The sequence below is a fragment of the Canis lupus genome, chromosome 1, assembly GCF_003254725.2.
Source record: "Canis lupus dingo isolate Sandy chromosome 1, ASM325472v2, whole genome shotgun sequence".
NCBI lineage: Eukaryota > Metazoa > Chordata > Mammalia > Carnivora > Canidae > Canis > Canis lupus.
In genome coordinates this window covers 111,049,821-111,171,836 of record NC_064243.1, presented here as the reverse complement: position 1 = coordinate 111,171,836, position 122,016 = coordinate 111,049,821, and the positions used below count along the sequence as shown (strand labels likewise).

At 40.8% G+C, this 122,016-nt stretch overlaps 3 protein-coding genes, 1 long non-coding RNA gene and 2 pseudogenes across 9 annotated transcripts; 4 read left to right on the top strand and 2 right to left on the bottom strand.

Moving 5' to 3' along the window:
- Positions 1–12,306: 12,306 nt before the first annotated feature.
- On the top strand, positions 12,307–26,100 carry LOC112645347 (zinc finger protein 227-like). 6 transcript variants are annotated; one of them, XM_035712514.2, is made up of 8 exons: positions 12,376–12,547; positions 13,199–13,316; positions 14,522–14,594; positions 15,037–15,098; positions 16,125–16,212; positions 16,986–17,112; positions 18,142–18,264; positions 23,533–26,100. In XM_035712514.2, exons 6-8 carry the CDS (start codon positions 17,079–17,081, stop codon positions 25,659–25,661), a joined length of 2,286 nt encoding a protein of 761 aa, XP_035568407.2. In that variant the 5' UTR covers positions 12,376–12,547; positions 13,199–13,316; positions 14,522–14,594; positions 15,037–15,098; positions 16,125–16,212; positions 16,986–17,078; the 3' UTR covers positions 25,662–26,100. The 6 variants fall into 6 exon arrangements, with proteins under 6 accessions (XP_048965404.1, XP_035568404.2, XP_035568406.2 ...); XM_049109447.1 differs by lacking the exons at positions 12,376–12,547; positions 16,125–16,212 and adding an exon at positions 12,307–12,367; XM_035712511.2 differs by lacking the exon at positions 16,125–16,212 and having other exon boundaries at positions 12,345–12,547.
- Positions 26,101–36,401: 10,301 nt separating this feature from the next.
- On the top strand, positions 36,402–37,805 carry LOC118350931 (zinc finger protein 233-like). The gene is made up of 2 exons (XM_049109796.1): positions 36,402–36,715; positions 37,048–37,805. Exons 1-2 carry the CDS (start codon positions 36,402–36,404, stop codon positions 37,739–37,741), a joined length of 1,008 nt encoding a protein of 335 aa, XP_048965753.1. The 3' UTR covers positions 37,742–37,805.
- A 5,435-nt stretch (positions 37,806–43,240) lies between these two features.
- LOC112645349 (uncharacterized) lies at positions 43,241–53,470 on the bottom strand. The gene is made up of 3 exons (XR_007410491.1): positions 53,221–53,470; positions 49,895–49,994; positions 43,241–43,445 (listed from the first exon to the last, which is right to left on the bottom strand). It is a non-coding gene; the product is annotated as an uncharacterized LOC112645349 (long non-coding RNA).
- On the top strand, positions 52,544–62,171 carry LOC112645348 (eukaryotic initiation factor 4A-I-like; annotated as a pseudogene).
- On the top strand, positions 53,639–58,781 carry LOC118353823 (uncharacterized; annotated as a pseudogene).
- A 24,071-nt stretch (positions 62,172–86,242) lies between the features above and the next one.
- Positions 86,243–110,136, bottom strand: ZNF235 (zinc finger protein 235). Its single transcript, XM_025424719.3, is given in 6 exon segments — positions 86,243–87,172; positions 87,174–89,106; positions 103,603–103,686; positions 104,585–104,711; positions 108,550–108,611; positions 110,056–110,136. Coding segments are annotated over 5 exon segments (2,187 nt in total). The 5' UTR covers positions 108,565–108,611; positions 110,056–110,136; the 3' UTR covers positions 86,243–87,144.
- Positions 110,137–122,016: the final 11,880 nt, after the last annotated feature.

The following is a 122,016-nucleotide window of genomic DNA, read 5'->3' as shown; positions in this document are numbered from 1 at the left end:
TGGTTGAGTATCTGCCTTTGGCTCAGGACATGGTCCTGCGGTCCTGGGATTTAGTCCCGCATCAGGATCCCTGCATGGAGCCTGCTTCTCCCTCTGCCTCTGTCTCTGCCTCTCTCTCAATCTGTGTTTCTCATGAATAAATAAATAAAATATTTAAAAAGAATTTCAAAATAGTTTAAGTTGTGTTTTTAAAATAGCTATGAAGCTGAATGTCTTTTCACATGATTATTGGACATTTTGATATCCTCTTTTCTGAACCTCCTGTTCAGTTTTTTTTTAATTTTTTTATTTTTATTTTATTTATTTTATTTTATTTTATTTATTTATGATAGTCACAGAGAGAGAGAGAGAGAGAGAGGCAGAGACACAGGCAGAGGGAGAAGCAGGCTCCATGCACCGGGAGCCCGATGCGGGATTCGATCCCGGGTCTCCAGGATCGCGCCCTGGGCCAAAGGCAGGCGCCAAACCGCTGCGCCACCCAGGGATCCCTCAGGTTTTTTTTAATACATTTTTTCTATTTGGTGTTTTCTGAATGATTCAAGAATGTGTATATTCTGTATATATTCTGTATCTAAGTCTTTTGTAAATCTTAGATATTCTGTATCTAAGTCTTTTATATATGACGTACAGATTCTGCCAATTTAGGGATTACCTTTTTCATTATCTTAATGGTGCCTTAGTGCAGAGAGGTTCTTAATTTTAAAATAGTCCAATGTAGTTATTTATTTATTTATTTTAGCAGTGGGTGCTCTTTGGGTTCTCTTTTGTTCCTCTATTCATGCTCTCTTAAGTTTTATTCTTAAAAGCTTCATTGTTTTACTTCTCAAAATTAGATCTGCAGTCCTTATGGAAGTTATGTTTGTAGATTCTATGAAGTAGATGTAAATATATTTTTCCCCTATATGGATATCAAAATGATGGAGAAATATATCTAAAATACCTCTCTCTCTCTCTCTTTCTCTCTTTCTATTGCAGTGTCTCCTTTTCACAAACCAAATAAGACTGTCTGCTTTGATCTGGACTCTATTCTTCCTTATTTACCTATCTTTAAGCAAATATCACACTTTCTTAAATATCGTTGCTTTACAATGATTTAATATGTAATAAAGTAAGTCCTCTATTTTGCTCTCTTCACATTATCTTTACTATTCTTAGCCCTTTACTTCTTTACAAAGTTTTCATAACCATTGCATCCAGAAAACTTCTGGGAAAAAAGCTAGTATCTAATTGAGTTTGCACCGCTTTTGTAGATCACTATGGTAGTTGACATTTAAATTATGGAATTTTCTACCCATAAATACCTCTATTCTGTTTCTTTTGTATATGTAGAAAAATAAAGTGGATGCTCCTCTAATATCATATACATAGGTAGACTCTAAAAGGATTAAAGTATCTAAATATAAAGAATAAATTAGAAAGTTAATTTTTATTTTTAAAAATTTCTTTTAAAAATTGGGGGGGGGACAGAGAGAAAGGGAGAGAGAATCTTTTTTTAAAGATTTTATTTATTTGAGAGAGTTGGAGAGAGAGAGAGAGTGAGGAGGAGCAGAGGGAGGGGGATAAGCAGACTCCTCATTGAGTGCAGAGCCAGAAGTGGGGCTCATCCCAGGACCCTGAGATCACAACCTGAGCCAAAATCCAGTCAGCTGCTTAACTGACTGAGCCATCCAGCTGCCCCAAGAGAGAATCTTAGGCAGGCTCTATACTCAGCAGGGAGCCCAATGCAGAGCTCTATCTCACAACCCCGAGTTTTTTATATGAGCCAAAATCAAGAGTCAGATGCTTAACTGACTGAGCCAACAAGGTACCCCAAGAAAGTTAATTTTTAAAATGCAAGATAAGGGGAGGTGGGTGGGAAGATGAGGTAATCTGGTGATGGGCATTAAGAAGGGCATATGATGTGATGAGCACTGAGTGTTATACACAACTGATAAATTATTGAACAGTGCTTCTGAAGCTAAGTATGTACTATATGTTGGCTAATTGAATTTAAATTAAAAAAATAAAGCTGGTCTTAGCTCAAAAAATTAAAAAATTAAAAATGCAAGTTAATATTATTGAAACTTGGGAATTTCAAAAGCACAGAAATTAAGACAAATTCTGTTAAATTAATTTCTTCATAATTAAGGATGTTTATTCAATGTAGGACACAATAAATGAATTAAAAAATCCAGTTCAGGTGCCAAGATAATTCAGTGGCCAAAGAACAGTCTCTTCAACAAATGGTGCTGAGACAACTGGATATGCACGTGCAAAAGAAATTGCATGTCCTACCACACACAATATACAAAAACTAACCCAAGATGGATCAAGGATCTGAATGTAAGAACTAAAAATTATAAAACTTTTAGATGAAAACAGGCAAAATCTTCATGACCTTGGATTAGGCAATGGTTTTTCTCTTTCTTTAAAATAAAAATATATTTGTTTATTTTAGAGAGTGAGAGAGCACAAGGGAAGGGGCAGAAGGAAAGAGAGTCTTAAGCAGACTCCATGCCTAGCATGGAGCTCCATATGGGGCTCAATCTCACAACCTCAAGATTACAACCTGAGCTGAGACCAAGAGTCAGATTCTCAACTGACTGTACCACCCAGGCACCCCAGGCAATAGTTTCTTGAACGTGACATGAAAGCATAAGGCACAACAATAAAAAATAGGTTTATTGGACTTCACCAAAATTATAAACTTTTGTGTATCAAAAAATGCCATCAATAAAGTGGAAAGACATCCACAGAATGGAAAAACATATTTGTTTTCATATCATATATGAAATTGTATATCTGATAAGCAAGTTGTAAGTAGAATATATAAAGTACTTAAAATTCAGTAATAAAAAGACAATTAAACAATGGTCCAAAGGATTTGAATAGACATTTTTTCAAGAAGATATACAGATGGCCAATAAACACATAAAAAGATGGTCAGTGTTATTAGATGTTAGGAAAATGTAAATCAGAACCACAATGAGATAGCACTTCACATTCACCAGATTGGCTATACCCAAAACAAAACAACTAGATAATAAAAGAATTGGAAGTGGAGAAGTCAGAACCATCATACACTGTGAATGGGAATGTACAATGATGCAAAGCCTTTTGAAAATAGTCCAGCATTTTCCCAAAAGGTTAAAGTAGCTATTATTTGTAAGTATATGAATATGCTGTAAACCAACAAATGCACTCCTCAGATATATGTCCTAAATAAATTCTCATTCATTTGTATAGGAGTATAGAGAACTATCACCTTATAATTGTCAATGGAAAACTGGGTGTCTGTCATGGAAGAGTAAATAGATAAGATGTTGTGGATGAGTTCTATAATATAGATTAGATGTATGCTGAAAAACATGAACTTTAAAGACATACTACTGGATGCAGAGTGTAAAAATTCATGCAAAACTGCATCACAGGGGGATCTCTGGGTGGCGCAGCGGTTTGGCGCTTGCCTTTGGCCCAGGGCGCGATCCTGGAGACCCCGTATCGAGTCCCACGTCAGGCTCCCGGTGCATGGAGCCTGATTCTCCCTCTGCCTATGTCTCTGCCTCTCTCTCTCTCTCTCTCTCTGTATGACTATCATAAATAAATAATTTTAAAAAATTTAAAAAAACTGCATCACACATATTTTGCACAAGAATACACACAAAAAGAAATACAGCTGGCCCTAGAACAACACCGGATTAGGAACACTAATTGGACCCACCCAATTGAAGATGTGTGTATAACTTTTAACTCCCAAAACTTAATAGCATACTATGGACCAAAGCATTACTGAAACAATTAGCACATATTTTGGATGTTACAAGTATTATATATTTCTATTTTTACAATAAGGTAAGCTAGAAAAAATGTTATTAGAAAAATCAGGATGCCTGGGTGGCTCAGAGGTAGAGTGTTTGCCTTCTTCTCAGAGCATGATCTCAGGGTCCCAGGATCAAGTCCGATATCGGGCTCCCTGCATGGAGCCTGCTTCTCCCTCTGCCTGTGTCTCTGCCTCTCTCTCTGTGTGTGTCTCTCATGAATAAATAAAATCTTTACAAAAAAGAAAATCAGCTGAGTGAAGTAAGTCAGTCGGAGAAGGGCAAACATTATATGTTCTCATTCATTTGGGGAATATAAATAATAGTGAAAGGGAATATAAGGGAAGGGAGAAGAAATGTGTGGGAAATATCAGAAAGGGAGACAGAACGTAAAGACTGCTAACTCTGGGAAACGAACTAGGAGTGGTAGAAGGGGAGGAGGGCGGGGAGGTGGGAGTGAATGGGTGACGGGCACTGGGGGTTATTCTGTATGTTGGTAAATTGAACACCAATAAAAAATAAAAGATTAAAAAAATAAAATGTAGAAACACACACACACACAAAATCTCTTGCTACATAAGGTAATAATTTAACTTATATTATGTCTCACCTTCAGTTTGCTCCCTCCTATTCCTCATTTGTACAGTTTGTCTGAGGTCTTATATAATTAAACCTGTACTCTGTGTTTCATTTACTTTCAGTATTATCACTTGGCTTCCTACTATGTCAGACGAAAATATTAACACCCTTACATTTCCTCATTCCTCTCATTTGCTAGGGTTTTTTTTTTCATGTTTATTTATTTATTTGAGAGAGAGAGAAGGGAGAGAGCATGAGTGAGTGCAGGGAAATGTGGGAGAGAGAGTTTTAATGGTACAGGATTCAGTCTCAAGATCCTGAGACCATCACCTGAGCTGAAACTAGGAGTCACATTCTTTTTTTTTTTTAATTTTAATTTTAATTTATTTATGATAGTCAGAGAGAGAGAGAGAGAGGCAGAGACACAGGCAGAGGGGAGAAGCAGGCTCCATGCACCGGGAGTCCGACGTGGGATTCGATCCCGGGTCTCCAGGATCACGCCCTAGGCCAAAGGCAGGCGCCAAACCGCTGCGCCACTCAGGGATCCCTAGGAGTCACATTCTTAACTGACTTCACTACCCAGGCACCCCTTCATTTGCTGGCTTTTGTGAGATGGACCTGTTCTTTTTTTCAAAGCGTGTGTATATTTGTGTGTATTTAAATTTGTTTTGCCATGTCTGTTTCTTTTGGTCAGACCTTTAGAGTTTAATCTATTTTGTTAGTATTTACTGAGAACTAGATTCTGGATTTGTTTGACCCTTTGTATTGGGTCTTTGTTGGTTTTTGTAAGTCTTTCCTTCGATGATAGTAACTTGGATTTTTTTTAAAGTTGTATTCTAGTTACAATAAAATCTTTCCTTCCTTCCAAAACAAAACAAAAAAACAAAACAAAAAAGAAAATCATAAGGAAGAAAAAAAAAAAGAAAATCATAAGGAAGAGAAAATGCACTTATAGAGCTGTATGATATTTACTAAAAAGGAATCCAAGTATAAGTGGATCTGACAATTCAAACCTGTGTTGTCCAAGAGTCAATTGTACATCAAATGAAATAATATTCTATGGGTAAAGGAGTGAATGAAAGTGTTCCATGGGGGCGGGGGGGGGGGGAGGAATAAATACAAAATTATTTTATCATATTTTACCACACTTTCTAGGATTTAAATTTAATCATACTGAAAACAAATTCTGCAATTTGCTTAAAATATTCCAGCAGGAATCGTTTTGAAAAGTGTGAAGGGGCTAAAAGGAACAAGAGTTCTTGTCAATGCACAGAAGAAAGAAAAATACATAAAAAATATAAATATTTAAAAAGAAGAAATATGGGGATTCCTGGGTGGCTCAGTGATTTAGTGCCTGCCTTCCTACCCGGGGCGTGATCCTGGAGTCCCTGGACTGATTCCCATATCGGGCTCCCTGCAGGGAGCCTGCTTTTCCCTCTGCCTATATCTCTGCCCCTCTCTCTCTCTCTCTCTCTTTCTCTCTGTGTCTCTCATGAATGAATAGATAACATCTTAAAAAAGAAAAAGAAGAAATACAACTTATTATTTACCAATGATATGATTATGTATTTAGGAAATCTAACTTACAACTAAGTTATTGGAATTGACAAATAAGCTTGACCAGTTTATTGGATACTGGGCCTAGTACAATTTCATGAAAGGGGTGGTAATTCAGCATTTTCTTCTGATTCCTGTCCTGAAAGATAAAATTTTCAATATTTTATCACTAAGTATTATGTGTAATTATTGTGTATATTGTGTAAATTTATTTTAGTTTTAAGGTGGATTTTTCTAAGTTTATAATCATTTCACATATATTTCATATATATTCATATATTTTCAAATTTGCCATTGTAATGTTTTCCATAATGTTTTCTTAATATCTTTACTGATGTTTCAATTTTTATCACTGAAATTGGTAATGTATCCTTTCTGTCTTTTTTTCCTTGGGCAGAGGGAGAGGGTGAGAGAGAATCTCAAGCAGACTCCACATTCAGCAGGGAGTCCTGCTTGGGGCTGGATCCCACATGGATCCTGACCTGAGCCAAAAATCAAGAGTCGGTAGCTTAACCGACGGAGCTACCCAGGTACCTCTTAATTTTGCTTTTTAAAGTTTGCTTTTTATTAGGTTGAAGCTGTTATTCTTGAAACTTCAAACTGTTTCTTTATACACATCTCATAATGCTTTTATCTTCATGGACTATTTAGTCTAGTATTAATACATTTTAAAGTTATAGAAATATTTGAAGCCCGGGACGATGCTCTTTCTCTAGAAAAGATTTTCCTTAGTTTCTGCTAGGTGCTTGAAGAGCGTAACAAAAAAGGTTTGCTCTAATTCAATTTCAATTAGTGAGGTGATTTGGAGTTTGTCTTCAGTCTCTACCAAAGACAATCCATTTCCCCTCAACTTTTACTCCTACAGCGCAGCTCTTTCGGATTGCTCACCTCCCTACCCCAACTTCCTCCCGACCCCCTCCTACCGAGTGGCTAAAGTCATGCTCAGTTTTCTTTTTTCTTTTCTTTGCTTTCTTTGCTTGCTTTCTTGATCTTATTTATTTATTCGTGAGAGACACAGAGAGAGAGAGGCAGAGACACAGGCAGAGGAAGAAGCAGGCTCCATGCAGGGCTGCTCAGTTTTCAATAACAGAATCTAGGAGCCACCGAAGAAGACACTCGCAGCCTAAGGTGGCACAATTCCGTACAAATTCACTCTGGCATTCTAGGAGTTAATACCCAGAGCCTCAGGGTACCCGGAAGTAATTGTGCTTTAGGAGGCGGAACTGAGAGCGTCATTTTTCTTCTGCATTCTGGGAGGTGTAGTCCGGGGCTTTTGTAGCCTGGAGCACTTCCGCTTCTGGACGGCCTGACGAGGGAATTGTGGGAAGTGGTGCAGGAGCTCCCTCTAGTAGGGAGGAGACTCTCTCGATAGAAGTAGGGCTGCGCAGCTTCCCATCTTCCTGTCAGGTAGATGTGTTTTCCATCCCCGGGACTCTCTTTTTTCTTTTTTCTTTTCTTTCTTCTTTTCTTTTCTTTTCTTTTCTTTTCTTTTCTTTCTTTTCTTTCTTTTCTTTTCTTTTTTCTTTCTTCTTTTCTTTCTTTTCTTCTTTTCTCTTTCTTTCTTTTCTCTCTCTTTCTCTCTCTCTCTCTCTCTCTCTCTCTTTTTTTTTTTTTTTTCACGGGGACTCTTTCAAGCCGGGAACTCCCCATGGCCTGGGCGAGGAGTCAGCGGGGCCCTAGTTCTCGGGGACGGTGCGAGAACCGCGGCCGGCGGGCGGGGGTGGAGTTGGTAGAGTTGCGTTCCTCTCCGCTAAACCTCTCGTGAGGAACGCCTGGTGCTCCTGGGGGTTGGGCCGGCCCGTCTCCTGGCGCTCCAGGCCGCTTTCCTCACCTGCGGGTCAGCTCTGCCACTTCCAAGCAGAACAGCGTTGTGCGATTTACATAATTTCTCTTAGTCTTGCTATCCTCATCTCTCAAGTGTCATTCATTGGTAGTGGTCCATTATCATTTTATACGAATTAATTCATGAAAAGACCTCAACAGCCTTGTGGGGGTAGGGAATCATGTTTTACTTAATGGACTTTATCTGAGGGAATAATATATCTTATCTCCCCTGTTAGATACACAGTTCAGGGAAAAACACCTTGGTTCAACTCCCACAGTGATAGGGACGCCACATTATTTTCTCGGATCTTTACGTTTAAAGGGGACAAAGCCTCAACCTTTTATTTTTAAATTTTTGAATTTAAAGCCAGACTTTTGAAAAACACTTCTGGATTTTAAACTTGGTAAGAAGGTTATTTGATCTCTAACATGTGTGTCTAAAGGTCAGAGAAAAGATCCAAAAAAGCACTTGGCTTCCTGTGGGAAAGCTCCATGGTTTCCTATGCTCTAAGAAAAAGGGCAGGAAGAATGCATCTTTTGGATAAGGAATTTTTTTTTTTCCTTTTTGATTACTCTTGGTAAGTTTACCTTGTTTGCCCAAAACTTAGAGCTAGTAAGAGGAAGAACTGCCATTTGAACCCGTGGTGTTAGACACTTAAATCTTTGCTTTTAATATCAATGTTGTATTTTTTTTTAATAGTACAGGAAATAATTCTGTATATAGTTTGAGGACGTCTTTTTCTATCAAATTTGAAAGATGGTTTAGGGCTTTATACTTTATATATTCTAATTACAGAACGAATGCATTCCCATTATAGAGAGATTAGGACATACAAAAATTTATGTAAAAAGGAGAGAATAGGAATACCCATAATCAAAAAAAAAAAAAAAAAGGAATACCCATAATCTCAGGGTTTAGAGATAACCTCTGTTAACATTTGTAATGCATTTATGCATTGGTGGTGTAGTGTGCATGGTAGTTCTTCCTTAAATTTTTATTATGTAAAATCTCAAATGTACACAATCAGGGAAAACACCGTAATGCACCCCACTCCACACACAAACACACATCAGTCATCTGCAACCCTTGTCAACATTTTTCTTATCTTATTTCATCCATTCTCATTCTCACACAAAATACTTTTTTGGGGAGTTGGGGGAAGGAGAGCTGACATACTTCTTTTAGGTAGGCTCCATGCCCAGCGTGGAGCCCAGTGCAGGGATTGAACTCACAACCTTGAGATGGAGACCTGAGCTGAGATCAAGAGTTGGATGCTTAACTGACTGAGCCACCTTGGCGCCCCTGAGCTGCTGTATTTCCCCCGTCTTCCTACCTTGATAGAAGCGCGAACTCTCCTCACTGTAGCATTCCAGCTGTTCTATCTTTAAATCTCAAGCCGAATTCGTAGGTTTTCAGGATGATTTGAAAGTTATCTAGGTAATTTGGTGGGGACAGGTGACTTGGGGCCCCTACGCTTCCGCCATCTTGCCCCGCCTCCGAGCTGCTGTATTTTAAACCAAGTCCCAGTCATGGAGTCACTAGAGTTCAAAATCCATTAACAAATTGATTATATATAGAGAGCAAAGGAGAATAAATGTTAATTCAGGGTTTTCATTCCTGGCAACTAGGAGGATGGTAGTTACATAAGCTAGGAGATATAGAAATAGTGAACTTTGAAGAGGAATAGTTATGCATTTGGTTTCTTGGAGTTTGACTTGGTATAGTCATCTAGATCTTAGTGTTTTTAAAACAATTTTATTTAATTATTCATGAGAGACACAGAGAGAAGCAGGCTCCCTGCGGGGAGCCCAATGCAGGACCCTATCCTGGGACCCCAGGATCACAACCTGAGTTGAAGGCAGACGCTCAATCACTGAATCACCCAGGTGCCCCTAAATCTTAATTTTTGATTTGTTTCTCCCTTCGGTGCATGCTACTTTGCTGCAGGTGTGTCCCATTCTTTACAGTGTGCTCTGCACCCAGCCAGAGACTTGGCAGAAGTTCCTCAATGTTTGTGGTTAGTGTAGCTGCCCAACATCCTGCAACATGGGCCTGGAGGTCAGTTGGATTTTACTCAGAATTCCTTAAATGGATTTTTTTTTCCTTAAATGGATTTAGAAAATGATAAAAGGGAATAACAGAGACTTTAGTAATCCTTTATCTCACTTTCAGCGGGTTGTAGAATCTGCCAGTTTTTTTTTTCCCCACAGCATTTAAAAATTGATGTACAATTGTTGGTAGTATTTTAATGATCTTAAAGCAAGGTTACTAAACCAACCATCCCTCACTGATGTTTTTCATCATCTGAGGAAAATATTTACTTTTTACAGAGTCAGAGTTTCCAGTGCCCTTACAGGTATTTATCAATACGTTCCTCATATCAATCTGATTGTTACCTCCATTTTACAAGTGAAGAAAAAAGGGACTGAGTTCACAGAATAATTGGCAGGAGTAGTATTTTAACCTAAGCAGCCTGATTCCGAGTCTGTAGTCTTTGTTACTACATATTGCTTTTTATTAGTGTACAAGACAAAAACCCACAAGAAGTCTTACTGGAGCGAGGAATATTTAAGCTGTAGATGAAGACTATGCCCTGGAAGTGAATGGAGCAACTAGATATGATATAATGAACAGCAGATACAAAGAAGCTTTTTTTAGAAGTCCAAGTTATTCTCTATGGCTGGACATGAATAGAAAGTGGATTTGAAGAGGAAAAAACATGGAAGTTTCCTGTTTGTGTGACATGCTAAAGTATTTGGAACTTCTCTTGAGGGCACCAGATAGAAATACAGATGAAAATAACTGAATTTCCATGACATGCTGTATCTCTCTGGCATCATCAATTGATTGAAATGAAATATCTGTTCATGTAGATAATACAAGATGTGGCTAGTGAGTAGTTTAGCACTCAGGCTCTGATTGTCAAATGCCAAATGTTGAAACTTGGCTTTAGTGCTTGATAATTGAGCAACATGGACAAATTACTTAAACCTTCCTCTGTCTTTGGCTCCTAAACTGTAAAATGAAGGAAATAATAATATTTACCTAAAAAAAGTTGTGACAAGAGAATCCCAGAGTTGAAAGTGTTTGGGATAGTCCCTAGCATACACTAAGTACTTCATAAGAGAGTGTTGTGTGTAATGGAAGGAATACATGTTTTTTATTGAGAGGTAGATGGAAAAGGAAAAGAAGCCTCAGTCCTTTTCACTGGCACAGAAAGGAATTGCAGGACAGTGAAATGAAAGTGAAGTTGTGTAAGTACACTCCAAGGGAGGAGTAAGCCAATCAACAGAGACAATGCACCTCCCCTGCCCAGGGACATACTCCAGGGTATGGGCTTATCTCAACTTTTTCTTTTGGGCTGGTCTTAGGGTCCTGACATTTGAGTGACAGACCTGGATTATATAATAACTAGCCAACTACACATGTCCTTTCCCAAAATATATTGGAAATGCCTGGGCAGGGTAGGAAACTGCGACACTATTTCTATTCTGGAGATAGGTCAAATAAGGACAAGAGGCTGCTTTCTGCCCAAGTGCAACAAGCACAACAAACTTAACTCTTCCTCTGCCAGGATGTTGTAAACACAAATCAACAGGATGGGATAAGGTGGTCCCTGGGCAATCCTTGTTTGGGGCTCTCCATCAGGACATCTAAGGCCCATTCTCCTGTAGTCAGTCATGCCTGACTTCCTGCCTAACGTTCAGTAAATAAGATCTGAAAACATATATTGTATTGAATATATGGATATTTCTAGGTATTCCTCTCTGCTCCCCATCTTTATTTCTTTGAAACATCAGTTCTATCATAGATTTGAGCAATTAACAATAGTTCTTTACAGCGACCATTGCATAAAAATGTAATTAACAATAATGTATTCATCCTTCAAACTCAGAAATCTGAGGAATGATTGCAAACCCCCCAGTTGGGAAATTGATCATACATGTGTTCTGAAGCTTGTCTTTTTACTCTGAGTATGCCTTAGTTAACTTAAAAGTCAAGTTCTGAATTATTTGTGCTATTCACAAAAGTTGACATCTACAATATATTCTGTCTTCATTGCATCTTTTTAAAAATCTCTCATCCTTTTTTTTAAGATCTAAAAAGTGACTGAAACTGCAAAATAAAGACTATCATTTTATCCCTTCTTTGTCTAGTAGTAGTGGATACAATTTTATTTTGTAAAGATTCACGTGATCTGCTTGTTACAAACTTATTTTATTCTAAGACTGACTATTCGAGTATCAGCTAAGTATGTTTTGTCAATTGGAAAAAAAAAACTCAACTTCACTGGCGCCAGAGAACTGCTTTATGCCTGCAAAATAAGAAACCATAACGCGGATTCTGCAAGTTGCAGTCCTCGAACTACCAAAGGGGAGATTTGCTAGAGGGTGGGGAAGGAGGTGGCTTACGGGGGCTGACATAGTTCTCCCTCCTCTTGGGGGCTCTGGGAACTGTAGTCCTCAACTCTGTCGGGAACCAAGGATCCGCTGCAGCGCTTGTTCCCCTTGGGGGCGTCTTGGGACATGTAGTTCCGGGGCGCCGCGGAGTCGGAGGCACTTCCGCCCCGGAAAAACAAGGCGGCCGCCATGTTTTCGGAAGTCCGGAGGTGAGTCAGGCTTGCACCCCACCCCCGACGCCTCGGAGCCCTCCCGGCCTGAGCGTGGGACTAGTCGCTACTTCGCCGGCCGTCTTAGAATGGAGAAGTCGCGGCCGCCGGCGAGGGCTGAGACACGGAGGGCAGACGCTCTCCTCCCCCTCTTACCAAGCGGCGCTGCTGCTCGCATCGGTACACTACCTGGCGACTTGTTCTTTGCGCCCTACGGTCTTCCTCCGCAAAGGAGCGAGCGAGCGGGAAAACACGGGAGGGTTGTGATTCGCAGGAAACGGGACGATACGTGTTCAAAGCTTAGAACGGTGGCGGCACGGGTAGCGGGGTGGCTCTTGCTATTGGGAACGCGAGTTCTGCCGCCCGCGCCCCTTGGCCTGGAAGCCCCAGCGGAGGGAGGGAGGGAGGAGGGAGGCAGGGAGGCCGGGGCTCTGGGAGCAATGACTCGGCCCTGCGGTCGTCCTCCCGGACGCTGAGCTCTTCCCGAGCTTTACCCACCTCTCCGTCGGGAGGGCCCGAGGACCCCGCGCTCGCCCTGGCCATGGCCGCGGGGCCCCTTTCCTCACAGTCCCCGACTCGGGAAAGGAGAGGAAGGACGGACCCCCTGGCTCCTCCACCCGCCGCCCCGGGTGCCTCCCAGCCAGAGTACTTTCTTGGTCTGTCCTCTTCCGTTTTCAGTTCATTGGGTTTCCTTCCCTGAGTAAATTACTGCTGGGAAAATGTTGCAAGTGTTTGTTGCACCAATCTGCGGCATGTTTGATCTTGTTAACATGTGTCAGTGTGTGTATTCTAAATATACTTTCCTAAAAAAAATATTAATTTATTCATCAGAGACACAGAGGGAGAAGCGGGCCCCCTCCGGGGAACCTGATGCGAGCGAGACTCCATCCCGGGACCCCGGGATCACACCCTGAGCCAAAGGCAGACACTCAACTGCTGAGCCACCCAGGTGCCCTATATGTATTTGTTTTTAAATTGATCGCGTTGTATATTTCTTTTGCTCTCCTTTCTTCAGTTTTGTTTCTTTTTGTTTGCTCTCAACTGGTTTGGAATAAAAAACGGTTGTCTGTCCCAGATACTGAATTTAATCAGCGTGTGTTCTCATTCTGAGAAACGTAGAGTTTTAACACATACTTGATATCTGATGATGGCCCCTCACAACCACCACCTTTTTTAAACTGGAGGGCAAGAGGGCACCTTGCCCTCAGGGTGCTAAACCGCTGAGCCACCCAGGGATCCTCCAGGATGTATTTATTTTTAAAATATTTTAGAAGTGAAGTGAGGCAGGGGAGAGGGAGAGAAAGAATGTTAAGCATGGGGGCAGCCCCGGTGGCGCAGCGGTTTGGCGCCACCTGCAGCCCAGGGCGTGATCCTGGAGACCCGGGATCGAGTCCCACGTCGGGCTCCCTGCCTGGAGCCTACTTCTCCCTCTGCCTGTGTCTCTGCCTCTCTCTCTCTCTCTCTCTGTGTGTGTGTGTCGCTCATGAATAAATAAATAAAATATTAAAAAAAAAGAATGTTAAGCATGCTCTATGCCCAGTGCAGAGCCCAAGGTGGGGCTGGATCTCATGACCTTGAGATCACGACCTGAGCCAAAATCAAGAGTGGAATGCTTAACTGACTGAGCCATCCAGGCATCCCAGGAGTGTATTTATTTTTATTTACACTGTTCAGAACTGGTGTATATGAACTTAGCAATTATCTTTTGAATTAAGACTTCTCTGACATTTCTTCTGTTCTCTTTTCCTCATATTCCTTCTATTGGACAAATGTTGGAGCCTTTCAATCTATCTTCTGTCTTGATACTTTGTATCTTTATTTTTTACCTCCATGTTCATAGGATAAAAGGCTTTTTACCAATAATCGTTTTTTACTTCATGAAGTAAATTGGAAATGATGCTAATAACAGTGTGGATAAAATGTTATTAGGTGAGCAACAAATTCTTAAGAAATTTATTAATGTATGTACTTATTTATTTTTAGATAAGAAGGAATTTTAAGTCAGAATTAGGATTTTCAGAGAATAAAGATGATTTTCATAGGAGAGCATTAATACATATAGTCCAGATATCTTTCAGGTCTTTTTTGCTGTTGATGGAAAAGACATCTGCAGATAAGACTTTATGATGCAGACTATCATCTGCTTTTTTGCAGCTGCAAGAAAAAGGGACTCCTGGTTCTTTGAACTTTCCATCTACTCATTTAATCCGAGGAACAACCTTATGAGGTGGGTATGATTTGCAATTCTTATATTCATGTGCAGATGACCTCAATGAGGCACGGAGAGTTTTTTCTTTAACACCCCCTATGTTATATAGATGGTAAGTATCATTTCTAGGATTTAAACCTAGGTCTTTGGCTGTAGAACCCACTTAAAAAAAAATCTACATGTTAACAGTGCTATTCATTTTCTATCATCCTCAGGATGAGAAATTCTTATAGTAGGGATACTGCATTTGGTTGTACAGTGAACTGTACAGTTGTTCACTGTCCAATGGCCCCAGGCTGACAGACTTAGTAGTTGCAATCTGCTCCATGCTCTGCTTACCGTGCTATATGTGGCTACATCTGCCTGGAAGTAGGAGAGCTATTGTATAATTTCTGCAAAGATCGACATGGGCTTGTGGCACCCCTGGCCTGCATCTCATGGCTTCTTTGTCCTTTCCCAGTTATGCCTCCTCAGGACTCTGACCTTCCCCAGAAGGAGCAGGAGAAAATGACCAAGTTTCAGGTAAGGCATTCTTTTCTGTCTCCTCAGATATGATTTAATTTCTAAAAAATTAGGCACATCTTTTTCCTCTTCCTTGGAAAAGTTAGTGGAAAACAGATTTTGAGTACATGTTGTATGCCAGGCTATGTGTGTGCACGTGTGTTTTGTTTTATGTTTATTATGTCACAAAACAATCTTTTTTTCCCCCACAAAACAATCTTTGAAAAAATAATACAAATTTGAAATAGACCAGAAAAATTTACACTTACAACTTGGCTTTCAAACCGCCTCTTTTCACTTTCCCATATGATTTTTTCACTTGCATTCTTAACTCTGTAATATTGGAACTGGCAGGATATATAGTTGAACCTCAAATAATGCAGGGGTTATTTGACCTCCTCCTCCACAGTTAAAAATCCATGTAGAACTTTGACTCCTTAGAGACTTGACCTTAGCCTAGTATTGATCAGAAGCCTTATCAAGAACATAAACAGTTGGTTAACATAAATTTTGTATGTTCTACGTATCCTATGTTGTGTCTTATAATAAAGTAAACTAGAAAAGGGAAACTATTATTAAGAAAATAATAAGAGAGGATACATTTATAGTACTATAAAAAACCAATGGGCACCTTGGTGGCTCAGTCAGTTAAGTGTCTGTCTTTGGCATTGGTCATGATCCCAGGGTCCTGGGATCAAGTCCTGCATTAGATTCCCTTCTCAGTGGAGAGTCTGCTCCTTCCTCTGCTCCTCCCCCCTGCCTGTGTACTCTCTCTCTCAAATAAATAAATAAAATCTTTAAAAAAAAAAGTTTTCATATAAGATAGACCCATGCCATTTGAACCCTTGTTGTTCAAAGGTCATCTGTGTTTATATACATTAGAGAAAGGCTTAATAGCTCTTATAAAGATAGTAAGATGAGGAAAAACCAAGTTGGAATATGAGTAAAATGAAATATCAAAGCAAACTTATGATGAAAATAATGATCATTAATAAGTAAATGTGTGCAAATGTTAACAAAGGCTTTCTATTTATTTATTTCACTTAGATTTCCGAAAATTTTTTTAAAAAGGAGTTATGTCCTGTTTGGCCAGAGTCTAGAGATTCAGGAACACTTGTACTGTCTTGCATGAAAGGTGAATTGGGAAAACCTTTTGAGAGGGAAATCTGCCATTGTGCTTAGAAAATTTTGGAAGTGTTTATTCTATGACCTTATAGTTGCTACTTTTAGCCAAGGTCTCTGTAAAAGGATCTTTGCAGTGTTGATTACAATTAAAAATCTATAACTAATTATACATGATTTGGATTGATTAAAGATAAATCATGATTTCTAAGGAATGTTATATTCTGTGGTTGCAAAATGGAATGAAACACTCTAACAATAATAATTGTTTGGATTTATTGAGCAATTTGCTCACATGCCGGGCACCATTCTATGAGCTTTATACATACTTATCTAATGTTTTCAAACACCTTGTGGTTTAGACATCATTAAAGAGAAGAGAAAATTGAGATAGTGGGAAGTTAAGGAATTTCCCCAGGGTCCTAGAATTAAAACTTTGAAATTTGCAAAAAAAAAAAAAAGGGGGGGGGGGGCAAAAAAAAAAAAAAAAAGAAATTTGACCTCAATGCCTTCACCAGCTGTGAATGCTGCAGGTGGATACAACATACACATTGAAACAACAGAAGAGCTGTGTGTCTGTCCTGGAGGGCTATTGAAGACCTGTGAATATTGCAAACATTAAAAACTGACAGAATCCAAGCTTTGTTGGGTGGTTGGGAGGGGACATTGATGGGGGACAACTGCCTGGCTAAAATCTGCCTGGGTTCCCTTCTAGGTTGAAAACAATTTTTTGGTAATCCTCTTTGGAGATTATGGGATTGAGGTTGTGTGTGTTTGATGTTGTAGGAGGTAGTGACGTTCAAGGACGTGGCTGTGGTCTTTACCATAGAGGAGCTGGGGCTGCTAGACTCCACCCAGAGGAAGCTGTACCGAGATGTGATGGTGGAGAATTTCAAGAACTTGGTCTCAGTGGGTGAGAACAGGAGCCCTATGACACCCCCTTGAGAGTCGGTGTCCTTAGTTGTTGAAAGCTCTGGACCTTTTGAATTGGTTCCCTAACCCTGAAGACACAAGTTTTTCTAATCCCTGGGACTGCAATCTTGGTCTTTCTGCTGAGGCAAAATTCTGTTCAGGGGTGATTTTTCCCCCAGGTGACATTTGGCAATGTCTGGAGACAGTTTGGATTGTTACAAGTTGGCGGGGGGGGGGGTTTGCCACGGGCACCTTGTGGCTACCAATGCTGCTAAACCTCCTACAGGGATCCCTGGGTGGCGCAGCGGTTTGGCGCCTGCCTTTGGCCCAGGGCGTGATCCTGGAGACCCGGGATTAAGTCCCACGTCGGGCTCCCGGTGTATGGAGCCTGCTTCTCCCTCTGCCTATGTCTCTGCCTCTCTCTGTGTGTGTGTGTGTGTGTGTGTGTGTGTGTGACTATCATAAATAAATAAAAAAATTAAAAAAAAATAAACCTCCTACAATGCACAGTACAACCCCCATGACAAAGAATTAGTTGGTCTAAAATATGAGTAGTGCCTCAGTTGAGAAACCCTGTTTAAATTAATTATAAGTGGGAAACATAAATTATAAACGGGCTTCTATACTGTGTCTTTTAAATACTTTTTAAAGTTTTGGTCATGACCCACTAGTGCATCATGGAATTAATTTAGTATCTTGTGCTGGCATTTTTTTTTAAATGAAATAGGATAAAATGAAATAAGGATAGAAACCATTAGAGTTCCTTATCAAGACCTACTCACATTGTAGCAAAACTGACTATTTGCAGTAAGTGCTGTGAGAGTGTGGGAAATAGGATGAGAACAGACATTGGCTAAATCTAATTTTATCTCCATCTAGCCATGACCTAGGTCATGACCTAAATTTATTTATTACAGTTCATGATCAGAAAAGTCGCTAAAATATCACTAGAGATTCTGAGGATTGTAGAACTTGGACAAAAATACACTTTAGCTGTGTGTTTACCTTAAAAATGTATACCTTTTCATAGGACATCTTCCCTTCAAGCCAGATATGGTATCCCAGTTGGAGGCAGAAGAAAAGCTTTGGATGATGGAAAGAGAAACCCAAAGAAATGGGTATTCCAGTGAGGACCACGTGACTATTCCTTCAGGTACCAGCTAATCTGCTTCTCACCACGTCCATGGTTACCACCCTTGTCCAAGTACTATCCTCTCTTTCCTGGACTGTGACAGCAGCCTCCATGTTGGTCTCCCTGCCTCCTCCCTTGCATTCCTGTTGTCTGTTGTCCACATGGTACCAGTGATTCTTTAGAAAGCAAGTGAAGTCATGCCATTCCCATGCTGAAAACCCTCCAAAAACTTCCCATTTCACTCAGAGTCCTCCCTGTGGCCTGCAAGACCCTACCCAATCTGAATTCCTCACCAGGTTCACCTTTGATCAACCTTGGTTTTATCCTGGTTCAGATCATTCCTTGCATCCTGGCTCCCCTGGAGTGTTCTCCCTGCTGTTTCAGGGCCTTTGACTAGCTGCCCCTCTGCCTAGGCATAGAATCCGCAGCCACTCTCTTATTAAATAAGGTCTTTGCTCGGATTTCATCTGTCTGCATCAGCTAGGTCTTCTGTGTCTGCCATTTAAGACATCATCCTCTCCCCATTCTCCATCCTCTCACCTTGCCTTATTTTGTGTCTAAGTACTGATCAGCTCCTGACCTACTAACACATTTTTATTTACTTGTTCACCATCTGTCTTTCCATGAAGTAGGAATCTTGGCAGTTTCATTTGTTGTGTCTACTCAAAGCCTCGGATGGTCCTTCTGCATAGGAGGTGATCCTGTGCACTTGTTAAATGAATAGGTTATTTAAATAGTTACTGTCCTTGTAGAAGTGAATTGTGATATCAGCCTTTTCCAAATGGGAGGAATGCCTGGTCCATGTCCCAAGCCTGCTGATTTCCTTCCCACCTCGCCTTTCACTGCCCCCCTCCTTTCTCCTGTCTGCCCTGTCTTCATTTTTTTACCTCACTTCTCCATGTCCTTTCCTTTCTCTTGAAATTTATATATTTCTCAGTTCTACGATTTTGAAATTAAAAATTCAATATTCCCAGAGCAAGCAAATTTGTGTGCTCTCCTTTCTGCTTGAAAGATGAAGTGGAGGGATCCCTGGATGGCTCAGCGGTTTCGCGCCTGCCTTTGGCCCAGGGCGCGATCCTGGAGACCCGGGATCGAATCCCACGTCGAGCTCCTGGTGCATGGAGCCTGCTTCTCCCTCTGCCTATGTCTCTGCCTCTCTCTCTCTCTCTCTCTCTGTGTGACTATCATAAAAAAAAAAGAAAGAACGAAAGATGAAGTGGAGAAGCTTGTCTGCAAATGTGATAAAATAGGTGATGAGTTCTGTGAGTAATAGATGGATGTGCCCCTTCTTTTCTCCTTTCCCTATTTATGTCACTTCATTTTTGATATGTTCAAGATGTTAGATACTTCACTGGTTCTTACTAAGTTTCACTAAGTGCAGATTTAACCAGGAATGATGACCCTAGTAATTACTGTCATTTCTCAGTTTTGCACAATAGTGTAGGAGAAAAGCCACAAGCCTAGGTGAGCTCACAGGGAGAAGAAATGAGAACCAAGCACTGGGCCCTGGGTCCTTCCTACAGTAAGAGGTCAGGGAGAGGAGGAAGATCTCTCTTTTAATAAATCTTGTAGCATTTTCTGCCACCTTTTCTCAAAGTTTTTTTCTTTTTTTTTTTTTTTTAAGATTTTATTTATTTATTCATGAGAGACAGAGGCAGAGACATAGGCAGAGGAGAGGCAAGCTCCCTGCAGGGAGCCTAATGCAGGACTTGATCCCAGGACCACAGGATCATGACCTAGGCTAAAGGCAGATGCTCAACCACTTAGTCACCCAGGTGCCTCTCTCAAAGGTTTTTGATGTCTTCAACATCAGCATCATGCCACACATTCAAAAATTGTCCTAAAATGTTCTTTGTAGGTCACAAGAGGCCAAATTAAAGGGCTTATCTTTTGTAAAGATTCTTAAAAACAAAAAGCTTACAGATACTAAAGACCAGCAGACATCACATCTCTATTATTCCTAGAGATGGCTGATAGATTTAGAGCACATTAGTGTGACCAGTGGATTGTTCTGGAACATTCTGGAACATTCCGATGAATGTCTAATGTCTCATTTCTAAGACATCTTTGAATATGTAAATATTTATACTGATTAACCTTAGAAGATAAAAGCTGTTCACAGTGGAATGCTGTGAACTAACTAAACTATGAGAAATTACTGATGCCAGTATGCCAGGCATTTCAGCTCATCAGCTCTCCTGAAACAAGCTCAGGTTGGCTATTTAAAGTGGAAACTGCCTCGTTCATACAGCCAGCTTTGCACTTAACCACCCTCGCCTCTCTCTAACGCCTAAATAATCATAAAACCTATATATGGTGGTTGTTTAGTGGTTTCAAATTGAACATATCCAAACATCAAAAGACACTGATGTACTTGTGGAGACGAGGAGGGTCCTTGTTAGGAAATAAAATTATAGACTTTCTAAAGTTTTCCGGTGCAGGTTGCATCCTGGTGGTATTAACTAGCTGATAAGAAGCTTTTTACATGCTGTAGTGAGTTCTGATACCAAACAACCTGAAGTTGGCTTCACCAAACACCGACTTCCCAGGGTAAGGGCATAGTCCTCCACAAGACTGCCCACCAAGACGCCAGACACCAGCTGGGCTTTCCAGGGCCACTGTCACTTCTAACTTAATTGGCATTCATTAGAATGACAATTCAGGAAAGCTCTACACTTAAAATTATAATTGTATTATAGCAAAAAGAAAACAAATTTGCTAGGGCACCTGGGTGGCTTAGTGATTGAGTGTCTGCCTTTGGCTCAGGTCGTGATCCCAGGGTCCTGGGATCAAGTCCTGCACCAGGTTCCCTGCTTCTTGAAACTTTACCTATGTCTCAGCCTCTCTCTCTGTGTCTCTCATGAATAAGTAAATAAAATCTTAAAATTATATATATATATCTGCCATTATTCTTTTTGTATATTTTTTTTTATTGGACTGCGATTTGCCAACATGTATAATACCCAGTGCTCATCCATCAAGTGCCCCACTCAGTGCCTATCACCCAGTCACCCTGTCCCACCTCCCCTTCCACTACCCCTTGTTCGTTTTCTTTTTTTTTTTTTTAAGATTTTATTTATTTATTCATGAGAATACACAGAGAGGAGAGAGAGAGAGGCAGAGATGCAGGCAGAGGGAGAAGCAGGCTCCATGCAGGGAGCCCAACGCGGGACTCGATTCAGGGTCTCCAGGATCACACCCTGGGCCGAAGGCGGCGCTAAACCGCTGAGCCACCAGGGCTGCCCCCTTGTTCGTTTTCCAGAGTTAGGAGTCTCTCATGTTCTGTCACCCTCTCTGATATTTCCCACTCATTTTCTCTCCTTTCCCTTTTAATCCTTTTCACTATTTTTTATATTCCCTGTATGAATGAAACATAGAATGTTCTTCTCCGATTGACTTACTTTTTTTTTTTTTTAAAGATTTTAGTTTTAAGTAGTCTCTATACCCATGTGGGGCTCCAGCTCAACCCCATGATCAAAAGTCACATGCTCTACTGACTGAGCCAGCCAGGTGCCCCAAAAAGAATACAAATCAGAACCAACAAAAGGGAAAGATGCATAGGGTGGGCCTGGTTGCCTCCCATCTCCCTCTCAGGAACCTTAATTTAATGCAATCTAAAGTCTCTTTTGCCATGTACATATTCACAGGTTCCAGGGATTAGGGCATGGACATCTTTAGGGGGCCATTTGACTAGCCTACCATACCTAGAAATGTGTACACACCTATTGAGACTTTTTCAGCTTATGTTATTAGAATGTAACTTTACATTTAAGGAAATTAATTATTAAGGACTTGGTACTGCCTCCCTCCCTAACATTTTAAGCCAGTGGCTTCCATTTATTTTTAGCCATGATCCTCAATCAAATATTTTATATCTTGACCCAGCATGAATATAATGTTATGTGTGTATGTGTGTGTCTATAGCTAAAACAAGCATTTCATATAGTGGTGTCCTTACTGCTTGTGATATACTTCTCATCTTCTTATTCTAGTTCTATCTTCTCTTTTCTTTTTTCTTTTCTTTTTTTTTTCCTTTCTTTTCCTTTCTTTTCTCTTTTCCTTTCTTTTCTCTTTTCTTTTCTTTTCTTTTCTTTTCTTTTCTTTTCTTTTCTTTTCTTCTTTTCTTTTCTTTTCTTTTCTTTTCTTTTCTTTTCTTTTCTTTTCTTTTCTTTTCTTCTTTTCTTTCTTCTTTTCTTTTCCCTTCCCCTTCCCCTTGTCCAATTTGTGAAATTGGTTCCATAGTTCATTAATGCATCCCAACAATTTCAAAAATTCTATTAGAGATAATGTAATGAAGAAAACAAAACACATGTTTTCTTTGTGACTATTTCATTCTAATGGGTCTAAAAAGATAAGAACTAGTTAGGAAGTATGCAGTAAGTCGAGTAATATGTGCTGTAGGGAAAAGTAAAGCAGGTAAGCCAAATGTAGAGACTCAAAGGTGTATGGGAGTGGGGAGGAATTATTTTATATCAGGTGGTAACGAAGGCATTTTAGTGGGGACCTGGAGGGAATGAACGAAAAAGCAAGCTGTGCAACTTTCTGGGAGAAAGCCTTCCACACCAGCTTAACTCTCCTCTTCCTTTTCAGGGTGCCCTTGAGAGTCTCCACTGTGTTCTGTTTCTTTCCTTCTCCCAGGTCCTTTCTTGGTCATACAAGATTTGTTTTCCCTTTTCCATTTCTTTTTTAGAGCCCTGAATGACTAGCAGGTTTAGAACAATGAGTGTTAGTATTCCACTCACTTCCCAAATTTACTCTTGGGAGATGATTCCTGCCAGGACCTAAAACATCATTTAATGCCTACAATCTCAGCTTTTATAGGCTACCTGGGTAGAATCCCTCTTGTCATAAGCCTACTAAGGAACAGGTTAGTAGGCTTTTAATGGATGTTATTGTAAGATGGAGTGTGGATTGTCTCTGTGGCCTATAGTCATTTGATTTTAAACTTATAACTCTCAAACCATCAAATTTATGGTTCTAAATGGGTCACACTTATACTTAGTAGATAAGAGTCTGTTGACCCCATTCTTTGCTTCTACTTCCATAGAAAAACATAAGAGGATAAATGATACTATACAGACATGACTCCCTATCCCCCAAACCCCACTCTGTTCTTTGCTTCCACTAGCATGGAAAAACATAAAAGGATAAATAATATTGTACTGACATAACCCTCCCCCCTGACCCTCAGACATGAGGCTTTATGCTATGGCTTAGATGTGAAATCCTGATATTTCTGTACCTAAGCATTTACTTGCCTTCATCTCTGAATATTGCTTTTTCTTATAGGCAGCAAGAATCAAAATGAGATGGAGACACTTCGAAAAGTTGCATTAAAATTCCTTTCAAATGAAGAACTATCCTGCTGGCAAATCTGGAAACAAGTGGCAAGTAATTTAACCAGGTGTCTTCAGAGAAAGCGCTCCCAGTTACAACAAGGCAATTCTATTCAGGTTTCTGAAAATGAAAATAGTGTAATGAATCATAAAGGAAATGGCTCCGCTTACACTGCAAATCAAGAGTTGTCCATTTCAAGAACCCAGGACTCTTCTGGGAATACATACTTTCACGAGTCACAGAATCAGAGTAAAGGTCAGCAAGTTAATACGAAAAATAACCAGCATATATCTGAAGCCTTCATGAAGAAATCACCACTTAATGATCATATTAACATTGACACAGAACAGAAACCTTACATTTTCAACAAATGTGGCAAAAGCATTAGTGATAGCTTTAATCAGCGTATACCTCCGAGACAAGAATTTCATCCATGTCGTGAGTGTGGAAAGGGTGTCAATTATAGCTCGGTGCTTCTACTTCATCAGAATGTTCACACAAGAGAGAAATGCTCTAGTCAGAGCTCACATTTGCAGACGCATCAGAGAATTCGCCCAAGAGAGAAACTCAATAAGTACCATGAATCTGGTGATTGCTTCAAGAAGAGCACTTTTCATCCTCATCAATCTCACCATACAGGAGAGAAGTCCTATAGATGTGACAGTTGTGGCAAGGGATTCAGTAGCAGCACAGGACTTATCATTCATTACAGGACTCACACTGGAGAGAAACCTTATAAATGTGAGGAGTGTGGTAAATGCTTCAGTCAAAGTTCAAATTTTCAGTGCCATCAGAGAGTCCACACTGAAGAAAAACCGTATAAATGTGAAGAGTGTGGTAAGGGCTTCGGTTGGAGTGTTAATCTCCGTGTTCATCAGAGGGTTCACAGGGGTGAGAAACCCTATAAATGTGAGGAGTGTGGTAAGGGCTTCACCCAGGCTGCACATTATCACATACATCAGAGGGTCCACACTGGGGAGAAACCTTACAAATGTGATGTCTGTGGTAAGGGCTTTAGTCACAATTCGCCATTAATATGCCATCGGAGAGTCCACACTGGAGAGAAACCGTACAAATGTGAGGCATGTGGGAAAGGGTTTACCCGTAATACAGATCTTCATATCCACTTCCGAGTTCACACAGGAGAGAAACCCTACAAGTGTAAGGAGTGTGGGAAGGGCTTCAGTCAGGCGTCTAATCTTCAGGTCCATCAGAATGTCCACACTGGGGAGAAGCGATTCAAATGTGAAACGTGTGGGAAGGGCTTCAGTCAGTCATCAAAGCTTCAAACCCATCAGAGAGTCCACACTGGAGAGAAGCCATACAAATGTGATGTGTGTGGTAAGGACTTCAGTTATAGTTCAAATCTTAAGCTGCACCAAGTAATTCACACTGGAGAAAAACCATATAAATGTGAGGAGTGCGGGAAGGGTTTCAGCTGGCGATCAAATCTTCATGCTCATCAGAGAGTCCACTCTGGAGAGAAACCCTATAAATGTGAGGAATGTGATAAGAGCTTCAGTCAGGCTATAGATTTTCGGGTACATCAGAGAGTCCACACTGGAGAGAAACCATACAAATGTGATGTATGTGGTAAGGGCTTTAGTCAGTCCTCTGGTCTTCAGTCCCATCAGAGAGTCCACACTGGGGAGAAACCCTACAAATGTGATGTCTGTGGAAAGGGTTTCAGATATAGTTCACAATTTATATACCATCAGAGAGGCCACACTGGAGAAAAACCTTACAAATGTGAGGAGTGTGGGAAAGGCTTTGGAAGGAGCTTGAACCTTCGCCATCATCAGAGGGTCCACACAGGAGAGAAACCCCATAGATGTGAGGAATGTGGTAAGGCCTTCAGTCTCCCCTCAAATCTTAGGGTCCATTTGAGTGTTCACATTAGGGAAAAACTATTTAAGTGTGAAGAGTGTGGTAAGGGCTTCAGTCACAGTTTACGTCTTCAAGCCCATCAGAGAGTCCACACTGGAGAAAAACCATACAAATGTGATATATGTGGTAAGGACTTCAATCACCATTCACGTCTTAAATACCATCAGAAAGTCCACACTGGCAGGAATCGTTAAAAGTGAAGAATGTTAATGCTTCGGTCAGGATGCACATCATCATGTGTTTGGAGAGTCCATGCTGGTAATAAACCATCAAGTATTGAGAGTGGAAAGGGATTCCTCAGCTCTTTCTAACAAATCCGTTAAAATGATAACATGGGACCATAATAACAGGAATAGAACTAAAATTCGGGAGGAATGGCTTGCAACTCTTGCCGAGATCCAAGTGATATAAATGGTCTTTAAAACTGAACATATGCCTAAAGATAATGTGTGAAAAGGATATTTGCCAAATACTAGCTAGTTTTGGGGGGGGGGGGGGCGGTCAGGGAGGCTTTTGGATAATTTTCCCTTTAATTTACATTTTATACTTATTTATAGTAGCTGTTATTTTTACTAGAGCTATCAAGCTGTGAAAAATGAATAAAATTACTGACTAAAGTTTCCTGACCAAGAACTCATGATTGCTTTATTTCATATGGTATATTAGATTACAATTAAGGAATAGAACCCCAGTGATGAATCTTTGATCTTCAGAAGTAAATTTATATCTGCTGCAGATGTATATAAAAGAATGGTCATTGCCTCATTGTTTACAATAGCAAATAATTGGATTGCCAAAGTATTTTATGATTTAATTCAGTGGAACGCTAGCTAGACATCAAATAGGAGAAGGTAAATTTGTAGTTAAGGATGTTGGAAGATGTCCAGAATATATTAACCTGAAAAAACCAAGCGTGGGATTTTTGTGTAATCACATGAATAGGTACTTGTAGTTCTCGCTAAATAAGATTTTGCTTTCTATATTTTGCATTTCTTTAAACTTACTGTTTTGAAACAATCTAAAGCTACAAAAATGTAAAAATTATATAAAATCTCCTATATACACTTTACTCCAGCAGTTAATATGTTTGAATCATTTGCTCTATGTATGTGAATGTCTATATATACACACATTGATTTCTATGGGTACACAGAATTTTTAACCATGAATATGTTAGAGACCATTTGCCCCTTGCACCCAAATACGTTAAATGTATGTACTAAGAACTAGGATATTTAATTTACTTACATAGCTACAATACAAAGTATAGCATTCAGGAAAATTTATTATTTTTTTAAAGATTTATTTATTTATGATATACATAGAGAGGCAGAGACACAGGAGGAGGTAGAAGCAGGCTCCATGCCGGCAGCCCAACGCGGGACTGGAGCCCAAGGCGGGACTCGATTCCGGGACTCCAGGATCGCGCCCTGGGCCAAAGGCTGGCGCTAAACCGCTGAGCCACCCAGGGATCCCCGCATTCAGGAAAATTTAACGTTGATACATAGCACTAACTTAAATAGCATCAAACTTTATCAGTTGTCCTCATATTTACCACATTGCTTCTGGTCCAGAATCCAGTCAAGGATCATACATTGCATTTCAGCTTTTTTTTTTTTTTTTTTAATATTTAAATCTGGTTCCTTTTTTTTTTTTTTTTTTTTTTTTAAAGATTTACTTATTAATGATAGAGAGAGGCAGAGACCCAGGCATTGGGAGAAGCAGGCTCCATGCTGGGAGCCGACGCGGGACTTGATCCCCGGACTCTAGGATTGGGCCCTGGGCCAAAGGCAGGCGCCAAACCGCTGAGCCACCCAGGGATTCCCACGTTTCAGTTTCTTTAATCAGGATCACTATCTCCTTGTTTTTAATGACCTTGATATTTTTGAGTGTCTCTTAACTTGGATTTGTCTGAGGCTTTCTCATTATTGGATTTAAATTATGCATTTTTTGACATATGATTCCCTATATGATATGTCCTTGGTGTGTCACATAGGAAACATGATATGTTTGTCTGATTATAGGTGAGGTTAACTTGGTTAACTCAAGGTAGTTGTGAGTTGGGTTTTTCCCCTGTGAAGTTACCATTTTTACCTTTCTAACTAGTGATTTGTGAGGAGGTTCTGTACATAGCTTGTTTCTCAATCAATTTTCCTCCACTAGTTTTACCAGCCATTGGAAAATGTGGCGTAAGTCAGCTGTTACTGATGGTTGCAAAAGTGGTTTTCTATAATCATTCCCTCAACATTTGTTAGCAAACATCTGTCCTGTTCACTCATTTACTTTTCACAGATTTGAGCACATCCTTACTGTGGCACAATATGATGTCTCACACTTATTTTGTACTCCCCTATTTCTCCAGAAGCCTTGGTTCTTTACAGTGGGGAATGGTTTTTAGAAATCAAGACCTGGGAAATAGATATGCTGTTTTTTCACTATGGAGAGGACTGAGATGATAAGTAGGTAGGTAGATAGGGTGGTGGGTAGGGAGTGCATAGGTAGAATGAGTCATGAGTTTATTCTACCACCAACTTTTTTATTTAGAGATTTAGAGAGTGTGTGTGAGTGGGGGGAGGGGCAGAGGGAAAGAGAATCTCAGGCCGACTCTAGAAGGTGAAGCCCAATGTGGGGCTTGATCTCACAACCCTGAGGTTGAGATCTGAGCTGAAATCAAGTCAGACAGTTAACCAACTGAGCAACCCACATACCCCTCTACCATCAATTCTTTTTTTTTTTTTTAAGATTTTATTTATTGATGAGAGACAGAGAGAGGGAGGCAGAAGGAGAGGCAGGTTCCCTGTGGATCAGGGAGCTTGATGCAGGACTAGATCCAGGACCCCGGGATCACAACCTGAGCCGAAGGTAGACACCCAACTGAGCCACCCAGATGTCCCTCTACCATCAATCCTTAATCCAACATCATAGTGTTCTTTCTAGCCTTCCCCCATTATAAATTGCATCTTTGTTCTCCAAGAATAAGAAATTTGACTCCCAGTATCATCCACATATTTACCGGAGAGTGAATATGCACTCAGCTACACCTTGGGAGTTCCGTTGTTCATGGAAAAAGAATAGGGTATTGGAAAACTAGTGCCAGAAGTGATTTGAATAGTATAGTCTTTCCACTATAACTTTTCACATTCTCAGGGCATTGACTCTTTAAACCAAATAAAATCTTATAGGACCATGAAGAAAAGAGCCTAATAGAAAAATAAATCCAAAGATGGGCATATCCAAATGAGAACCCACCAGTTAGTGATTCCTTTCTGATACTTGTACAGCTAATGTGAGGGGATGGTTCCTGGTGAAGTGCAGGTTGGAGATCAGTTCTGGCCATTAACCAGTCATCCATTATCATCTACTATTCACCTCCCATTTTCCTCTATACTTCTGAGTGAGTTTGACAATTCTCAGGCCATCAAGGACCACATCCTTCCATTGCTCCTTGAGAGAACTAAAGTATTTTAGGAGAAACTGAATAGACCAAAAAAGAATATTGGTTACAAAGTAGTATATTGTAATTTTAAAAAGACTCTGGAACTAGACTTTGGTTCAGCGATTTGCCAGTTGAGTAACTGCAAACAAGATGCTCAACCTCTCTGTTCCCCAGATTGCTTGTGTGTTCAGTATGGATGATAAAGTCTCTTCTGTTGTGAAGGTTGGAACTTTATGCGTGGCATGTAGTAAGAGATATTCAGTATTAGCTATTATCTTCAACAGATGAAATTATTACTATATATTACAAAATTCTAAGCCAGGGAACAGTATAGCTGTTGGCCAAATCCAGCCTGTATCTTATTTTTGTATGGCCCAAGAGCTGAAATTTTACATTTGTAAAGAATTTAAGGAGAAAAAGAAAGTTAAAAAATTGTAAGGAGAAAGCAAAGAATATGCTAAAGTTAATGTATATGGACTACAAAGCCTAAATAATTTATTGTCTGGCCCTTAAAAAAAAAAGATTATTTTAGAGAGAGAGAGTGCACAGAGTGGGAGGAGGAGGGGCAGAAGGAGAAACAGTCCCAAGCAGATTCTGCATTGAGTGGGGAACCTGATATTGGGCTTGATCTCAAGACCCTGAGATCACGACCTGAGCCAAAACCAAGAATTGGATGCTTAACTGACTGCACTACCCAGGGACCCCTGTCTGGCTCTTTATAAAAAATTTTCCCCTTGGTGTGAGCAAATTTCAGGTTCTCAAAATCCCTTCTGAGATATACACAGAATATGTGATAAAACAGAAGGATGTTATCTCAACTTAGCACTCTTCAAACCACAGGACTTAAAACTTTGAGCACTTTAAATCTTCAGGAGGTTTAAAAAAATGCCCAAAGCAACATCAAAAACTACATTTTTAATACAAAGTTATGATCATAAGTGAAACAGTATGCTGCTATTACCTAGTTAACCTGCAGTTCCAAGAATAGATGCTATTTATTTCTCCATTTTTGCATGTAAGAAAATTTAGGCTTAAAGACATTAAGTATTTTCCCGAAGACAGTGGGTAATAAGTAGCACAACCAGAGTTCGAACGCAGGTCTGTCTGACAGACTTCAAAGCTACTTTTAACTGCCATCTGCATGAATTAAATTGCAAGGCCACAACCCCTAAAAATTGCAGATGCAATTTTTAGGGGTTGCATACAGCATTCACCCTATCCCATGTGAATGAATCATGAATGTAAGACTGGAAAATCCATAGACAAATACCAGATTAATCTACAAAGCCTTTTGTTATATTTCTAGTCGGGTTTTTTTGGTAATAATAACCCAAGGGATACATTTTATATTTAGTGTTTACTTGACTATATTTCTGACCTTATTAATGCAATTAATTTTCAAAAAATTTTCTTTGATGTTCTCAAGTATAAGTTTTAAATATCTATGAAGTCAATTTTGCAATTGTTCTTTTATAGATGAAAGAAATCTTTGCTTAATACAAGGTCACAAAAAAAATCCAAGGTCACAAAGATTTTCTCCTATGTTTTCTTATACTAGTTTTCTAAGTAGGTTTTACATTTAGGTCTATGATCTATTTTGATCATTCATTTTGATACTTGTACATGATACAAGATGTGCTTAGGTTCACTTTAAAATGTGGATACCCAGTTATTCCAATACTATTTTTGTTCAAGAGATTATCCTTTCTCCATGGAATTGGGTTTTGCACCTTTGTTAAAGAGCAATTGACCATATATAAATGGGCTTATTTCTGGACACTATTCTGTCCTATTAATCTTTGTGTTTATTCTTTTATCAATACCTCTTATTCCTGATTACTGTAGCTTTTTAAAAATTTTTATTTATTTATGATAGTCACACAGAGAGATAGAGAGAGGCAGAGACACAGGCAGAGGGAGAAGCAGGCTCCATGCACCGGGAGCCCGACGTGGGATTTGATCCCGGGTCTCCAGGATCACGCCCTGGGCCAAAGGCAGGCGCTAAACCACTGTGCCACCCAGGGATCCCCTGATTACTGTAGCTTTATAACAAGCCTGTAAATCAAGTAAAGAAACTTTGCTTTTTCAAAATTTTTTTAGCTATTCCAGCTCTTTTGCTTTAAGCTGTAGAAGGATCTTATTGATTTCTTTAAAAAAAAATATTTGCTAGGACTTTGAAGGGAAGTGTGTTGGATGACCTCACATCTTAAGTCTTCCAGGCCATGGATATGGCATAGCTCTATTGAGATTTTTTATTTCATCAGTGATTTTTGTTTTTCAGTACCAGATTTTGCCTGTGTGTTGTTAGACCTATACTTAAGTATTTCCTGAAATTGTTTTGTTCTTTGTAACTTCTATGTATATGTGGCCCGCAAAATGTCTATTGTCTGCAAAGTTATTTCTTCTAATCCAATCTGTTTTTTTTTTTTTTTGTCTGTTTTTCTTTTTTATTGTACTGTCTGGGCCTTTCAAAGAGCTGTTGAATGGGAGTGTTGAGAGCAGTCATCTTTGCCTTTCTCTTTCTTTCTTTAATTTTATTTAAATCCAAGTTAGTTCACATATAGTGTATTATTAGTTTTAGGGATAGAATTTATTGATTCATCAGTTGCATCTAATGCCCAATACTCATTACATCGAATCAGTCTGCCTTTCTCTTAAGAGAAAGCATTTGGTCTTTTAAGTGTTATATTAACTGTAGGTTTTGCAGATGCCTTTTCCAAACTTAAGAAAGTCCTTCTATCCTTAATTTGCTGAATTTTTGTATCATGAATAGATATTAAATTTTCTCAAGTGATTTTTCTGTATCTATTATGATCACATAGTTTTTCTTCTATAGTCTATTACTATGGTAAATTACATTAGTTTTCAAATGTTGGAACAGTATTGCATTCCTGAGATAAACCCACTTGATCATGGGGTATTTTACTTTTAAAATATTGTATTCTACTTGTTAATAGTAATTGTTGAGGAATTCTGCATGTGTGTTTACGAGGGATTCTGGCCTGTAGTCTTTCTTAAAGTAATGTCATTTTCTCTTTTTGGTAATAAGGTAGTGCTGGCCTCATAAAATGTGTTGAGAAGTGTTCTCTTCATTTCTATTTTCTCAAAGTGTTTGTGTAGATTTTATCTTATTTTTTTTTATTTTTATTTATTTATGATAGTCACAGAGAGAGAGAGAGAGAGAGAGAGAGAGGCAGAGACACAGGCAGAGGGAGAAGCAGGCTCCATGCACCGGGAGCCCGACGTGGGATTCGATTCCGGGTCTCCAGGATCGCGCCCTGGGCCAAAGGCAGGCGCCAAACCGCTGCACCACCCAGGGATCCCTGTTTGTGTAGATTTTAAAAAAATATTTTATTTATTTATGAGAGACACACAGAGAGAGAGGCAGAAACATAGGCAGAGGGAGAAGCAGGGTCCCTGTGGGGGAGACCGATGTGTGACTCAATCCCAGGACCCCGGGATCACGAACTGAGTCAAAGGCAGGTGCTTAACCACTGAGCCACCCAGGTACCTCTGGGTTTTTTTCCCCCTTAAATGTTAGTAGTATATAAGCAGTCTAGGCCCGGTTTTGTTGTTTTAGAAGTTTGTAAAATGTGAATTCAATGTCATTAATGGATTCAGGAATACTCTGGTTGTCTATTCTTTTTTAAAAGATTTTATTTATTTGAGAGAGAGAAAGTGTGCACATGAACAATGGAGAGAGGGTGAGGGAGAAGCAGACTCCCTCTGGGGAGCTGGGCTTGGGGCTCCATGTGGGGCTCAATGTAGGGCTCAATCCCAGGATCCTGAGATCACCACCTGAACTGAAGGCAGATGCTTATTTGACTGAGCCATCCAGGCACCCCATTGGTTGTCAATTCTTGAATGAGTTTTGATAGGAATTTTGACAAGGAATTTGTTCATTTGATCTAAGTTGCCACATGTGGCAAAATACTATCATAACATTCTCTTACTATCCTTTTGATGTCTTTAGGATCTGTAATCATGTCTTTTAGTCCTGCCATTGGTAATTTCTTTTAGCCTCTTTTCAAAGTTTATTGCTTTTTTTTCTCTGGTGTGTTTCCTCTGTCAGTTTCATTGATTTCTGCTTCTTTTATTATTTTCTTCCTTCTGCTTGCTATAAGCTTCATTTTCTTTTCTTTTTTTTTTTAACTTCCTATGGTAGAAGCTTAAATAATCGATTTAAGAGCCTTTTCCTTTTCAAAACAAGCATTTAATGCTCTAAATTTCCCTCTAAGCATGTCTTAGCTGCATCCCACAAGTTTTTTTTTTAAGATTTTATTTAATTATTTGACATAGTGAGAGAGCACAAGCAGGGGGAACAGCAGACAGAGAGAGAGAGAGGGAGAAACAGGCTCCCCAGTGAGCAGGGAGCCCAACATGGGGCTTGACCCCAGGACCCAAGCCAAAAGCAGATGCTTAACTGACTGAGCCCACAAGTCCCCTTGTGACTTCCTTTCTGGTTATTTAATTTCCAGATTTGGGGGGTTTTCCTGTTCTTTTTAGAAGATTTTATTTATTTATTCATGACAGACACACAGAGAGAGACAGAGAGAGGCAGAGACACAGGCAGAGGGAGAAGCAGGCTCCACGCAAGGAGCCCAATGCGAGACTCAATCCCGGGACCTGGGGATCACGCCCTGAGCTGAAGGCAGATGCTCAACTGCTGAGCCACCCAAGCATCCCTTGGGATGACTTTTTATTGAAATATATCTTAGATACAGAAAAGTGTACAAATTATAAATATACAGCCCCATGAATTTTCAGGGTGTAAAATAACTTGTCTTATGGTTCTTTTTACTGAGGCACAATTTAAATTTATACATCTTAAGTATGGAGTTTGGTGAGTTTTGACAAATGGATACTCCTCTATAACCTGTATTCCTTAGAATGCTGAATACATCTTACAGCACATTCTACCTCTATCTCCCTTATTAAATGCTCTTTTGGGGGATCCCTGGGTGGCTCAGAAATTTAGCGCCTGCCTTCTGCCCAGGGCATGATCCTGGAGTCCGGGGATCGAGTCCCACATTGGGTTCCCTGCATGGAGCCTGCTTCTCCCTCTGCCTGTGTCTCTGCCTCTCTCTCTCTCTCTGTGTGTGTGTGTGTGTGTGTCTCACGAATAATAAATAAAATCTTTAAAAAATAAAAATAAAAAAATAAAAGTTCTTTTGGCAAACATCAGAATACCCCAGGATTTTGCATTTTGTCTATCCATCTAGGTGCCATGCTCCATCTATGAGGAATATTCTTGAGGTCTATTTTCACTGCACAGAAGCACAAATTAAAGGGTTTCTTAATCTTTACAAACAAACTCACAGAGAATAGTGCCAAGTGGATCCTACTGCCTTCACGCCTCCTGGAGACAGCTCACATAAGCAGAATAAACTAGCATGATTAAAGGATTACTTTAGAACATTGTGTGTGTGTGTGGGGGGGTGGATTTTAGAACATTGTTAATGTCTGATCTAGAGTTTCTGTGGCACTTGTATTTATTTATTGCTGTATAACAAATTATGCTTAAACTTACTGGCTTAAAATCACAAACATTTATTTACAGTTTCTATGCGCAAGGAATCTTGGAGCATGTTTCTGGGTGGCTCCGGCTCGGGATCTCATGAAATCCCTGTCAAGGAGCCGCCATAGCTGTAGTTTTCTGAGGTCTTGGTGGGGCTGAAAGGTCTGCTTCCAAGATAGGCTTATTCACATTGTTGTTGGCAAAATACCTCAGTTCCTCGCTAGCTATTTGGGGGTCTCAGTTCCTTGCCAAGTGGGCCTCTCTGCAGCCCTGTCTGAGTGACCTCAAAACGTGGCACCTGGTTTCCCCAAGAGCTAGTGGTCTAAGAGAATGGAAAGCAGAAGCCAGCATATGTTTTATGACCTAACCTTGGAAATGATGTAGCATCATTTCTGCCATATTTTGTTGGTTTCAGAGACCGATCCTGATACATTGTGGGAGGGGACCTTTATAGGGGTAAGGATGCCAGGGGGCAGGGATCACTGGGCACCATCTTGTATGTTGACTACCACAGTAGCTTTTGTACAGATATGAACCCACAAAACCTAAAAGATGACATTAACCATTCAGGTTTATCAGAAAATCCAGCCATATTAAGTGACCACAATGGTCATAGGGTTTTTACTCCCATGGGATGTGTCCACTGTGAGAATACATTTTCTAGGTTTTTCTTCTAGTTATAATGTTCATCAGTTGAATATTATACATTAGGACTTCACTGAAATAAAGGAGAATCCTCTCAAATTTAGCTTGTTTAATGTGTGTTTACTAGCTAAGGATATAAAGGTACCATCTCATGGATTCATTATTAGGACAGAGGAAGTATTTCCTTTTGCAAATGCATTCTTTTCATTTTTAAAAAAAATATGTTATTTATTTATCCATGACAGACACACAGAGAGAGGCAGAGACACAGGTAGAGGGAAAAGCAAGCCCCACGCAAGGAGCCCAATGTGGGACTCAATCCCGGGACCTGGGGATCATGCCCTGAGCTGAAGGCAGATGCTCAACTGCTGAGCCACACAGGTGTCCCTTTCTTTTCACTTTTCTGAGGATGTCCTCTCTTTTTTTTCTGTGGAAACTCTTGGCATCACAGGATAATTCATCTGTAAACAACAAAGGACAGATTCAGCCTTTTCTAGCCATTTTTAGTTTATCTTATACAAATATGCAGGTGATATAATGTTTTAACTATGACTTTGTAGCTCTTATACACCTGCTGCAGAAAGAGGCAATCATTATTTAGGTGATTATTTTTATGAACAAGAAAGTAAAGTTTTCCTCTGCAAAATCTTTCTGGGACATCTTTTTATTGCTCTGTAGCCTTGTATTTCTATTTTGACCTCATACATTAGTTTTGGTATAACTGTAAATGAGTCTCCTTGGCCCTGAATGGGAAGGAGCCTAATCATTGCCTCTTTGTTTCTATAGACATGAAAAAACCAGTGATAAAGTCAAGCTGAACTCTTCACTGGTTCGAATAGGGTCTCTTGGAGTGATTGACCTGTGAAATATTTCTGTCTCTGAACAAACATTCACTTGTGTGCATTTTCACCTCTGAATCTTCTTTATCCTTCCAGGACTCAGGAATCAAAACAGAATACAGACTTTTCAAAAACTGGGATTAAGATACCTTTTACATGAAGATGTTAGATGCTGACAGATATGGGAACAATTCACAAGTAAATTAACCAGAAATCAAGACTCAGTAACAAATCTGCAAAGAAAGAAGTCCAAGTTGCCAAAACAAGGTGATTCCTCCTGTCAGATGCAGGCAGGAGAATCTGCTCAGGTTTCTGAAGACGAAACTATGTAATAAAGCTTCACGGGGAGAGTTCCAATATCAAAAGCCAAGAGTTTCCAAATAAGACCACCTGGGATTTCTGCAAGAAAATCTATCTGAGAGAGCCACACAACTATCAGAGTAGGTGTCATCAAGTTGATGTAAAAAATAAACCATATAAGTGTGACCATTACGTTATGACAAAGATCTCTCATCGTCATGATGATCAGGAAGTTCACAAAAGCAAGAAGTCTTATAGCCACAATAATTGTGGAAAAGACTTCATGAGGAAATCATGCCAACATACTATAACCCACTCAGAAGAGATGCACTATGTATGTAGTGAGTGTGGGGAGGACATCGGTGACAGCTCAGTGTTTTGCATTTGCCAGAACATTCATGAAGGGGACAAAGGTGGTGAGAATGATAAGTGTGATGGGGGCTTCAGTCAGAGCTCACACCTGCAAAATCATCAGGGGTCAGCACAGGAGAAAAGCCCTACAAATGTCAAGTATGTACTAAGAGCTTCATCCAGGACTCCTGTATTCCCACTCGCGAGCCCCTCCGCCCAAGAGGGAATCTGTACAGGTGTGACGTGTGGGAAGGGCTCCAGTCATAGCCTAGATCTTAACATTCACTGTGTAGACAGCACTGGAGAGAAATCCTCTAAACATGAGATGTATGATAAAGCCTTCAATTAGACACCACCACTTCAAGCCCATCAGAGATCCCACCCTGGAGATAAAACAAACAGATGGGAGGCATGCAACAGGCTAGTTCATCAGAATCCTGGTCCTCATCAGAGAGTTCACTCTGGAGAGAAAACACATAAATGTGAAATAGGTGGGAAGGACTTCAGCAAGGCTCAAATCTTCAAGCCCATCAGAAAATCCACACTGGAGAGAAGCCATATAAATGTGATGTGTGTGATAAGAACTTTAGCCGAATTCCCATCTTTAGGCCCATCAGAGTCCACACAGGAGAAAAGCCATTCAAATGTGACATATGTGGTAAGGGCTTCACTCAGATTTCACATCTTCAGGCCCATCAGAGAGTCCACACAGGAGAAAAGCCATACAAATGTGAGACATGTGGTAAGGGCTTTTGTCAGAGTTCAAATCTTCAGGAACATCAGAGAGTCCATACTGGAGAGAAACCCTACAAATGTGATGTGTGTGGGAAGGGCTTCAGTTGGAGCTCACATCTTCAAGCCCATCAGAGAGTCCATACAGGGGAGAAGCTCAACAAATGTGAAGAATGTGGGAAAGGCTTCATCAGGAACTCCTATCTTCATGTTCATCAAGGATCCACACGGGAGAGAAACCACATAAATGTGGCATGTGTGGTAAGAGCTTCAATCAGACCTCACATCTTCAAGCCCATTGGAGAGTCCACATGGGAGATAAACCCTACAAATGTTTTGACTGTACTAAGGGCTTTAGTAAAAGTTCATGTCTTCGAGTTCATCAGAGAGTCCATAATAGTGATAAATCCAGTTCATGTGATGAGTGTGATAAAAGTGTTCTTCAATTTGTAGACTTCACATTTTCTTCCAAAAATCCACACAGCAGAGAATATTTATAAAATATCATGTCTTAATAGTTCAAGAGTGAGCTGAACTTTTTTACAGTCATCTCAGTTCCATTGGAGGAAACCTATTTGTTGTGTGAATGTAGCCAGTGTTTCAAGCAGGAGTCAAAATTTCACAGTCCTCAAGACATAGAAACCCCATGAGAATGGTACAGTAAGTTTCAGTCAGAACCTTCACATCCAATCAAATTTACACAAGAGAGAGGCCTTAAAAGTGATAACTAATGTCAAGATGTTAGCAAAAGTATACTTGCGGACATGACAAACCCCATGTCCGCTAGAAGAGAAGCTCCATGGGGGCAGGAAGTTTGTTTACTGCTGAATGACCATGACCTCAAACCAGTTCTTAACAAACAGTAGATGCTCGGGAAATGCCTAATTTGGTGGCTAGGAAAACCTACAATAAATAAGACAAATACTTAAAAATTTTAAGGAGCTCAACCCTAGTCATAATCAGTTGTACCAGGAAATGGATTCATTATTAATTATTTTATTTGAGAGAGGATGAGTGGGGGGTAGGTGGGAGCAGGGGCAGAAGGAGAAGCAGACCGCCTACAGAGCAGCGAGCCTGACAAGGGGCTCGATCCCAGGGCCCTGAGATCATGACCTGAGCTGAAGACAGATGCTTAACAGACTGAGCTACCAGATGCCTGAGGGAAAAAATCTTGTAAGAAGCTTTAAAACAATTCAAGGAAGTGACCACTTAATAAAAATACATAAAATCTGGCAGCCCCGGTGGCACAGCGGTTTAGCGCCGCCTGCAGCCTGGGGCGTGATCTGGAGACCCTGGATCCAGTCCCACGTCAGGCTCTCTGCATGGAGCCTGCTTCTCCCTCTGCCTGTGTCTCTGCTTCTCTCTCTCTCTGCATCTCTATGAATAATAATAAAAAAAAATACATAAAATCATGCAATCTGCAATTTGAGTGTAAGATTTTTTTTGCAGTTGGCTCCTATCCTCTGCACGTCTTCACTTTTCCAGCAGTAATAAGCTGAGTTTTTATATTACCATTTAAGACTTTGTACATCATCAGTTATGTATAGTGTAAATCTCATTATATCTTTTGTGTCTTTTGTACCAGGAACAGACTGAATGAAAAAATATGTTTGTTTTTAACTCCATAAGATCATGAGAAAGGGGTGTGGAAAGAGTGGGAACATTATAGCATGCATTTTGGACAATGAAGAAAGCTATTAAGGCACAGAGCATTTTGGATACCACCCCACACTTCCCAGCTGCTTCAGTAGTTTCAAGTGTGCTTGGCTGAACAGTTTACTTCGGTGTATATTTACTGGAGAGAGGGAGAGAGAGAACAGTTTCTCACAATTTTTTTTTTTTTTTTTTTTTTGGCCCTTACCTTCCAGGACACTGAATAGTTAAGTTCCATGTTACTATCAAAAGTTCAAAGTGAGTAATGCTGTGCTTTGTCATTTCAAGATCCCAGGGTGGGATACTGGATCTCATGGCTGTTTATCAGGATGTTTTCAGTTGTAAGACATAGAAAGCCCAGTTCAAACGGAGACAAAAGGAGAATTTATTGGTGTGCATAATTAAAAAAAATATGGGTAGGATCAGATATAGGCCCAGTTGAAATTGGCTCTGGATCAAGTCTTCTGTCATTTTCTAACCTCTGCCCTTCTGGTTGAATTAGTTCTCACATTCATTTTTTTTTTCCCAACCTACTTTTAGGAAATTTATTTAAAGAATTGACACTCTATTAACTCTTCTAGCATACTCCCCTGTCTGTATACTTCTAAAGTAGTTGTTTTCTGAATCTCTTGTTGTTCGTTAGTTACCAGAGGTTTGGCATTTTCCTAAATATTCCATATCTAAATGATAATATCTGTAAGGTTACTGTGAATTATGATTTGCTATTTTTATCATGCATCTGTGTTCTGGAGTATCTTTTTCTTTTCTCCTGTGTAAATTAGGGTTTTTTTTTTCTAAAAAATAATGCCTGAAATTTTTTTAAAGCAAAATAATTCAGAAAAGGCACTAATGCAATACTGCGGACATACATAAACAATACTGAACATTTTTAGGATATCTGTGTGTATGAATACAGATCTATTCAGGTTTACAAAACTAGAATAATATGCATTCTATGTTGTAACTAGATTTTCTTCACTCATTAATACATTGGGAACATTTTCCATCAATATTGATTTATAACATTTTAATTGTGTAATATTCCAGTAATGCAGACATATCATATTTTAACCAATTTCCTACTGATGAATGTTCAGTTTGTATCTTCTAAATGGTTCAGCAAATAATTAGAACAGTGATATCTATCTTCAAGTTCTTGTACTGTTATTTCCTTGGAAGAAGTTTCTAGAACTAGTGCTGTATCCGAAAATAGTAACTTTTAGATTTGGTGTATACTGGGCTGCTATATTCCCAAAATACACAAGACTGTTCATTTCTCTCAACCCTTACGAGTAAAGGACACACAATCTTGATGGGATAAATATGACCTCCTGGTATTCATCTTGCTTACCAGAAGAAAAGAAATCCTCTGTGGAAAAAGACACTAGACAGAGCCTCCACATATTTTTATGAGCAATGTCTGGCATTAAAATATAAATTCTTATGAGGAAAAATAATGATTAAATACCCAAAGAAAAAGATGGTTGTAACTGACCCATAGTGATCTAGAAATTGGATTTACCAAATATGGATTTTTAAATATCTTTTATTATGTTCATGAAGATGTGGACAATTTCACCAGAGAACTGAAATCTATTTTTAAAATACCATCAAACAGTTCTGGATTTGATAAATACAGTAACTCATTAAGAATTTAGTAGATGGGGGCAGCCCCGATGGCTCAGCGGTTTGGCGCCGCCTTCAGCCCAGGGCGTGATCCTGGAGACCCGGGATCGAGTCCCACCTCAGGCTCTCTGTGGGGTGCCTGCTTCTCCCTCTGTCTGTGTCTCTGCCTCACTCTCTCTCTCTCTGTCTCTATGAATAAATAAAATAAAATCTTTTTTTTAATAAAATAAAATCTTAAAAAAAAGAACTTAGAAGATGGACTTAAATTAGATATGGCTAATGCTGTTTATTCTCAAGTATTTTGCTCAGTAGACTGAGCAACTCCAGGGCAGACACCATGTTTTATTGTGTAATATCTATGCAGTGAATGTTTGTAGAAGTGATGAGGCTTCAGAGGATAGGATCCTTGCTGGAGAGAATGAGTTTTGGGAGCCCTTTGGGCAACACGTCCCATGAACAAGTCTTGCTTTTGAAAGTTAAATCAGACAACTGTTTTTTTTTTTTAAGGTTTTATTTATTTATTCATGAGAGACACACACACACACAGAGAGAGAGAGAGAGAGAGAGAGAGAGAGAGAGAAAGGCAGAGAGAGGTACAGGCAGAAGGAGAAGCAGGCTCCATGCAGGGAGTCCGAAATGGGACTCGATCCCGGGGCTCCAGGATCATGCCCCAGGGCTGAAGGCAGCACTAAACCGCTGAACCACCCAGGTTGCCCAAATCAGACAACTTTGTCAATAAAAATCTTTCCTGAGATTTCTTTCCAAATCAGTAATTCTGGAACTTCCCATCCTTGGTAATTAAGGCCTAGGTAGTGTGGCTGCATTTGGGAGACTTAGAAAAGAAAAAAGAACATGGAGGATTTGATTTAGAAGCACAAGAAGAGAAGTGAGAATGACAAGGGTTGGTGGGGGCAGGGGGGCAATCTTTGCAGGTAAGAAGCCAAGTGAAGATATCTTCAAGGAAAAGGGTAGATGAGGAAATGTTTCAGGCTAGGAGGAGCCAGTTGTCATAGCTGGTAAATGTTAAACTTCCTACCAGGTAATGCCCAGGCTAAGTAGTTAGGAGGGCCAAGCAGACCTGGTTTTATGGATTCTTTTCTGTCATTTGCCTTCTCCTGTTCCAATGGAAGACAGTTCAGCAAATTCCAGGGAAGTGAGATGTCTTTACATATCTTGTCTAATCTCAGAGATGGATATGTATGTCCAATGAAGGAAGCTTAACATCCGTGGGGGGTGAGGAGTACTGCAGGGTCACCATTCTTATGTATTGGAGCCTCAGTAAAGTGAGTGATAGTAATCCTCATTGCAACATAAGAAAATAGGCTTGGGAAAATTAAAAACATTGCCCTAGTCACACAAGTAGCAGGATTTCCACAGGTTGTCAATTTTCAATATTTTAATTCTTTAAAAAAAAGATTTTATTTATTTATTCATGAGAGACACAGAGAGAGAGGCAAAGACATAGGCAGAGGGAGAAGGAGGCTCCCTGTAGGGAACCTGAAGTGGGACTCGATCCCAGGACCCCAAGATCGTGACCTGTGCCAAAGGCAGATGCTCAACCACTGAGCTACACAGGCATTACAAGATTTTAATTCTTAATTATGAAAAATTTCATAAAGAGAAAATATAATGATTCCCCACATACTGATCTCTCACATTCAAATTACCAGGATTTTACTACATTTGCTTAATCTATTCCCTTTTACTTTTTATTTTATTTTATTTTATTTTTTATTTTTTTTTACTTTTTATTTTAAATGCTGAAATAATTTAAAGCAACTCTGATATTTTATACCTATTTCAATAGGCATTTCTTAAATATTGGCTTTTTTGGTTTTTTACAAAACCACAAAGCCATTATGAAACCTAATAAAATAATCAAATTTCTGTGATTGCTTCAAATGCTTATTTTACAGTTTAATCTACATGTTTTTTCATTTCTTATTTTTTATTTTATCTTCCTTCATACTGTTTTTGTCTAATTTTAGTATTGAGATTTTATTGCCCTCTCCTATTTTCTGGGAGAGATTGTGTAGAATTAGTTCTGATTATTCTTTACATGTTTGGTAGAATTCTCCAATGAAACCATCTGGCCTTGGGTGTTGTGCCCAAGGGTACAAATGTGGACTCAGACTGCTAAGTTTAGGTACTGGTGTGACTACTTAAAAATTGTGTGACCTTATACACATAGATGAATCTCTCTGCCTCTATTTTTTCATTGTTAAGTGAGGCTAATATTTGGAATGTTATGAATGAAAGACTTAATACATGTCAAGCAGTGGAAACTGTACCCTGCTCACAGTAACAACTCATGGATCTTTGTCTCACTAGTCTAATAGATGGTACACACACTCACAAAACCGTGAGAAACATAATTCTTAATAGTTACACACCAAAATCAATCCCCTGAGATCAAGAATAACACAGGAATGTCTACAATCAGGACGCTTGGGTGGCTCAGTGGTCGCCTTCGGCTTAGGGTGTGGTCCCAGGGTCCTGGCATCGAGTCCCACATCTGGCTCCCCATGAGGAGTCTGCTTCTCCCTTTGCCTATGTCTCTGCCTCTCATGAGTAAATAAATAGAATCTTTTTTAAAAAAGAATGTCTACTATCACATATTATCTATAATTATGGATTTTAGCCAGTGCAAGGAAACAATAATTAAACAAGGAGTAGAAAGGAAACTAATTATTTGCAGATATTATAATAAAATATAATATAAATAAAATATTAGAGGGGCACATGGGCAACTCAGATGGAGTCTTGATTTTAGCTCAGTCATGATCACGACCCAACTGGGGCTCCACACTGAACATGGCATCTGCTTAAGTTTCTCCCTCTACTTCTCTGTTTGCTCCTCCACCATTCCATGCTCTGTCTAAAAAATAAAAATAAATTTAAAAGATTTTAAATATTAGAATTATTAGGTAAATTTAAGTCACAACATACCATAAAATTAAAAATTCAATGATATTCTTATATACTAGCAACAATCACAATGTTAGAAGTAAAAGAATTTGTGAAAAGTTGGAAGTATCAAATAGGCAGAACTAAATCTAATGAAAGAAATGGGAAAAAAAAAAAAAAAAAAGAAAAAAAAAAAAGAAATGGGAGACCAAGGCAGCCTGGGTGGCTCAGCGGTCTAGCGCCGCCTTCAGCCCAGGACGTGATCCTGGAGTCCCGGAATCAAGTCCCAGGTCTGGCTCCCTGCATGGAGCCTGCTTCTCCCTCTGCCTGTGTCTGTGTCTCTGCCTCTCGTGCGCGCTCTCTCTCTCATTAATAAATAAATAAAATCTTAAAAAAAAAAGTGAGACCAACACAGAAAACAAAACATTACTGAAAGAAATTGCAGACCCAAATAAATGACAGACAGATAATCAAATCTCTCCAAGTTGATCTATAGATTCAGTACAATCTCAATACCAAGCAGGATGTGTGTGTTTAAAATGACAAATTGATTCTAAAATGTGCATAGATATTTAAAGGGCCAAGAACTGTGAAGACAATCTAGAACAACCAGAGGGGTTATGGTTACAAATACCAAACCTTTGATAAAAATACAGTTACTAATGGGATGCCTGCGTGGCTCAGTTGCTTAAGTGGTGGACTCCTGATTTCAGCTCAGGTCATGATCTCGGGGTTGTGAGATCAAGCTTTGTGTTCTGGCTTTGCTTTTCACTGGGAGTCGACCTGAGATTCTCTTTTCCTCTCCCTCTGCCCCTGATCTTAACTCCATAGTATGTAAAAAAAAAAAAAAAAAGCAGAAATTGACACTGTATAATCCACCAATTTTACCAGTTTTTTTCTAAAGATTTTATTTATTTATTCATGATAGATGCAGAGAAAGAGAGAGGCAGAGACACAGGCAGAGGGAGAAGCAGGCTCCTTGCCGGGCCAACGTGGGACTTGATCCTGGGTCTCCAGGATCAGGCCCTGGGTCAAAGGCAGGCGCTGAACCACTGAGCCACCCAGGGATCCCCAATTTTACCAGTTTTACAAGTACTTTTTTTGTGTGTATATATTTATATAATTTTATGTAGTTTTATGTAACTATTACTGCAATCAAGATACAGAGCTGTCCCATCACCACAGGCTCCCTGGTGCCTTTATAGACACACCCACTCTCACCATCCCTCACCCCTGGCAATCAATAATCTGTTCTCCGTCACTACAATTTTATTTCAAAAATGTTACATAAATAGAATCATACAGTGTGGAAGCTTTTGAGATTGGCTTTTATCATTCAGTATAGTGACCTGGAAATCCAACCCAATTGTTGCTTGTATCAATATTTTTTTCTGTTGACCTTAAAAGTAAAACTGTTATTTTACCAGCAAAAATGGGTTTACTCAGGAATAGCAGAGAATTGCAATTTGGGGCAGGCAAGTTGCAGCAAAAACCATAGGCTAGTCCAACAAATAAAGGAGAGGAATGTTATTTTATGGAGAAGGAGGAAGTTGGAAGAGATTATTTCAAAGGAAAGTCCATTGGACAAATGGAAGAGTCCGAGGTGAGGACAATCTTTCCTTAACTGGTCCGTGTCTTGTAGGAGATGCAGTGGATGCTACAAGATGCAAAGCAATCTTTCCCTGTTGGGATCCGTACAATTACGGATGAGGAGATACAAATCCGTACATTTCTTGATGAGGAGTGGGATGGTATGAGAGCGCCCCCTTCTGGCCTTCTGGCTCTATTTTAGTGAAGTTTCTTTTTATTAATTAATTAATACATTAATTTATTAATGCAGATTCGTATTCCATGGGATAGATGTACTACAGTTTGCTTAACCATGCACCTGTTAGGGCAGCCTGGGTGGCTCAGCGGCTTAGCGCGCCTTCATCCCAGGGCGTGATCCTGGAGACGCGGGATCGAGTCCCACATCAGGCTCCCTGCATGGAGCCTGCTTCTCCCTCTGCCTGTGTCTCTGCCTCTCTCTCTCTCTCTCTTTCATGCGTAAATAAATAAAATATTTTTAAAAACCATGCACCTGTTAGAAGACACTTGGGTTGTTTCCAGTTTTTATTTAAATTCAATTTGCCAACGTATAACACCCAGTGCTCATCCCATCAAGTGCCCTCCTTAAGTGCCCATCTCTCAGTTACCCATCCCCCTTCCACTGTTTCCAGTTTTTGATGTTACGAATAGAGCTGCTGTAAAGAGTCACATACAGGTTTTTGCATCAACATAAGTTTTCATTTCACTTCATTTATTCATAAGGGCTCAAGTGTGCAATATAAGTGCATATCTTGTTTTAAATGAAATTACCAAATACTCCTCTAGAGTATCCATGATGCCTTGTATTCCCACCAGCAACGTATGAGTAATTCAGTTTCTTTACATCCTCACTAGCATAGTGTTTTCACATTTTACATTTTGATCCACATTGTCTGAGAGCCTTCCAGAAAGTCTCTATGAACATACTCTCACAAAAGGTTCATGAGAAATGTACTTCCCTATCCTATTACCAAAGAGTTGACATTGTCAATTTCTCTGTGTCAAATATAAAGAAACAAAGAGAGGACAGATGTTGTAAAAGATACTCATGACCACTGACATTCTGGGAACTTGGATTTCTGTAAGGTTTTCTCCATTCCCTCAGTGGTAAAGGCTATTCACTATGCCAGGACTGTACAAATAATGCGGTTTATGCCAGACACTTGCTTTCCCTCTGGGTCAGGAATTTGAGCTCATTGCTAGGCAGAGCGTGCTGATGTGACCAGCCTGTAATAGAAATCTTGGGTATTGAGTGTGTCTAATGGGCTTCCCTCATAGACACACTTCACATGTGTTGTCACAATTTCCCTTGCTGGGGAATTAAGTGTGTTCTGTATGACTCCACATAGAGAGGACTCTTGGAAGCTTGGATTGTTTTTTTCCTAGACTTCACCCCATGAAATAAAGTTTCAGATAAACTAGACCAAAAAAAAGAGGGTGAAGGAGGGAAACGCTGAGCTTCCTTGATAGAGAACACTTGGCAGCATTGTCACAACCTCCCTCCCCAGCTGTTGTTGATCTTGTAAATGTTAGACCTGCTGATCAGGGCTTGAGTAAGCTTACAACGAGAGGGTAAACAGGGGGCTTTTAAAAATATTTATTTATTTGAGAGAGAGAGAGAAAGAAAGAGTAGGAGGAGGGAAGAGCAGAGAGAGGGAGAGAGAAACTCAAGCAGACTCTGTGCTGAGTGTGGAACCTGATGTGGGGCTTGATCTCATGACGCAGAGATCATGACCTGAGCCAGAGCCAAGAGTCAGAAGCTTAACCAACTGCACCACCCAGGGACCACCAAAGAGGGACTTTGAAAGACATAGCTTTGTATTTTGTGGCTATTGTACCTGGATGTATGATAAAAATTGATGCAAGTTTATATGCTTATAACCTAAACACTAGAGGGATCATTCCAATTGGGAAAGCTGCAGAGAATGTGTCATGGACCACACTCACTTGTTTCCTGCTGCCTGTGAGCAGGTTGAAATTTAAACTGAATGTTGGGGGATCCCTGGGTGGCGCAGCGGTTTGGCGCCTGCCTTCGGCCTAGGGCGCGATCCTGGAGACCCAGGATCGAATCCCACATCGGGCTCCCGGTGCATGGAGCCCGCTTCTCCCTCTGCCTGTGTCTCTGCCTCTCTCTCTCTCTCTCTGTGACTATCATAAATAAATAAAATTAAAAAAAAATGTTTAAACTGAATGTTGGTAACAGAATGAGTCTCTGTAACTGATGATTTCTGCTATGTGTCTTGCCTGTTGGAGCCTCTGGGGAAAGGGAAGCAACATGAAAAGAATGTCCATCTCCATGTGGAGATACAGTTTTGGAGCTTTCAAAAGGAGATTTTAGTTGCTAATGAGCTCTCAGAAAATCCGATGTCTGACCCTGAGAGGCAGATATTTCTCCAATCTTATGTGCATAGTTTTAAGAGGTCAGTTTGGACTCTAAGAATGACAAGGCAGAAAGGGCTTAGGACAGCTTTACTTGGGCTTGGGCACAGCTGTCTGACCCTTTAGTCTTAGCCTTGCTGCTCCCAGAGAAAAGCAGCTGGCTTTTCTGGAATGCTGAAAATCACAGATCCTCACTGCCTGGACCTGTCTCTCGGCTGAAACCTGATACTGTCTGCCTGAGTTGTTTCAGCCCCAGGATGTACTGTGCTGAATTGAAGTGGGATGGAATTGCTCCACTCAGGAAACTGGCTCAGACCATGTGACGCTTGCACTCCTCTGGGGAACCCTAAGCTGTGACAAAACCTTATGGATGCTCCTGCTTCTGGGTGTATAGCCAAAGGAAATGAAAGCTGTCTACCGAAGAGATGCTGCACCCTCATGTTTATCGCAGCATTATTCACAATAGTCAAGCTATGGAAACCACCTATGTGTCCACCAGCCGATGAATGGATAAAAAAGACATGGTGTATATAATGCAATGAAATTCAGCCATGAGAAAAAAAAGGAAGTTCTGTCATTTGGAACAGCATGGATAAACCTGGGGACATTATACTAAGTGAGATAAGTCAGAGAAAGACAAATACCATATGTATGTATGTGTATGTATATATACATATAAAATATATGTATATTTTTGTATACACATGTATATATGTATATAAAATATATATTTAAATATTTATTTGAAATATAGAGAGAGCATGAGTCCTCATCCTCAAGCTGACTCCCTGCTGAGCACAGAGCCTGATACAGGGCTGGATCCCAGGGCTCTGAGGTCATGACCTGAGCTGAAGCCAGGAGTCAGCCACTTAACTGACTGAGCCACCCAGGTGCCCCACCATATATTTTTTTGTATGCAGAATCTAAAAAAACAGACAAGTCATAAAAGCAGAGTAAAATATCAGTTCCCAGGGGCTAGCTGTAGGGGAATGGGAGTTGGTGAAGGCTACATCTGGAGTCCTATTACACAGTGCAGGAATTATAAACAACATAACTGTATTATAAACATTGAGCTTGCTAAAAGACTAGGTGTTAAATGTTCTCAACACTAGAAGAAATGATAATTATGTGACAACATGTTAACTAATGCTGCAGTGGCAATCCGATTGCTGTATAAATGTATCAAATCAATATGTTGTACATCTTGAATTTACACAATGTTATATGTCAAGTATGTCTCAATCAAAAAAATGTGGACGCTGCTGGACCCTCTGGATTGCATGGAAACACCTCCAGCAAAGGGCTTATTGCCTGATGGGGTCATCTGACACTGAGCTGCTGATCCACACTAGATGATGATACAGAGACTGATTGCATTCCTAGCTCGTGAGACCCATGTGTCAAATAGAAACACATCTGGACTTCTGTAAGGAGAGACTTCATTCAAGGGGACCTGCAGTAGGGAGAAGCCTCCAATTTCAGAAATCTGAAAGTGTCTCAAATTGAGACAGAAAAACAGTATTTATTTTCCAAGGCAGGGTAAGCAGGCACTTCATAGGGGAGGAGCAGGTGGCCAAAGCAGGGCTTCACAGAAACATTTTATGTCTTCAAAGACATCTCAAGATCTCCTTGAGATGCTAGAGAATGGTGGGCAAGGTAAGAAATCCAGAAGTAGCACCCAGAAAATGACTCCACTGCTCTCCAAATCCCCTGACCAGGGAACCTCAACAATCACCTAGCCCACACCACCAGCCCTGCCCAGTTTTGGGCTCACACATCCCCCCATTCATTTTACAGTCCACCCTTCATGTGTTTGAGGGACTGTTGATAGGAAGCTGAGGAAGAGCTGGTCACCTCTCAGGCATTGCAGGAGGTTAATTAATAAAATATCCCTGGAGGGTGATGGAAGACTTCATAAAGTCAACACCTGGGTAGGGTTTTGAGGGGCATGTGAAAATTCTCATACCTGCCCTTCAGAAATGAAGGGAGACAGCGCCTCTCAGGTGTAGACACTGGTCTGAGCAAAGTAGTGAGAGAACCTGACTCAAGAAAGACCTTTTCTAGAAAGTTGGGTATAGAAAAGGAAACCCTGCTGGATGTCATGGGCAAAACTGAGTCTAGGGGCACCAGACCTTTATTCCATCCAGTGGGTTTTTCTGGGTGACTCCCAGTTGCTGAGCAGAAGGCATCTATCTGATGGTCCTGGAGCCAGAGAGGGGAAGTTAGTTGGGAGGTAATGCCTCTCCAAGTAGGAAGGGAACTGAACCATGCAGGTGATACATCTCAGGTGCTTCTGATGTGCCCTGCATTATGCTTCACAACAACCCTATGTGGACATTACGATTATCTTCCTTTTACATGGACAAGGCACCAAAGCAGAGAGAGAGAGCAGGCCAGTGGCAGAACCTCAAAGATGTGGCTCTAGAAACCACCCCCTTCCCTATGTTTTATTACCTGGCAAACAGGGCATTTGTCAGCAGAAGCTTCCTCTTTTCTGCCTTTGTCCTCGACTTCTTGTGGTGAGCTGCACTGTGGACCCAAAGATGTCCATGTCCTTTTTTAAAAAAAGATTTTATTTATTAGAGAGAGAGAGGCAGAGACACAGGCAGAGGGAGAAGCAGGCTCCATGCAGGGAGCCCGACGTGGGACTCGATCTCGGGTCTCCAGGATCAGGCCCTGGGCTGAAGCCAGTGCTAAACCACCGAGCCACCCGGGCTGCCCAGATGTCTGTACCCTAATCCCCAGAGTGTGTATGTTCCTTTAAATGGCAAAAAGGACTTTGCAGGTGTGATTAACTTGAAGGTCTTGAGGAGAGTAGCATGGGTATCCAGGTGGCCCCAGTGAAATCAAAAGGGTCTTATAAGAGGAAGGCAGGTGGAGGGAAGGAGAAGTGTTATGCAACTGGCCTTGAAGATGGAGGAAGGGGGCGATGACAGTAGCTTCTAAAAGCTGGGGGAAGGTAAGAAACGCTTCTCCCCATGGAACTTCAGAAAGGAATCTGATCTGCTCAACACTTGATTTTAACTGTGTAAGAATCCTTTTGGGATTTGGATTTCTAGAACTGTAAGAAAATACATTTCCGTTGGTTTCAGTTAGCACAAAGTTAATTTCAACTGCCATCAGAAATGAATTGCCTCCTGGCCTGTCCTTTCACGGATTTGGTGAGCATCCCCTTTTCTCTGTATTTGTCTTTAGAGCAGCCCAGTGACAAATAGCAGAGGTTCTAGACTCAGAGCCAGATTCAAGTCCAGCCATGCCACTTCCAAGCTTTATGACCTGGATAACTTTGTCTCACTGACTCTCAGTCTTCTCGTTTGTTATATGGGAATGACAGTCATCAGAATCCTCATTCTTTAGGGAGAACTGATCTACTGTGCCAGATTTTACATAAATAAGCTCACAAAAACCCCCAAACCACTCTCTGGGTTGGGTTTTGCTATCACTACCCAAATATTGTTTTTTTAAAAAAGATTTTATTCATAAGAGACAGAGAGAGAGAGAGGCAGAGACACAGGCAGAGGGGGAAGCAGGCTCCATGCAGGGAGCCCGACATGGGACTTGATCCCAGGTTTCCAGGATCACGCCCTGGGCTGAAGGCGGTGCCGAACCGCTGAGCCACCTGGGCTGCTTCCCCCAAATATTGTTAAACAGGGAATCGAGTTTTTGTTTGACATGACAAATGAAAGTCAAAGTTTTCATTAGTCCATGAACAAGGAGGAATGTACCTTGGAGCCTCTTCTGGCTTCCAGAAGAAAATCCACCAGCAATTATTCCTTTTTATAAAACAAACATTAAAAAAAAAAAAAACCTACCATGCAACAATTAAAGCCACCAATCAGGATTTCATAGCTTTCAAAGGCAAAGTTCCCTGGTGTTCAGGTGTCTTACAAGCCCATTGGCAAAGATAACTTCATGAGGGGAAGAGCCTCTGCTTTTCTGCACCTGCCAGGAGATGGGGTGAGGGGACTCCCCAGCTCCCCTGCACCCTCTTGCAAGCAGAATTATAACCGCTTTCCTTCTCCCCACACATTTATTTTTAAAGATTTTATTTTTAAAAAATATTTATTCACGAGAGACAGGCAGAGACACAGGCAGAGGGAGAAGCAGGCTCCATGCAGGGAGCCTGACATGGGACTTGATCCTGGATCTCCAGGATAACACCCTGAGTTGAAGGCAGCGCTAAACCACTGAGCCACCTGAGCTGCCCTAAAGATTTTATTTATTCATGACAGACACACAGAGAGAAGCAGAGACTTGGCAGAGGGAGAAGCAGGCTCTCCGCAGGGAACTCGGTAGGAGGCTAGACCCCAGGACCCCAGGATCACAACCTGAGCTAAAGACATACGCTCAACCACTGAGTCACCCAGGTGCCCCCTCTCCCCACATGTTTAATCTTTGCAACTATCCTACAAGGTAGGCACATGTTTATCCTCCCCTTGCTGATGACCGAGTTAACGCAAAGTTATTTGACCAGGTAGCAGCAATGGTTATGATTTGAACTGGCGCATTTTGGTACCAGGGCCAAAGTACATGTTAGTGGCTCCCCTGCCCACACTGCCCAGGACCAGCATGGCCAGTCTGGGAGCTCTGAGAACAGTCGTTGGCACCATCAGACTCTGCTGTTCTCCTCCCAGGTGAAATTAGCGGTAGCTGGAATCCACACCCCCCTCACCAATCCATGTGGAGCTGTGTCTGTTTCATATAAGGGGCGCTTTTAAAAAATTTTCACAAAGATGCCACGTTGGCTAGAGAATTTCTGGCCTTTGTCTCATGACTTTTCCTTTCTGTAGTTCTGTCTTCTCATGACTCTGGCCTTCCCCTAGAAAAGGAGGAGACAATGACCACATTTCAGGTGAGTTCTTTTATCACCTTTTGTAATGAGTGGCCACCTCTTTTCTCAATATCCTGAAGAGTGAAGGATAACGCCAGATATTTAGTATCTTTAATATATCAGATATTTACTTTTTGATTTCATTCATGGTTCTCATTCTCACTTTTGATTCACAAATAGTGTAAAATTAATAATTCCTACGTTATTTGGTTTACAAATTAATTGTTTTCAATGCTCTTTTAAAAACCTTCATAACTGAGTTTCTAAGGATCATGTCTGCGAGGCGGGATTCCCAATCCAAAGACAATGGCCCCAATGGGATGGAGCCCGAAGGTGTCATTGAGAGTAACTGGAATGAGATTGTTGACAGCTTTGATGACATGAACCTCTTTGAGTCTCTTCTCCATGGCATCTACGCCTATGGTTTCAGAAGCCTTCTGCCATCCAGGTGTGGAGGCCGAGAGAATTAGAGCCATTTAAGTTTAACAGTGGCACAGGTACAGCCATTGTAGCTTCGGCAGCCATCTCAGGCCACCGTGACCAGGCCACTGTGACCAGGTACTGACCTCTACCTTACCCCGGCTACAGAAAAAACACAAAGCACGCTCTTATCAGAATAAGGAAGCAAGAGCTTGTGTGACCTCTTTACTGGAGATTCTCACATCCCCACCCTTACTGAAAAACCCCACCTTACCCCTAGACCAGCCCATAAAATCTAGCTGGAACCCCCCTCGGGGCCCAAGTCCCTGCTCCTCTGTGTCGGGTACACTAGGACCCAGGCTCGAGCTTGCTAATAAACCTTCGTGTGCTTGCATCGGTGTCGGCTCCTTGGTGATTTCTGGGATTCGCAATCTTGGGTGCAACATTTGGGGGCTCATCTGGATCTGAGAAACCCCTAAGACCCCATCCGGAGGGTCCCACGCGTGGTGAGCGCACTCAACCTTTCTACCTTTTGGCGCATATTCTCTGCGAGCTCTAGACTGTATTTCTACGGGTCGGAGTTCCAATGTGTATTAGGTTGACATCAGCTTAGGCGGACGCGCTGGCAGGCCGTAGCCCGGGGGTCTTGGGAGACGTCCCTTGCCCCCGCCGGGAGGACGAAGTCCCCATCTGTGAGGAGGGCCGGCTGCCAGCCCTTCGGTTTACTTTCTGTCTCCGCGGCCGCCCTGGAACGTTCGTTACTGTGTCCTTGTTAACTGTGTGTGCGCTTGTCTGTCTTACCGTGTCTTTGTTAACTGTCATAACTGTCTGCGCCTTGGTGTGGACTGAGGACATAATGGGGCAGACACAAACCACCCCCCTGTCCCTTATGCTCTCCCACTTCTCGCACGTTAGGGAAAGAGCTCACAATCTGAGCACAGACATACGGAGAGAAAACTTTCAAGCTTACTGCATGTCAGAATGGCCAACCTTTGAGGTGGGGTGGCCCCTACAAGGAACTTTCCACCTACCTGTTATCTTACAGGTTAAGTCCCTGATCTTCAGGGATAAATCTGATGGCCACCCTGACCAGGTGCCCTACATCCTGGCCTGGCAGGACATGATCAAGAATCCCCCTCCTTGGCTAAAACCATTTTCACCCCCCAAGGCAGGACCTACCAAGATTCTAGGCCTGTGAAAGGCCGAGAAGGACACTGACTCTAGGACCAAAAAGCCCCTTCATCTGGTCTTGCAGGATTCCTCCCCGGGGGACCTGGTTCTCCCACGGCCCTACCCTCCCCGATGCCCCCTTGCCCTCACATCAGAGGCACCGGGGGCTTCAGAAGGGGCGCCACCCCTCCCTGACGAGGGAGTTCCTGTGCACAGGCCGGCAGCGGGGACACACGGCCGGACCCACCGGGAGGCCCCCCCTCCTAATACAGGGCCGGCTGACTCCACCACCCTTCCCCTCTGCGCCATGGGACCCCCCCCCCCCCCCCGAGACTGGCGGACAGCCAATGTTATCCTGGCCGTTCTCCACCACTGATTTATATAATTGGAGAACCCAGAATGCAAAATTCTCTGATAATCCAAAAGATCTAATCAGGCTTTTAGATCCTGTTCTCTTTACCCACCTGCCTACTTGGGATGACTGCCGACAGCTCTTGCAGGTTCTCTTCACCAAAGAGAACAAATTCAGGTGGAAGCCCAGAAGTCTGTCCTGGGAGAGGACAGACAGCCAACTCAAAACCCAGACCTCATAAACGCTGCCTTCCCCTTATCCCACCCCACCTGGGACCACAACTTGGCTGAAGGTAAGGAGAGACTCCGGGTCCACCGCCAGACTCTCCTGGCAGGTCTCCAGGCTGCCGCGCACAAGCCTGCCAATCTGGCCAAGGTGTATGATGTGAGGCAGGGCAAGGATGAGAGTCCAGCCGCCTTCTTAGAGAAAGTCATAGAGGCTTTTAGGCAGTACACCCCTATGAACCCAGAAGCCCCAGAAACAAAGGCCGCAATTATCATGGCTTTTGTTAATCAGGCCGCTCCAGACATCAAAAGAAAATTGCAAAGAATAGACGAGAAGAGAAGAGCTTGCAGGACTTAATTGTAGCAGAAAGAGTTTATAATAATAAAGTCTGGAAGAGCAACAAATTAAACTAAGTGACTGGCAGGCTCGAAACCTGGTCAAGATTCTGCTGGCCACAACCATGGAAGACCCACAGGAAAGACAGAGGCACCTCAAAAATCTGGCTTTAGGGACAGGTAAGGAGGATGGCCCTGGTCCCCGTCGGGAATGCCCTAAACTGAACAAAAACCAATGTGCTTATTGTAAGGAAGAGGGCCACAGGGTTGAAAGACTGCCCTAATAAGAGACCTAAGGCCCCCGCCAAGATCTTGGAGATGGAGGACCTGGATGACTAGGGGAGTTGGAGTTTGGCACCCCTCCCCGAGCCTAGGGTAACCCTCAGAGTGGAGGGGCAACCATGGAATTCCTAGTGCACACTGGGGCACAACACTCAGTTTTATTACAACCCCAAGGGAAATTGGCAAGCAAGACTTCATGGGTGCAAGGGGCCATGGGCACCAGACAGTACTCATGAACTACCCAAAGAACTGTGGGTCTCGGCATGGGCCGGGTATTCCACTCCTTCATAGTCATTTCTGAGCGTCCCTACCCGTTGCCAGGTTGGGACTTGCTCACCAAGATGGGGGCACAAATCCCCTTCTACCTCAAAGGGGCAAAAATCCTAAACGAGGAGGGGCACCCAATTCAGGTGCTTGTCCTGAGTTTAGAGGACAAATACCGTCTCCATCAAATGCCCTCAGCCCCAATGACTGACATTGATCATTGGCTACAGGAATTCCCCAAGCATGGGCAGAAACTGGGGGAACTGGGTTGGCCTGGCACCGACCGGCCATATACATAGAACTAAAGCCGGGGGCCGACCCTGTCAGGGTCCGCCAATACCCCATGCCTCTCGTAGCCATGTGGGAATCACACCCCATATACGGCGACTACTGGCCTCGGGCATATTGAGGCCTTGCCAGTCGGCATGGAACACTCCCTGCTGCCGGTGCAGAAACCACACTCTAACGATTACAGGCCAGTCCAGGACTTAAGGGAAGTCAACCGGCGAGTAAAGGATATGCACCCCACGGTCCCAAACCCATATACCCTCCTCTCCACCCTGCCTCCAGACAAAACTTGGTATACAGCATTAGGTTTAAAAGATCCCTTTTTCAGCCTGCCTTTAGCACCCAAGAGCCAAGACCTTTTCGCCTTTTAATGGACGCACCCCGAGAAAGGCATCAATGGCCAGCTCACCTGGACTCGACTACCACAAGGGTTCAAAAATTCACCGACCATCTTCGATGAGGCCTTACACGAAGACTTGGGTGAGTTGTGTTCCGAACACCCTCATTTGACCTTATTGCAACATGTAGATGATATCCTGTTGGCGGCAGAGGACCGGGACACGTGCCTGCGAGGCACCAAGGACTTGCTCCAGACCGTAGCGGCCCTAGGATACCGGGCCTCCGCTAAAAAAGCCCAGATCTGCAGAACAGAGGTGAGCTACCTTAGGTACAAATTAAAGGATGGACAAAGATGGTTGACGGATGCACAGAAGGAAACCATCCTGAGGATCCCACAGCCGAAACAGTCCGCCAGGTACGTGAATTCCTAGGGTCAGCAGGATTCTGTCGATTGTGGATTCCAGGTTTTGCCAAGATGGCCAGACCCCTCTATGAGGCCACCAGGCACCAGCAAAATTTTGAATGGACAGAGGCCATGAACAAAGCCCTTAATGACCTTAAACAGGCCTTGCTGTCTGCCCCGGCTCTCGGGTTGCCCGACTAACCAAGCCCTTCTACCTGTACGTGGGCGAGAAAGACAAGGTGGCAGAAGGGGTCCTTGTCCAGTACATAGGTCCCTGGAAGAGACCCATAGCTTATCTCTCCAAAAAGCTGGACACGGTAGCTGCTGGATGGCCCCCATGCTTAAAAATTATTGCCGTGGTGGCCACTATGGTCAAAGACGCAGACAAGCTGGCCATGGGGCAAGAACTGCATGTTCCCACCCCACATGCTATTGAAGGGGTACTCAAACAGCCCCCAGACACTGGATCAGCAATGCCCGTCTGACCCATTATCAGAGCCTACTGCTAAACCCCACCAGGATTTTATTCAAGCCACCGACAACCCTGAATCCAGCAATGCCACTCCCTAACCCAGACTGGGGACCCCTCCCCCCCGCATGATTGTCAAGAAATTTTGGCACAGGTGCACGGAGTCACCTGGCCGATCTCCAGGACCAGCCACTGCCGAACACGGATGCCACGTGGTATACAGACGGCAGCAGTTTTGTCCGAGAAGGAATCAGATATGCGGGGGCAGCCGTAACCACGGAAACAGAGACCATCTGGGCAGAACCACTGGCAGCCGGAACGTCAGCTCAACGGGCAGAACTGGCCGCACTGGCCAAGGCGCTGACCATGGGAGAAGGTAAACGAATAAACATCTACACCGACAGCAGGTACGTCTTCACCACCGCTCACGTCCACGGAGCCCTTCATATATAGAGAGGGCTTCTGACAGCAGAAGGAAAGACTGTTAAAAACAAAACAGATCCTTGAACTCCTGGGGGCCCTCTGGCTGCCCAAGGCCCTAGCCATCATCCATTGTCCGGGACACCAAAAGGCAGACACACCAGTAGCCAGGGGAAGCTGGCTAGCTGACCCAAAAGCAAAGGAGGCGGCCCTTTCAGTGACCCAGGTCTTAACAACCACACTACCCAATCCGGGGGCAGCGACCCTGCCCGACACCCCCAACTATACTGATGCTGACTTACACTGGATCAAACGCTTGCTTATGACCCAGTATTTGCGTGGCTGGTGGAGGGCCGCGGACTCCAGCATCAATCCTGCCAGAGGAACTAGGATGATGAGTCCTATCCAAAACGCATCGGAGCACTCACATGGGAACAAGGAAGATGGAAGACCTCATACGACGTGCAAAGATCACTATTAAGGACTCTTGAGCAAAGATCGAGCAGATTGTGGCAAGCTGCCACACATGCCAATTAATCAATGCCACTGCCCATGGATCTAACCCGGGCATCTGGCTCCGGGGGGACCACCCAGGAGCCTACTGGGAAGTGGACTTCACTGAGGTAAAACCTGGAAGATACGGATACAGGTATTTACTAGTGTTTGTAGATACTTTTTCAGGGTGGCCAGAGGCATTTCCCACCAAACATGAAATAGCACAGACCGTGACCAAGAAACTGCTGGAAGGCATCTTACCGAGGTATGGTTTTCCTGTTAAGATTGGATCAGACAACGGACCAGGATTCGTCTCTAAGGTAACACAGGGAGTGGCACTAGTACTTGGGGCAGATTGGGAATTACATTGTGCATATAGGCCGCAAAGCTCAGGACAGGTAGAGAGGATGAACAGAACATTAAAAGAGACCTTAACTAAATTAGCCCTGGAGACTGGTGGGGACTGGGTGACTCTCCTCCCCTTCGCCCTATATAAGGTACAAAACTCCCCATATAAGATGGGACTTACCCCCTACGAGATCATGTTCTGTTTTCCTCCACCTATTATCCCCAATTTAAAACCTGAGGTGCTTGTTGAATTTGATGATCAACAACTTCTTTTCTTGCTCCAAATGTTACAAAGAGCCCATGAACAGGTATGGCCTAAGCTGAAGGCCCTCTATGAAACTGGGCCAACCCCTGACCCCATCGATATCGACCAGGCGATTAGGTGTACATGCAGGGACATCAGCAACAGAAACTCCAACCTCGCTGGAAAGGACCCTACATTGTGATCCTGACTACACCCACGGCTCTCAAGGTCGACGGGATAACTCCCTGGGTCCACTACACTCACATCTGGCCAGCTGATCCACATGCCATCCTCAAAGACTTTGTTCCAGAATGGCAGAGTCAACCCGACAAGGACAATCCCCTAAAGCTAAGACTGCATTGTTCTCATGTACCCTGCTAATGTTACTTGCACTGTATCCCCTCACGGCTAAAACCAACTCTCATCAACCACTAAATCTAACCTGGTAAATCCTCACCCCGAGTTCTATGGAAATAATAACCCAGCTGTCAGGAATACACCATAGGGGAACCTGGTGGCCCAATCTAACCTTTGACTTATGCAACCCAGACGTTTCAGGGCCCACCACGGCCCCTCGGCTCTACTTGGCCAAGTACCTGGATGTGTCAGCGTGTGGAGCTTAATTTCCCTCTCTGCCACCTGCTTTTACGCATGCCCGGCCCCCTCTCTGTCTGACCATAATAAGGTCTCCAAATGTGGAGGCCCCGAGGATTACTTCTGTAAAACATGGGGTTGCGAACAAACTGGGACATGTTATTGGCTGTCACAGGATCCAGATGGCCTTATAAAAATCCAATGAAATCCACGGGCCCCTCATGCTCGGGCAGCACGGGAGCAAACTCCCATCTCCTCTGTAACTCGGTCACCATTTCCTTTATGGAGGTTGGGAAACAATACAAACTGGGGAATAGGACTCCTATGGGGACTCCGGCTTTATCTACACAGGCACAATTATGGAGCCCAATTCATGATCAGGCAACTTGAAAAGCCTGTAAGTCAAACTCAAGGGGTAGGCCCCAACCCTGTGCTAGTGCCAACCCAATCTCAGGCAAAAACAAGGCCACCAGTGGTCAAAACTGCAGTACCCTCTTTAAAATCCTCCTGTAACCCCTCCAGTCGGGATACCCCAGTTCTGACTTGCCTTCCCTTCGACCCCTCTCAGCACCCTCTTTTGACCCTAATGTCCCGGGCTTACAAATTCCTCAATGCAACTAAGCCCACTCTTACCCAATCCTGCTGGCTGTGCTATGACATCTGCCCCCTCTTCTATGAAGGAATTGCAATAACAGGTCAATATAAAACAACCTTCAGTCCCAATGACTGTAGATGGCAGCAAAAGACTCAAGGACTCACTTTACAATCAATATCAGGTCAGGGGCTCTGTATAGGACCCCCTCACCCCAATACCAGTCCCTATGTAATGATATCAAATCTATATCCAGCCAGGACTACCACCTACCTCCTCAAAATGGTTAGTGGGAATGTTCTACAGGCCTAACCCCCTGTTTTCATGGCTAGACAATCAGACAAAGGGCTTCTGTGTATTAGTTCAACTACTTCCTAAAATTATTTATCACTCAGATGAGCAGGTGCTTCAATGGTTCAATGCAGGTACCCACAAACGAGATAGAAGAGAGCCCATCTCAGCTGTCACCATTGCTGCACTGTTAGGACTTGGGTTAGCAGGTGCAGGGACAGGTATCACCTCACTAGCCGCACAGAACTCCCACTACGACAGTCTTAAAGCAGCAATTGATCTAGACATAGAACGGATAGAAACCTCTATCTCCCGCCTCCAAGATTCCCTAACATCCTTGTTCGAGGTTGTCCTTCAAAACAGAAGAAGATTAGACTTAGTCTTCTTACAACAGGGAGGGTTATGTGCTGCCCTAAATGAAGAGAGCTGTTTCTACACTGACCACCCAGGGATAGTCTGTGAATCTATCGCAAATGTCAGGGAAAGTTTGGTTAAGCGAGAATGAGAACAGCAACAAGGCTGGTTCAAATCCTGGTTCAATCGTTCCTCCTGGCTCACTACCTTGTTGTCCACCATAGCCGGGCCCCTCATAATCCTCCTCCTCACCTTTGGGCCCTGCATTATCAATAGATTAGTTACTTTTGTCAAAGACAATGAGTACAGTCCAGCTTATGGTACTTAGATAACAATACCAACCACTAGACCTTGTTACTGAGACCAACCTGGACCCATGATTGGATCCTTCTTTAGGTTCCCCTGAGAGGGGGAAATGTGGAGGCTGAGAGCACTGGGGCCATTCAAGTTTAACATTGGCACAAGTACAGCCATTGTAGCTTCGGCAGCCATCTCAGGCCACTGTGACCAGGTACTGACCTCTACCTTACCCCGGCTACAGAAAAAAAAAAAAAAAAAACACAAAGCACGCCCTTATTGGAATAAGGAAGCAAAAACTTGTAAGACCTCTTTACTGGATATTCTCCCACCCTCACCCTTACTGAAAAACCCCACCTTACCTCTAGACCAGCTCATAAAAACCCAGCTGTAATCCACCTCAGGGTCCAAGTCCCTGCTCCACTGTGTCGGGTATACTTGGACGCAAGCTCGAGCTTGCTAATAAACTCTTGTGTGCTTACATCGGTGTTGGCTCCTTGGTTTCTCGGATTCGCAATCTTGGACACATCACAGGAGCAAGCTATGCTTCCTTGTATTAAGGGTTATGATGTGATCGCTCAAGCCCAATCTGGGACTGGGAAAACAGCCACTCTTGCCATATTGATTCTGCAGCAAATTGAATTGGATCTAAAGGCTACACAGGCCTTGGTCCTGGCACCCACTAGAAAGTTGGCTCAGCGGATAAAGAAGGCAGTTATGGCATTGGGAGATTACATGGGTGCCTCCTGCCATGCCTGCATCGGGGGGACCAATGTATGTGCTGAGGTGCAGAAGCTTCAGATGGAGGCTCCCCATGTCATGGGCACCCCAGGTCATGTGTTTGACATGCTGAACCACAGATACCTGTCTCCCAAATACATCAAGAGTTTTTGTACTGGACAAAGCTGATGAAATGTTAAGCCATGGATTCAAGGACCAGATCTATGACATATTCCAGATGCTCAACAGCAACATCCAGGTGGTTTGGTGTCTGCCATGATGCTTTCCGACGTGCTTGAGGTGACCAAGATGTTCATGAGGGACCCCATTCAGATTTTGGTCAAGAAGGAGGAGTTGACCCTGGAGGGTATCCACTTCAACGTGGAGTGAGAGGAGTGGAAACTGAACACTGCGACTTCTATGAGACCCTGACCATCATGCAGGTGGTCATACTCATCAACACCCGAAGCAAGGTGGATTGGCTCACCTAGAAGATAAACACCTGAGACTTCACTGTGTCCGCCATGCACCGAGACATGGACCAGAAGGAACAAGATGTTATCATGAGGGAGTTCCACTCAGGCTCTAGCAGAGTATTGATTACCAATCACCTGCTGGCCAGAAGCATTGACCGTGACCTTTCCACCAACAGGGAAAACTATATTCACAGAATCTGTCATGGTGGATGATTGGGCCGTAAGGGTGTGGCTATTAACATGATGACAAAAGAAGACAAGAGGACTCTTTGAGACCTTGAGACCTTCTACAACACCTCCATTGAGGAGATGCCCTTCAATGTTGCTGACCTCATTTGAGGCACGGTCTTGCCACCTAGCCTGACACGGGCCTTGGTCTGGGGGGCAGAAGAGGAGCAGGAGTGGGGAGGGAAGGGAGCCAAGGGATGGACATTTTGTCATTTTTCCTTTTCTTTGAATAAATGTCACTTTTTGAGGCAAAAAAAAAACTTTATAACTGCAGTTGCAGTTATAGACAATGTATGATTTTGACTGGTGCTTTCTTTGCCTATTTATTATATCCACTTTGTTATTTTTTAAAAAAGATTTTATTGGGATCCCTGGGTGGCGCAGCGGTTTGGCGCCTGCCTTTGGCTCAGGGCACGATCCTGGAGGCCTGGGATCGAATCCCACGTAGGGCTCCCTGCATGGAGCCTGCTTCTCCCTCTGCCTGTGTCTCTGCCTCTCTGTCTCTCTCTGTGTAACTATCATGAATAAATAAATAAAATCTTTAAAAAAAAAAGAAAATTAAAAAAAAAAGATTTTATTTATTTATTCATGAGAGAGACAGAGAGAGAGGCAGAGACACAGGCAGAGGGAGAAGCAGGCTCCTAGCAGGGAGCCCGATGTGGGACTCAATCCTGGGTCCCCAGGATCACGCCCTGGGCTGAAGGCGGTGCTAAACTGCTGGGCCACTGGTGCTGCCCTCTTATATCCACTTTGAAACGTAATTCCATGTAATTCATACCATGTAATTCACCCATTTAAAGTGTAAAATTCAGTGGTTCTTGGTATATTCAGGTATGTGCAACTATCCCCACGATTTTAGAACCTTGTCATCACCTCTAAAAGCAACCCTGTACCATTCAGCTATCTCCTCACCCCCTCATAAAAATAGAATCCTCTAGTATGTAGCCCTTTATGACTGGCTTCTTTGATTTGGTATAATGGTATGTATCACTGCTTCCTTTTCATGACCGAGCAATATTCCATGGTATGGATGTAGCACATTTTGTCCATCATTTGGATGGTTTCAACCTTCTGGCTATATTATTTATAATACTGTTGTAAGCATCTGTGCACATGCTCTTTTACATGGACATCTGTTTTCATTTCTCCGGGGTATTTCTCTTGGGTAGAGATGGAATTGCTGGTCATAGGGTAACTCTGTGTTGAACCATTTGAGGAACTGCTGGACTGTTTTCCAAAGTGGCCATACTATCTCACACTGCCACCAGGAGTGTATGCTATTTACAGTTTCTCCACATCCTTTTAGTTTATTTCCAGCCTTTGTCACTTAGGAATAAAGCTGCCATAAATGCTTGCATGTAGTTTTTGGATGTGTGTCTGTTTTGGGTAACTACCTAGGAATGAGATTGCTAGATCTTAAGGTAAGCTTTAGTTAGTTTTATTACAAACCATCAAATTATTTTCCAAGTGCTATTATATTTTGTGCAACAGTTGCAGTTCTCAATAGAACTTATTTTCAAATTTGGTTTTTAATTTGATCCATTCTAATAGATCTGTAGTAGTATCTCATTGTAGTTTTAATTTGCATTTTTCTAGGACTAAAGATATTGAGCATGTCCATGGGATTACCATTTCTGCATCTTTTGAAAGTGTTTGAACATATTTTTTTTCCATTTAAAAAATAAATCCTTTGTCTTCTAAGACCTCTTGGTAAATTCTGGATGTAAGTTCTTTATCAGCTCATCATACATCTTCTCTCACTAGGTAGCTTAACATTTAAATTCTATAACAGTGTTGTGAGAAGTTTTTAATTTAATGAAATTGAATTAATCAAGTTTTTCTTCTGTTTCATCCTTTGTGTGTCCAGTATAAACCTTTGGATAATCCTTGTTTATAAAGTTTCTATGTTTCCTTGTAAAAGTTTCATACCTCCAGTTTTACATGTAAGTCTATGATGCTTCTTAGTAATTTCATAAATATGGTGTGAAGGATGAAGGTTCATATATTTTAACATAGGGTTTGATTATTTAAGTACAATTTGCTCAAAGACTGCCCTTTCTCCATTGAATTACTTTGGTACCTTTATCAAAACTTAATTGACAGTTATGTGTGGTACTAGTTATGGGCTCTCTGTTGCAATGAGCTATATATCTATTTCCATGCTAATAGCAACCTGTCTTGATGGTCGTAGCATTAGAATAAGTCCTGGAATTAGGTCGTATGAATTTTCTAACCTCATTCTTTCTCAAAAGAGCAACTGTTTGGAGCTCAGTAGAATGTGGCTGCTTTCTATCCCTTAGCCAGAATATCCCTGATAAACAAAATTGGCCGAACCTGAGGTGGTCATCTTAGCACTGATGCCCTGGCCAGCAAGTGGCCCATCTTTATGTTTATCACCAACTATTGGACCATTGCTTAAAAATTATCCTTTCTAGGATGAAGGACTTTGGAAATCTCCTACCACAGATAAGTGAAATGTGAAATTTCAGATTTGTGAAATGTGTAACTGTCAGCAATTTGGCAACTATCTATTACTATTACACCAACATTAAAAATATTTTCATCAGCTTTTCCTATATTTAATGTTAGGTTGTCTATTTTTTTAAAAAAGATTTTATGTATTTATGAAAGATAGAGATGCAGAGACATAAGCAGAGGGAGAAGCAGGCACCCTGTGGGGAGCCTGAACTGTGACTCAATCCCAGGACCCTGGCATCATGACCTGAGCCAAAGACAGATGTTCAACCACTGAGCCACCCAGGTACCCCTAATGTTAGGTCTTCTATGTATATAAAACGTTTTTATGTGTGAGGTCCTTTAGTAAGGCCTGTTCCTGTCTTTATAAATTTTTTATCTTGCCCTCATACCATAAGGACTAAAAACCAGATGGAAAGTCCTCTCCTGGGACCCATTTGAGCCTAAACTTTTACCATCCCCAAAATCTTTCCTGAATATTCAGGGATGGATAATCTCTGTTCTCCCTCTGATCCTCTTTGGGAAATTAGTGTTCCAGGACCATCCTCACAGACCGTGTGGACTGCCAGAAAGGGAAACAAAACTTTACTTAGTAAATAATTACTCTTGGACATCATAAAACCAACACTGTATTAGTTTGCTGTGGCTAACATTAGCAAAATATCACAGACTGAGTGGTTCAAAAAACAGATTTATTTTCTCTAGAGGCTGGAAGTCCAAGAGCAAGGTGTAGGCAAGTTTGCTTCTTTTGAGGCTTCTCTCCTGGACTTGGAGATGATGCCTTCTTACTCTGTCCTCACATTGTCTTCTCTTCGTGCTGAGCATGTCTGGTGTCCCTTTGAGTATCCAAGTTTTCCCATCTTATAAGGACATCCATCCCCAAAGACTTCATTTTAGCTTCATCACCTCCGTTATTTGAAAATATAGTCAAATTCTGAAATACTGGGTGTTAGGACTTCAAAATATGAATTTGTTTGTATGGCTGTATGAGTGGATGGACACAATTCAGCCCATAGCAATGCCATATCCCATAACAATGAAACCAGACATGGCAATAAATCATAATACAGGCCAAGGAATCTCAACATCCTACAACAAAGCCTATCAGATGCAGCTGCACACCATTCTGTTTAGTGTTGGTCTGGTTACTACTGATTTGGATGTGTCCATTGGTTTGTAACCAGGAGACTCAAATCCTCCAAGTTAACCAGTTTTAACCAGACATAGTAAATGCTGGAGCTTGCATGCCATCAAGTTTGTCTAATACAAGCCCTACAATCTAAAGACCTTACCTATAACTAACCAATCCAACAGTTGAGGTAAAGAACCCTGAGTAATTGGCCAAATTAGAAGGCTTGCCTATGGGCTAATGATGGATAGTTCAATTGGCGAGGAACATACACTCAAATCAGGTTATATGATTTAGAATATATTTGCATGCAGCAGGACTCCTTCCTTGCTCCTTGTGCTCCTTCGTTGCACACAAATACCGCTAATTTTTACATATACTTTATCAAACTGTTCATACCCTCCCAGAACATAGCAGCTAGACCTGCCACCTTGACCCAAGAAAGATGTTATGGTCTGTTGTCTTTTTGATGGCAATTGTTTCCTGATCCATTGACTTTAACATACTTCAATTACTCCATCATTAGTACACTGTACTTTAAAATAGGTGTCTATGTCATCTGTAAATAGTTTTATTTCTTTCTAGTCTGTACACCTATTAATTTTTACACTAACTTGGACCTCCAGTCAATATTGAATAGAAGTAGTGAAACTGGACATCTTTGCCTTGTTTTCAATCTTAGCAAGAAAGCATTCTTTCAATATTTGGTATGACATTAGGTATAGAGCTTTTTAAAAAGATTTTATTTGAGAGAGCATGAATAAGAGAGAGAGTGCGAGCATGAGCGTGAGGGGCAGAGAGGAGCAGAGGGAGAAGGAGACTCCCCACTGAGCAGGGAGGCCAACATGGGTCTCAATCCCAGGACTCCAGGATCATGACCTGAGTGGAAGACAGCCACTTAACAGACTGAGCCAGGCTCCCCAGCTGTAGAGTTTTGTTTTGTTTTTTAATAAATTTATTTTTTATTGGTGTTCAATTTGCCAACATACAGAATAATACCCAGTGCTCATCCTGTCAAGTGCCCCCCTCAGTGCCCGTCACCCATTCACCCCCACCCCCCATCCTCCTCCCCTTCCACCACCCCTAGTTAGTTTCCCAGAGTTAGGAGTCTTTATGTTCTGTCTCCCTTTCTGATATTTCCCACACATTTCTTCTCCCTTCCCCTCTATTCCCTTTCACTATTATTTATATTCCCCAAATGAATGAGACCATATAATGTTTGTCCTTCTCCGATTGACTTATTTCACTCAGCATAATACCCTCCAGTTCCATCCACTTCGAAGCAAATGGTGGGTATTTGTCGTTTCTAATGGCTGAGGAATATTCCATTGTATACCAGCTGTAGAGTTTTTATAGATACCTTTTATCAGAGGACATTTCTTTCTAGTCACAGTTAATTGAGAGTGTTAATCATTAATGGGTGTTGAATTCTATAGCTATTAAAATGGCCATGTGGCCATTCTTCTTAGTTTCTTATGAACATGGTGAATTGATATAATTTTATTTTATTTTTAAAAAGATTTTATTTATTTATTCATGAGAGACACACGGCGGGGGCGGTGGCAGAGGCACAAAGAGAGAAGCAGGTTCCATGAAGGGAACCTGATGTGGGACTCGATCCCCGGTCTCCAGGATCACACCCTGGGCTGAAGGCGGTACTAAACCGCTGAGCCACCTGGGCTGCCCTATATTGATATAATTTTATTTTATTTTTATTTTTTAAAATATTTTATTTATTTATTCATGATAGAGAGAAAGACTGAGAGGCAGAGACACAAGCAGGCTCCATGCAGGGAGCCCGATGCGGGACTCCATCCCTGGTCTTCAGGATTGTGCCCTGGGCCAAAGGCAGGCGCTAAACCACTGCGCCACCCAGGGATCCCTATATTGATATAATTTTAAATGTCAAACTAACATTGCATTCCCTGAATGATCCCTCCTTGGTTATGAATATATCCTTTGTAAATGTTGCTAGACGTGATTTCCTAATATTTTGATATAGTTTTCATGTATATTCATGATATATCCATCTATAGTTTGCTTTTCTCTCTCCTACCCCATGCAGTACCTGTTCTTCCCTGTGACTTGTTTATTCCATCTGGAACCCTGTCCTCCTCAATCCCCTTTCCCCTTTTTGCCCATCTCCCACTCACTCTAGCAGCTATCAGTTTGTTCTCTGTATTTGAGTCTGTTTCTGTTTTTCTTTTTTTTAAATCTCCCATATACATGGAATCCTATGGCATTTGTCTTTCTCTGGTTTATTTCACTTAGCATAATACCCCTAGGTCCATCCATGCTATTGCAAATGGCAATATCTCATTCTTTTTAAAAAAGATTTTATTTATTTGAAAGAGAGCAAGAGTGGGGAGAGGGAAGAGCAGAGGGAGAGGGAGAAGCAGACTCCCTGCTGAGTCCCAGGACCCTGAGACCATGACTTGAGCTGAAGGCAGATGCTCAACCAGCTGAGCCACCCAGATGCCCCATCTCATTATTTTTATGTGCAGCAATATTCCATTATATATATATATATATACACACACATACATACCACATCTTCCTAATCCATCTATTGATAAGCACTTGGGTTGTTTCTATCTCTTGGCTGTTGTAAAGCTGCAATAAACATAAGGGTGCATCTATCTTTTTGAATTAGTATTTTCATTTTGTTTGGGGGAATACCCAGTAGTTGCTGGATCATATGGTATTCCTATTTTTTAATTTTTTGAGGAACCTCCATACCACTTCCTACAGTGGTTGCACCAATTTACATTCCCGTGAACTGTGCACAAGATACCATTTTCCCCCCCATATCTTTGCCAATACTTATTTCTTTTTATAATAGCTATTCTGACAGGTATAAGGTAATATCTCATTTTTTTGGAATGTGTGATTTTATTAGATAATTTTTTTGAGGTGACCATTTTAGCATATACTGGGTTGGTATTAAAAACAGAAAAGTTGGGATCCCTGGTGGCGCAGCGGTTTGGCGCCTGCCTTTGGCCCAGGGCGTGATCCTGGAGACCCGGGATCGAATCCCACATCGGGCTCCCGGTGCATGGAGCCTGCTTCTCCCTCTGCCTGTGTCTCTGCCTCTCTCTCTCTCTCTCTCTGTAACTATCATAAATAAATAAAAATTTAAAAAAAAAAAAAAAAAAACAGAAAAGTTAAGCTTGCATTTCTAGTACAGGCCAAACTCATGGAGATGATATTCTTAAAATGATTACTTGTCTTTATTTAAAAGTTTTACTTCAAAGACAATAACTCCTAGCTTGAAATAAGCTTTAAAGAAATCATCAGCGTGGCACCTGGGTGGCTCAAGTTGTGATCCCGGGGTCCTGTGATGGAGACCTGCATAGGGCTCCCTCCGGGGTGCCTGCTTCTCCCTCTGCCTGTGTCTCTGCCTCTTTCTCTGTGTCTCTCATGAATAAATACATAAAATCTTAAAAAAGAAACAATCAGTACAACATTTATACTATACAAATGAAGTAGGATTTAACCCTATTTTATGGAACACATTGCAACAAATGTGGGTGGGGTTACCACATCCTAATGTAGGAAACAGGATGACTCAGAGGATGATTGTAGTTCTGTGGGAAGTGATCTTAAAGTCCCAAATAACACAGGAGAATTATGGTTGTGTAACCTCTACTGACTGTAGAATTTGGTGTATTTTTATGTCATAACCCTAACTAATGTGACTTCTTGAAATGCTTCACCTTGTTTCCATAATTATGTTTACTTCTGACAACAAAGTTTCTACTATAGAATGCTTATATGCCGGTCTTTTGAGGCATTGGTTCTTTTAGCAATCCTGTAAAGTAGGTATTTCCATATCCTTTTTTTTTTTTTTTTTTTTTACAAATGAAGATACTGAGGCCCAGGGTGTTAAACTAGACCACTCGGGTAGCAAGTACACAAACCAAAGCATTTTAGTCCAGGTATATATAACATCAAAGCCCAAACTCTTAACCAGTAAGCTTACATTGTCTTGTTTAAGGATTGTGCCTGATTCTGTTTGGGGAAAAATTTCTGGTCACAGAACATAAGAGATTGAAGGAAATTTATAGTCTTTTTAATTCTTACATATTACACATAGGATAAAATTAAGATGTTTATACTTACCAATAAAACACAGTGAGGATATATTTTTTATTTAAATGCATTTCTTTGTCTAACATGCCAAACCCATTCATAGATAACTTAGAACTTCCAAAAGGTAAATTACCTTTATGCAAATAGAATAGGGTAGCATGATGAGCTGAGGAAGAAGTAAAAGTATGTTGAGTTGGTGTACTGTGATAGGTATTGGCCAGTTTTCACATAATTTATTTAGTTTCAGAAATTTGATATAGGTCTATCCCAGAAGAATGCTAAATGAACAGCAATAAATGATTGACTCTGCCTTGCGGGCCTCTGTTCCCTACCAGTGGTGGGAAAACAATGCACAATTCTTCTAAGTGGAAACTGTCCATGTTGTTCCAATAGAATATGTGACATTTGAAGTCTCCGGCTCTTCTCACTTCTCCTATTTCAGGAATCTGTGAGAGCCTTGAATGTGTCATACAAATACCTTTTTTGTTTAGAGACTTTCTCATAGTTTTCTTTGGTCACTTTCAGAGAACTCTGAATCAGCAGGAATAACACAGGGTGGATGAGAAGGGAGATTCATCATTTATAGAATAATCAAATTTTAGCATTAAAATGGCCCAGTTGGTCTTACAGACCACTCTCCTGCCACTTGTATTTCAAAGATGTGGAAACTGAGGCCCATTAAGTTCTGGTGATCTACATTCCCAGTTACAATCAGGTATTGATCCACCTGGAATGAGGTGGCACCCAGTCCAGGACTTTTCCCTAAATGACTATACTTTCACATACATTTAGCTATCTAATGTGCAGAATCCCAAGTAGATATTAGAGGCTTTAGGATTGCATCTTGGTTTACTTATAGTGCTTTTGAGTCTGTTTTTTTTTTTTAATGGTTGCTCTGGCTATCACAATATACATATGTGACTTAATAGGCTATGAATATAAACATTTTACCACTTTGAGGTATTGAAGCCTACTTCAATCTAGGTTCATTTACCAACCCTACTTTTTTAAAAAGCTTTTATTTATTTATTCATGACAGAGAGAGAAAGAGAGAGAGGCAGAGACACAGGGAGAGGGAGAGAAGCAGGCTCCACGCAGGGAGCCTGATGTGGGACTCGATCCCAGGTGTCCAGGATTACTCCCCGGCCGAAGGCGGCGCCAAATCGCTGGGCCACCGGGGCTGCCCATCATCCCTACTTTTAAATATCACTGTCTTGAGTATCAGGTGGCGATATGGTATCTGTTTCAATCATCTAATATGTTTTATAAAACTCACAAGGAATACTGGCTATTGTATGTAGCCATATTTCTGTTCCTCTTGTTCATTCTTATATTCCAAGATTCCTTCTTTTACCATTTCCATTCTGTTTAAAATTTTTTCAGCCATCATTTAAAATATATTTTTTTAAAGATTTATTTATTTATGATAGAGATAGAGAGATAGAGATAGATAGATAGAGAGAGAGAGAGAGAGAGAGAGAGAGAGGCAGGCAGAGACACAGGAGGAGGGAGAAGCAGGCTCCATGCTGGGACCCCGACGTGGGACTCCATCCCGGGACTCCAGGATCGCGCCCTGGACCAAAGGCAGACGCCAAACCACTGAGCCACCCAGGGATCTCCTAAAATATTTTTTATAATTATTTATTCATGAGAGACACAGAGAGAGGCAGAGACATAGGCAGAGGGAGAAGCAGGCACCCTGTGGGGAGCCTGAAATGGGACTCGATCCCAGGATCCTGGAATCATGACCTGAGCCAAAGGCAGATACCCCACCACTGAGCCACCCAGGTGTCCCTCAGCCATAAAGGTAGGTCACTAGCAACACATTCTTTGTTTTCCTTCATCTGAGGATGTCTCTATTTTCCCTTCACCCTGAAGGATAGGTTTTCTGGATGTATAATTTGAAGATGAGGTTGGCTGGTTTGTTTTTCTAGCACTTGGAAAATGTGTGACTTTTCTGGCTTTCATATCTGATTGTTGTTTTGATTTGCATTTCCCTGATGATGAGTGATGTGAAACATCTTTTCATGTGTCCATTTGCCATGGCAAAAATACCTATTCAGGTCTGCCCATTTTAATCAGATTATTTGTGTTTTTGGTGTTGAGTTGTAGGAGGTTCTTTATATATTTTGAATATTAACGCTTTATCAGATATATCAATATGCAAACATCTCCAATTCAGTAGGTTGCCTTTTTGTTTTGTTGATGGTTTCCTTTGCTGTGCAAAAAAATATAGTTTGCTGTTCTTGTAATATCTTTGTCTGATTTGGGTATCAAAGAAATACTGGCTTCATTAAATAAATGGGAAAGAATTTCTTCCAATCCTCCAGAAGATTTTGTATAGAATTACTATTAATTTAACTCTTTGGTAGAATTCATCCGTGTAGTAATCTGAGACTTGAATTTTTAATTAGTTTTTATTTTAAGGAATACATTTAACTATAGATTGCATTTTTAAAATATAGAGCCATTCTATTCCTATATTTCTTGTTGTACTTGTAGTGGATATTTTATATCTCAAAGGAATTTTTCATCTAGGTTTTGAGGGTACAAAGGTGTTCACATTATTTTATCTAATAATGCCTATAATACCTATAGTGCTGTTTACTCTTATTCTTGATATTGACAATTTTTGTCTTGTCTCTTTCTTCCTAAATAGACTGGCTGGATATTTGATTTTTATTGTTTTGTCAAAGAATCAAACTTTCATTTCACTGATTGCTTACATTGTGTTTCAGTTTTAATTTTACTGAGTTCTACTTTACTATTTTCTTTTTTTTTTTAATTTTTTAAATTTATTTATGATAGTCACACAGAGAGAGAGAGAGAGAGAGAGAGAGGCAGAGACACAGGCAGAGGGAGAAGCAGGCTCCATGCACCGGGAGCCCGATGTGGGATTCGATCCCCGTCTCCAGGATCGCGCCCTGGGCCAAAGGCAGGCGCCAAACCGCTGCGCCACCCAGGGATCCCTACTATTTTCTTTTGAATTAAACTTTGGGTTTAATTGATTTTTCTTTTTTTAGTGTCTGGATGTGAAAGCTTAGGTCCTTGATTTATTTCAATATAAACCCTTAATGTTATAAATTCCTGCACCCCTTTAGTTGCATAAACTCCTTTTGTGTTTTACTTTACCCTTGTGATTTCTTTTTTTGTCCCATCTCTTATTTGTGATTTTAACTCTTTTTTAAGTTGCAGTGTACCTGAAAGGAATTTGTTTTCTGCCATTGGATGGAGTGATCTAAAAATGCCAGTTATGTCAAGTTGATTGATACAGGTGTTCAGATTCTCTATGTCCTTACAGATTATCTACTTACTTGTTCTGTTGCTTACATAGAAGAGAACGTGTGAGTCTCTAACTCCATTGCAGCTATGTGAATATCTAATTTTTATTCTTTTGCTTCATATATTTTTAATTACCTTAAGTAGATGTATACACATTTACAATGGTTATGTCTCTTGATAAATTTACCCCTTTATCATTGCAGGATGTCTTTATACCTGTTAATAGTTTTTGTTCTAAAGTCTGCTCTTATGATAATATAAACACTCTAGCTATTTTTTCACTATTTGCATCTGTTTCCATCATGTTATCTTTCCTGTCTGCATCTTTATATTTAAAATAGGCTTTTGTATACAAAATATAATTGAGTATTGCTTTTTAAAAATACAATATTAGAATCTCCGCCTTTTAATTAGGATGTTTAGACCATTTACACTAAACATGACTGTTGACTAGTCTGGATTTAAATCTAGTATCTCCTGATATTTATATTTCATATATTCTTTATTCCTATTTTCCTGCCTCCTGTTGGATTATTATTTTATGATTCCATTTTATCTCTATTGACTTGCTAACGATAACCATTTGCTTTGTCTTTGTACTAGCTTTTACAATATGTAATGTCAAAATCTACTTTAAAATAATTCTATACTGCTTTAAAGTATTAGTGCCAGATTATTATAACAGTATGTATAATCTATAGCTAGCTAGCTATAGATCTGTTGATCTCACATCTTCTTTATCCACTCATCACTTGATACTTGGGCTGCTTCCATATCTTGGCTAAAAACTGCTGCTATAAACATAGGGGTGCATTATCCCTTTGAATTAGCATTTGTGTTTTCTTTAAGTAAATATCCAGTAGTGCAGTTGCTGGATTGTAAACTAGTTCTATTTTTAACTTTTGAGGAACCTCCATACTGTTTTCCATATGGCTGCATCATTCTGCATTCCCACCAATGGTGCATGATGTTCCTTTTTTTCCACATCCTCTCCAACACTTGCTGTTTCTTGTGTTTTTTATTTTAGCCATTCTGACAGGTGTGAGGTAATCTCATTGTAGTTTTGATTTGCATTTCTCTGATCAGCGATGTTGAGCATATTTTCCTGTGTCTGTTGGCCATCTGTACATTTTCTTTGGAGAAATGCCTGTTCGTATCTTCTGCCCATTTTTAAATTATATGGCTTTTGGGTGTTGATTTGTATAAGTTCTTTATACATTTTGGACACTAACCCTTTATCTGATAAGTCATTCACAGAAATCTTCTCCCATTTGGTAGGCTTTTTCTTGTGTCCTTCACTATGCAGAAGCTTTTTATTTTGATGAAGTCCCAATAGTCTATTTTTGCTTTTGTTTCCCTTACTTCAAGGGACCTATCTAGAAAGAAGTTGCTATGGTCAAATCAGACATTACTGTCTGTGCACACTTATAGGATTTTCATAGTTTCATGTCTTACTTTTAGGTCATTAATCCACTTTGAATTTATTTTTGTGTGTAGTGTAAGTGGTCCAGTTTCATTCTCTTGCATGTAGCTGTCTAGTTTTCCCAGCACTATATGTTGAAGAGACTGTCTTTTTCCTGTTGGACATTCTTTTCTGCTTTGTAGAAAATTAATTGCACTAAATATGTAAATTGTTTTGGGTAATATAGAAATTTTAAGAGTCTCTATTCTTCCAATGCATGAGCATGGAATGTTTTTCCATTTCTTTGTGTCATCTTCAATTTCTTTCATCAGTATTTTATAGTTTTCAGGGAACAGGTCTTTCATTTCTTTGGTTAGGTTTATTCATAGATACCTTCTTATTTTTGGTGCAATTATAAATAGGATTGTTTTCTCAATGTCTCTGTTTTAATATTAGTGTATAGAAATGCAACAGATTTCTGTACATTGATACTGTATCTTATGACTTTACTGAACTCATTTATCAATTTAGATAGATTTTTGGTGAAGTCTTTAGGGTTTTCTATATATAGTATCATGTCATCTGCAACTGGTGAAATTTTTACTTCTTATCAATTTGGATGCCTTTTATTTCTTTTTGTTGTCTAATTGCTGTGGCTAGGACTTCTAGTACTATGTTGAATAAAAGTGGTGAAAGTGAACATCTTAGTCTTATTCCGCAGCTTAGGGGAAAGCTTTGTTTTTTTCCCCCCACTGAGAGTGATGTTAACTGTGGGTTTTTCCATAGATGGCCTTTATTACGTTGTAGTATTTTCCCTCTAAACGTACTTTGTTGAAGGCTTCTATCATGCATGAATGGATGCTGTACTTTGTCAAATGCTTTTTATGCATCTATTGAAATGATCAGTTTTTATCCTTTCTTTTTTTAATTTAAATTCAATTAGCCAACATATAGTACATCATTAATTTCAGATGTAGTTTTCAATAATTCATCAGTTGCGTATAACACTCACTTCTCATCATGTGCCTCCATAGTGCCCATCACCCAGTTATCCCTCCCCTCCCCTTCAACCCTCAGTTCCTTTCTCTTTTTGATATGTATCATGTTACTTGATTTGTGACTATCAAATCACACTTGCAAACCAGTAATAAATCCCATTTGATCGTGGTGAATAATTTTTTTAAATTTCAAGTTTTTATTTAAATTCTAGTTAACATGTGGTAAAAATTTGTTTCATCATTTAACCTATACAACACCCCATGCTCATCACAACAAGTACCCTTCTAATACCCATCACCCACCCACCTCCCTCCATCAAACCACAGTTCTCTATAGATGAGTCTTTTTAAAAAAGATTTTATTTATTTATTCATGAGATAGAGAGAGAGAGAGGCAGAGACACATGCAGAGGAAGAAAACAGGCTCCATGCAGGAAGCCTGACATGGGACTCGATCCCAGGTCTCCAGGATCACACCCTGGGCTGAAGACAGCGCTAAACCACTGAGCAACCCAGGCTGCTCTTAAGAGTTTCTTATGGTTTGCTTCTCTCTTTTTTCTCCTTCCTCTATGTTTATCTATTTTGTTTCTTAAGTTCCACATATTAATGAAATTATGGTGTTTGTCTTTCTCTGACTTATTTTGCTTGGCACAATACACTCTAGCTCCATCCACATCATTGCAAATGGCAAGACTTCATTCTCTTGACAGCTGAATAATAACCCATTGTGTGTGTGTGTATACATCTTCTGTCTCCATTTATCAGCTGATGGACATTTGGGCTCTTTCCATTGTTTGGCTATTGTTGATAATACTGCTATAAACATCGGGTTGGATGTGCCCCTTCAAATCAGTATTTTTTTGAGACTGGGTGCCTCAGTGCTTGAGCATCTGCCTTTGGCTCTATCATGATCCCAGAGTCATGGGTTTGAGTCCTGCATCAGGCTCCCTGCAGGGAGCCTGCTTCTCCCTCTGCTTGTGTCTCTGCCTCTCTCTGTGTGTCTCTCATGAATAAATAAATAAAAAATATTTTTTAAAAGACTCAGTATTTTTGTGTCCTTTAAGTAAATACCTAGTAGTGCAATTGCCAGGTAATAGAGTAGTTCTATTTTTAACTTTTTTGAGGAACCTCCATACTGTCTTCCAGAGTGGCTAGTTTGCATTCCCACCAACAGTGTTAGTGTATTTCCCTTTCTCTGCATCCTTGACAACAGCTTTTGTTTCCTATGTTGTTAATTTTAGTCATTCTGACGTGTGTGAAGTGCTATCTCATTGAGGGTTTGATTTGTATTTCCCTGATAATGAGTTAAAAATGCATTGTTGGATTTGGTTTGCTAGTATTTTGTTGAGGATTTTTGTATCTATGTCCATCAGATATTGGCCTATAGTTCTTTTTTGTGGGGTCTTTATCTGATTTGTGTTATCAGGGTCATGTTGTCCTCCTAGAATGAATTTGGAAGTTTTCCTTTCTCTTTTATTTTTGGAATACTTTGAGAAGAATAGCTATTAACTCTTCTTTAATTCATCTGTGAAGCTGTCTTGTCTTAGACTTCTGTTTGTTGAGAGCTTTTTGATTACTGATTCAATCCCATGGCTGGTAATTGGTGTATTCAGATTTTCTATTTCTTCCTGTTTCAGTTTTGGTTGGTTACAGGCTTCTAGGAATTTAGCCATTTCATCTGCGTTGTCCATTTTGTTGGCATATAGTTTTTCATAATAGTCTCTCACAATTTCTCATATTTCCCTGGTGTTGTTTTTCTTTCATTTGTAATTTTGAGTCCTTTCTCTTTGTTTTTAAATGAGTCTGGCTAGAAGCTTATGAATTTTGTTTATCTTTTCCAAATCAGCTCCTGGTTCCATTTATCTGTTCTACTGTTTGCTTGTTTTAACTTCTGTATCCTTTATTTCTGCTTTAATCTTTATTATTTCCTTCCTTCTGCTGGTTTGGAATTTTGCTTGTTCTTTATCCTTTAGGTGTAACATTAGTTTTTTGAGCTTTTTCTGGCTTCTTGAGGTCACCTGCATTGCTATAAACTTTCCTCTTAAAACAATTTTTGCTATACCCCACAGGTTTTGGATGATTGCATTTTTATTTTCCATCTTTTTTTTTTAGGATTTTATTTATTTATTCATGAGAGATACAGAAGAGGCAGACACATAGCCAGAGGGAGCAGGCTCCCTGTGGGGAGCCCAGTGTGGGACCCAATCCCAGGACTGTGGGATCATGCCTTGAGTCAAAGGTAGATGCTCAACCACCGAACCACCCATGTGTCTTATTTCCATCTGTTTCTATGTATTTTTGGATTTCTTTGATTTCCTGGTTAACCTGTTCATTGTTAGGTAGCATGTTATTTAATTTCCATGTATTTCCAGATTTTTTTCCTTATGGTTGACTTCTAGTTTCATAGCATTGTGGTCAGAAGAGATGCATGGGATGACTTCAATCTTTTTAAATTAATTTGTTGAGACTTGTTTTGTGGCCTAATATGTGATCTATTCTGGAGAATGTTCCATATGCACTTGAAAGTAATGTGTATTCTGCTGTTTTAGGAATAGGATGTTCTAAATATATGTTAAATCCACTTGGTCCATTATGTCATTGAAAGCCATTGTTTCCTTGATTTTCAGATTGGATGATCCCCCCATTGATGTAAATGGGGTGTTAATGTCCCCTACTATTATTGTATTACTATTGATTAGTTACTTTCTTTGTTATTGTTTTATGTATTTGAGTGCTCTTATGTTGGGTACATAAATATTTACAATTATATCCTTTTTTAAAGATTTTATTTATTTATTCATGAGAGACATAGAGAGGCAGAGACACAAGCAGAGGAAGAAGCAGGCTCCATGCAGGGAGCCTGACGTGGGACTCTATCCCGGGTCTCCAGGATCACGCCCTGGGCTGAAGGTGGTGCTAAACCGCTGGGCTACCAGGGCTGCCTCAATTATATCCTTTTGATGGATTGTCCCCTTTGTTATTATATGGTGTCCTTCTTTGTCTCTTATTACAGTTTTTGTTTTAAAGTCTAGTTTATCTGACATAAGTTGGCTACTCCAGCTTTCTTTTGACGTCCATTTGCATGATAAATGTTTTTCTATCTCCTTACTTTCAATCTGCAGATGTCTTTAGTTCTAAAATGAGTCTCCATAGACAGCATAGAGATAGGTCTTTTTTTTTTTTTTTAAACAATTCTGTCACCGTGTCTTTTGATTGGAGCATTTAGTCCATTTACATTCAAAGTAACTATTGATAGCTATGTACTTATTGCCATTTTGTTACTTGTTTTGTGGTTATTTTTCTCTTTGCTCTTCTCTGTTCATTCTCTTGCTGTTTTCTCTGTTGTTTTTGTTTATTGATATACTTGGCTTCTTTCTCATTTTTTTGTATATCTGTTACTGTTTTTGATTCATGGTTACCATTCCGTTTGTATATAACTTCTTCTGCATATTAACAGTCCATATTAGGTTGATGGTCTTTTAAGTTTGAACTCATTCTTTACTCCCTCTGCTCCCCCATTTTAGGTCTTTGTGAGTCCCTTGACTGAATTTTATAGATATAATTTTACTCCTTTTGTGCTTCCGACTCTGTTTACTCCTGTTTGTGGTCTTTCCACTCAAGTAGTCCCCTTTAACATGTCTTGTTGGGCCTGTTTATTGGCCATGAACTCCTTTAGCTTTTGTTTATTTGGGGAAACTCTATCTCTCCTTCTATTCTGCATGACATCCTTGCTGAATAGAGTACTCGTGTTTGCAGGGTTTTTTTTCTTTCAGTACTTTGAATATATCATGCCACTCTCTTGTAGCCTGCGAAGTTTATGCTGAAAAATCAGCTAATCACCTTCTGGGATTTCCCTTGTATGTAACTATTTTCTTTTCTCTTGCTTTTTAAAGTTTCTGTATTACTTTTTGTCATTTTAATTACAGTGTGTCTTGGTGTGGATTTCCTTGGGTTGATTTTGTTGGGGCTCTCTGTGCCTCCTGGATTTGGATTTGTTTCCTTCCCCAGATTTGGATTTTCTGCTATTATCTCTTCAGATAAATTTTCTGCCCCCTTTCTCTTCTTCTTCTGGGATCCCTATAATGTGAATGTTATTATGCTTGATATCACCAAGTTCCTTTCATCTATTTTCATTATTTTTTCTCTCTCCTGTTCATCTTTTTGTTTTGTTTTGTATATTTATTGGAGTTTGATTTGCCAACATATAGTATAACACTCAGTGCTCACCTGTCAAGTGGCCCCTCAGTGCCTGTCACCCGGTCACCCCATCCCCCTGCCCACCTCCCCTTCCACTACCCCTTGTTCATTTCCCAGAGTTAGGAGTCTCTCATGTTTTGTCACCCTCTCTGATTTTTCCCACTCATTTTCTCTCCTTTCCCTTATAATCCTACAGTTATTACTGTGGTTATAGTTATACAGTTATTACTTGTAGTTACAGTTATTACTCTTAAAAGTAGAGGCCTTATGAAGAGGTAGTGGAGTGCCCTGCAGTGCAATGTCCCCTGTTCGCCAGAACCTGGAACTTCCAGAGTCTCCTATGCGTGTAGGAGACACACTGCTGTGTGTGTAACGCACTCTGCTGTTACGGCTGAGCTGCTTTGCCTTAGTCCAGTCATCTGCAATGGTTCTTTTCGCCTGTTGAGGGTGGGTTTGTTAGTGGGCCAGTCTGACTACGCATTTTCTACAGCTGCAGCAGCACTGAATTGCAGTGCCTGGTGCCTGCCAAGTCCTTTGTTCTGTGAAAAAGTCTTCCGATGATCCTTGCCCCTCCAGCACATGCTCTGAAATTAGTAAACAAACCTCCTTCCATATATCCCCAGCATTTTTCACACTGCTTCTTCTATGCTGTATCTCTGTAGGGCTATTTGTTGTGCTGTTTCTTTAAGGGTGAAGACTCCATTTCCTATTGCCCTCCAAGCTCTTGCAGAGCCACCTAATAACTTTTAAAATTCCAGGTGTTCAGCCCCACTGAGTGTAAAAACTCAAGAAATTCAGCTCCTCTGGCTTTCAAAGGCAAATGTTATGGGGATTTGTCTTCTCTGTGTGTCCTCCATGTCTGGGTGCCTGAAATGGGGTTTGGTCCTCTCCCCTCTCTACATCCATGGTATTCCTCCCCATCCCAGATTGTTTGACAGGTTCATTTAGCTTCTGTGTCTGTCTTTCCTATGCTCTTTGATAAGGCCTCTTTTCTCATGTAGTTCTGGAGAGTCTGCTCTGCCAGTCTTTAGGTCATTTTCTGGGGTATTTACACTGATGTGTTATCTAGGTGTATCTGTGGGATGACATGAGCTTAGAGCCCTCCTACTCCACTGTTGTCCTCCTAGAACTTTTATTTGGTTATTTTCTTTATAGTTTCTACTTTTTAGCTAAGGTTTCTTTTTCCTTTATGGTGAGGATATTTTCCTTCACATTTTAAGCATAGTTATAATAGCTTTTAAAAATCATTGTCTGATTCCCATATCTAAATCATCTTGGTGTTGATTTCTATTGATCTATTTTCTCTTGAGAACACTTTTCCAGTTTTTTCTCAGATACCTAGTAATCTTGAATTATATCCTGGGTATTGTGATTAATATATTGAAGAAACTCTGGATTCCATTACGTTCCTCCAGAGAATTTTAAAAAATATATTAGGGCTTAATTTAGCTGGATTCAACCCAAACTTTTCTCTTTGCTGTTAGGTGGAAGCTCAGATTTTAATTCACTTCTTAGTATTGGCTTGGCTCCTTTAAGTATCCTTTGTCCTATATAATTGATGAGTCAGCTAGACATTTGGGAATTGCTTATACACAGAACTTGGGGCTTCCCCTCCCTGACCCTCTTCCAGGATATCCTACACACCTTATTTTCCCAACAGCAGTTGTATAGGCTTTGGATACTTTTGTTGAAAAACTTAGTTTTCCAAGTATGTTTTAGCTGCCCTAAAATAGTGAAGACTGGACTTGCATTTTGGGTAAAAGCCATAAAAACTAGGAAACTGACCTTATATTATTTCCTTCTTCCAAATGTTGACCCATCTCCAGGATCTTCCTGTTTTTCACTCTCCAGTGACTTTGGATAATTTTTCTTTTAATATTTGGTCTAGAATTCTATTGGTTATCTGCTGGAGTTTGGGTGCAGTAGGAACTACTTGGTCAGTACATTTAAAATGCTTCTATTGTTCTTACCATAGAATTCATATATAGTTACTTGTTTGTGTATATCTACACTAAGCAATGAACCTCTAAGGCATGTTTTCCAACTACATCATGACAACTCATGAATTGAGTTGAAATGTTGCAGATAATGTATTCTAGCAATCTCAAAAGTCTAATTGTTTTTTTAAAAAATCCCATTGGCATTATTATTATAATAACCTTTTTCTGAGAAGACTGCAATATTTGTTAAGTGCAAGATAAAAGTTGGGGTTGGAACTAGTGTGCAAAAATTCACTTAAGTCACAGCCTATTTGGACCACATATTGTAGACTGCTTCATCTAGCATATATTCCTAACCCGACTTGCTCTTCTTTGCTTCTTCTATAGACTGGGAAATGTAAATACTCTTGAAGTATTTTTTCCTGTTACAGGTTGACATGAGACAGTTTTGGGCAATGGGATGTAAATGGAAATCTGCTCTCCTTTCCAGATATGGGAGGGAGTAAGGTATGAGTGTATTAAAGGAGAGTAGGAATAATGGATTTTAGGTCCTTGTCAGTCCCAATAGTTATTAAAATAAGAAAAAGAAGATATAAGCTTGTAAAACAAGAGTTGGTGATTAGAATGGAATGTCTGAACCTGAAAATACAGAGGAGTTTCCATTTACTTTCTTGCCGGTAAGATGTTATCTTTGGGGTCAGGGGTTGAAGTGACATGGAAGACAAGACCATTGGTGGCATACCAGTCAAGAACTTAGAGACCAGGGTTTTGGAAGTAGATATAATAATCTGCAAGTAGTCTGACAAGAGTAGTGACAGGGTAGCAAAACTGGTTCTGGAGATAAAAATCAAGGAGCAAGAAGGAATGAGATTGGTAGATGGTTGCATGAAGGAATAGTAAGTAGTTTGTGCAAATTAATGAGGGAGGGGAGAGGGACATAATAGTTAGGGTAGATATCCTTGTTCATTTTCCCTTTCCTATGTCCAAGCCTGTAACTTATAAGGAGAATGAGAGAAAGGAGGAGTACATTTAGAAGAGTTAGAGTCCTTGGTGGACGGACAACTTTCTTAATAGTTATTATTAAACTTTCATAATAGTTATTAAAGTATGCCTCATTTACAGGTAGAATTTTTTCCCAGTAAATTGCAGTTGATACAGTTGCTCTGAGGCTTGGACAGAGTTTGGTAAACTTTCTCTGACCTTAAAAGTCTATATTCAAGAACTCTTTATCTCTTTTCATTTATACATATAAAATATATATAAATTCCAATCCTGGCACTTTTCAAATGTAAGGAAAAAAAACAAGAAATAACCATTTACAAGCCATCCAACTTTTGTGAATCCACCCAATTCCACCATGCATTATAATGTCATTTCCATGACCTATGTACCCAAAAAAATATAAGTCATTAAAGATTAATTTCATGAAAAATGAGAAGTACTTATTGTATACTTCTAAGGAAGTAAATTAGAAAACCTTAATAAACCTGTCTAACCATATGTCTAAATAAAAGGAAGTCAATACAAATAAAAAATATATTAGTGTACTTATGGAACTGGAGTTCCATCTGAATTTAATTCACTTCCCAATTTTTATAAATTACAAGATGGGAAGAGGGGGACCTGAAAGGGAATATAAAGAATCTAACTTTATCTCACATGAACAATATAACTGGATTGAATGGAGATAAAAAAGGAAATAGGCAAAGTAAGTTTTAAAACAAAGTACTTTGTACATACTTGGTCTAAAGAAAAAAAGACCCGTAAACAAATCCTGAACACAATCAGGCTTGGTTTTTATGATGCTTTTCTGGAGCAACTCCAAACTATCTGCTATGTATTAGAGGACTGAACAAATCAGTAAACAGACTGATGATAGTGGGAGCCAACTTTCCAGAAAAGAAGTTAACATGGGACAGGGGAAAAACTAGAACTACTTATTTGAAGTTGAAGGTATCTGCATTTTACACATACATCTACATGAAGGACTGATATCCCAATAATGATAACACCTACTACCCAGATCTTGGTGTCTAAATACCATTCCACTCAAAGGAATCTGGCCTCTGTAGAATCTGTGGCTGCAGTGGGCAACATACAAGATAAACCCAAGATATATCAGGAAAACAAGCATTCATACTGATCATTCATAGAGAAAAGAGACTTAGAGAAGGGAAAGCTCCTCTAAGGATAGAACACTAAGTACTAAATATAAGAGGAATGATGGACCAAGAAAGCCATCACTTTGCAATCATCATAGTAATAATTGATTCAGACAAAAATATCCATAAACACCAAAACTAGTAGGTGAAAGATAATGTAGTTATTACATAAAAAAATCCCCCCCCCCCCACAAGTTGGTTATTAATCTCAAGGGCAAAATAGCAACTTTACTGTGGAGAAACCTTGAAGTCTTCAGGTTACCCAAGGTATCAAAAATTTCACTGATATAAAACAAATAGGTCTTCTATTGTAATGCACTGAACTATGTGTCATTCGTGGAATACTCTTGCCATGCTAATTTGAATCTAATCATAAGGAATCAAGCCCAAATTTAGGGATAGTCTACAAAATACCCCATACCTTTCTTTTTTTTTATTTTTTTATTTTTTTATTTATTGATGATAGTCACAGAGAGAGAGAGAGAGAGGCGCAGAGACACAGGCAGAGGAAGAAGCAGGCTCCATGCACTGGGAGCTCGATGTGGGATTCGATCCCGGGTCTCCAGGATCGCGCCCCGGGCCAAAGGCAGGCGCTAAACCGCTGCGCCACCCAGGGATCCCCCCCATACCTTTCAAAGATACCAATTTCATGAAAGACAGAGAAAGGCTATGGAACTGGTCCAGATTTAAAGACTACAGAAACATGACAACTTAATGCAGGGAATGATCTGTCTTATTATATCAGGGCAGCCTGGGTGGCTCAGCGGTTTAGCGCCACCTTCAGCCCAGGGTGTGATCCTGGACACCTGGGATCCAGTCCCGCATTGGGCTCCCTGCATGGAGTCTGCTTCTCCCACTGCCTGTGTCTCTGCTTCTGTCTCTCATGAATAAATAAATAAAATCTTAAAAAAAGAAAAAGATTATATAAATTTTTGGGACACCTAGGTGGCTCAGCGGTTAAGCGTCTGCCTTCAGCTCAGGGTGTGATCCTGGAGTCCCGGGATAGAGTCCCACTTCAGGCTCCCTGCATGGAGTCTGCAGCTCCCACTGCCTGTGTCTCTGCCTCTCTGTCTCTCATGAATAAATAAATTTTAAAAAATTTAAAAAAGATTGTATCAATTTTTCTTTTTATTCCAGGATCCAAACATATTATGGGACAAATGGAATTTGAATAAGCTATAGATTAGAAGATATAGCAAAGTATGGTAGTCTTCAAATATGTTTGCAAATTCCTTGACACTCCCTCTCCTTGATCCTGGTTAGGTTTCTGTGACTGTTTCCTCAAATTATAACATTGTAACCTCTAAGGGTAGATTAGACATGGCCACAGTACTTCTGCTGATTTTTCTTGGGATACTCTGAAGCTCCACATAGCATCCAGTCAGAATGAAGCCATCAAGCTGAAGGGGCCACAGAGATGGAAAGACATACCTGAGTAACAAAAGCTGGGTTCTCTCAGCTCAGGTGTTAGACATCTGAATGATCTGGTCAGACTGTAATCACAGTACACACCCTAAGGATATATAGGAATTCTTAATTGTATTTTTTCTGAAAGTTTAGAATAAGCTGAAAATAAAGGCTTTAAGACACTCTTGAAACATTGCAAGTTTAAAAGGGTATGATAGTAAATTTTTAAAGTAATCAGGTCATATTCATACATATAAGATTATCCTATATACAAATCATAAAAGACCTATAGGTACGAATACGATCTGGTTACCTTTAAAGGGGGCATTACAGATTTATTATATATCTCCTACAAAGTGCTATGTCTCTGGCCACTTTTCTATGCATACCAAGGTTAGTAACCGTAAATTAATTTTTTTCATTGGATTCTGCATAGTATTCCACTGAATGGATAAACAATTGTTTTGTTGATTCAACTGATGAATGCAAAGTGTGCTATTACGAAAACGATGAACATCCTTTCATGCGTATCTATCAGATCTCCAAGCCCTATGATGAGATAAAGCCATATGTTAGCTTTAAGGAATATTCATTTATTCATGTAATTTTGTCTCATAGTTTCACTGTTTTGGTAAACAGTAATAATGGTCACTGAATAATTTTTCAAAAAGCTAAAACCATCTTAAGCCTCTCTGCCAGAGTAAACGGGGTAGCATGTCAGTGAAAGTCTCTCTACATATTACCTCTGTGAATATAAGTACATCTGTAGGTATACATATTATTATTTGGGCCACACATACCGGGAAGGCTCTAACCTAGTTTCCTCTGTCTGTCCTTACAGATCCAGGTCTGTGTGCAGCTATGTATTAGAACATAGCTCTTCCAATATTTTGCTAATATATATATATTTTAAATCAGCATAAACATCCTTGTGTACACACTCATTTAAGCTATAATCAATCTCCTGAGCAAAGCATCTAGTGCTAAGATTGCCAGGTCAATGGGTATCTTGGTATACATTGACCAACTCATGTTGTCCATTCCTGACAAGAGGTGTTGAACACAGAATGCTGTATAAATGGTAATCCATCTAAACTGTTATATTTAATGAAATTTCAGTAAGAATTCAACAGGTTTCTTGCTCCACCCTCCACTTGGGGTGTGACAAAACTAACGTCCTTGAAATCTGCCAAAACCCCTGCCTATAGAGGTCTGTACTGCAGGATTGTACACAGAGAAGGCAATCTGACCTAAGCCTGAAGAGAAATGACAAGAAACCAATTACTAACAATTCAAGTTTACTAAAAAACTTGTCATTAATAACTACTTTTAAACTTTCAAAGAGTTACAGTGAAATCCTACCTTAATGTATTAGGATCCAAAATTTCCAAGCATATAAATTGTTGTATCATATTATTAGATTAAAAACAGTATTTTTTTAGTCTATAAAATACAAACTAATGATACTAAATATTACACTGTACACATGTCCTGACTACAACAAACCAGGGCCAGATGAGGATGGGGGCCATTCACAAATTCATCCAAATTTGCATTACTGTGGATGGCAGCATGGCATGATTTTCTGTACTTGAATGTTTCCAGAAATTAATCTCATTAAGGCTACTAGCAGGGTTCCCTTTGAGTATGTTGTTATGAAATCAGGGTAGGGGAGTAGAATTTCCAAATATTTATCCTAGATTTTCTCACTTTGTTCAGTAATTGCTGGGCATCTATTATGAGCCAAGCACACTTCTACATGGTAGAGATAAAGTAGTGAAAAACCTCCCTCCCTACATGGAGGTTACATTGCTGTTGCCATTAATTTTATTTGTCCATCATTATACTTTCATTAAAGTCCTGCCCCCCTTGTCTTCATTTATAAGGCTTCTTTCCTGGGTAAATTCAGATGAACTTTGAAATTCTTTTGTGTTGCATCTTGAAAACTGGGACGTTCAGAACTCTCGTATAAACACTGATTGTATTTATAGGTTTTCTCTCATCTATTAAATGTGATGTTTGCAAAGAATTTATCTCCCAACTGAGTCCTTAAAACAGCATTTTACAGAGCTGATTTGCATGTGAAGATTCCTTGAGGCTTCTGAGTTTGGAAGGAACATTCCACAATTACCAGCATTGATCTTCCAGTAGAGATGAGGACGTGAACTTTAACAAAGACGACATCACACCTCACATCTATAGATTTCCTCCAGTGTGGACTCTCTGATGATAGACAAGATGTGATCTCTGGCTGAAGCCTTTACAACAGACATCACATATGTATGGCCTTTCTCCAGTGTGGACCCTCTGATGTGTGTGGAAATGTGAGGCCTGACTGAAGCCCTTACCACACTGCTGACATGTATATGGTTTCTCTCCTGTGTGAACTCTCTGATGAGCACTGAGCCCAGCACTCCAACTAAATTCTTTCCCACACTCCTCACATTTAAACGGTTTCTCTCCAGTGTGAATTATCTGATGGACTTGAAGATTTGACCTCTGGCTAAAGGCCTTACCACATGTATCACATTTATATGGTTTCTCTCCGGTGTGGACTCTCTGATGGGCTTGAAGATGTGAGGCCTGGCTGAATCGCTTCTGACATGCATCACATTTGAATGGCTTCTCCCCAGTATGGACACTCTGATGAGCTTGAAGATTTGAGGCTTGACTAAAGCCCTTCCCACACTCTTCACATTTATAAGGTTTCTCTCCTGTGTGGACCCTCTGATGATTGTGAAGATTCAAGCTCCAATTGAAGCGCTTCCCACACACCTCACATTTGTACGGTTTTTCTCCAGTGTGGACCCTCTGATGGGCTTGAAAATACGAGCTTTGACTGAAGCCTTTACCACACACGTTGCATCGAAATGGTTTCTCTCCTGTGTGAACTCTCTGATGGCTCTGGAAACTTGAGGCTGAACTAAAACCCTTCCCACACTCTTCACACTTGTATGGTTTCTCTCCTGTATGGACTCGTTGATGACTATGAAGATTAAAGCTCAAACTGAAACACTTCCCACACTCATCACACTTGTAGGGTTTCTCTTCAGTGTGGACTCTCTGATGGGTATGAAGATTTGAGCTACAACTAAAGCGTTTACCACAATCTCCACATTTATATGGTTTCTCTCCAGTATGGATTCTCTCGTGGGCCTGGAGATGTGACCTTTGAGTGAAGCCCTTCCCACACACCTCACACTTGTAAGGTTTCTCTCCAGTGTGAACTCTGCAATGAATATTCAGATCTGTGCTACGACTGAAGCCCTTCCCACAACTTTCACATCTGTAGGGTTTCTCTCCTGTGTGAATAGGCAAATGAGCATAAAGATGTGAGGTCTGGTTAAAGCTCTTACCACACTCAAGGCACGAATAGGGCTTCTCCCCTGTGTGGACTCTCTGATGAGTTTGCAGGTTTGAGCTCTGACTGAAACCCTTCCCACACTCATGACACCAATAGCGTTTTTTTCCTGTGTAAACACTTTGTTGAACAGGAATAGCTGAGCTATAACCAGGGTCCTTCTCGTGTGTGCTATAAGGGGGGGACTTCTTTCCAGAGTGTACCTGCTGATGGAGTTCAAGGCTGGGGCCATCACTGAAGGCTTTCTCACATTCGCTACAGTGGTAGGTCTGCTGGGTGAGAGGGGACACCTTTAAGATGTCTTTATCACAATTGTTGTTGTGAGCTTTGTCTCTTTTGTGCACTGTATCATCATGGTGGTGTGAAACACAACTGAAAATGTTAACATACGGAGCAAATATACATAACTGGTTTTTCATTGGAGTCTGCTTACAACTTCTCTGATAATTCTGCATTTCGCTGAGATATATTTTACTCCAAGAATTCGGAGTTCTCTGGGCCAGAAATTCTTGATTTTCAATAATATTAGAATGATCCTCTATAAGATTCATTATACAGCTGTCCTCCACAGAAGCCTGAATACATATTCCTGCTCCAACTTGACAGGGGGAATCACACTGGTCGGGGAGCTGAGAACTCTTTCCTTGAATATTTATCACAGAGTCTTGATTTTTGGTTAATTTGCTCACATGTCTCTTGATTTGCCAACATGAAAGCTCCCCTAATGAAAGGCACCTTATTCCTGCTTCATGAAAAGTCTCCATCTCCTTTTGATTCCTGCCTCCTGGAAGGATAAAGAACAAAGAATTAGGTACAGAGAGTGTGACATCAACAAGGTGGTGAATGAAAGAGCTCCAAACCCTTGTTCCCCAGGGGAAACGTTAAAAACTAGAGGCTAGCTGAAAAAAAAAGATCTACAGCAAACAAGGGATGGTCCAATAGAAAAAAAAAATACACGTTTAAAATGGGAGGAAATTTGGGAGTAGCCCTGAGTGAGGGTTTAAGGTCTTCTTGGGTCTCTTCTGAGCATGTGTCTTGACCTGTGGCTGTGTAGGCTTTCCCCCCTTCTCATATGCAGCTACTTTTAAACATAGTGGTATTTTTACTTATGGTAAGGTCCCATTTGAAGGATGCAGAAACCCACCTCCCAATTCCCTACTTCAAAGCAGGCAAAGCAGAGCTGAGCTAACTTTATTTGTGCTACTCTACCCTGCTTGGGGGCCGCCAGAGGGACAGGTGTCTGCTCTGACTTGGGGACACGATGAGGAAACCCAATAGGAAGCTGCAGCAGGCCTCGTGGGAGCTTCAGGGGAACTACAGACCCACAGAAGGCTGGGGAGAAGATTGTGTGTGAAGGAACACAAGTGAACACCTATGTCCCCATAAAGCTAGGGTGATAATCTTTGGGGGATTCAGACACTTAAGAGCATCTTTGTGTATGAAGGAATTAAAAAAAAAAAAAAACAAAAAAACACACATACGTAGGCCCAGGCAAGACACATGCTCAGAATATTCTGAGATGACCTTAAGCCCTCACCATTGGGAAACCCAGGAGGTCAGAACGTACCTTGCACATTAGTAAAGGTCTTTCCTGGAAAATAGCTGGTCTCAAAAGATGCTTTCTCAAATGCCCAACTTTCAACAACATAAAAGCATACAAAAACCAAAACAAAACTCCAGCCAACCCAGGAAAAATATGGCCTACTTGAAGGAATAAAAAATAAGATAAAGTGGCAGCAATGAATTACCTAAGATGAGTATCAGCAGTGTCAGACAAGGTCTTTAGGACTGTCTGAAATAGACTCAAAGAGCTAAAAGAGTGACAGAGGTAAGCAGGAGGGCAGAGTGGGATGGTCCAGTCCTAGGTCCCACACAGGAGCAACAAATAACCAACATCATACAAACATTTTGTGAAAAAATTTAAAACTAGCTGAGCTGCAACAACCAAGATAATGTTTAACCAAGTAAAAGATGTACTCAAAGCTGTGCAAAATTTGTGTTTTTGCTTGCCTCATCCGTCCTGGTGAGTGTGTGATGAGGTTGGGAGGAAGCTGCCTAGTTCCTGGTGGCAAACAACAAAACCTAACTCCTACAAAGGAAAATAAGATCTCCAAAAAACCCAAACCTACCAGAAAAGAACCCAAACAGCCAAAGGAATGCTGAAAAAGAAAATCAAAGCTGGAGGAGTCACAATTCTGGACTTCAAGCTGTATTATAAAGCTGTAATCATGGGACGCCTGGGTGGCTCAGTGGTCTGGGATCAAGTCCTGCATCGGGCTTCTTGCAGGGAGCCTGCTTCTCCCTCTGCCTCTCTCTCATGAATAAATAAAATCTTTTTTTTTAAAACTGTAATCACCAAGACAGTATGTTACTGGCACAAAAACAGACACAGAGCTCAGTGGAACAGAATAGAGAACCCAGAAATGGACCCTCAACTCTGTGGTCAACTAATCTTTGACAAAGCAGGAAAGAATATTCAATGGAAAAAAGTCTCTTCAACAAGTGGTGTTGGGGAAATTGGAGCCACACACAGAGGAATGAAACTGGATCATTTCTTTATAGCATACACAAGGGTAGACTCAAAATGGATGAAAGACCTAAATGTGAGACAGGAATCCATCAAAATCCTAGAGGATAACACAGGCAGCAACCTCTTTGGCTGCAGCAACTTCTTGTAAGACACGTCTCTAAAGGCAAGGGAAGCAAAGGCAAAAATGAACTATTGGGACTTCACCAAGATAAAAAGCTTTTGCCCAGCAAAGGAAACAGCAAAACCAAAAGACAACCAACAGAATGGGAGAAGATATTTGCAAATATCTTATCAGATAAAGGGCTAGTATCCAAAAATCTGTAAAGAACTTATCAAACTCAACATCCAAAGGAAAAAAAAAGCCAATCAAGAAATGGGCAGAACACAGGAACAGACATTTCTCCAAAGAAGACATACAAATGGCCAACAGACATATGAAAAAATACTCAACATCACTTGGCATCAGGGAAATACCACTTCGAGATACCACCTCACACCAGTCAGAATGGCTAAAATTAACAAGTCAGGAAACGACAGATGCTGATGAGGATTCGGAGAAACAGAAACCCTTGTATGCTGTTGGTGGGGATGCAGGCTGGTACAGCCACTTTGGAAAACAGTGTGGAGGTTCCTCATAGTTGAAAATGGAGCTACCCTACGACCCAGCAATTGCACTACTGGGTATTTATCCCCAAAATACAAATGTAGTGATGTGAAAGGCACCTGCACCCCAATGTTTATAGCAGCAATGTCCACAATAACCAAACTATGGAAAGAACCCATAGATCCATCAACAGAAGAATTGATAAAGGAGATGTGGATATATACAATGGAATATTGTATGATACTCAACCATCAAAAAAAAAAAATGAAATCTTGCCATTTGCAATGACATGGATGGAACTAGAGAGTATTATGCTAAGTGAAATTAGTCAATCACAGAAAAACAATTACCATATGATCTAACTCATGTGGAATTTAAGAAACAAAACAGAGGATCACAGAGGAAGAGAGGAAAAAATAAAACAAGACGAAATCAGAGAAGGAGACAAACTGTAAGAGACTCCTAATCACAGGAAACGGTTGCTGGAGAAGAGGTAACTGGGGGATGGGGTAACTAGGCAGTGGACATTAAGGAGGGTACATGAAGTAATGAGCACTGGGTGTTAAATCTTTTTTTTTTTAATTTATTTATTCATGAGAGACACACACAGAGAGAGAGAGAGAGAGGCAGAGACACAGGCAGAGGGAGAAGCAAGCTCCATGCAGGGAGCCCAACACGATACTCAATTACAGGACCCAGGATCACGCCCCAGGGCAAAGGCATGCGCCAAACCGCTGAGCCACACAGGAGTCCCAAGCACTGGGCATCATATAAGACAGATGAATCACTGACCTCTACCTCTGCAATTAATAATACATTATATGTTAACTGAATTTGAATTAATAAAAATCTGATTTAAAAAATTTTAAGTGTTGGTGAAGATGTGGAGAAAAAGGAACGCTTGTGCACTACTGGTGGGAATTTGCAGCCACTGTGGGAAACAGTATGAAGGTTTCTCAAAAAATTAAAAATAGAATTAGCACATAAGCTAGTAATTCCACTAATGGGTACTTAACAAACAAAAAAACCCACATACACACACACAAAAAAAAAAACGCAACACGAATTCAAAATAGTGCTGTTTACTGCAGCACTATTTACAAGACCCAAGACATGGAAGCAGCCCAAGTGTCCATCAACAGATGAACTGATAAAATATGTGGATGGTATACACACAGACATAAACACAATGGAATATTACTCATAAGAGTAAGATCTTGCCATTTGCAACAACATGGGTAGACCTAGAAGGCATTATGCTGAGTGAAATAAGTCAAAGAAGGGACGCCTAGGTGGCTCAGTGGTTGAGCATTTGCCTTCAACTCAGGACATGATCCTGGGGCTGGGGTGGAGTTCCACATCAGGCTTCCTGCATGGAGCCTGCTTCTCCCTCTGCCCATCTCTCTCTCTCTCTCTCTCTCTCTCTCTCTCATGAATAAATAAAATCCTTAAAAAAAAAGACAAATACCTTTTGATTTCACTTATAGGTGGAATCTAAAAATCAAAACATATGAACAAAGCAAAAATAGGCCTGTAAATAACAGAGAACTGGTGGTTGCTGGTGGGGGCGGGGGAATGGCGGGCAAAATAGGTGAAGGGAGTACGAAGTACAGGATTCCAACTGTGGGATGAATGAGTTACAGGGATGAGAGGTACAGCATAAGTAATACAATCAACGGTATTGTAACAGTGCTGTATGCTGACAGATAGTAGCATAATGTATATACAGTTGTCTATTTACTATGTTGCCTACCTGAAACTATCACTGCATGTCCACTATACTTCAATTAAAAAATTAGATTTTAAAAAACTTAAGATATCCAGAAAAGTCCTAAGAATATCAAAATTAAATATACTCTACATAACCCACATGTCAAACAGGAAATTTCATGGGAAGTTAGAAAATACTTTGTGATATAATATTCATTATATTTCTATTTCTGGTGTGCAGTTAAACGGAACTCAGATAATTTTATAGTGTTAAAAGTTTATATCAGAAAACAAAGTGTAAAATGAAAAACCTAAGGTTCCACCTCAAGAAGCCATGAAAAGAGGAATTAAGGAAATCAGAGTAAAAATCAAATGAAACAAGTAGGGAAAGTTCAACATTAAGCATGAAAGATAGAATTTTACTATAGATCTTAGAAGCATTAAAATAAGGAGATATATTCAACAACTCAAATTTTTAAAAATATACTAATTCCCTGAAACATACAAATTACCAAATCTGTTGCAAGAAAAGCAAAAAATCTAAATAGTTCAGAAATTTAATTCATAAAGACATTCTCACAAAAACACCAACTTCACCAGTGGATTCCAATTAGCAGTCAGAAAAGGAGTAATACCAGCCCTATATGAATCCTTTCAGAAAATATAAGAGGATGGTATATTTGAGTTATTGTATAAGGCCAGTGTTACTTGATATCAAAATCAGACAAAGACATCAAGTCTCAAGAAAATGGCAAATCAAAACCCCTCAACATAAAGTGCAAAAATCCTTAACAAAGAACGAATCTTGTTTCTAGAAACATAATAAAAAAACACTAGTACATCATGAATAAGTGGGGTTAATCCCAGTGTTAAAAACAGGGGCGCCTGGTTGGCTCAGTGGTTGAGCATCTATGTGATCCCAGGGTCCTGGGATCAAGTCCCGCATCCAGCTCCCTACAGGGAGCTTGCTTCTCCCTCTGCCTATGTCTCTGTGTCTCTCAAATAAATACATCTTTAAAAAAATAATAAAAATAAAAACAAGACAAGAGGACCCAAATGGAGTTGCTTATGCTATACCCCATGCCACCAAACCAAGACTTAATTACAATTTTGGCTAACCCAGAAATGGGATCTTAAACCAATCAATCAGGAATCCCCAGATCAGCTGTAGTAGGAATCCCCTGTATCCTCTTAAAGGAAGGTAACCCTGCAATAACCAACCTCTTTGCCTCCTATAATTGCCTTGCTCCTGTTCCATTTTGCTGTCGAAATCTTTTATATAGATCTCTGGGAGCTTTTCTATCTGCTGTAATGATGTTGCCTGATTTATGAATCACTGAATAAAGCCAGTAAAATCTTTAAAATTTAGTCAGCTAAATTTTGTTTTTTAATAGAAGGGAATGCAAGCTTGTTTTAACATGTGAAATCACCAATGCACTTTACCATATTCATAGCATGAAGGAAAAAAATCTTATAATCATCTCAGTAAATGCAGACTAAGCATTTTACAAAATACGTACATACATATACTGTTACCCATTCACGATAAAGAAAAAAACTGAAACTAAGACGGGAACTCAACCCCCCAAAAAAGTGTATGACTAAGTATCATTATCAGTGGTAAAAGACTGAATGCTGTGCACACGCATCAGGCAAACAAACCATCAAAAAACCCAACGGCATTCATACTGGAAAGAATACACATTTGTAGATCATAATTTTCTACACAGAAAGTCTATAGGAATGTATAAAAAAGGTACTAAAATGTTTCTAGAATGTACCAACATGGGAAGACTGCAGACTACAAGGTTGATGTCAAAAACCGATTGTATTTCCTATGTTGTAAAAGAGCATAACTGAGAAATGAAATAGTTCTATTTATAGTGTCGAAAAATAAAATTCTTTTGAAAAGCTAAAGATATATAAAACCTATCCACTGAACCCTATAAAACATGATATTGTGGTTTATAATAAACATGTATTTTGGTCTTCAGTTCTTGGACCATAGATCCCTAAATCCTTAGAATTTCCTTTTTTTTTTTTAAGATTTATTTATCCATGAGAGACACACAGAGAAAGAGAGAGACTGAGACACAGGCTGAGAGAGAAGCAGGCTCCTCGCAGGGAGCCTGATGTGCAACTCAATCCCAGACCCTGAGATCACACCCTGAGTGAAAGGCAGACCCTCAACCGCTGAGCCACCCAGGCATCTCCCTTAGAACTTCCTAAGACAAAAGTACAGCGGGAGTATCATTGTTACATTATTATTGTCCTCAGTTCCTGAAGTCCTTCCACAGCCATAGAGGTGACATGGGTGTCCTATGCTTCCTAACAAACCTCTTTCAACCACATCTGAGTTTAGGTTAATGAGTGGACTTCTGGAAATACTCTAAGGAGGCAGACTGGTTTGGAACTTTCAATCCCACCTCCTGACCTCTGGGAAAGGGAGAAGGGCAGAAGGCTGAATCAATCACTAATAGCCAATGACCTAATCAATCATGCCTAAGTAATGAAGCCTCCATTAAAATCTGAAAGGAAGGGTTTTGGGGAGCTTTCAGGTTGGGGGACATGTGGAGATGCAGGGAGAGTGGTGAGCTCAGAGAGAGAGCCTGGACGCTCTGCACTCCTTCCCACGTACTTTGCCCTATGCACCTCTTCCATGTGGCTGTTCTGGGTTATATCCTTTTATAATAAACTGACAATTTAGTAAGTAAACCATATCTGAGTTCTGTGGGCCACTCAAGCAAATTAACTGAACCCAAGGTGGGGGTTGCAGGAACCTCTGAAGCACAGTTAACAACCTGGACTTGTGATTGGCCTCTGAAAGGGGCTACAGGGTGAGAGGTGGGAATCTTGTAGGACTAAGCTCTTAACCTGTAGGATCTGACACTATATCCTGACAGATGGTGTCAGAATCAAGATGACACTCAGCTGGTATCTTGACTAATTGGTTAGTATGGCAATAACCCGCACATATTAGATCTGGTGAGAATTATAAAATTGAGGGATGCTTGAGTGGTTCAGTTGGTTAAGGGTTCAACTCTTGATTTCAAATCATGATCTCAGGGTCATGGGATCAAGCCCTGAGTCCATGCTCAGTGGAGAGTCTGCTTGAGGATTCTCTCTCTGCCCCACCCCTTGCTTGCACACTCTCTCTCTAAAATAAATCTTTAAAAAAAATTATGGGGGCAGCTCCGGTGGATCAGCGGTTTAGCACTGCCTTCAGCCCAGGGCGTGATCCTGGAGACCCGGGATCGAGTCCCACGTCAGACTCCCTGCATGGAGCTTGCTTCTCCCTCTGCCTCTCTCTCTTTCTGCCTCTCATGAATAAAATAAAATCATAAAAATCATAAAAATAAAAATTATGGAATTGAAATGTGTCACTACAAAAAAAATCCACTAAACATAAACAAACGCACTAATGAAAAGAGGGGCAAAAAACCTTTAAGACATACATGAAACAAATATAAAAAACAAAATGACAGGGATCCCTGGGTGGCGCAGCGGTTTGGCGCCTGCCTTTGGCCCAGGGCGCGATCCTGGAGACCCAGGATCGAATCCCACGTCGGGCTCCCGGTGCATGGAGCCTGCTTCTCCCTCTGCCTGTGTCTCTGCCTCTCTCTCTCTCTCTCTGTGACTATCATAAATAAAAAAAAAAAAAAAAAAAAAAAAAAACAAAATGACAAAAGTTCTTCCCTATCAGTAATTACTTTAAATATAAATGGATTACATGCCCTAAGCGATTATAAGTTGGAACAATGGACTAAAAACACATGACCCAGATATATGTTGTCTACAAGACACTCTATCTTTTTCTGTATATTTTTTTATCGGAGTTCCATTTGCCAACATAAAGTATAACACCCAGTGCTCATCCCGTCCAGTGCTCTCCCTCAGTGCCCATCACCCAGTCACCCCATCCTCCCACCCATCTCCCCTTCCACTACCCCTTGTTCGTTTCCCAGAGTTAGGAGTCTCTCATGTTTTGTCACCCTCTCTGATTTTTCCCACTCATTTTCTCTCTCCTCTGCCTATGATCCCTTTCCCTATTTTTTATATTCCCCATGAGTGAAACCATATGATGATTGTCCTCCAATTGACTTACTTCACTCAGCATAATACCTTCCAGTTCCATCCACGTCGAAGCAAATGGTGGGTATTCGTTGTTTCTAATGGCTGAGAGACTTTATATCTAAGAACACACATAGCTCGAAAGTGATAGAAAGATACTCCATGCAAAAGGGAGCTGGATGGTTATACTGACGTCAGACAAAATAGACTTTTAAATGCTATTACAAGAAATAATCTATATTGATAAAGGGTCAAAGCACCAAGAAGATATAATCATTATAAACATGTATACACTAAACTCAGAATTCCAAACATATGAGGCAAATATAAACCAAATGGAAGAGACAAATAGCTATTATTAGTAATAGAAGAATTCAATATTTACTTTCAGTAATGGATAGAACCAGATGAAAGATCAACAAGGAAATAGAGAACTTAATACTACAAGCTGATGAACAGAAAATGTCACCCAATAGCAGCAGAACATGCATTTTTCTCAAGTACACATGGAGCATTCTCCAGGGCAGGCTATATGTTAAGCCACAAAACAAGTCTTAACAAATTTAAAAAGATTGATATCCTATAACAAACTTTCCTAATCACAGTATTGAAACAAGAAATCAAATGCAGAAGGAAGCCTAAGAATTCACAAATATTTGGATATTAAAACTGTAAATAACCAATAAATTAAAGAAAAAATCACAAAGGAAATTAGAAAATATTTTGAGACAAATGAAAATCACTCATATGTGGACTAGCACAGAGGATCATATGGGAAGGGAGGAAAACTGAATGAGACGTCATCAGAGAGGGAGAAAAACCTTAACCAAAGGAAGCAAACTGAGGGTCACTGGAGGGGAGGTGGGTGGGGATGGGGTAACCGGGTGATGGGCATTAAGGAGGGAATGTGATGTGATGGGCACTGAGTGTTACATGCAACTGATAAATCCTTAAGCACTACATCTGAAACTAATGATGTACTATATGTTGGCTAATTGAATTTAAATTAAAAAAAAAATGAAAATCCAATATACCAAAACTTAGGAGATACAGTGAAAGCAGTGCAAAAAGGAAAATTTGTATCTATAATACTTGCATTAAAAAGCGATACAGCAATTGTACTTTTGGATATATATCCAAAGGAAACAAAATCACTGTCTGAAAGATCTCTACACCCTCATGTCCACTATAGCATTACTTACAACAGCTGAGACATGGAAACGATCTAAATGTGCATCAACTGATGAATAAAGAAAATGGGACACTTACACACACACAGGAATACTATTCAGCCATAAAAAAGAGAATCCTACCATTTGTGACAACATGGATGGACCCTGAAGCCATTATGCTAAGTGAAATAAGTCAGACACAGAAAGACAAACACTGTATGATCTCATATGTAAAATCTGAAAATATCAAACTTAGAGAAACAGAGATAATATCTGAGGTTGCCAGAGTTGGAGGGGGTGGGGGAATGATGTAAAAGTGGTCACAAGGTATAAACTTTCTGGTATAAGATAATAAGGGGCACCTGGGTGGCTCAGTTGGTTAAGCATCTGACTCTTGATTTCCATTCAGGTAATGATCTCAGGGTCATGAGATTGAGCCCAGGTCAGGCTCTGGACGCAGTAGGGAGTCTGCTGGAGATTCTCTATCTCAAATAAATAAATAAGTCTTAAAAAAACATAAATTCTGGAAATGTAATGTTCAACATAACTACAGTTAACAATACTATGTATTGTATTATATGTATGTATTATATATGTATGTATTATATGTATGTATTATATGTATTATAGTATTATATGTATGATAGTTTCTAAAGAGTAGATCTTAAAAGTTCTCATCACAAGGAGAAAAATTAACTATATGAGGTAATGGATGTTAACTAAACTTATTACAGTAATCATTTTGTAATATGTACAAATATCAAACCATTATGTTGTACACCTTAGGCAACATTAGGTCAATGTTACCTCAGTAAAACTAGAAAAATAAAAAAGATCTCAAATCAACAATAAAACCTTACATCATTAAAAAAATGGTTTATATCATAAGGAACTAGAAAAAGATGGGATCCCTGGGTGGTGCAGCGGTTTGGCGCCTGCCTTTGGCCCAGGGCGCGATCCTGGAGACCCGGGATCGAATCCCACGTCGGGCTCCTGCTGCATGGAGCCTGCTTCTCCCTCTGCCTATGTCTCTCTCTCTCTCTCTCTCTCTTTCTCTCTGTGTGACTATCATAAATAAATAAAAAATTAAAAAAAAAAGAAAAAAAAAAAAGAACAAACTTGGGTGCCTGGGTGGCTCAAACAGTTGAATGTCTGACTCTTGATTTCAGCTCAGGTCATGATCGCGAGGTTGTGGGACCCAGGCCCACATCAAACTTCATGCTGTGTGGACCCTGCTTGAGATTCTCTCTTCCTCTCCTTCTGCCCTTCCCCCTTGCTTGCATATGCTCTCTTAGAAAAAAAAAAGAGAAGAAAAAGAACTAAACCCAAAGGTAGTAGAAGGAAATAACAAAGAGCAGAGGTAAATAAACTAGAGAACAGAAAAACAGAAAAAGAATCAATGAGAAACAGCTGGTTCTTCAAAAGATCAACAAAATAAACAAACATTTAGCTGGAGTGGCTATGATAAGAGTGAAGACTTAAATTCCTAAAATTAGAAATTAAAGTGGGGATGCCACTACTGACTATAGAGAAACAAAAAAGATTATAAGACAGCACTATGAATAATTGTATGCCAACAAACTGGATGACAGATAAAATGGATAAATTCCATATCATAAGACTGAATCATGAAGAAACAGAAAACCTAAATAGACCTATAACTACTAAAAAGATTGAATCAGTGATCAAAAACTTCCCAACAAAGAAAAGTAGGGACCAGATGGCTACACTGGTGCATTCTACCAAGCATTTAAAGAAGAGCAACAATCCTTGTTAAACTCTTCCAAAGAAAAACAGAAAAGGAGGGAAAACTTCCTTACTTACATGGTGAGGCCAGTACTGCCTGACCTCTCTCTAAAGCCAGAGAGAGAGACACAGTAAGAAAGGAAACTACAGACAAATATGCCTTATGAATACTGATCCAAAAATACTAGCAAACCAAATTCAGTAGTATATTAGAGATACTACAACATGACCAAGTGGGACTTATTCCTGAAATGCAAGGATGGTTCAACACACAAAAAATCAATGTGATATACCACATTAACAAAATAAAGGAAAAAAAACATAATCATCTCAGTTGATGTAGAAAAGCATATGATAAAACTCAAAATACTTTCATGATAAAAACTCTCAACAAGCTAGGAATAGAAAAAAACTGTCTCCACATAATAAGTCATAAATGAAAAACACACATCACACATTAAGACTCAATGGTGAAAAGACTGAAAGCTTTTCCTCCAATATCAAGAATAAGGCAAGGATGCCTACTTTTGTCCCTAATATTCAACACAGTACTGGAAGTTTTAGCCTGAGAAATTGGGTGAGAAATAAAAGGCATCGAAATGGGAAAGGAAGAAGTAAAATTGTTCATCGATGATATGATCGTATATGTGGAAAACTAAAGATTCCACATAAAAATCGTTTAATAAATGAATTCAGCAAAGTAGCAAGTTACAAAATCTAACACAAAATCAGCTGCATTTCTACATACAAACAATGAACAATCTAAAAGGAAATTGAAAAAACAGTTCCATACACAATAGCACCAAAAAGAATAAAATACTTGGGAATTAACCAAGGAGGTGAAAGACATGTGCACTGAAAACTATACAACATTGATAAATGAAAAACATAAAAAAATAGAATGAGCCCATGTTCATGGATTGGAAGGTTTAATACTGTTAAGACATCAGTGCTACCCAAAAGGATCTACAGATTCAATGCAATCTCTATCAAAATCCCAACAATACAGAAACAGAAAAATCCATCCTAAAATTCACATGGAATCTCAAGGACCCTGAGTAGCCAAAAAAACAAAAACAAAAACAAAAACAAAAACAAACCACCTTTAAAAAAAGAAAAAGTTGGAGGCACTCACTTCCTGATTTCAAAATTTACTATAAACTTGCAGTAGTCAAAACAGTGGGGTACTGGCATAAAGACAAATAGACCAAAGGAACAGTCTAGAAAGCCCAGAAATAAACCACCACATACACAGTCAAATGGTTTCTGACAAGGGTGTGAAGACCAGTGGGAAAAAGGACAGTCTTTTCAATAAATGGTGCTAGAAAAATTGGATATCCACATGCAAAAGAATGAAATCAGACCATTCTTTTTATATTTAAAAATTACTTTAAAATGCATTAAAGATCTAGACATAGGAGCTAAAACTATAAAACTCCTATGAGAAAACAGAGGGCAAAAGCTTCATAACATTGGACTTGACGATGATTTCTTGGATATGACGCCAAAGGCACAGGGATCAAAAGAAGCAGACACATTTGAGAATTTCATGAAAATTATAAACTCTTATGCATCAAAAGACACCATCAATAGAGTAAAAAGGTCACACACAGAATGAGGAAATACTTGTAAATCACAAATCTAGTAAGGGATTAGCATTCAGAATACAAAGAACTCTTAAAACTCAACAGAAAACAAACAACCTGACTCAAAACGGAAGAAAGATTTGTAGAGACATTTCTCCAAAGATGATACACAAATGGCTAACAAGTACATGAAAAGATGCTCAGTATCACTAATTATTAGAGAACTGCAAATCAAAACAAGATACTACTTCATACCCATTAGGGTGGTTATAATTCAGATTAAAAAAAAACCCACAGAAAACAACAAGCGTCGGTGAGGATTAACTGGAACCCTTGTGTACTGCTGGTGGGAACATAAAATAGTGTGGCTATTGTGAAAAACAGTATGGTGGTTTCTCAAAAATTAAAAATAGAATTATCATATGATCCAGCATTTCTATTCTGGGTATATACACAAAAAATGGAAAGCAGGGATTTGCAGGTATTTGTACACCCATGTTCACAGCAGCCTTATTCACGATAACTAAATAGTACAAACAACCCAAATGTCCATCAACAGGTGAAGAAAATTTTATTTTAAAGATTTTATTTATTTATTCATGAGAGATACACAGAGGCAGAAGCAGAGGCAGAGGGAAAAGCAGGCTCCCTGTGGGGAGCCCAATGCGGGACTTGATCCCAGGACCCCAGGATCACACCCTGAGCAGAAGGCAGACACTCAACTACTGAGCCACCCAGGTGCCCCCAAAAGGAGGGGAATTGTGACATATATTATGACATGATCAACCTTGAAGACATCATGCTAGGTGAAATAAACCAGACATGAATGGCAAATATTGCATGATTCCACTGACATGAGGTACTTGAAATAGTCGAATCCATAGATACAGTTAAGAATAGTGGTTACTAGGAACTGGAGTAAGGGAAGACAGGGAGTCATTATCTAATGTGTAGTTTCAATTTGGGATGATGGAAAAGTTCAGGAGATGGACAGCGCTGATGGTTGTACAACAATGTGAACGTACTTAATGCCACTGGACTGTCCACTGAGAGATGGTTAACATAAATTTTGTGTCATGTATATTTTGCCACAATTTAAAAATTACATATGCTAGTAAGTCTGGCAGTATAGTGCTTACACACAATTAAGACAAGTCAAGGACATGGAGAGTGACAGGATACGGCATTTTAAGTGGTAGTCAGAGAAGGCCTTGGAAGAAAGGGCTTCTCACAGACATGAGTGAGTAAGAAGCCAGGGCGTTCCAATGTTCATGGGCTGGCAGCAATCCAGCCAGAGAAGCGAATGGAAAAGATCCTGACGTGTAAAGCATATTTGTGCTAAATGGGACACAAGTGAGGCTGGCAGACAAATGGGGCGGGGGGTAGGGTGTGACTGGAGAAAGATGTAGAATGAATGTTTAAGCTGGGGGAATGAGCACATACCATAGGGCCTTCCAGCCCCCTTGAATACTTTGGGATTTTCTTGATTTTGTTGTTTTGTTTTGTTTCATTTGAGAGGGAGAACACAGGCAGGGGCAGAGGGGGAGAGAGACTCTCAAGTAGATTCCACACTGAGCACAAAGCCAGACATGGGGGCTCGAGCTCATGACCCTGAGATTATGACTGGAGTCCAAACCACAAGTCGGACACTTGAGAGCCACTCAGGTGCCCCTAACACTTCTGGTTTGATTCTGAGTGAAGGGAGAAGATTATGGAGGATTTGAAGCAGAGGAGGGACATGATGTGTTTAATGTTTTCAAAGGGTCTCTCTAGCTGCTGCATGAAGGTTATCCAGAACAGAGGCAGACGACACTGCCACCTATAAGGACCCCAGCTACATGATTCTTAGCCGAGTGCCTACCTCCTTGAGTATGGAACTCCTTTGTGCAAAGCTTTTCCTCTCTCTCCAATTGGGATATCACATCTGGTTTGGAGGATGAATGCCCTACAAAAAGATAAAAAGTGAAAAACATTAAGGGCAAAAGTACTGGAAAATTTTGGTTCCAATCCCATAATGTACTATGCCCTTGCCCAAAGCAGTGTTTATCAAACACTTTCCTATCACTACCCATAGTAAATACACTTGGTATCATTAGAAATATATTACTACCACACAAATTCTTGAAATAAATGATCAAATGAACTGTTTCTTATTCTTTTAAGATGAGGTGGGAGGAGAGACAGAGGGAGAGAGAAACTCATGCAGACTCCTGCCAAGTGCAGAGTCTGATGGCGGGGCTCAGTCTTCCAACCCTGAGATCATGAGCTGAGCTGAAACCAAGAGTCAGATGCTTATCCAACTGAGGCCCCCAGAAGCCCCTCAGATGAACTGTTTTTAACCAAAGTCTGTTTTTATTATATCCTTCCCAGTCTGAGACCCCTCACTGTAAACAGCCTGCAGTTACTGCTGCCATGTGCACCTATGTGCACCATTCTAAGGAGCCCTGATACTGTTCCTCTGTTCTCCAAGTCTTCTACAAGACTGATGACGCAATTTACTAAATTAAATTCCTGACCCACCAATGGGCCATGATCTACAAGCTATCGAGCCAGGTGAAGACAAGCTTAACGGTTCCTCTATAGTTCATTTACATGAGATAACATCTACCTTGGAGCAAAGACTAGAAACGTCTGGTCTCCGTGCTCCAAAGGGACTTGAAAACTGATATCTGAGAAGTCCTGATGCCTTGAACTACTGGGTAGAGGCCACTGGTGCCACTGAACATCCTAATATACAGAGGACAGTCCTCATAATACAGAATTATCTGCCCCTCAAGGTCAAGAGTGCCAAGGTTAAGAAACCCTGCTTGAGGGGATGAGTTACAGAAACAACCTGTCCTCACCCACAGAGACCAGGTTCCTGAAGTTCTCCAGCATCACATCTCGGTACAGCTTCCTCTGGGCGGGGCCCAGCAGCCCCAGCTCCTCCTCACTGAAGACCACGGCCACGTCCTTGAATGTCACCGCCTCCTACAACACCAAGCACACACACCTCAATCCTGCACCCACCGGGCCACTGGCAGTGGGGTAGCACTGAGGCAGCAGAGGGAGTATGTGGAAAGTGGTTCCCCATTCTGAGATCTAAGCAACTGTCCTTAGTAACAGCTTCTCCTCTTCCCTTTCCACAATCACACCAAAAATGTGAGGAACGCAGAGGGAGAAGGAAAGAGAAGAAAAACACTTCCGTACATGTAACATGGTGCCCTTTATATTTTTAAATTTTTTAAAATTTTTATTTATTTATGATAGTCACATCAGAGAGAGAGAGAGAGAGAGAGAGGCAGAGACACAGGCAGAGGGAGAAGCAGGCAGGCTCCATGCACCGGGAGCCCGACGTGGGATTCGATCCCAGGTCTCCAGGATCGCGCCCTGGGCCAAAGGCAGGCGCTAAACCACTGCGCCACCCAGGGATCCCTATTTTTTTAATTTTTTAAAAAAGATTTATTTATTTGATTGGGCATAAGCAGGGGGAGCAGCAGAGCGAGAGGGAGAAGCAGACTCCACACTGAGCAGGGACCCCGACAAGGGGCTCCATCCCAGGACCCTGGGATCATGACCTGACCCAAAAGCACTTAACAGATTAAGCCACCCAGGTGCCCCCATGGTGCCCTTATGTAGTTAAGTCTCTAGAACTGTCATTGTCAAATCATGTCATACACATATTTTACAATTTGACCAATACAGCCAAATTTTGTAAGAAATTTTGAGTTAATTCATCCCAACAGCATCGAATAGTGCCCCCTCCTTTACTCCGTCATCAGCATGTGCCCATCGAACAGGCCGTTAGCACCCCTCCAGGGCAGGGACCTGTGTTCTCAGGAGCATGCCCCACCTGTCAATCACAGCAACAATCAGTGTCGAGGTTAAGAACATATGTTCTGGAGACCAAATACCTCTAAGACTCTGTCCATGATTGGCTTTGGGACCCTGGTCAAGTCACCTAACTTCTCAATACTTCAATGTCCTTATCTGTGCAATAGTACCACATAAGGCACTTGAAGGGCTCAAATGAGACTAAAGGACTTAGGGCAGCATCTGACACACATTAAGTACTCAACAAATGTCAGCCATCACTATTACTGTTATCTTCATTATTCCTGGTTGCATAGTATTCCATAAAAATGGTGATCTAGGATATATTTAATGATTCCAAGTAATTAAACAACCCAATAAATTTTTTAACTATTAAAATGCTGCAGAAAACATTTTTATATAGATCTCTGCCAACTGTCTTGTTACTTCCCTAGGATAAGTTCCAAGAAATGGCAATTGCACTGTTGAAAAATATGCACCTTTATTTTGCTAATATAATGACAATTTTCCCAATTAACTCTTCCTGTAAGAGATTAGAAGTATCCCTGATTCTCTATATTCTGACCAAAATTGGACATTATCTTATTTTTTAAATGTTGGGTAATTTGGTTAAGTGATAAAAACAACTTTTTAAAAAATTTCCACTTAATTTTTTTTTTTAATTTTTAAAAAAGATTTTATTTGAGAGAGAGGGAGAGAAAGAGTGAGAAGGGGGAGGGGCAGAGGGAGAGGATCTCAAGGAGACTCAGTGCTGAGTATGAAGCCTGACTCAGGGCTCAGTCTTACAACCCTGAGATCATGACCTGAACCAAAACCAAGAATCAGACACTCAACCATCAGAGCCACCCAGGCACCCCTCCACTTATTTAATTTTTTTAAACGATTGTCTTTTTAAAAAAAGATATTTATTTATTTATTCATTCATTCATTCATTCATTCATGAGAGAGGCAGAGACATAGGCAGAGGGAGAAGCAGGCTCCATGCAGGAAGCCTGATGTGAGACTCAATCCCTGATGTAGGATCACGCCCTGAGTTAAAGGCAAATGCTCAACTGCTGAGCTCACCCAGGCATCCCTAAAAGATTGTGTTTCAACATACTGTCAACTATATTCAAATAATAAAAAAATCTTTTGATTTTTTTATATTACTTGTTCATTTCCTTTATTCATAATCCTGCTGGAGTATCTTATGGATCAGTAAAATTCCTATTGAGAATATTAAGCCTTTTTCCTAGTATGTATAGATTCCCACCTTCACCCCCCAACCCCTAACCCCGACTCCTGTTTCCTATACGTCTCACAAATTTTTCTGTATGGAAATAAAAATTATCTCAACTTTAGCTTGAGTTCTGAGCATCTATATACTAAACAACTAGTTAAGACATCTGAAAAGAAGAGACAGCCACTGAGAAAAGGAATAAGGTGAGGACAATATTATTTTTGGAGTCCTCTGTCTACCAGACATGCCAGCACACATGAAGCTTGGCTTCAGGTTCCTGAATAGAGAAGTCTCTTTTCTTCTGGGTCTTTCCATTTACTCTCATTGAACACCTGAAACTCCCAGCTTAGGCGATGGGAACGTTAGTGTCCCTGGGCACTGAGTAGATTTCAGTAGGTATCTGAAGGTTCACAAGGTTTTTTCATGTTAAAATGCAGATAAGACCATCTACATCCTCACACAGCTGTTCCACAGAGTTAAATGCCTGGCAAATCCCTAGTGCTAAAGATTTTTATTTTTTAAAGATTTTATTTATTTATTCATGAGAGGCAGAGACATGGGCAGAGGGAAAAGCAGATTCTCCACAGTGAGCCTGATGTGGGACTTGATCCCAGGACCCCAGGATCACGACCTGAACCAAAGATAGAGGCTCAATCTCTGAACCACCCAGGCGCCCCAGTGCTAAAGATTTTTAAAATTAAATATGTACTTCTTTAAAACATATTAACACGTTAATGAATAAAACAAACATTCAACTATAATACACACATGGTTTAGCTTAGAATAAAAAAGAGAATCTAGGGCAGCCCCGGTGGCACAGTGGTTTAGCGCCCCCTGCAGCCAGAGGTGTGATCCTGGAGACCTGGGATGGAGTCCCACCTCCGACTCCCTGCATGGAGCCTGCTTCTCCCTCTGCCTGTGTCTCTGCCTGCCTCTCTCTCTCTGTGTCTCTATGAATAGATAAATAAAATCTTTAAAAAAAAAAGAATCTAGCTCTTTATTATTATTTTAAAATATTTATTTATTTTTAAATAAGCTCTACAGCCAACATGCGGCTTGAACTCAGGACCCCGAGATCAAGATTCACACACTCAACAGACTGAGCTGGCCAGGCATGCTCCAAATCTAGCTTTTCTTGTTTGAAAACAACTAAAATTATTTTCAGAGTTCAGTCTGAGATGGACTCTGCTGCACCAAACCATACTTTAGACATTCTTATCACAAAATGGGAGGCACCTCTTGTGAGAAAACAATGGAGTCCCTAAACTTCAAAGAGAAAAAAAATGACTTAAATCTCAAGAATTTCCGTATGGAAAGAAAGATTATATGTAAGAAAACTGTTACTGCAAACATCTTTAAAATGGTAAAACCCGCCTGTAAATGAAGAATGGAGTAAAGCAGTAGGTAAATTATGGGAAATGATATGACTATTTAAAGTGTAGGAAAAAAAAAAATAAAGTGTAGGTAACATAAAATTACATTTGCAAAATTCAAAATGATACTTAAACTATGATTACAAATCTAGGCATGTCAATACAAATGAGAAAGAATGTGGGACCAATTAAAACTGATTTGTAAACACGTCTGTAATATGGAAGTCATTTTTAAAAGAATATCTATTAATTTTCACACAATTGTTTGGAAACAAAGTGCAAGAGCCTGGTATACAACAATTATGTGCCTTGGGTTCCCTTTTACCCTTCCCAAGCAGGGGAAAAATGCATCCAGTCTTTACGACATGTCATTTTAAGGAACAGAAAGGCAAACCCAACTTACCTGGAACTTGGTCATTTTTCTCCTTCTCCTTCTGGGGAAGGGCAGAGTTTGGGAAGGCAAAACTGTGGAAGGGAAAGTCATCATGAGAGAGCTGCTAGTCTACGTGGCACTTTGTGCCAACAGGAAGACGCGTCTCTTTCCCCAGTAGAACTCAGACCCGGGGCTGGATTCCAGCTTCCCCCTCAATCAACTGCGTGAGTTCATGAACAGTCCCTAATCTAAGTGCTTCTGGCAGCTTCCAGAGTATTCCCCAGCCTGGGTATGAGGAAATGAGAGGCATACAGGCAATATAACTTACTGGGACCAAAGTGCCTGGGTTCAAATTCTGCATTTCTCCTTATTGCCTTCTACTTACTAGCAGAATAAACCTTGAGCGAGTTATTAATCTTTCTGTGCCTCAATCCAGTCACCTGTAAACGGGGATCATCATAATGCCAGTATTCCCCATTTCCTGCGGAGCCACACAAGCAGATGCTATTATGCTTCACAAAACCTCCCTTGCAGATGTGCTCTCCGGAAAGTGAAGGTTTTAAGAAGCCTAGAATTCAGAGCTGAATGCTCTGGGCTGTGAGTTATCGTCACCCTAAGGAAAGTCCTTCTCGCTGGTTGTCCCACAGATCATTCATTCTCCTGCTAACGATAAACTGCCATGATTTCCCCCCTACTCCGTCCCGCACTGAACACCATTTTTAAGATGTGTAATTACTGGAGCTTGTCATTAATAAGCCGGAAGAGCCTCCACCAAGTTTCTCCCGTGTGCACGGAGGCAAAGAATAATAAAAACCGCAGACTAAGAAATCCTGGTGCATTTGAACGAACGCACGCAGCTGTGAACAGTCAGGGACGCGCCACGCCGCGGGCACTGCGCGAAGCCGGGACCGCGGCCGTTTCTCTGGGATAAACCACCAAGAACTTTCGCCAGGGTCCGGCTAAGGAGAACTCTCCTTCCTCAACAAGTGTCTCGGGAGAGACCAGGAATCCAGGACCGGCCCCGCGGCAGAGCTGGCTCTCAGGGGCTCTCGGGAGCTTCCCCACCACAGGGGCCCCGAGTTACGAGGACAGGATGCGCGGTGCCATCCGACGCGGCGCGAGGCACCGATCTGCAGCTTTCCCAGCTGATCCCGTTGAATTCTCCAAGCACCGCCGGGAAGGCACTAATGCTCTTTAGGCACGAGGAAACCGAGGCAAGGGGATGCTAAGTGGCTCGCGCAATGTTTCCCGGCAAGGCGGACGCGGCGCCCGCGGCAGGGCCGGGCCGGGGGTGGGGGCCGGGGGCCGGGGGCGCCGAGAGCGCGGGAGACCTTCAAACTCCGCTGGCCACGCGCGCCCGCCCCGACGCGGAGGCTCCGCCGGGCAGCGGCACTGTGCCGCCGCCGCCTCCGTCCCCGCCCTCCGCCGCCGCCGGCCGCGGCTCCCCTTCCCCAGGACCGGGGTCCGGCTGGCTGCTGGCCCCACGCCGAGACCGAGAAGGCTCGGAGGGACCGCAGCGACACGGGGTGAACTCACCTCACCGCCAGCAACCTCGGCCCCGACCTCGCCTTCCTGGAGCGGAAGTGCCCCGGACTCTACCGGGCTCCTGGACTACACTTCCCAGAATGCCCAAGGGGAAGCGCCTCGGGTTTCGCGCACCTGCTGGACTACGTTTCCCAGAATGCAGCTCGCGGGATCGCGCTTCCCACCGGCTTGCTCTCGTTCTGGGCGAAGGTGGCTTCGGTTTGAGCAGTTCCTCTGGCGCTGCAGCTGTCACATTTCTTTTTGTTTTATACATTTCTTGAAGCTCATGAGAAAGCAATTACGAATTGAAAAAGTTCGGTTGTATAAAAGAAAAACGGAGGATCCCTGGGTGGCTCAGCGGTTTAGCGCCTGCCTTCAGCCCAGGGCGTGATCCTGGAAACCGGGATCGAGTCCCACGTCGGGCTCCCTGCGTGGAGCCTGCTTCTCCCTCTGCCTGTCTCTGCCTCTCTCTCTCTCTGTCTATCATAAATAAAATCTTAAAAAAAGAGAGAGAGAGAGAAACGAAGTTTGCACTATGAAGTTAACCAACACTTTTAGCGGGAGCAAGGGGTAGGCTCAATATGGGAAACGTAAATGTGACTTGGGCTGAACCGCCTAACGCTGAACTTAGGGAACATTGGATCTCAAACCTGCATCGAATGTCCCCTCTGGTATCCCCAGTGCAACCGTCGATAATAAACGGAGTTTATGGCTGATCGCGGTGAGGACACCACTGCAACAGACACACACACAGCACCTTGACACGGCCACGAAATCAGGGTTGGAATTCATGGAGAAGGGCAAGTTCTGTTTCAATGCGACGGACTTAAGTTTGCGTAAGGATCGTGGTACTAAGGTCCAGGATTGGGGGAGGGGGGAGTGGACAGCGAGGGTTTTTAGGTGCCAACTGTTGCTGCTTTCTTTCGGAGAAATTGAAGAGTTGATAGAAGATTGCAGAGTTGATGGAACTTGTGGAAGTTCCTGTGATGAACAGTCAAGCGATTTGCTTGGACGGGAATCCCGGGGAATAGTAAAGGCGTGCTAATGACAACTGAACCGTTATATTAACATAACAGGATAAATTGTGGGAAGGGAGGTAGGTAGGTAGAACGTTTCAATCGTCAGTGTCCAAGCTGTCCACGCTGTGTGTCTTCTGGGGAGGGGAGGGAACAGAGGTAAGCGGAATGTGTTTGCCTCTTCTGCCTCCTTTATTCCACAAGGCACAGAAGGGCTCTTCTCACTGTTTTGTGGCATGAGCTATATTTATTCCAGTATGCTAAGAATTTACAAAAAGTTGATACGAACATTGATTATGCTCAAAGAGAACTATCTTGAATTTCCTTTTTTAAAAAAAGAATTATGTTAAATAATAATTCAAGTAAATGCAAAGATCTAATTGGCCTTATTTAAGGATTCATGAATTGAGCAGCAGCCCTAGTAAATAGGAGGGAGCTCCCAGGAGCTGCTCCAAAGGGTCCATACAAGAAGGTTATTAGAAAAAAGAAAGAAAAGAAAGAAGAAAAAAAAGAAAAGGAACGTGGAAAGAAAGAAGAGAAAAGAAAAGGTTATTTCAGGCCAGGTTACTTCTCTTAGGAGAAGGCAAGGAGTCCTATAGGGCAGATTTCCTCTCTAGTGCTGACCAGGGAAATGCAGGCTGATAGGTTTAAAATTCCACTCCTGCAAAATAAGTCTTAGTTCGCTGTCTGGGGGAACAAGTGACTTCACCTTAGTCCTGTTTTTTTTTTTTTCTTTTTAATAGTTGTGGCAAATGAAAATAGCTCTCTTGCAGGGAATTTCAGGAAATATGTGTGCCTATATAAAATTTAAATTTTTTAAAATTCATTTTCAGCTTCAGATTATTTCATTACATACTTTTACTGTTCTGCTCCTGACATAAATCAAATGTTTTGTGATTGAATAACCCAAGTGAAACCAGGAAGACATGATTTTTTTCCTCAGCAGGAAATCTATTTGTAGTTTCTTATAATGAAAGTGTTCAAACAGATACAAAAGCAGAAATAATAGTAAAATGTACCCCCATATACTTGTACCCCAAGTTGATGCTGTTTTGATCATCTTGTTCATCAATCATTTTTTTTAATTTTATTTATTTATGATAGGCACACAGTGAGAGAGAGAGGCAGAGACATAGGCAGAGGGAGAAGCAGGCTTCATGCACCGGGAGCCTGACGTGGGACTCAATCCCGGGTCTCCAGGATCGCGCCCTGGGCCAAAGGCAGGCGCCAAACCGCTGCGCCACCCAGGGATCCCTCATTTTTTAATTATAGTTATGGAGTTTTAGAACAAATCCCTGGCATCATGTTTTTTTTTTTCACTCCTTAATACTTTGTTAAATATTTCCTTAAAATATTTTATTTCAAAACCACAATACCATTATCACACTAAATAAATAATTACCAATAAATCCTTCATATCTCCTAATATCTGTTGAACTGGAAGGAAAAGGCATTAGGGGTCACCAGAAAAAGAAAGTGGAGACATGGCTTTCATGATAGAAGTTACTTTAGGCCCCCAGCTGTTTTCCCTTATTATTATTGCCCTATTGGCTCTACTTGCACACTTCCTGCAGAACTTCCTAGGAGGTGTCAGAATTACAAAGAAATGCAAAAACTTTAGTAGTTGTGGATTTTTTTGGTATATTTTTATTGGAGTTTGATTTGCCAACATATAACACCGGGATGATTTGCTCATCCCAACAAGTGCCCCCCCTCCCCGTGCCCATTACCCAGTCATCCCAAACCCCTGCCCACCTCCCCTTCCACTACCTGTTGTTCGTTTCCCAGAGTTAGGAGTCTCTCATGTTCTGAGTGGTTGTGGATTTTAAGGGAACAAAAAGAAGGCAGGAACTAAGTCTCTAGCAGCCCAGAATATACCCTAACCATATCAGAGACAATAAATCAGTGGTAAAACTTCCAGTGCTGTTTCAAAAGTCAGCAAGACCCTGTGCACCTTAACCAAGACAAGGAGCCCAAGCCCTCATCCAGTTAATACCAGCTCTCAGAGCATGCCCAAAGCCCCTTACCCTTGTCAGACAGTTACCTCTGCTTCATTATACTGCTAAATTCTTCACTCTAGGAGGAACACAAGATTTGTTTACATAATATAGGATGCCTGTATAGGCATGTTTTTCTAAATAGTATGCACAACCTTATGCCCACTTTTGCATTCAATGGCAAAGTTTCCTTTTCTGAATATTCATCCTAACCCCTAAAAAGAAACCACTCCCCTGCTAGGGAAGTCACAGCTTTGTAAATTATTCCCTGTGATCTCCTTATTTGCTGCAAATAAAATTTGCTTTGTGTGACAGCTCCACCTGGTGTAAGTCTCTATTTGTACCTCACCAAGGAGCAAACTCACATTAGTTTGGTAAGGAGAACCAAACTAAAATGGAGTCTCTTATGTCAGGTACAAAATGGAGATGGTTAATGCAAGTGCAAAAAAGGAAACTTAGCCTAACCTTACAGGTATTTCATCTCTTCTCAGAAATCACCAGAATACACCAGCCAATCCCCAAATGCCAAGTCTGTTTGTGGCCATCTCTGGACTTCCTTTCCTTGACTCAGCTACCCTGTTCCAAATAAGCATGAAGACCACTAGGCAACCAATCAACTAAAAAAGCCAAATGACTTTCATATTTATCCCATAAATATCCTTTAGCCTGTGAACAACTCAGAACTCCTTGTAGCCTTGGGTTTCCTGGTTTGCAGGTCAAAAGCCTTTCGGTAAACTTACCCTACTGCTTTGTTTTATTCAGAGTGCAGAAATTGCATTTTGACATACTTAATCCCTATTCAAAATTTTCAGTTACCTACAAAATCTCTTATAACTGGTTTGTTCAAGTCAATGTCCAGACAGAGTCCATTCATTCTATTTATCTACTCAGGCACATTTGTTCTTGAATACTATTCTTCTGTTCCTTTTTTCAAACCTTTGACCTGTTGAGGAATCAAGTCAGTTGTCATAATATCCCACATCCTGGATCTCTCCAATTATTTTTTGTGTCATTAAATAATTTGTTTTTCTATCCTATGTGTTTCCATAAAGTTTATTTTTTAAGTTTTTGTGTGTTTAGTAATCTCTACACCCAACTTCATATATCAAACAGGATCAATCTGACGATAGGAAAGACAAAGATGACTGCCAAATTAAAAAACATAACAGAGGCTTTCATTTTGAGTAATGGCAAAATAGGTAATTCCCATTAACTAGACAGAGAGAGAGAGAGAGAGAGAGAATTTATTGGTAAGTATCAGTATTAATGTGTACAGAATGAATAAGCCTGAAATTCAGGACAACAAGGAAACCTACAGAGAAAGCTGTTCACCTGGACCCACTTTGCCCCCCAGGATCGATCACTGGCCAGTTCTGAAAACAGTAAGGCTGAGAAGCAAGACACTTATCTTTGACACAGTCATGAACATAGGGTTATAAAAGTGTGAGTCCAGGACCTGCCCAAAGCAGGTACCTGGTAAAACTCCTATATTCTGTGTTGGATACCAGGAACCACTGCACCTAGGGAAAAGAGCAAATAGTACATTGATCTGCCCTGCAGGGGTCTAAAGCCCAAATCCACATCAGCTATCACCTTGAAACTATATGAAAAGAATCCTGAATTGCTAGTGCCCTCTGAGTACTACTTAGAGTCAAGTGAATATCCTCTTTGAAAAAAAGATATCACCCTAAGCCTGAAATTATTTTGACAAATTTTTAAATACAATATTAATATCAGACAAAATATATTTTAAGGCAAAAAGAATTGACAGATCACACAAAAGTTGAACATGGATGTTCATAGCCCATTATTCATATTCATAGCCCATTATTCACAATATCCAAAAAGGTGGAAGCTAGTGTCTATCAACTGATGAATGGGTAAATAAAGTGTGGTCTCTCCACACAATGGAATATAACTTGACCATTAAAAAAGGAATGAAGTACTGATAGATGAGGGACCCTGAAAACATTATGGCTAAATAAAAGAAACCCCCCTAAAAGGCTACATTGTATATGATTCCATTTTAATGAAATGTCCAAAATAGACAAATCATTAGAGACAGAAGGTAGATCCGTACTTGCCAGGGACTGAGAGGAAGACAGAATCAGTATTGACTGTGCATGGGTAGTTTCATTTTGGAGTAAGGAAAGCGTTCTGGAGTGAGAAGAATGGTGACATATCCTATGAATATACTGAAACCCCACTGAATTGTATACTTCAGAAGGGTGAATTATATGTGAATTATATCAATACAGCTGTTCTAAAAGCATTGCTAGAGGGACCCTTCATAATGATAAAATGTTGAGAAATATTTATTTCATTCATTCAGGCTTGAGAAATTACATTTTCTTTTTTTTAAGATTTTATTTATTTATTCATGAGAGAGAGAGAGAAAGAGAGAGAGAGAGAGGGAGAGAGGCAGAGACAAAGATAGAGGAAGAAGCAGGCTCCATGCAGGGAGCCCGACACGGGAAATGATCCCTGGTCTCCAGGATCAGGCCCTGGGCCAAAGGCGATGCCAAACTGCCAAGCCACCTGGGCTGCCTGAGAAATTGCATTTTCTATTCCTATGATGTCATTGGGCATTTCCTAATGTAGTTTCCATTATTATTAGTAGTGATGTTAATATTACTGATTTTAACTTTAAAGATAATAATCAACTATTTTCTTATAAACATTACAAAGCAAAATTCTCCTTTGACTACCATGGCTGCTCAGTAACTAATTCTCCCATTTTCACTCCCTGTGGTAGAAGCCAACATCAGTTTAGTATCTATCCTTTAAGACTACTTTATATCCATTTAAGTGTGTCAACTGTATCCTTATAAGATGAAAACATCATTCATTTTACATGCTGCATAATATTTTACAAATGTGCTTATATGGCTAATTAAATCTTCCTGCTGATGAGAGACATTGAAATTGTTTTCAGTTTTTCACTATTACAACAAAACTGCAGAAAATATCTTTTTCATGCACTCTTGTGATCATTCAAGTATGAACATTCTCCATGGAGGAGGCCAAGGCATGGAACATGTGGTCTGGGTATTTAAATATTTCACAAGTACTGCTGAGTAATCTTTCAAAGTGACTACACTAATTTACACTTCAACTAGCAGTTTATGAGAGTAGCTGCTTCTCCATCCCTTTTATAGTTGATATCAAAATTAAACAATTTTGATAACCTTGAAGGGATGGATATGGTTGTGATTTTTATTTCTCCAATTACTAAGAAGGTTAAATATCCTTTCATATCTTCACTAACAATTTGGACTTTTATTTCAGTGACTTGCCTGTTCATTTCCTGTGAAAAATTTTTTTATTAATTTTTTTCATTTGATTTTTTAAAAGTTTGTTGTTGGTTTTCCTCCTCTGATTTCTAACCCTTTGTCTTTCTTTTTTTTTAATTTTTTAAAAATTTATTTATGATAGTCACACAGAAAGAGAGAGAGAGGCAGAGACACAGGCAGAGGGAGAAGCAGGCTCCATGCAGGGAGCCCCACGTGGGACTCAATCCCGGGTCTCCAGGATCGCGCCCTGGGCCAAAGGCAGGCGCTAAACCACTGCGCCACCAGGGATCCCCCCCCCTTTGTCTTTCTTGGCACACTGAAAATATTCCATCTGAGCTATCACTAAAACTCTTGCCTCACACATCACTGTTAGGGATGATCAACCACTTTGATGCCTTCAAGCAGGTGAATACTTATAGCTCTCACTGCAGTATCACATACAAGCATACATTGTTTTATTGCCTATCACTTTGTGCTTCACAAATATTATATTTTGTTTTACAAATTGAAGGTTTATGGCAACCCTGTGTCAAGCAAGTCTATTGGCACTATTTTTACAACAGCGTATGCTCACTTCATGACTCTGTGTCATATTTTGGTAATTCTCATAATATTTCAAACTTTTTCATTGTTGTATTTCTTATGGTGATCTTTGATGAGTGATCATATATGTTACTTTGTAATGGTTTGGAAGGACCATGAACTGTGCCTATATAAGATGGAAAACTTAATCAATAAATGTGTTCTGACTGCTACATTCAGCCACTGGTCCCCTGTCTCTCTCTTTCTCCTGAAATCCCCTTCTTCCCTGACACAATAACACTGAAAATAGATGCATCAATAATGCTACAATGGCCTCTAAGGAAGAGTCAATTGATGTGGCAAACTTCATTGTTGTCTTATTTTAAGAAATTGCCACAGCTACTCTATCTCCCTGACCAGTTAGCAGTCATCAAGACAGAGGTAAGACCTTCCTCTAGCAAAAAGATTATGACTTGTTAAAAGCTCATTTTTTCAGCATTTAAATATTTTAGGGGCACCTCAGTGATTCAGTTGGTTGGGCACCAGACTCTTGTTTTCAGCTCAGGCCATCATCTCTGCATGTTTTTATTGGCACCTATAGAGAAAAGTGTATAAATATGTCAACCTGTCCCAATAATGAATACATTTGAAAATTAAATGACCAGGAGTGCCTGGGTGGCTCAGTTGGTTAAGTGTTCAATTCTTGATCAAGTCTTTTTTTTAAGATTTTATTTATTTATTCATGAGAGACATAAAGAGAGAGGCAGAGACATAGGAAGATGGAGAAGCAGGCTCCATGCAAGGATCCTGATGTGGGACTCAATCCTGGGATTCCAGGATCACGCCCTGAGCTGAAGACAGATGCTCAACCTCTGAGTCACCCAGGAGTCCCTCTGTTCAAGTCCTGATCTCAGGGTTGTGAATTCAAGCCCCATGTTGAGCATGGAGCCTACTTTTATTTTTTTTTATTTTTTTAATTTTTATTTATTTATGATAGTCACACAGAGAGAGAGAGAGAGAGAGAGAGAGGCAGAGACACAGAGGGAGAAGCAGGCTCCATGCACCGGGAGCCCGACGTGGGATTCGATCCCGGGTCTCCAGGATCGCGCCCTGGGCCAAAGTCAGGCGCCAAACCGCTGCGCCACTCAGGGATCCCTGGAGCCTACTTTTAAAAGAAAAATTAAATGACCAAATGCCAGCAATTTAAAAAAATCGTTTCCTTTGGGGATAAGGAGAGAGAATATTGGATAAGGAACTTGAGAAAACAACTATCCTTTAAATTCAACATAATTCTACTTGAAATGTTGTTGGAAGAAATGCTACTATACTTTGAATACAATCATATCAAAGCCTCAATTAAAATATGCAGAATAAAAATGTAATTATCAATTCAGAGTTTACTATTTTTGTCATTAGTAAATACTTTTGACACTTTCTAAGTGTCATATTAAAATTCTATTTTAACACTGTAGTGGGGATAAAATATCAAGTGTTATGTACTATCCTGTTACTGAAAGACTAACAAAAATAATTTTCAGTTAGGCTGTACTGCAATAAAAATCACAAAGGATAGTTGAACTAATATTGTGTAGAAGCAGTGGAACACTAGACAGAGCCCCAAGCAATAAGAACCTAACTTGAGAACTGTTTTATAAATTAGCTAAAGATGGCCCCTGTATATTGGCCCTACGTTGTTTACTTCTTTGTAGCAGGCTGGGACCATTAGCTCAGAATCCTGCTGGTACAACACTCAAATCCAATTAAACACATTTGATTGTTTAATTATAGCCCAAGTAAACACAGTTTTAATCATTTAGGGCATGCTTCTTTTGTATATTCTGCAGAACTGCATCCAATATCTGCCAGCCATAGATAAAGCAAACTCTACAGTTATAACAGGCCCTGTACTGCTGCCACCTTTTAAAGTCTTTGCCCCAGAGACTCCTTATTACACTACTGAGCAGTGTCACTTGGACCTGTAAACTCCTTTTCCAATTTCTGTTTCCCTTTTGAGTTCCCTTGCCTCTTCCTTTTCTGGGTGGTGACCACACCCTGTTGTCTTTGGAAGCTGTTGTGTTGCGAGAAATGTCCCCTCCACATGAATATCTGTCAAAGCACCACCCAAATAAATCTCATTGTGTGCTACTGCCAATTCGTGGTCATGTCTTTTTCTTAATCACCCCTAAATCTTTGAGTTACAAGAACAGAGGCCTTGGAGAGGACAGAAGCTGATCACAATAGTGTCATGCCAAATTAGTATCACAGACTGCAATATCATTGGTCTTCATTTTGACTATCTGAATTAGTTTTATTAAGACCTTTTGCAGTATTCTCCTTAATAAATTTTATACGAAATTTTTGAGATTAACTCAATATAATATAACTCAACTCCATTTAACAAATAAGTTCTGGCACAGCTACAAAGTGCTAAGCAGTGGTAAGGGGGAATAGGAGGAACCTAAACTACCCTTGTCCCAGAGATACATCTAGATAACACACATCAGTGTAAATAACCCAAAAAATGATTCATAGACAGGCAAAACAGACTCTCCACACCTAAATGTAGAGAAGAGGACCATCAAAAGGGTAGGAAAGGTGAAGATGTGCACATGAGCCAAACTGGCCTGTAAGACTGTGCACAAGAGAAAGGATGCCTCATGTAGAGAGAAGGGAGAGCAGCAGACTATACCAGACCATACCACCCCAGACATGGGGGATCCACACTGGGAAGACAAATCTCAATAACATTTGGCTTTGAAACCAGAGAGGCTTAACTTTGTGAATTCTTACAATCAGTGTGGTTTAATGCCTGAAACTTTAAAAATCAGTGAAATCTGGCTCTAGGAGAACTGCAGGGTAATAGGAAACTGAGCTGCCTTCCCCTTCAAAAGAGCATAATAAAGAGCCCCACTGAGATACAGCATAGAAGCAACGGTTTGAAAAATGCCTGGGGTATATGGAAAGGACATTTATTTACTAATTTCAGAACATGTGGGCAGTCTGGGTGGCTCAGCCATTTAGCGCCACCTTTGGCCCAGGGTGTGATCCTGGAAACCCAGGATCGAGTACCCCATCAGGCTCCCTGCATGGAGCCTGCTTCTCTCTCTGCCTGTGTTCTGCGCCTGTGTGTGTGTGTGTGTGTGTGTGTGTGTGTCATGAATAAATAAATAAATAAAATATTTTTTCTAACAAAAAAAGAACATTTGCTAGAGGGGCAGGGATCTTTAGGAGACTTTTGTCCTTCTTCAAGAACAAAAGAACTGGCAGGCACCATTTCCCTCCACTGCCCCCAGTCTAGATACACAGATACCTGTGGGAACCAGTTTTGTGAACACTCTCCATCTAGCTTGCTAACAGTGTGCTCCATCACCACACATTCTGTAGATGACCCCCTCTAACCCACCTTCAGCAGCATTCCAAAGTGGCTACAGGTCCCCCACATCAGACCTGTGTAAACCTAGCTAACACCATGTGCCTGCCCCTGCACTCTCTTGCAGACCAACCCCTCCCACACACCCTCAGTATGAGTCTATCCAAAGTGGTGACACAAGCATGGCAGTCTGTAAGTAGCCATAAGAGGCCAGGACCATTCCAAAATAAATCCATTTCCAGGGAGAAGGGAAGATAAGCACATACATTAGTCCAACTGTGGCCCTAGAAATGGACTGGGGGGCAGACATTTGGTCTGATTATAGGCCCTGCAAACCAATGAAAGCTTCTCAGGAGACAACAGGGAGAGTTCCCTGCAGTTCAGTACTCTGGCAAATGCCTGTTCTGACCTAACTCAAGCCTAAGGTGGCTCAGGACTTCCCACTAACAACACAGGGACTAAACTGTCCACAGCAGACAAAGAGAGGCACTGCAAATGATTGGACTAAAGCAAATGCAGCTTAGCCACCACAGTCAGGTGCACACAACACATAAAGGAGACACCCTTGAAATGCCAGGTTCTGGTGAACAGGGAACATTGCACTGCAGGGCACTACAAGACGTCTTCTTCATATGCCCACTACTCTCAAGAACAAGAGACATTGCTGGCTTTCCTAACACATAGAAACAGATACAGAGAGTTAGACAAAATGAGGAGACAGAGGAATATGTCCCAAATGAAAGAATAGGACAAAATCACAGCAAGAGAACTAAATGAAATGGAGATAATATGTCTGGTAGACAATTTAAAGTAATTGTTATAAAGATACTGGACTTGAGTAAAGAGTGAAGGAACTCAGTGAGACCCCCAACAAAGAGAAAACATAAAAAATGTCCAATAAGAGATGAAGAACTCAATAACTGAAATTGAAAATGCTCTAGAAGGAATAAATAGTAGATGAGTGGAAGTAGAAGAATGGATCAGTGAGCTGGAGGATAGAATAATGGAAAGCAATCAAGCTGAAAATGAGAGAGAAAAAAGGAGTAACAAAGTTAAAATAGACTAAAGGAACTCAGCAACATCACCAAGCATAATAACACTTGTATTACAGGGATCACAGAAGGAAGAAAGAGAGAAAAGGGGGCAGAAAATTTATCTGAAGAAATAACAGCTGAAAAGTTCCTTAATATGAAGAAAGAAACAGAAATCCAAATACAATAGGCAGAGAGCTCTCCCCCCACATTAATCCAAGGAAATCCACACCAAGATATATAGTAATTAAAATGGCAGTAAGTAATGATAGATGATTCTAAAAGCAACAAGAGAAAAAGAAAACAGTAACATACTAAGGAAACCTCATAAGGCTAATAGCTGATTTTTCAGCAGAAACTTTGCATGCCAGAAGAGAGTGGCATGATATAGTCAAAGCACTAAAAGAAAAATAAACCTGCAGCAAAGAAAACTCTATTCAATGAAACCAGGGCTTGTTCTTTGAAAAGACCAACAAAAATTGATAATCCTAAGGGATTATCAGACTCATCAGAGAGACAGAGAAGACTCAAAATCAGAAATTAAAAAGGAGAGGGGCATCCTGGGTGGCTCAGTGGTTTAGTGTCTGCCTTTGGCCCAGGGCGTGACCCTGGGGACCCGGGATTGAGTTCCACGTCAGGCTCCCTGCATGGAGCCTGCTTCTCCCTCTGCCTGTGTCTCTGCCTCTCTCTCTCTCTCTCTCTTTCTCATGAATAAATAAATAAAATATTTTTAAAAAAAGACAT

Bases quoted from the DNA above. Each gene is read 5' to 3' on its own strand.
- LOC118350931 (XM_049109796.1), top strand. From the start codon at position 36,402: ATGACAAAGATCTCTCATCGTCATGATGATCAGGAAGTTCACAAAAGC. The intron at 36,716-37,047 runs GTATGTACTAAG...AATGTGAAATAG, and splicing joins AAAAGCCCTACAAATGTCAA to GTGGGAAGGACTTCAGCAAG.
- LOC112645347 (XM_049109447.1), top strand. From the start codon at position 15,039: ATGCCTCCTCAGGACTCTGACCTTCCCCAGAAGGAGCAGGAGAAAATG. The intron at 17,113-18,141 runs GTGAGAACAGGA...ACCTTTTCATAG, and splicing joins CAAGAACTTGGTCTCAGTGG to GACATCTTCCCTTCAAGCCA. The intron at 18,265-23,532 runs GTACCAGCTAAT...TTTTTCTTATAG, and splicing joins CCACGTGACTATTCCTTCAG to GCAGCAAGAATCAAAATGAG.